Source organism: Oreochromis niloticus, linkage group LG1 (assembly GCF_001858045.2).
Source record: "Oreochromis niloticus isolate F11D_XX linkage group LG1, O_niloticus_UMD_NMBU, whole genome shotgun sequence".
NCBI lineage: Eukaryota > Metazoa > Chordata > Actinopteri > Cichliformes > Cichlidae > Oreochromis > Oreochromis niloticus.
Window position 1 is genome coordinate 26,891,125 of NC_031965.2, and position 141,535 is coordinate 27,032,659.

Below are 141,535 nucleotides of genomic sequence, written 5' to 3' on the forward strand. Positions count from 1 at the left end.
TTGTGTTGTCAAGAGCTCCAACAAATTTCAATTTTTTCATTAATAATTTTTGGTACATGGACCACTTCCACTAAACATTTAGAGAAATGACTGTATTTTACACATGTACCTTGAACACAACACTGGAACAGTTCAGCCCAAAAGCACTGCTGACAATCTGAAAAGTGATATCATATCATATCATATCATGGGCAATATTTTAATAAGTAAACAACAACAGAGCACATTCATGTTTATACTTAATAATATTAACAATCAATGATTTAAAGTCAAAGTCAAAACACCAAAAACAAAGCAAAAAAATCCAAATGACAAGAGAACAATTACATAATTACACATAAAAGATTAATCAAATCTCAACAAATGCTGTGAGGGCTGTGATTATTTTAAACATTTAAATTTAATGTCTGCTTTAAATGCTTATTTGTGAGAATTAAATGTATAACTTTTGAGGTTTTAAAGTTGATTGGCTGACTCAATGGGTGGATGAATGCATACCTGTACGATGATGGTAACATCAGCAGCTGGGGGAATAGACACTTCTCGAAGAGTAGCCACTTTTTCATCTGCAGCAAAGTGAATGTAAGAGTCTACTTTCTACAATGTTACCATTACATAATTGGAAACAGTGCATTTATTAATGGTTAATCATGCATTCCCTTATGATTTATAAAAACATGAGCCAAAACAGCCGCCATGTTGTAATGCTGTGGAAAACATGCCAGTAGCTGGACATAGTTAGTAGGCTCCTTGAGGCAACTGTTTTTGTGATTTGACGTTACATAAATAAAATAAAATTGAACTGGATTGAACTTAATTGGATATGTTAACAGTGCATCAGATCTAAAAACTAGCATGTTTATTATAATCTCTCTCAACACACAAGTGCTTATTTATCTCTTATGGCCGTCATGGGAAAGCTGGATCCAGTAATCCTATAATCAGATTTTCGTTCCCTCTTTGTCTCTTTAAAAAAAAAAAAAAAAAAAAAATTTAGAAGTGAGCACGCGGTCTAATATATGGTAATAACAGTCACCAGCCAAATGCTCCTGCTCTTTGGGGGGGTTGGTGGGGTTATTTATGAACACGCTATTGCCTGATCACCCGATAAAGCAAAGATAATATGTAAACATTTTTTTTAATGGATTTAACTTAAATTATCTGGAAAAAAAGAAAAAGAAAATATGAGCACATAATCCTCATTTAGACTAACTTGTTAAAGGGGCTGGTTGCCATGGACACAGACGCACAGACTAACATCAATTAGTAATAAAAAAAATCACGGCAGATGAGATGACAAACTCACACAAACTCACGAACCTTTTTTGTCAAGCCGCCTCAGAGCGATCCAGATCTTTGATACCTGAGGTAATTTATCAAAACAGACGATAGACATTTTAGTCAGAGAGCTGAAGCAGCAGCAGCCAGCGGGTGTAAAAATACAATATACATCCGGCAAGAGACCTTCAAAATAAGGCTTGAACTTCAGCCTCAGGCCAGTGTGCTAGAATTCTTATACCTTTTTGCTTTTGACGTGACACATAGGGCTGCTGAAACCCTTATTTGTTAAGTCTTAAAAGTGAAAATAAATAGAATGGTAGTTTATTAAGTTTTGCAAATAAAAGAAAAACTGCTGTTGTTTAAGTGGTCACCCTACGTTATTCAGAGAATTTAATGTATGGGTGCGGAAACTGCCCACAGCTCTTCAGTATATCCTCTTAAGGAAATATAAACATGGTATTTCATTTTACATACACAGGTGATTTAATAAAAAAAGAAACACTTTTGATTACTTTCAAACACCATATGCTTTATAAGGTCTGAGATGATGAAAAAATATAAATGTGACATGTCATATTATTTAAGATACCCAAGATTTAGAAAGAACACTGCCTAAAATGTGTATATATGAGAAGTACCTGTAAAAATACTAACTGACAACCTACTGATAGGCATCAGGAATCATCATGAGAGTCCTTTTTAAACACAAACAGGTGAACTGTACCATCTGAACCAGAAAAGAACTTGAAGAACTCGAAACTCAGGATAGTATCATAATGTATTTGTGAGTGTGAAATGACTAGTTGTCTTGAGGAGTACCAGCTTGTCTAGTTTCTTCATTAAACTTTCTAAACAACTGTAGTTTTGTTTGTTGCGCCAAGCCGACATGTTAGTTGTGCAATCCAGATTCTCAGACAATTTCATGTGAAAAAGACTCAGCTTGTCCAATGTTAGCAACACAACTGAGTCTTGTGATCTAATATCCATAGCTGATGCAGGATTGGTTAGTGTTTTGAAAAACCTAAAGAGAAAAATTGAGGAGGCTGCATTTCTAACAAAAACGTCTTCTATGGCTATGCGCTAGCAAGACCAGACAGATTTCTTGCAATGCGTAAGCCTGATTGTTCCGTGTTTAACAGACCATGTCTGCAGTAGGTGATCGGTTAGTGCGTCAGACTATCTTTTCTTTCTTTTGGCACCAAGCCACTTTATGTCTGAGGAGAAAACATAAAAGCTATGAAACAAAACCAACAGGAAACCTAACAGCACAGCTGGTTGTTTGTGTTAATTATTTAATTTTCAGAGAAAAAAAATCAGACATTAATTAAGAAAGCCCTTTTAGGACCCTCTTGTGTACATATATCACCACAAAAAAAGTTTCAATATCATATAAAGATTTCATGTGAAATTAATGTATTCTGGATCTGAAAATAAACTCAATGTTAAGAGAAAAGACTGTTTAAAGAGATGTTCTTGAGTAATTAAACAGTTGGGGCAGTTTACTGCACACAAAAGCAAACAGTTTACTTCTCACACAACGAGTTTTAAACATGTATATTTTATGATGTGTCATATGAAATATTTACACTTTTATTTAAATTATCTATCTTTGTATTTTTTTGATAATATCACAAATTAATTTCCATATACTTCAAATAAGTGATGAAATAATCTTTGCACATACACACAAAAGCACACGTTTTCCCCACTGTTTTCCATGCTGACTTCCTGTTTTCAGTGAACCTCAGACAATTCAAGGAAACATCCTGGCTCATAAGGCCATGACAAAAAGTGAGGATCACTGTTTTGGCAGTTAAACAAAACATTTTGTTGGAAAACTGATATGTATAGAAACCAGTAGGCTCAGTGTTGGGCGTGGGTACATGAGTGTGGATTGCCAATAACATATTTGAAGTCAGGGAGCACACTGCCCAGATGTTCTAAGTTGGCAGAGATCCGAAAATTACTCTGAGACACATACAGAGGAAAAGCTTAAAGTGTAACCCGCAATACCTTTATATAACCAAAATACATCCGACACAACTCAGATTTGACTCCTGCACCTGAGCAATGGCAGTTTGTCTTCCAACAAGGAAATTCCTCTGAGAATCCTTCATGTTAAACATCACAACTTGCCTTATATACATTCCACTTTGTGGAAGAAGATGAAAGGGGACATATAAACCTCCTGTCAACATGACTAAAACATGTTCCTCACCTTTTACATCATCAGTGAATGAAAATTAGTGCTACACTCTCCAAAAGTTGAATCTGTTCATCTGGACGTAGCGTTTTGTGGGAGAAACGTTTCGTCACTCATCCAAGTGACTTCTTCAGTCTCAGCTGACTGCAGGTTTCCCCAACCTTTATAAACAGTACATTTGTATAATGACTGAAACCAGCCCACTGAAGGAACAATGGGCTGTGAGGTCAGTTCCTTAATCTTAATTATGCAAATTCCCATGACCATTGATCAACAATCACTGACCAAAACCCACTGATCAAAGAACACTGATCAACTATACATAGGTATACATTCATTAAAATATGCCTGGTATAGGTCTAAGGTTTATTGTAATTGTGTGTTATGTTTTGAACCTAAAATAAGTGTATATAAAAAGTTATGTCATGTCATGGCTATTGATTGTACAAAAAATGTTGAAAATGTGAACTGTATTTTTTTTTAATCAAACTGCAAAACTGCAGCAGTAATTTGCCAATTAGAAATATCCTTAAGAATAATATAGAATCCTTTGTGTTTGTTGTCTTGTTTGTCACAAATAATCATAAAGTATTTATCGTAACTTTTTTCCAAATAATTTATACATGATTTATTTGTTCTTCTCATGTTCTCCATATAATAAAAACGACCCTTGTGCAAGAATGCCATATCGCAATTCTACGAAAGAATAAAAGCATTATTTATTATGTGCAATAGTAGGCCTAAAATTTTTCCATGAAAGCTGTATAATTTCACGTTTAGGTTCAGTATGACACATAAGAGGTTAGAGACTTTCAGAATAAATGTGATATAAAACAGATGAGGACAGTCAGTGACCGTTAGTGACCTGGCAAAATATACTGGGTAATGTTAGTTCCTGTCGAGAATGTGCAACAGAAAAAAGAGAGAGAAAAAATATGCTTAACTTAAACGATTCCATCGTTTTAATTCCATAATTTTCCATATTCCCACTCTACTGCCAAACTGGGATTTTGCAGTGTTTTACAGTAAGTCTACTCCCCCTCCCCCGGTTTTATACGCACGGTACTGTCCTTCCAAAGAAAAGTCAGTGAGTCTAACTTCCCCTAAATGAGTGGTGCAATACATGCTGCAACAGCTTTCACATCAGCAAGACTGTGAGACTCGGACGTAAGCGGCACACTGTGCGAATGGATAGAGGCTGGAGCCCAGCAGACCACTTTCTATGAAAATACGCGAACGAAATGGATTCAAACAGGTAACCCAGATGACGTGAATTTGACTTTCTTCACGAATCCGTCAGGTTTCTTAAAAGAAAAGATCTCATTTGTGGGTTTTTCTTCCAGACGAGTTTGCAACTGGATCTCTTATACCGTGTTTCTTTTTGGATACATGACTGGGACCGTACTTCCTGGTATGTGGATTACAGTAAAAATAAATAATAATAATGTAATTAGATAGTCTGTGTTAGCACTCATAATTAATGTATTTGTATAATATGTTTCGTTCAGGAAAGAATCCGACAGCTGGCTTCAATCTTGAATGTACCTACGACTTTGACCAGCTGATGCAGTGTCAGCTGGAGCTGCAAAACTGCACTGAGTACAGCATGACTCTCCCAGCCGGGTATGTTAGGTGTGTTTTTAATCGATGATTTTAATACTACACCGATCAGCCATGGCATTAAAACGAACGGTCTTACTTTGACTGGGTGCTCCTTTTGCTACTGGCTCCGACGTGTCCGGGTATGGACACGATCTATCTGAGGGTATCTACCCGGGACAAGGACTGTAAGATCGGGTCCTGTGTGGGGGTTCCTGGGTCGGCTGTATGTGGACTGGAATTGCTTTGGCACACTGAGTGGATTCTCAGTTAAATTTGGATATTTGGATTTTTGTAAGCATAAAAATGTGGTGTTGTTGTTGTTGTTGTTGTAGCTGGAGGTTAGCATGATCCAAAGATGATTAGTTGGGTGTAACTGGAATCCAAGGTTTCTCATCAGAACACTGCATTTAATGTGATAGTCATTACTTGTTACTCTCTTCACCTGTATGTGGTTTCAATGCTGTGGCTGACAGTGTAAATATGCGTTGGTATATGAATGTTTAATTAAAGTGTTTTGCATATTATCTTCTGCTCCCCAGTGAGGAGAACTGCACTGTACAACAGTGTGGCATTGGAAAGTGTTGTTGCTCCTTCAAACTGATGCGTGTGTTAGGAGAAATTCTCACAGCAAAAGTCTGGAAAGATGGCAACATCATGGAGTCAAAAGCTATCAATGTCACAGAGAGCAGTACGTTGGCTTCTTTCAAATTATTGCCCATAACTCTGCATCTGCCAGAAAGACTCTCTGGAGGTGAACAAACATTCCCTTTAATGCTCTTGTTTCTGTTTCTGTACAGTAAAACCAAAAACTCCAGAAATCATGTCAGTCACTGAATCCGAAGGGAATTTTGAAGTCAGGTGGACGTCAAACATAACGGGATTTCTAAACGATTACATGACAGCTGAGCTGACTTACTATAAAAAAGGAGAAACAGAAAAGGTAGGAACAATGCCACAGTAACTATTTGTTCTGGAGATGTAAACATGGACAACTGTCAAACTCATTTTGTTCCTCCTTACTAGACATCTGAACGTTTCAAACCAGTTACCACAACTGATGGACTACATTACTATGTAATAAAAGGTCAAGACCTGGATCCAAGTTCAGCATATGTGGTCAGCGTGAAAAGCTTCTTAAGTCTGAGTGACAAGTTCAGTGACAGTAGCGAAGAGTGGGAATTTGAAACTGGTAAGTATTGTCTTTTTTCAGTTGTGAAACAGTAAATTCTGTATTTCTTAACTGTGTTAAGAGGCCCTAATTATATTTCTATTACACATTCAGCTGAAAAATAATATGAGTTTTAATATTAACTCTCAAATTAACTTTAATGTAAGCCGTTGTCTCCAGAGAAAAGTGGAAATGAGCTCCTTAGATTGTAACATTAAAAGTGAATTTAGAAGTGTATTCGAATATAGAGGATCTGTGAAAACCTCAAAAGGAAAGAGATAAATAGTTTGTATGTATAATATGCACAGTTTTAATTTCTCTTTTTTAATCTCCTGAACAACAAAGCAACAATAAATCAATAAATTATGATGCTATGTCCTGTTTTAAGTAGTATCGATCTGAACATTCATACCGTGTATAGCATAAGATACAGTATGAAGACTTTTTAAAAAATGTATATTTTATCTTTGTAACTTACATTTTGGAGGGTGCATAGAGTATAAACAAATGCAATGGGACACTATCATTGGTATAAATAAATAACTAAAAACAATCCTTTTGAGGCAATTTGAAGAAACTGTTTGGGAATTATATAGCATTAAGTAGTGACACACGATGTCATCAACACAACACATCTAACACATAATACAAGTCTGTTAGCAGACATATAAGCATATGTTATGCACTTTATCCTACTATATCTCTCTGCTGTATAACATCTGTACAAACACTGCGATTATTAAACTTATTTCATGCATATTATTTCACAGGTCCTTCCCACCACAACCTGATGTTGGTTATCATCATCACCCTCAGCATTGCTGCAGTCATCCTCAGCGTTGCTAAATATGGCTGTTATGCAAAGTGAGTCATGTAGATTAACAAGTTTTTCTTGTGCCTTGGTCAGTGCATATTTCCCCTAAATACTTGAATGGGGTTGTCATTTTTTTCCTGTATTTCCTTTTAGGTTGAGAAAAATATATTACGATGCAGTTCCGAAAACTACAAATCCCTCTTTTCTTAATATTAATCCAAGTGAGCAGAAGGTGAGACAGGTGAGGTCAAAAACTTCTAACTCCAATGGTTGCATTCATTTACTTTATTATTAATAATTATTAACAATTTAAAATCTTTTGGTGATTTTCATTAAATCATTATATTGCATCACTTTTTCATAATTTGCCATAATTGGATTTACATTTAGTCTATAAATAGCAGTTTTATCAGGACTGTTATAGTCAAAAGAAAATCTAATGCATCTAATAAACAACATTTGGCGATTAGAATAGACATGTATCTGCTTAGCCATCAGCTGATGAAGACTGGCAGTAAAAATCAGCTGATCTGCAGGGACTACAGCTGAACTTGAAATTGTGGTCTGTCTTAAGTGACACTATATTTAATTTTTCATTGTTCATGGCATAATCAGCCCTGGAGTCAAATGGCCTTCACAAACGCTAGGATTGAACAGAAATTGTGCACAATGTAATTTAAAAACTACTTGTGCTGAAATCAGAATCCAGCTCTGCATTTTTAAAAAATACAACAGGACATGTTTTAACTGCTCTGTAAACAGACAAACCAGTTATCCCTCTATAGGCAAAGTAGCAGTTTAACAGGGTTTTTCTACGGTAAAATCCGTCACTAAATCCCATTGTCCCAATAACAGGGCAAACTAAGTCAACCAGGAATGATATCTTAAGGAGTACAAAAGGCACTTTGAGAAACATACCAAAGTTCCAAAAGATTTTTCTCCTTTAACTGAAATGTTTAAGACCATTCGTCCCTTTTGCTTAGGTCTTGAAACTTGAAGACTTCATTACCACCCCCATATGTGTTGAGACCCTTATTCCAGATGACAGTGAACTGGGGTTAGTATTGACTGCATTGATGCATCACCATTACAAGACATTTCCTTGAGGCTTTATATCTGGCAGTTTCAGTAATTGTTTCTTTGTATTCAGGTCGAAGATGTCACTGACAGACACAAGCTGTGGAAGCCTTCAGCAAAGCAGTGGGATCAGCACGGGCTCCTCTGATCTCAGTTATACAAATACTGAAAGCCCCGTTGCTGTGAATGGAGAACCTTCTATTGCTAAAGCTGCTAAGAATGAGCTGTGTAAAATATTCCCAAATATTTGCCCAATATTACCAGTGAGCACCAGTCTCCCGGCACAGTCAAACAATACACAAGGAAGTGAATTATTCTCTGAAACGGGTCCTGGAGTATCTGCATTTGAAAATAAAACCTATTCCTTCCTCATTCCTGGCTGTTTACATCAGACTATGACAGACAAGTTAAACACCCAGGGGACGGCTGAAATGCTTTGTGACTCTAATTACCATCCCAGTAACAGTGGCATGGAGAGATGTCCGGATCACCAGGTACCAGCTTGTCAAGTTCCTGTCCAACTAAGTGGTATTTCACCATCAGCGGTTTCACCTCTTCTATCAACAGCCATGTCCTATCAAGAAGTCCCCATATGTGTGCCCATAGGGTCACACAGTGTTCTTGCAGTGGATGATGACTATCAGGAAATTCCAAGTCTGGTGAGGGAGCCTGATGTTTCGCTTTTAGAGCACAGAAATACTGAGCATAAGGAACATTTGGACAAGTTGGAGGAGGAGTCACTTAGAAAGAGCCCTGAAAGCATCTTAAGCCCAGTTGTTCCAGTTCAGGATGGGCAGCGTGTCTCTGAACTCCAAGTACCAACCTTTTGCTTTACATCTACTAACTGCTCTGTGCCAATAATCACAGAAAGTGGCTATCAAAGTGTGTAGTATTATGACCATAACTTCAGCTTTAGTTCATTCTTATACATGGATGCATGAAAATGATCTCATGATAACTGTTTCTTAAAGAATATGATCCTGCTGTCATTTGGAAATTATTCTATATAGTAAGCCAAAGATTTGCACTGTGAGAACACTTAAGTTCAACATATTTAAACTGTGCTCATAACAAACATTATTTTATTTATTTAACTTTGATTTTACACTTTAGTCCCATTGAGATTAAAGATCTCTTTTGCCAGGGAGACCCGGCCCTTTAAGGTCTGACTGAGTTTAACCTAACCAGTGGATTTGAGGGGTGGTTGTAGCTCAGGAGGTAGAGCAGGTCATCTACTAATGTAAGGTTACTGATTTAATCCTTGGCTACTTCAGTCTGCATGCCAATATATCCTTGGGCAAGTTTCTGGATGCATTCACCAGAGGGTAAATCTTAAGCTCTATTTGGACTTCTGCGATAAATCTACATCATACATGACGCTGGAACTAGAAACTCCATTTATCCCTACACCACAGCCTTCCACACCATTCAAGTCGTTGTGGTATGTGTCGACTGAACAGTAGTTATTTTTCTCGGGAAGTGCACATCAGTTACGTGGAAGGTTGTTGTGTAGGTTTGAAATGGGGTTCCAGTTATGGCGTACGACCTCAAATAAAAACAAACTGTGATATTTAGGGTATAAGTGATGTACATGTTGCCATTAGAATGCTTTTCAATCAAAGTGAATTACCCTGAGCTCTGTTTGTTTCAAAGAAAGATTGCTGAAGAATTTTCAGATATTATATGACTATAATTATAACCGTAATTTATTAAGTGTTTGTTTTCAACAAATGTTTAGGAAAAAAGTTTTATTTGTCATGTTGTTTTATATCCAAAATTCAAGTTATTGTCTTTTGTTTTGTCTTCACTTAATTGTAAATAACACATTTGAAATGAGGTGGCACAGTGGTTGGTACTGTTGCTGTACAACAAGAAGGTCCTGAGTTCAATTCCAATGTTTTTCTATGTGGAGTTCTGTGTGCATGTTCTCTCCGTGTTTGCGTGGGTTCCCTCCGGGTACTCCAAAGACAAGCAGTTTGTGGGGATTGGTTAACTGATTAATCTAAATTGCCCGTGAGTGTGAATGGTTGTCTGTCTGTGTGTTAGACTGGCAACTTGTCCGGGGTGTAGTCCTATGACAGCTGGGATAAGCTCCAGCAACCCTGAAAAGGATGAGCGGAAGCGAATGGATATATGAAATGTATTACTTGAATGTATAAATACCGATAAGACCAAAATATGTTGAATTTGTCACAAATGTTGAACTAGTGAGCTTTAATGAGAACCGTTTTAATCTCTTTGCTTTTCCTGAGTAAAAAAAAGTGAAGTGAATTACTCTGAGATGTGTTTGCTTCAAACAGACATTGCTGAAGACTTTTAATGAGCTACAGTATGCTGCATTCAGTTACTTTGTACAGTCTGTACAAACAATTTAATATCAAATTCTTCAAGCATCATGGCATATCATTTGTAACTTGGATCCCAATTCAGTGGCTCACTTTAGAGATTGGTACTTCAAATCAAATTCGTTAAAAAATGTGAGCACAAAACCAGTAGCAAAAAAAACCAAAGAAGAATGTAATCCTTTTAATGACAATGGAGGGGGTCACATATCTGAAAGCTTGACTAATGTGCATATAATGAAAAACAAAATACAGTTGCAGCTACACTGAGTCATACAAATAGTAAATTATAAACTTTTCAGTACTTAGTCAATACTCCTGATGATGTAGCTCTTTTCTGTTCATGTTGTTTAATTCAGATATTTAATGTTGGCTTCGTTCAGTGTTAATTGGAGGCTGGATGTCTATCAGGTTCCGCCTCTATATTGTGGTCTCAGCATGAGCAGACACTGTCGCCTCTGCACTGTGAATTTGTATGAAATCGCATGACCAAAATAGACTCACCTGCAGTGGGTGAGCATGCCAGAAGCATTTGTTTGTTTTTGTCTGGCCCAGAGTTTTTCCTATTGGTATGGTGTAGTATATAGAAAATGTACTAATAATAAACAATAGCATATAATAGTAGATTTAGTAGGGGTTAATTAGTCTCATAACGACTCATAAATCACTTACAAGTTGATCACAACCCAGAATAACTTTATGTTACTGTTACACGCTGAAGGTTCATCCAGGTGCACATTGAGGTTTATTGCTCTGAAACACAGCAAAACAGCAGTTAGGTGTTACAGTTGGCTTCTATTATCATAACTGGCCTGTGTTACTTTTAGGAAGAGATAAAGGCTACGTTCACACTGCAGGCGAAAGCGCATCAAATCCGATTTTTTTTTTACCCTATGCGACCCATATCCGATCATGGTATGACAGTGTGAACGGCACAAATCCGATATTTTCAAATCCGATGTGGGTCACTTTCGTATGTGGTACTGAATCCGATACATATCCGATGTTTTAGAAAGCGACTGCTGTTTGAACGGTCATGTCGCATTAAATCCCTCTTTTACGTCACTGACACAAGACACACGCCAATTATCAGCGCCGGAGAAGACATCGTGAACGCTTCCTGGCCATCCAGTGTAGATGTCAGTGAAACTGTTGGGAAGACAACGTGAACATTTTATTTGTGCTGTATAATCTGCAGATTCTGACAGAAATCTGCAACTATCCTTTGAAGCACCGCTCCTCTCTAAAACTGCAATAAGGATCATTATTAGGTTATTTACAATATTATGTAAATAACAAAATAACTTAAAGCAAAAATTGGGAAACGTAAAGTCCGAAGTCTTTATATTAAGGGCCATCAGTCAAACAATATTGTTTGCTCTGGGTCTAAACAGAGCGCGTTGTGTGTGACGTCTTCTTTTGCGCATGCGGGCCGCTTTGAGCGTTCACGCTAGAGCGCGTTTGCTGTCGCATTTTATTTGTAGTGTGAACAAGCAGACAAAAAAATCGGATTTGATAAAAAAAAAAATCGGAATTGAGCATTAAGACCTGCAGTGTGAACGTAGCCTATGCGTAATGGCCCTTTAGTAATCAGCCCTTAGTAAACAGAGTAACTGAGACACAATAAACCAATAAACAACACACAACATTAGATGTACTGGGTGACTTACAACAACGTTTCTTATACTTTCACTGAAACCAGCTAATTGCTTTTTAGCATATTTCTAAAGGAACAACACGTTACAAAGTCTAATGCAGGAGACTAACATCATTTAGCTAGCGCACCCACACGTTAGTGATCACGGATAACCTGAATTATGTCCCATACTTGGAATTTCTCACATTAAACGCCTTATAAACAGGAATTACATTCTAAACATGTTGCTTGAAATACGTATCGAGTTTATATAAATGTATATAGTGCTCGCATACTGCTCTTACCTGAAATACAGCAAAACAGCAGTTCTTTGTTACTGAAGGCTTCTATTACCATAACTGGCCTGCGTTACTTTTGTAAGGGATTACGTTGCCAGTCACTCGTTTGTCTGAGTCGCTACTGCCACCTACTGGCGAAACTCGGTATCGCCTTAAAGGCACCGGCACAAAAACAAAAAATTGTTGTGGGCTGTGGGCAAGATCAGTATTACAGTATTACACTGAGAACTCCGACTTCATTGTAATACGTTTATAAACAGACATTTGTTTTTGACATCATAGTGTTGAGTATATGCAGAGTTTGATGGCTGTAGAAGGCTCTTGCCTCAGGTGGTTAAAAGTTATGTCTTAATAAAGAATAAACAGCAGTCTATGACTTAGTGTGATGAGAAATTCAAATTTCAAGTGCACATAAGATCTTTGAACTAGAGTAAATTCTGATTTCATATTTAACTTTTTTACAGTGAAAAATATTTCTATATTCATTTATTCTAGATTGTCAAGTGAAATTTTGAGCATTGATGTCATAGAAAATCTAGATTATACTTTTTAGGATTTTTCAAAACTTAGGAGGGATGTAGATATTTACAATGGAATAACTATCATTCTAAACACATAATTTTCATTCATTTCATTTCATTTATTTGTTCATTTCAGGCACAACAAAATACATATGTTGAACATAAAGTGCACAAAACAAAAAAAAACAAACAAAAATTACCTGAAAAGGAGTGGGACGAAGAAAACTTATTAAATCCCACCCCTATACTCACTCATCAACAAAAACAATAAGCTTCCCACAGCTACGCCCATCGTTGCAAAGCATCATACATATACATACATACATATATATCTACACACACATGGACATATATGTACATACATACACGCACACTTTTTTTTTTTTTTTTTTTTGAATATATACCAGCAATGGTAAGAGAAAAGCCATTACAGAGCACACTAACACCATTATTGAGTATACTGTGACCAGACCAACTGCTTGTAGAGGAATTTAAATCTATGAATATTTTTGCATTGTTTCAGTTGTAAACTCAGACTGTTCCAGATTTTCACACCACATACAGACACACAAAAACCTTTACGGGTTGTTCGAATTCTGGGTAATTTGAATTTTCCGAAGCCTCTCACATTATAACCTCTTTCTCGAATTTCAAATATAGATTGTAAATTTGCAGGTAGAAGTTTATTAAAGGCTTTGTATAAGATTATGGATGTATTGTAATTAATCAGATCCTGGAATTTAAGTAACTTTGCCTGAAGAAAGAGTTTGTGAGTATGATCTAGATAACCAGCCTTGTGAATAATACGCAGTGCTCGTTTCTGTACTGTGACTAATGGATTAGTTGTATTTTTATATGTGTTTCCCCACACTTCCACACAATATGTGAAATATGGAAGAACCAGGGTACAGTACAGAGTACGAAGTGCATCTTTATCAAGGTATGGTTTCACTTTGTTCAAAACTGCGAGGCTTCTGGAAATTTTGGTTTTTATGTGTCTGACGTGGGGTTTCCATGAAATTTTGTTATCAATTACGACTCCCAAAAATTTGTTTTCACTCACATTATCAATTGGTACACCTTCAATGATGATTGGTAATTCTATATTATATTTTAAATTACCTTAACCATTGTATATCTGCTCATGAGCTGTTCAGAATAGGTCAACCTCCAGCCTCACACAGCACAGAGGAAAATGCACTCACCTGCATGCTTCACAGTGGGAACCATGTATGTAGAGACCCACGTTCACCTTTTCTGTGTCATGCGAAGACAAGGCGGGTGGACTCATCAGACCAAAGAACAGATTTCCATTAGTCTAATATCCATTCCTTGCGTTTCTTGGCTCAAACAAATCTCTTCTGCTTGTTGCTTTTTCTTAATAGTCCCTAGTAATCTGTTAACTTTCGGAATGATTTCTGAGGCTGGTGACTTGCATGAATTATCCTCAGCAGCAGAGGTGACTCTTGCTCTTCCTTTCCTGGGGCGGTCCTCATGTGAGCCACCTAAAGAAGGCCCAACAGCGTCTGCACTTCCTCCGAGGAAGACTAACCTGGACCAGAAGCTGCTGCTGGTTTTCTACTGCTCTCCTATTGGCTGGGTGTTTGGTACACAGGGGCCACTACCGAGAACAGGAAGGCTGCGTGGAGAGTAATTAATCACTGGCTGCCCTTTGCCACCAATTTTCCTCTCTCAGTGCAGAGCCATCACAGGTGACTCCTTGAACCCCGCTTACCACCTGTTTGACCCTCTGGTCGATGCCTCAGGTAGATCAGGTCCCACACTTCCAGGCTCACAAACAGCTTATTCCCCTGCATCATTCGGACAATCAATAAACACTATCACAAAATGCTAATTCTATTATTAACTAATTCTGATAATAATACAACTAATAGAACTTATTAAAAATAAGATAAATTAAGTTTTCCAAAAAAATTATGTTAAGATATTTTAAAAATGTTGACTCACATCTTTTGTTTTACATTAATAAATATTTCAAAAGAAAGAATTGTATGAAGTTGTGGTTTTAGGAGCCAGTGCATGGGTATGTTATACTTTCAAGCTTATCAAAAGGGGAGACAATAACTGAATCTTTTTTCTTTTTTTGTACAGCAGCAACCACAGCCTAGCATGATTATGCCACATGAACAAGATCTACAACTCTTGCAACACTTTCTTTCTCAACATTTACCACCAATCTAAATTGTGAAAGGAAGTTTACAACACATCTTCTCGTCACTTTTTCTGCTGTATATGCTGTATATCTCTGCTGTAAGATGCAACAAGATATCACACACTTATTATTTTGTGCATAAAGTATGCCAGTAAAAAAAATACTTACTGGATATAAGTGTTTTGGGGACGAAATTTGAGCAGCAAGGCTGAGATGGTTTAGGCATGTGTAGGGGAGCGATAGAGAAGAATATTAAATGTCAATGATGGGTTTCTTTCTAAACATTTACATTATCGCTCAAGGCCTCTTAAGTTAGTCAAGTTCGCCAGGTTTAAATTCTGTACATCAATATATATAGGCTATATAGATATATATATAACAAGAAAAAGAAAATAAATCTGCTAGAATAGCCCAGCCAATCACCTGACCTGAATCCAACTTACAATCAGTGGAAAGCTCAGAGTTCATCAAAGAGGCCCACAGAACTTCATGATTTGAAGAGTGTTTGTGTGGAACAACGGGCCACACAAGACACCGACACCAGACACCAAAAGTATTACCAACAAAGGTGATAATACTTTTGTTGAAGTATTAAATAGATCTTATTAAGCCTACTCAATACGGCTGTGTCAGATAATGCATACCCAATTTCTCACTCTATACATACACTGGGATTTCAGTAGTTGTTTTGAGTCTACTTCCCCCACCCCGGCTACTACTGTGGGCTTTATGCACACGGTTCTATCTTCCTAAAGAAATGTGAGTAGGACTGACTTCCTCTAATGTGACGCAATATATCCTTCTATCACTCCCATAACAGGAAGACTCGGGAGACTGTGAGACTTGGGCGTAAGCAGCATTCGCATTCCCAGGATATAGACCGTAGCTGAGTGTTTTCCATAGCAGAAAAAATGCACTAAGTCGTCTCATAATGGATTCAAATAGGTAACCCGAATAACTTGAAGTTGTCTTTCCTCCTGAATCTGTCATGTTTGTTGAAAGAAAAGATCTCCTTTTGCGTTTCCCCTTTTCTTTTCCAGACAAGTCTGCATCAGGATCTCTGTTATCGTGCTTCTTTTAGCACACATCGCGACTGCGGCAGTTCTCTCTGGTATGTACATTACAGTGAACAAATGCTGTAATGGATTATTCTATATGCAAATTCTTAAGGAGCCACAATTTATAGTTTATGTTTCGTGCAGGAAACAATCAGACAACTGACTTCAGTCTTGACTGTACCAACGACTTTGGCGAATTGATGTTGTGTCAGCTGGAGCTACAAAAATGCACTGAGTACAGTTTGACTCTCCAGAGTGTAGACGGGTATGTGGGATGGAGGCATTGGGTGAAAATGCTGTACATAAAAATGTAATATTAGCTTAATCAGCATAAGATGTCATAAATATCATCCATCCATTCGCTTCCGCTTATCCTTTCCAGGGTCGCGGGGGGCGCTGGAGCCTATCCCAGCTGTCATAGGGCGAGAGGCGGGGTACACCCTGGACAGGTCGCCAGTCTGTCGCAGGGCCAACACACAGGGACAGACAACCATTCACACTCACATTCACACCTAGTCAGTGTTGGTCAAGTTACTTGAAAAAAGTAATCAGTAACTAATTACTGATTACTTCCCCCAAAAAGTAATCCCGTTACTTTACTGATTACTTATTTTCAAAAGTAATTAATTACTTAGTTACTTAGTTACTTTTTAAAAACACAATTTACAACCTGAATAGGTGATAAAGCGATAGATCTTTCAGCCCAATTCTACTTTTTCTGCATAATCCATCATACAAAATGTAATCAAATGGAAAACTCTCTTTTTAAAAGTTGTTTTATTAGTTTTAATCTTTTAACTTTGTGCATCAAGCAAAAATTAAATTATATGCAACATTCTCTGACTGGAAGAAATTTGTTTAACATTTAAACCTATTTTCTGCACATTCCAGCACATAAAATAAAATATTTTTTGTGTTTACACTCACTCTTTCAAATAGATGCAAGTAAAACACAGCAGAAAATAAATAAAGTCAAAGGCTAGTTGCTCTATTTTCACCTGTAAAGCAGGACTGGGGTAGGCGGAGGTTTACCCTGGTGCAGGTGTGCTGCAGCGGTCAGTGGAAGAATCCGCGAGTTTCTCTATGAATTTCACATTACAGTCGTAGCGCACTCGGCGCTTGCTTGGAAGTTAAGGGGGTTTTTTTCGCTGTAAAAAGAAGTTTTCTTCCCACGCACAACAGACGCTAATGTTTTTGTCACTTTTTATGGAATCAAACTCAAAATAAGGTCAGTACTTCCACGCTTTAAACGCTGCACGCTCATACTCTCTCCCGTACTTGATATATTATCCATTGTTGATCTGCAGACAGCTGTTGTCACGAACGTCGCACTCGCTTTCGTCACTGTCATGAGACATTCTCGCAAAAAACTCACGGTTTTAGTAACGCAGTAACGCAGCGTTCCTACGGGAAAGTAACGGTAATCTAATTACCGTTTTTGCAATGGTAATCCCTTACATTACTCGTTACTTGAAAAAAGTAATCGGATTACTTACTGCCCATCTCTGCACCTAGTGGCAATTTGGATTATCCAATTAACCTATCCCCACAAATTGTATGTCTTTGGACAGTCAGTCATAAATATCATTTGTTTTAAACATTTTGTATTATTATTTCCTGCAGTCAGAAGAATTGCATTTTACAACAGTGTGGCACTGGACAATGTTGTTGCTCCTTTCGACTGATACTTGTGATTGGAGAAACTCACACAGCATCTATCTGGAAAGATGGCAAAGTCATGGAGTCAAAAGTTTTCGGTGTCACAGAGAGCAGTACGTTGACTTCTTTTAAACTACAGCCCATAACTCTGCATCTGCTAGAGAGACAGGTGGAACAAACATTCGCTTTAATGCTCTTGTTTCTGTTTCTGTACAGTAAAACCAAAAACTCCAACAATCAAATCAGTCACTGAATCCGAAGGGAATTTTGAAGTCAAGTGGACGTCAAACATGGTGGGATTTATAAACGATTACATGACTGCTCAGATGACTTACTATAAAAAAGGAGAAACCAAAAAGGTAGGAACAATGCCACAGTAACTATTTGTTCTGGAGATGTAAACATGGGCAGCTGTTAAACTCATTTTTGTACCTCCATACTAGACATCTGAAATTTTCAAACCAGTTACCACAGCTGATGGACTAAATTACTATGAAGGTCAAGACCTGGATCCCAGTTCAACATATGTGGTCAGCGTGAAAAGCTTCTTTAGTCTGAGTGGCAAGTTCAGTGACAGTAGCAAAGAGTGGGAATTTCAAACTGGTAAGTATTGTCTTTTTTCAGTTGTAAATTCTGTATTTCTTAACTGTGTTAAGAGGCCCGAATTACATTTCTATTACACATTCAGCTGAAAAATAATATGAGTTTTAATATTAACTCTCAAACTAACTTTCATGAAAGCTGCTGTCTCCAGAGAAAAGTGGAGATGAGCTCCTTAGATTGTAACATTAAAGCTAAACAAACATTATTTATTTATTTAACTTTAATTTTACCACACTAGTTTTTGGATCTTTCAATCCATCTGTATACATCTGTAAATAGTCACTGTACTTGTTCTCCAATCTATTATAAAATTCTTGACAAATATCTGTTGTAAATTTCCTCTTCTTAATATTCTTAATATATAATGATCTATTTACCTTAATGTATTTCCATGTCCATGAAGGCCTTAAAGGCAACAATAATGTCTGACTAAATTCTTTGTCATATACTTTAAATGCTCCAGCTCTATCATCCCCAACCCACCCAAAACTATTTTTAAAATCCTTTCCCCTCTCCCAACATTTTCCTAACACTTTCTTAACAGATTGACTTTTTTATGACCTTTCAAATATATCCAATAGTTAACCATTAACTGTTGCACAGCACAACTGATGTTCTCAACCCTTTTAAGAAGGCAAGAAATTCCACAAATGAACCCTAAAGCCACACCTGTAGAGTGAAAACCATTTCAGGTGACTACATCATGAAGCTCGTTGAGAGAAAGGCCAAGGGTTTGCAGCACTGCCAACAAAGTAAAAGGTGGCTCCATTGAGGAATCTAAAATATAAAACATATTTAAAGTTATTTATTTATTTTTTCTTTGCTACATAATTCCATATATCTTTCTTCATATCTTTGATGTCTTCAGTATGTATCTACAATGTAGAAAGTAGTAAAAAAATAAACAAATAAATGAAAAGGTATGTCCAAACTTCTGACTGCAGTGTGTATTCTTTATATATATTACAGCACCGGACAAATCACAAACAAAAACTGAGCTCCTTTAAATTCCCCTCCTAAATTTGTGGGACTCTTTTTCATATGTTTCAGGCTACGCTTTAAAAAAAGTAAAGGAACACATTCACAGTGTAACAACAGATAATATAATATATGAAAAAGGGAGAAAAATAACTGAAACTTTTTTGTTTATTTGTACAGGAGCAACCACAGCCTAGCATAATTATGCCACATTGCAACACTTTCTTTCTCAACATTTACCACCAATTAAATTGTAAGTGGAAGTTTACAACACATCTTCTCGTTACTTTTTATGCTGTATATGTTAAAAGATACAACAAGATATCACACCCTTATTATTTTATACATAAAGTGTGCCAATAAAAAATACTTCTTTGATATAAGTTTTTTGGAGACAAAATTTGAGCAGCAAGGCTGAGATGGTTTAGGCATGTTTAGGGGAGCGATAGTGAAAGGAGGTTATATGTTGGACAAAGAATGTGTAATATGGAGATGAAAAGTGTGGATGATGTGAAGAAGGACATGGAGAAGACTAGTATGAGAGAGGAGTATTCAAACAACAGCAGGAGATGGAGGCAGATGAGCCATTGTGGCCCCCTTCATGAGGCAGCCAAAAGAAGAATATTACATGTGAATGATGGGTTTCTTGTTAATGTGAAACATTTACATCATAGTTCACCATTATCGCTCAAAGCCTCTTAAGCCCAGTCAGGTTCTCCAGGTTGAATTATCCACACCCATAATACAATCCAACCATCCTTTTCTCTGCAATGTCTACTGACAGGTTTGATGGCCCCTGCCGGGGAAAGGCTCATCAATGCCATCAGTGTCATCTGAGAAGTCCTCGGCTCTCTGTTCCCCGATTATATAGCTGTGGCTGGCACGTCGTTCTGCCTCTCATGCACCTGCCCGCCTGCCACCATGCCATGCTTCAACTTACTTTCTTTATGTTGTCTAAGCACTTGCAATATCCATACTCACCTAATGCTAAAGGAAAATCAAAGTGTGTCACACTCACTCATTCGATGAATCGCTGCTTCATGTTTAATGTGAAAGAATCACCTTAAAAATATTTGCACAGAAGAGCAAAGCAAACACAGACTTGCACCTTATAATCACTAATTTTCATCTTTCATCAACTGTCAAATTTACAGAATAACTAGCTGTTGTTGTTTCTTGTCTTGTCATGTGCCATGCAGAGCTGTTATGACAGAAGCATCTTTGAAAATTAAGCTGTCTGTGTAGTGTAAAATTACACAAGCTAAGCTAAAATCATATAAAAAGCATCTGATTTTATTTGAAATAAACAAAACCACTTCCTAAAATGTAAATGTTTAGGACAAATACAGTAAGATTATGCTAACACTTTTTCATAAACATATTGCTTAATCCAGTGTACCGTGAATCATTACATTTTTAGAAAATGGAAGATGCTCCTCTGTCACAGTGGTGCCTGCTAACACTTTGTAATCTGAGATAAATGCAAAATCACAGTTTGCAGGGTTGCTGTCAGGGTCCTGGGTATGTGAACAGGTGTTTTGATTTTGTATTATTATTTTTTATTAGTCTGTGGTTTCTTCTTGGTTCGTGTTTACTAGTGTTTTGGTTTCTGTTTTGTATTTCTAGTTCGTAGGTTTTGGATTCCTTTGCTCCTCATGTCACTCTGGTCCCTGTACTCTGTGCTCTCTCTGTTTCGTGTCTCTGAGTCTGTGTCTGTAAGTTCAGTCTGTGTATTTCCAGTTTTATTTTAAAGGTCCATGTCTGGTGTCACTGTATTCAGTTTTCCGCCCTCCCTGTTTCGTCATGTTAATTAGGTTCAGCCGTGTCTCCCTCATGTTTGCCATTCCTTGTTTCCCTCCGTGTATAGATAAGTGTGTGTTTGCCTTTGCTCGTTGTCGGTCCGTCTGCATTTCTCTGCTCATCATCCTGTGTTTCTCCCTGCATGTTATGCATGTTATGGTTTCAGGTTTGTTCACTAGTTTTCCCAGTTCAGGTTATTTCTTAGTTCTGTCCTCGCCATCCTCACTTTTGCTTGTTTTCACCTCCTGTTAATAAAGCTCAATTGCATCAAAGACAGTGCCTGCATCTTGGATCCTTCTCTTAAAGCCATAGTTGCTTAATGAACAGTCCGAAGACATACAGTTTTAAATTTAAAATAATTGATTGTTATATATATCTTTGCAATCATGGGCAGTATACTCTTAGACTAGATCTTTATGGTCCTTTTTACTGACAGTTCAACACAACAGTTAATGTGTTATCCAAACTGCACCACACTACCAAAACACTTCCAGTTTAACTCAGGTCAACTCTTGGACAAGAACAGTACAAGATGTATTTGGTCTTCAAACAAGGAAACGTCACTGAGAGTGCATTCAGTTAAAAAAGAAAGAAAGAAAGGGAGCACAGGGAGCATTATAACACGTCTATTAATATGTTTTTTGGTTGTTGTTTTCTTTTTTCAAATAAAGATCCCATCAAAACAAAATGTTACATTTTATTTTATGACAGTCATAAATATATTGACTAAAAGTGTACAAAATGATGCAGTAGAGTAGATATCCTTTGTGCGAACCGTACATCTGAAGTTGAAAAGTGTTCCCTTTTAAATGTGATCACAAATTCTTGTCAACATTACATCTGGTCTAATAAATGAATCAGAAAAATAAAAATAAAACTTTTTTTCTGTCTGATCCATCTTGGCAAAGTTTAGCACCTACCATCACATCATCAAGTATTTTAGTTAGCTACTAGTACTAGTAGTACTAGTACACTAGTACTACTAGTACTAGTGTACTAGTACTCTCGCCCACCAGTGTCTAAACCCCAGGTGGTCCTGATGTAATCCCTATCACCACTGGGATACCGTTCAGCTGAGACACGCCATCAGAGTCTAACCACTAAATACTTCTATTTAAATTCTGTACATCATGTTCATTTCATTTTAAAGATTTCTCCTTATATATATATGTAGAGAGAGAGAGAGTGAGAGAGGCAGCCCATCCAATCCAACACACACAATGTTATGTGTAATGATGACAAATAACGAAGGGAAAAAGTATTCAACACAGGAAGAACGAGAGGTGCAAGCAAAAAAAGCATGGAATTTCATGACGCCAGCTGAAATCTATCAGTAGTTAGAAAGCAATACTCCGACTTAGTACAAATTAAGATCAGCTGGTTCAGTCCAAACATATAGTCTATAAAAAGGTTTCTCATTAACACTGTGTCACACAAAAAGCATCATGGGTAAACATGATGAGTAAACATGGTGAGCGCTCTCACGACCTTCGCAACCCTATTATTGCAAAACAAACCTACAAAGGATACAAACAATGGTTACAGAAGAATTTCAAAACTACTCATGGTTCCAGTGAACATTGTTGGGGCCATAATTCAGAAGTGGAAAGAACATCACTTCACCATAAACCAGCCATGACCAAGTGCTCCCTGCAAGATTTAAGAGATCGAGTGAAACAAATTATCAAAAGAGTTGTCAAAGAGCCAAAAGCCACTGGTGGAGAGCTACAGAAAGACCTGGAACCAGGAGGTACAATGGTTTCAAAGAAAACTATAAGTAATGCACTCAGCTGCCATGGCCTGTGTGCACGTTCACCACACAAGACTATTGCTAAAGAAAAAGCATGTTGAAGCATTTTTTCAATTTTAAGGAACAACATTTAGATAAGCCTGTGAAATACTCGAAGCATATAATCTGGCCAGATGAGACCAAAAAATTAAACTCTTTGGATCCCATACTACAAACATTGGAGGTCAAAAGGCACTGCATATCATGGTGTGAGGCTCTTTTTCAGAACGTCACTTGCATGCTTCATATAACTAAAGGAAGGTTAAATAGAAAATGGACGGATGGATGGACACATTCTAGATAAATATCTGCTGCCATGGAGCAGGATGATGAAGATGAAATAAGGGGGGTCCTTTCAGCAATTCAGTGATCCCAAATACACAGCCAAGGAAACTCTCAGTGGCTTTCTGAAAAAGAAAATAAATCTGCTAGAATAGCCCAGCCAGTCACCTGACCTGAATCCAACTCCAATCAGTGGAAAGAAGCGAAGCTCAGAGTTCATCAAAGAGGCCCAGAGAACTTCAGGATTTGAAGAGTGTTTGTTTGGAAGAATGGGGCACACAAGACACCTCAAAGCTGTCATTACCAACAAAGTTGGTAATATTTTTGTTGAAGTATTAAATAGATATCATTAAGCGTATTCAATATGGCTGTGTCAGATAATGCGTACCTCTGTGAGGCATAGGCCAACATGCAATTAGTCACTTTCACCTTTCACAATAAATGCTCTCAGTGTGCCAACAGCTGAGAAAAGACATAAAGACGTGAGTCATGAGACATGAGTACCCACAGAACACAGTACACAACACAGTACAGTGGGAGATATTAACTGATGTCTGTAATGTGTACGAAAAAAATCGATGCTTGCTTTAAATGTTTCCACCGATGTTAACATCTTCATATGTACATTTTTTTTGGTTTTGTTTTTTTGTTTGTTTTTTTTGGTTTTTGTTGGGGGTGTCTGTTTTAATTTAAACCCAATTTCTCACTCTATACATACACTGGGATTTCAGTAGCTGTTTTGAGTCTACTTCCCCCTCGGCTACTATTGTGGCTTTATGCGCACGGTTCTGTCTTTCTAAAGAAATGTGAGTGGGACTGACTTCCCCTAATGTGGCGCAATATATCCTTCTAGCGCTCCCATAACAGGAAGACTGTGAGACTCGGGCGTAAGCAGCGTTCGCGTTCCCAGGATATAGACCGCGGCTGACTATTTTTCATAGCAGAAAAAATGCACTAAGTCGTCTCATAATGGATTCAAATAGGTAACCCGAATAACTTGAAGTTGTCTTTCTTACTGAATATGTCATGTTTGTTGAAAGAAAAGATCTCCGTTTACCTTTTTCTTTTCCAGGCGAGTCTGCGACAGGATCTGTGTTATCGTGCTTCTTTTAGGGCACATCGCGACTGCGGCAGTTCTCTCTGGTATGTAGTTTACAGATGCTGTAATGGATCATTCTATGTGTGAATTCTTAATGAGCCACAATTTATAATTTATGTTTCGTGCAGGAAACAATCAGACAACTAATTCCAGTCTTGACTGTACCAACGACTTTGACGAGCTGATGTTGTGTCAGCTGGAGCTACAAAACTGCACTGAGTACAGTTTGACTCTCCAGAGTGTAGACGGGTATGACTGAGATGTTTTTCTTTGTTTTTTAGTCTAATTTTAATATTAAATAATATTAAACTGATCAACTATGACATTTAAACCAGCTGCGTCACTGTGAGTGGATCCTGCTTTTGTTAATAGCTCTGAACTGTCGACTTAGTGTGCGGAGCAAGGACTGTAACAGCGGGTTCCTTGGGCGGGTTTGGACTTGCTTTGGCTCATTAAGTGGATGCATATTTGGACTGATATGCGGGGATTTAGTTTTTGGTTGTTTGTTGTGTCTCTGCTTCTTAGTTTTAGGGGTGCGACTGACCTCACAGAAATGATCCTAACAAACTGAAAGTGGAGCATGTTATAATGCTGAAGTAAAGTAAATAAAAGTAAATAAAATTATAAATATTAACATTCACATGAAGAACATATATATTGTACTTCTTGTTTGTGGATTTTGAAGTTTGTATTTGTACACTTGGTTTTGGCCGCTCCCTTATTGACATAGGGTCTCCGCAGCAATGTTTGATATTGGAGCTTTTGTGTTTGTTTTTTTCTCGAGATTCAGAAGGGGTTGTCTCCTCCCGGAATAAAACAGCACATATTTTATTTGTTAGGCGAAGGTGTAAACCACCACACTGTGGAGCCTAACTCTTCCATTTCAACTCCTCTTCTATCTAGTAATCATCTTGGGATTTCAAGGAGAATGCTTTCATTTTCCAGCCATGATTTTGTGAGACTCAAACATTGACTTTTGTGAGCTAGAGCAAATAAAAATGTGGGATGGAGGCATTGGGTGAAAATGCTGTACATAAAAATGTAATATTAGCTTAATCAGCCTAAGATGTCATAAATATTGTTTGTTTTAAGCATTTTGTATTATTATTTCCTGCAGTCAGAAGAATTGCACTTTACAGCAGTGTGGCACTGGACAATGTTGTTGCTCCTTTCGACTGATACTTGTGATTGGAGAAACTCACACAGCATCTATCTGGAAAGATGGCAACGTCATGGAGTCAAAAGTTTTCGGTGTCACAGAGAGCAGTACGTTGACTTCTTTTAAACTACAGCCCATAACTCTGCATCTGCTAGAGAGACAGGTGGAACAAACATTCACTTTAATGCTCTTGTTTCTGTTTCTGTACAGTAAAACCAAAAACTCCAACAATCACATCAGTCACTGAATCCGAAGGGAATTTTGAAGTCAAGTGGACGTCAAACATAACGGGACTTCTAAACGATTACATGACGGCTGAGCTGACTTACTATAAAAAAGGAGAAACAGAAAAGGTAGGAACAATGCCTCAATAACTATTTGTTCTGGAGATGTAAACATGGGCAACTGTTAAACTTATTTTTGTACCTCCATACTAGACATCTGAACGTTTCAAACCAGTTACCACAGCTGATGGACTAAATTACTATGAAGGTCAAGACCTGGATCCAAATTCAACATATGTGGTCAGCGTGAAAAGCTTCTTAAGTCTGAGTGGCAAGTTCAGTGACAGTAGCAAAGAGTGGGAATTTCAAACTGGTAAGTATTGTCTTTTTTCAGTTGTAAGACATTAAATTCTATATTTCTTAACCGTGTTAAGAGACACTAATTATATTTCTATTACACATTCAGCTGAAAAATAATATGAATTTTAATATTAACTCTCAAACTAACTTTCATGGAAGCTGCTGTCTCCGGAGAAAAGTGGAGATGAGCAGCTTAGATTGTAACATTAAAGCTGAACTACAATGTCCTGTATTCAAATATAAAAGATCCTTGAATATCTCAAAAGCAAAGAGATGCATACTTTGCTGTGAAGGTTCAGTTTGTTCATTTGAATTTTTTTCCAAAACAACAGAATTACTATGATGTCATGTCCTTCTATTTACGTTCCAGAGAGTGCACTCACATTTGTTATTTGCAGTAGTGTTAATATTTACTTTCTCCAAACACTTTGAATAATTTAGTGATTGCGTTAAACTTCGTGACTCATGTCACAATAAAGAAAGAACCTGTTCTTCATTATCATGTTCATCCTCTCCCGTTTTCATTTTTGCTTGAATCGTTGATTACCAAGGTTTTATTTATGCTTTTGGAAATAACAAAAAATACAAAAGCTGATTTATGCTTTTGTCTGTATACAGTACTGTTTGCTCATAGTTGTGTATTTTCTGTACAAATAGAATAAGCATTAAACGGCGCCGCCATTGCGTGCAATAGGTCGGCAGCCTTATGAAATTTCCCCCTTGTGGGACTAATAAAGGTATATCAATCAATCAATCAATCAATCAATCAATCAATCAATCAAACTTTTTTCAAACAGGTACCTTCACAGCTCGCTCCCCACCCTACCCGCTTGTGGTTATCATCGTCTGCCTCAGTATTGCTGCTGTCATCTTAAGTGCTGTTATGTATGGCTCTTATGTAAGGTGAGTTGTGCATATAAAAAGTTTGGTTTTTGTGCCAGTTTCTGCCAGTGCACATTTCTCCTAAATACTAGAACTTCTTTATCATTTTTGTTGATTTTTTTTTTTAACATTCCCTTTTAGGTATAAAAGAAACTGGTGGGATGTGGTTACCAAACCTCCAAATCCAAGCTTTCTTAATATCTATCCAAGCAAAGATCAGGTGAGACACATTTCACACTCGTCAAAAGCTTCTGACTTCAAATGTTACACTCGTGTATTTTGTTAGTAATAACTGTGAGAAATTTTTATGATTTTTGTTTTCATTACTTTTTCATTAGTAGCAATTCATTGGATTTATGTTCTGTCCATAAATAGCAGTGTGGTTGGGACTGCTATACTCAGAAGAACAGTGTTATTTCCATCTGCAGTCATTTATATTCTTAGTACGGCTTTCTTCACTGACTTCCACACCCTTTCATGTTTCATGAGCACAGATCAAACATGAATACATGGGAGGAGGTTTGCACCAACGGTACACGGGCTAAACCAACTTAATTAGTTCGCTCAGTATAACATTTACTAACGGTGCCTTGCACCTTATATTGGATAGTGCTGACATCACATGATCTGCCGGGATTACAGCTGAGCTTGAATTTATGACCTTCCTAAAGTGACTGTTTGTTTTTGTTGTCTGTGACGTTCCTGGATTCAAATGCCCGTCACAAACAAGAGGGATTCTTAAAAGGCACTTTCAGAAACATACCAAAGTTGGTTCCGAAAGATTTTCCTCCTTTAACTGAAATGTTTAAGATTGTTCGTCCCTTTTGTTTAGGTCTTAAAACCTGAGACATCCATCACCTCCAGTATCTGCGTTGAGCCCCTTATACCAGATGACAGTAAACTGGGGTCAGTATTGGCTACATCGATGCATCAGCATTACAAGATATTTTCTTGAGGATTTATATCTGGCAGTTTCATTAATTGTTTCTCTATTCAGGTCGAAGATGTCACTGACAGACACAAGCAGTGGAAGCCTTCAGCAAAGCAGTGGGATCAGCACGGGCTCCTCCGATCTCAGTTATGCGAATGCCGAACCCCCTGAGACTATTAACGAAGAACCTCTTATCACTAAAGCTGTTCATGATGTGCTTTCTAAACTTTTCCTGAATATTAGCCCCATATCACCAGTGACCACCAGTCCCCTTACACAATTAATGAACATGCAAAAAAGCGATTTGTGCTCAGCTCCCTACAATCCGTGTAGTGTCCAAGCTAATGACACCAGTTCAGGATCATCTGTATTTGAAAATAAAACCTATTCCCTCCTTATTCCCGTCTCTGAACATCAGGCCATGACGGGCAACTTGGAGGCACAGGAGAAGGCTGAAATGCTTTGTGTCCCTGATTACCATCCCAGTAAGAGCGACATGGAAATGTGTCCTCATCAGCTGCTACCATCTTGTCAAGTTCCTGCACAGCAAGATTCTGGTTCATTTCTAAGGCAAACAGACATGTCATATCAATCCTACAAAGCAGATTCTGGGACATTTTCGTATGAAGAAGACACCAGCTTGTCCTCTGTCTCTAGTGGGACTAACGCATCTGATTCTTGTGAATTTTCATCCAGAGCTGAGGCAGAGTTTGAGAGCTCTAATGAGGTCATCAGTGGTAAACCAAAGCTAGGTGAAGAGGTGACAATATGTGATGAAAATCCCTGTTATGGCTGTGTGCCTAAAGGGTCAAACAGCTTTCTTGCAGTGGATGATGACTACCAGGCACTTCCAAGTCTGGAGAAGCAGCCTGACATTTTGCTTGTAGAGCAAGGAAATGGTGAGTACGAAAAACTTTTGTGCAAGGAGGGATTATTCAAAAAGACTCCTCAAAGCATCTTAAGTGAAGTCTTTCCAGGTTTCATCCACAATGTCCAGGACGGGCAGCTCCAAATACCTTTTTCTGCCTTAATGTCTGTTGACCACTCTGTGCCAATAATTACAGATGCTGGCTATCAAGCTGTGTAGCACTGTGACTGTGACCTAGGTTTCATTTTTGAACTTGGAAAGGGTTTTAAAATGTAAATTGTAACTCAAGAGCCAATTAGTGGCTGCTTTTTGCATTTCATGGGATCTTTACACTATAAGTCCTGCTTTTACATATAAATGTATACATTTTTCAATATAGAGCATCCACAGGTATTCATTCTGAGAACATTTCAACTGTAAATACTTTCCTTCCTCAGTTTCTGATTACACAGTTGGTTTTAATGTAAAGCATCCATAAAATTTCCACATAAAATGACTGATATCAGATATCAACCAGCATGCGCCTGTAGCCTTAATATTTTCAGTGTTTGTTTTCTATAAATGGATAGGCAAAACAGCTCCTATCACATCATTTATCTACATTCCAGATCTGATATTGAACAAAATGAGTTTTCTTTCTTCTTTTTGTTTGATTTGGTTTTTGTTGCCATTTGTTTTTAAATGTCATTCTGCATTTCTTTTTGAAAACACATTCCTTAAATACATAAAGGCTGAGATGACTAAACTGTATCAAATCTGTCTAAAATGTCAACTTAGTAATCCTCTTGACCCATATTAGAGGTTTCATTTAAATCTCCGTTTAAAAGAATAGAACAGATAGACAATTTGCCCATGAAGTCTAAACCTTTTAAGTAGGAATTACATTGGAAATGAGTGCACTCTGACTGAAACAAGCCACAACACTTATCTGCCGTTCAGGGCCGCTGTTCAGAGTTATGAAATTACTTCCTCATTGCTCTTCTTTGGAACTGTTGATCCGTTTCCACAGAAGCACACGTCATCGCCTTCAGCATGTTGCAGTTGTCAAAATAAAAAAGATAGTTACTTTTTAATATATGCAACTGAAACAAACAACTGTATTCTGTATATAAGTGATGTGAATGTTAATATTACACTTTTCCTGTGTATAAAATAGTTTAAATAAATGTGAATACTTCTGAGTTGTGTTTCTTTCAAAGAGATCATTAAAACAGGTTTTAATGATCCACAACAAGCTTTGTCCACTGTGTACTTTGGTACACCAAAGAAATTTGGTGATGCATTTTTGAGATTGTAACTTACATATAATTGAATTGGCCATAATGCAAAATACAATTGAAAATGATATTCTGTAAGTACGATACATATTATTTGTACTTTGGATCCCCATGTAGTAGATATGTGCACTTAAACATCACAGTGGATTAATGTAAACTAGTGTTTATGTGCTACTTAAAATAAAGACATCAAGCATTTATGTTGAGTCAAAGTCACTATATTCTATACTACATAGTTTATATATATATATGTGTGTGTGTGTGTGTCCTGTTGCTTCTGTATGCATGTATACGTGTGTCACTGTGCTCAGTATTAATGGTGGGCACATACGTTTAAAAGAAATGTTCATGCCTAACTGAACTTAAAAGTGTTTTCATGTACAGTAAAAAGTTGACATGTAGCAACATGTAAAGGAACGTCACCATTACTACACCATTACTTGTGCTTCCACCTTGTGGTCTTAACATGAACAGACAGATGCTATCTAACAACTGCGCTGTGACTTAATAAAACCAAAATAAAAATACACTGACATTGACTTTCTGCAGCAGTTGACACATACAAATTTCACGTATAATGCAAACATAATATATATTTACATGTACCCATTGTTTATACAAGTTATTTTAAATGAACTTTAAACAACTGGTTAGTAAACCAGCAAATCTGTCTATATTCAGCTATTGGAAAAGGATTAAAAACCTGCACAAGCACTTTTACAACTCTCCTCCCTCCTATAACCGCACCATTACATTCCAATTCAACTCCACTCGAAGCAAACAGCACGCAGTATACAACATTTTGTGTAACAGGAAGAGCCTGTGTGGTAGACTATTGGAGGAGGAGCGGGATCGTGTTAACTGTGAGCCTTCTGATTGGAAGAACCAGGCAGGTAGGAAGGGTGTCCCAGCATAACCTCTGATTTAATCTGAGCTCCTAAGAAATTTTCTGTTATTGCTGAAACTCCTGCTTTTGTACTGACCACCTTTTCCACTCACCTGAAGCACAGACTGGAGCATGCAACAACAAGGCCGGCTCAGGCTGAGGCCGTGGCTGGAGGAACAGATTCAATCTGGGAGGTATCCAGGAGTCAGCTGGCTGGACCAGGTAGATCACCTTCTTCTTACCACCATATCAACATACACCTACACACATATACAAATACAACTGGGGTTTAAAAAGTTTCCTATAGTTAAAATCACAGTAGGTAAACATAATAAGGCATTTATTCTTAAATAATCCTGGGAATAATACAGCAAATCACAATTTATTTTCTTTTTCATTCAACAGTCAGCACGAATCTTCCAGATCCCATGGAAACATGCCGCTCGCCATGGTTGGAGTATTGAGCGAGATGCTACCCTTTTCAGGAGCTGGGCCATGCATACAGGTGAGAGCCAAACACAGACACTACGTGATTTGTTTCATCTCATTGTTTCTCGGCTCATTTTAAACTGTTTTATTATCCATCTGTTGCACTGATCACTCTTACTGATCAGAACAAAGTTCTTGTGCTACATTGTTTCACTGCATGCTCGTGTTTCGATACAGAGCAACAAAAACTAGAAATAGAAACCACAGAACCATCCCACAAATAACTACCAAAATCAATCCCTGGGGCAGAATCTCAGCGCTTCATTCACATCAGCATTGAACTATAAAGATATCTATATGTTTTTACAGTAAATAATAATAAAAATGATAATACATATATGACGAAAGACTATCTTGGTAGTGGTCTATTGTGTCCTGGTATCTTGATAGTTTAAGAGGTGAGCCCTGTCTTCATAACATCCCTGGTACAAGTCTGGTCAGGGATCTGTTAGGGAGCTTATATGCTCCCCTAAAAATATACATCTAACAAAAAGATCGGGATTGATTACTTTATTCGCAAAAACAAAAACAACAAAGTCATGGGACTGTTTAACACAGAATCTATTTTTTTAGAGTTACATACTTTAGAGAACAGATACAAAGTTTCTAAATGCTACTTAAAGGTACATACAAATATGTTTTCCCTGTTGTTGTTGGGGGGTTTTGCCAAACGGAATATGAACATTTCGCATTGCAGTCATTGTTTCAACGACCCTGATGAGATTTGCATGTAGACCGGTTTCTTCTGTTCTAGAAGTGTTTCCAGTGAAGAGCTCCACGGTTGTGTTGCTCAGTCTTTCTAGATCTACCACATTCCTGTTTACTTTCCAGCTAAGTGATGAGAGCTTCACGGCAACTTCAAATAAAACAAGCCTCATCCATCAAACATAGACATGGTCTCTGTAAGGGTAAATAGTTGGCACTACAAGCTGCTGCAATGACTTTAGGGGTGTCAACTGAGTTCATGTAAGTCCCTTCTGTCACTCTCTAGTTCCAAACTGAAGCGTTCTAATACACGTTATCCTCCCAGATCATTTAACTGACATCTTCAGATGAGTAATCTGATAACCTTCTTCTAGTAATTTAATACATAACACGGAGTAATTTTCCCAACTCCTTTTTGTTAAATCACACAGTTTTTATAATTCACAAAATATAAAACATATATTTTTCATAATCTTCTATCGCAATATTATTGTTTTGGTCAATGCACAGAGAAGCATAAGTGCATGTGCGCATGTGTTAAACATATTTCCGTCTTGGGAAAGTCGTGATTTATGACTGTATCTGCATCATGGGAAAGCTCCAGTTCACTTGCTGTGAATGCTCAAAGCGATCGAATTGCTGTCAAAGTACAACATTAAGGCTTAAAAAAAAACAAGCTCTAAAAAAGAGACAAAATATATTCATGAACTTTCTATGTAAAAACAGACAGTGTGAAATAAATACTAAATTGATTTGAACACAAATCATAAAAAGCTACATGGAGTTAATATCTTAAATAAAAAAAGATCTTTGACATGAGACTTGTGGAAACCTTGATGAATGGGAGGTTTCAGTGGCCGCTGCCTGTGCCCCTTTAATTCCTGTTAGCCCTTGTCTGCTGTAAGTGATCCATAGTGGATCTTAAAGCTCCGGTGATTTTATTACTTTAACAGTTCTTTTCAGAAGGCTGGCCAAGAGCCAAGTTAAACTGTTGAGCTAAATTTGAGAAAGACGACCATAGACTGGATGAAGTCACCTGAAAGCAGGGTTAATGATGAATGATGTTAACGATTCACCATTAAGCCTGGTCTGGCAGCAGGTGATGGATGAATGTTGGTAACACTTTATGATATGGCCCGCGATTAAGGGTTTAGTTCTTTTGTAATTAAATGCAATTTCAAACACTTAAACATGGGTACACTAGAATAAAGAGGTAACAGATCAAGGTTTTACGAACAAAGAAACAATTGTACTGCAAGTACATTTAAGTACTGCATAAGTATCTTAATTATTTTGTAATTTGTTAGTGATTTAGAGAGGAAAAAATTTATTTCCCCCATCTTACGCTGTAAGAACACTAAGCTTTTTGGGAGTGTCTTGCCTATCTTGCCCAACTTAAAGTTATTTTACAAAAAAGGAGATTTAAATGCTTGTAGGGGATAACAGTCCTTTTCACATTTATATTGGTAAAATAAAGAAGCATTTGAAAAACAGACCATCCATGCACATCAACAAAATGAATATTAAATAAAGATGCAGCAAAAATAAAGATGTAAAAATCCTATTTTTATGACTATCTTTAAGTATTTCTAGGTAAATATAATTAAATTGTAATCTTAAATAAAATACATTGAAATTCCAATTCAGTATAGGGGACTTACACCCTTAGTGGCATGTTATGGTACCAAAATGTGTTTAGACAGTAATAACACAATTTGGCAAAGCAGAAATAGGGAACAAGTCAAACATTATGCATAGACTAGTTCTGATTTGATTACTTGTTGTTTTTTATTGACAGTTAGGCAATTGGTCATTACAAAGAGTTGAAACCAAAGGCTATGATTTTCAAACTAATCAGTCAACCACTAACTACTCTCTGAAGATTACCGTGTGATCCTTTGCTGGGTACTACTTTAAGGCTTCAGGAATTTTGCAGTGCTTACATTGATATGTGCTTTGTATTACTTCTTGTTCCCTTTATTCACTTTAATTACAGGAAACGAAAAAGGGCATAGTGACATAAGTACACTGGTCAAACTACATCAGAATTTCCCTTTAAAAACCTTGTTTTGCTGGCATCAGCTGTGTTTTTCTTCCCCATTTTTACTATACAAAAAGTACTTTATTCAGCAATCACATACATAGAGATTATGACAGTACACATAAAGTCTATCTATGTACTGACAAGTGACTGAACAGGTTCAGGCAGAAGCAATGCTTATATATGCTTGGCTTACATTTGTTTCAGTATAGCTAACCTACCCTAGAAAAGGAAAAGAAAACAACAAATATAAAATAATTCACTCATTACACTAAAAAATATCTTCGTAGATCATTCTTTTGAAAACCAAAAATGAATTGCAGGATTAGTTCACATTTATGTCAGGATTAGTTCACATTTATGTCAGGATTAGTTCACATTTTTACCCCAACAAGATAAATAATAAATAAAATAATTTTTATTATCTAATTTCTAGCTTTTTGTACAGTGAAAATATAAATACTTCTCAAATCATAAACTAAAAAATAATTGTATACAGTCTGAGATGGACTTTGATTTTGTTTTGAACCTAATACGCAAGTTTTTCAAGAACCAAATCGTGAAAGTCCATGCTGTGAGATTTTAGAAACAGTGGATCGGTGGGACAATAATAACTTGGCTTGTTAATAATTGGTATCCAAAGCTACATTTAAAGGGTGATCCCCACAGTTCCACACAATAAAAAAAATATTTGAGCATAATGGAGCAATAACCTATATCGGTTATTCCAGGGCCTTATAGTTTACATCCACTGTTTTATACAAAATTGGTATAAACTTTTTTCTTTATTGTAGTCAGTGTGTTATTTCCATGTTCTTTTGTGTTCAGTCAGGAACACAGAAACTGCTACATGTACTTCAATTTCTGCATCAGACTTGTAGTTCATTTTCCTTGCACTTCCTGTTGATTTACAAAATTTAATAAATTGAGTTTTCTTAATAATAAGACACATCAGACTATATTTTAAGGACTTCACACACTCCAAATTGTGATATTACTGTTAATTATGGTAATAGGTGCAGCCACACCTTTAACCCTATTCAACAGTATAAAGAGTTTGGCTGTAGCTGCCTTCCATTGTTTTCTGGACTATTTTTCAACCCCTATAATTATGCACACCCATGAGTATGATTATCTGTAGTAAATCACAAGAAAGCTGTGCCCTAAAGTGTGTTCTGTTTTGTTGTCACTCTAACTGGGACCATGATTTTTAAAACAACAAACAACAAAGAACAAAGAAGCTGTGAAACTTATAACTGAGGCCATCCATAGCCTAGTTAGAAGGATGTTTACTGAAGTCACTCGTGAAATGAGTAAGATCAGTTTCTTATTGACATCTTTTCGATTTGGCTACTTGTAACCGGATGAGTTGCCCCCTGTTGGCCATTAGAAATAATGCAGGTTTAGGAGATGTGCTTTTTGCTGTGTCCAGCTTTTAAATAAAGTCTGTGGTTAAAACTATGCACACCGCAGACTTCCCCAGCTACGCACCCTTTTTCTGACGTTTTCACTAACCTTTCTGTGTATGCTTCTTTAGGACGGTACCATCCAGGTAAAGACAAGCCAGATCCAAAGACATGGAAAGCAAATTTCCGCTGTGCCTTGAATTCTCTGCCTGACATCTGTGAGCTGCGAGAGCACAGCAAAAAGAGAGGCAGTAATGCCTACAGAGTCTACAGGATGCTGCCCAGCTCACAAACACAGAAGCGCAGAAGAGGTAAGAAACAGACGTAAAGTGTATTTCCCAACTTTACCTGCAAACACTGGCCTCATGTTTCAGTTCTACTCTCTCTCCTCTCAGGGCTGCGGTTATTCGACCGACCCAGAGAAAGACAGACCAGTTTAGGTGAATGCACATCTAATGACATGCACAACACACAAATTTGGCAACCCACAACAACAAGGCCCATTACAGACATACCACAGAAGGTGGAGGCTGTTGCAGAGAGCACATTTACCAGCATTCAAAGACAGGGTGAGATACTTTGTCTTTAAAGTGCTCTGTTGGTGTTTTGGATGTAAGAGACACTTTGAAAAGATTGATGATGGTTCTTGTTGGTATGCAGGGATGTGGGACGCCAAACCAGTGGACCAGGAACAGAGTGAGGCCGTCTTTAAGGTACCGTATCTTAAATATGCTAACTAATGAAAAGCAAGCCAAGAGTCTTGGTTTTCTGACAAAAACATGGTGCGGTTTCTCCTTAGGAAAGGAAAAATAACTGCTACGTAATTGAACTACATCATATTTGACTTAATTGAGATCAGTTTGCTGGGATTTTCTTTGTGCTGCAGTTTTGATTCCGTATGTGCTGCTCTGCATATCTGTTTGATTGACTTTCAGTGTTTTGTTTCCTGCAGCTGATGGACCACTTAAACAACACTGAGCTCTGGAACCAGACCGGGGAGCAGAGAGGATGGAGAACACACAATCTCTGGAACCACTGGCACTGTATGACGCTTATTTTATTTCTGCTAAGTATTATTAGCAGGCCTGGAGTATTATTATTAGTTAAATGAAATCTCAAATATGATAAAAACATGACACTTATACTTCACTGTACTAAACTGCAGTAAAGCATTTTACTGTATGCGGATTTAATGTAAACATTTCCAATTCAATTGAGTTTTATTCATATAGCACCAAATCACAGCAACAGTTAAGGCGCTTTGTATTGTAAGGTAAAGACCCTAGAATAATACAGAGAAAACAGAGAAACGCACTGTGGAAGAGAGGCAGAGATTGATAATAACTAATGATTAAATTAAATTATCTACTGAAATGTTTTAATTGTATTTGGACAGAGTAAATGTAAACATGAACAGGAAGTGTGTTGTACTATATATCTGTGTATAAATATGGATTTTGGGGTGAGTAACACTGAGGGAAAGACTATGAGAAAAACAATCAAACAAACACACCTTTATTAGGTAGATGAGCGTTAAGCCTGACTGATCAGATTCAATATATTTTGTGTGCATGTAACAATCTGTAAAAGTGTGATAAAATTAAATGCATTAAAGGTGTGATAACAGCCATGATTGTAGCCATGACTGTGTGTTTATGTGCCGTTTTGTGCTTCTCAGGTCCTGGTGATGATAACCCATATCCTCTGCACACAGAGAACTGCAGTGATCTATTTGGTCCAAACTACATCAAGGAACTTTCTGACTGGTCCACACATCAGCAACCACTGATGCCATAGCTGTGCACCCAAGAACTCCATCTACCTTCTCTTTGTGTTTACCAGACATCTGATCAAAGGTTCATTTTCTTTGAAGCTTTCTTGCTAACCTTCATCCGTTTCCCTCTTATTGTCTTTCTGATAAGCTAATTGCAGGAAATAGGAGAAATGCGAGAGGGCAGGGAACATTGCTCTGTCATCCTCTCTGCTGAGCATGCTGGGATGAAGATCCAGTTCCAAGCCAAGCTTTACCTCTGTCATCATTACTTGTGTTTAGATTTAGTGCCTAACACTCACAAAAATGACACCAAGCTCGCAGATCTCATTTCATTGCAGTGCAGGATCAGGTTCTGTTTGCCCATTTCTTTGAGCTTGACTGGATGTTTAGCCAATAAATGAAGTGCAGAACAAAGAATAACAATTTGTAGGTTTGTGTTTGTGAGTGGAGTTCAAATCTCGCTTTACCTTCATTCACAGAAAGCTGACCCAATCTACAATGCGGTGTATTCTGTATCCTTGTCCATTTGTAATATCTGTGCGATTTCTACATTTGTGAATTAACTTTACTACCTTTTGAAAAAAAAAAAATTCCAACATGAAATACAAGTTTGTTTGTATGTTTTTTGTATCTTTTTTAAGGCTATAGATTATTCAGTGTGTTTTGTGTGTTTTAGTGAATAATACCCATGTTGTTTTTTGTGTATATTATTTGTTTATATTATATATATAAATAAACTTGCTTTTACAAAATGCACAAATTAGACAAAAGCATGAACTTGTCAGGATTTTTGACATCCTGTGTGTATATAAAAATGAATGCAAAAATACTGAATTTTAGTGTGTGATTAAAAAGCTGCCAAGTTTGTACTTTTTGATTGGGTTTTTTTCTCACATTTATTGCACATTTTTTACATCCTGAAATATGTGAGACGTATGATAATTCATTATGATTTACAAGCATCCAATGTCAATCCTGCTGTGATGAATAAAAAGAAGCCAGATGTTACATTTCTTATTTTTTTAAACATCTACTTCACCTCATTCCTCATTGTGTTAGGAGATATGAAACCATGTAACCGATGAATACATCTTGAATCTTCTGATCTTATCTTGAAGTTGTAATCTTGAGCGCAGCTTTTAAAGCTGTAGATTTAAATCTTGATTAAGGCTTTAAATCTTTCATCTTGAGCACAGCTTTACATGTGGGAATTACGAAGCCAATATGCCATTTGTAAGAAAACGGGAACTACAATGCATTAATTCAACATAAAAACTGAAATTTCTGAAAACAGAGTTATCTAACTGCTCTAACTGGTTAAAACCTATAACCTTCAAATATGTTTTTTAACGAATTTAATTTACATGTCTTTTTAACAGAAGACATTTGGGTCTATCACAGCAGGAAAAGCAGAGTGCAAATAACACTTCACAAGAGTACAATAAAAATACCAGACATTGATAAAGTGAATCTGCTATCAAGGATTACTATTAGAGACACTGTATAGTTATTTATGGGTTGCCACAGCAGATCACCTACCTTCTTCAAAGACTATCCCTAACATCCTCTTCTGCCACATCAAACCTCTGCATGTCGACCTTCTATGGATCTTCTTTGTGATTCCTTTTTGCACATGCTTGTTAGCTCCTTTGCCTGTTGTATCTAATATAAACCTTGACTTTCTAACTTTAGCTCCAAACCAAGGTCTCCCTCTGATGTACTTATTTCTAATCTTGTCAATTCCCTTTTTCCAGTTCGGGATCACAGAGTGATGGAGTCTATCCTAGCTATTGTGGGGCCAAATGTGTCATACGCTTTGGGCAGATTACACATGGAGATAGAATCATTCCCTCTCACATTCAGGTTACCAATTACCATTTAACCCCACAAGCATGCCTTGGGACTGCTGGTGTAAAGTGCATGCAGGTGGAGAGAGAGAACATGCAAACTCCCTACAGGCAGGCCTCAGCCAGCCAGCAGGTTTAGACTGAGAATCTTTAGCTGTGAGGTATCAGTGCTAACCACTGCATCACATATATAAGTTGATAATTGTTTTAAAATATTTATCTATAAAATTATGTTGTTTTGTGGTTCAGGTGGTAATTTGGGTAGTTTAACAGTTATAACATTTAATAGAGCAATCTCTGGCTCATTTTGTCTAAACGGTCAAATATCTTTGGGGAACATATTGAACCCTGAGATGCCCTTGATTCATCACAGTGTGAGTGTGTCTGTCAATGTTAAACAAAGCCATAATTGCCTAACTTATCTTAATAAGGTTCATCTTTGCAGTATTCAACACTCAAATGTATTAACAATCTAAAAGTATATCCAAGTATGCTCCACGGGCAGCATTTCATTCTGGGGTGAGCACTCTTACCTTATATAAATCAAGTAGAATTTTACAGTAAAATTTTGTACTGTACTAAAAATGTATCATCTTTGTTACACTGATGCTTTCACTGCTTTCCTCTTAAAAATGAAAAGATTGAATACACATTTGGTGAAACATCAACATATAACATTTATTGGCTTATTCTGAAAATGCAATAAAGGAAAGATGATTTTCCCTTTAAAGTGAGAACTACACATTAGGCAGATTCGGGGGGGTGGGGTGCCAACTACACCTTTCCTGTAATATTATACAGAAATATATGAATCTGAGAAAGCGTGGATCCATCACTTTTATACATCATGTAATAACAGTGTCATCATAAAATAAGCCCTGTGACAGGAATCCAAACACAAAAATGTTAAGTCACATTCAAACAGTCCACTGGCACAGCCTGCTGGTCACATAATGTACTGCAATCCAAGTATGACTGCACATTCTACAGCATTTATCCCAGAGCTGAAAAAACAAAACAAAAATGTGTACATGTATGTGGATCCATCTGCACATAGGAATAACTACAGAAACACAGATGTTTGTTACAATGTTTCAACCTGATGAATCTTAAATCTGTCCAGGGTTATGGGCAAACTACTTGCAAGAAGTCTTAAGGCTGCGAATGATATAAGAAATTTGACAACATCAATTAAATTTATTCTATGATCTGAAGTACCAACATCAAATGAGTCATTTTCTTTGTACCATAGAAATTTTGACAATAGCACTCATTTAACACCAATCTACATGCTCGACTTAATACATTCAACACATTTTGTCGCTGAAATAGTCAATCAATATGATGTACAAAGAGGACAAACAATGACATTTATTAGGTCCAGGCCTGCTGGTTTGCTCAGCACTTTTGATCTTTCTGCTTAGATTTTTTTTTTTTTTTTCTTAAGATGGACCCTAATTCAGAAATTTGGACAACACATAACAATTCCAAGGGAAAAAAAAAAAATCAAAAAGACATTCTAGTCTGATCACTGACATAACTGACAACTAGAATAACCAGGCAATAAGATCTGTTTTTATTTATTTTTCCCCACATAATAGGAAAATTATGTGCTTGAAGGTTAAAAACACTGGCAAACTGTGAATAAAGTAATGTCCAAGATGGTCAGGTGGTGTGTTAATACTTTTAGTAATTTTTTTTTTAACAAAATAAGGTTATATGTAGGAATAATTTAAAACAGAAGCAACATAAGCTCAAACACTGCTACAAAGGTGGGTCACATGTGGCTGGAAGTCATTAAGCTGCATTTATCAGCTGTAACAGTCATGGCAGGTTAGTTTAGGAAAAAGGACAGCATCATGTGTGGCTGTCAAACAGACCAAAATTACTTCTCTTCATCTTTAAAAAAAAAAAAAAGAAAAAAGAAAAAAAAATGAGGAAAACAAAAACAAAAACACCCCACGATGATAGGTAGGTGAACTAGATATGAGAGTACTGCCGACTGTAACAAAACCGACTTTTGCTGCAGTGTTTGCGACATTCTGAATACTTCCAAGCTAAGATCTAAAGTCTACTGTTGGTACACAAACCTTGAAAATACAAAAAAAAAAAAAAACCCAAACAGCATTTAAAAACATGAGATTGCAAAAATAAATAAAAGCTCAAATAAAGCATTAAAGCTGGGGGAGACACCATTTTTGGCATACGTAGGCAAAGGCTCCACAGTAACTATTCAGCATATTTTACTTTAATGTGCTCTGCAAGAAACTAGCCTTCTGCACCGCCTCCAAGCTCTCCTATCAATTGAAAAATGTAGCCCACTGTTGGAGACAATCAAGTCTTTTCAATTGGCTGACCTACAAATGTGCTTTCAGATGCTGGATTGATGACAGAAAAAAAAATAAAAATAAAAAAAAATAAAAAAATCCACCAACAAGCGAAGGTATCGTTAAGTGAAGCTACATAAGAAGCAGTCACGTGGCAAACTTTGGTCAAGCCTATTTGTTCACGCATCTAGCATAAAGAGGTTATTGACAAAACAGCAAAGAGGAGAAAGGTGATCATTTAAAACGTTGCCTTTTCCAGATTTGTGCCTACTTCAGCTTTAAGCTTCCAAATCGCACTAGCAAAACAAATAACGTGACTTCAGGAAGGCAGATTAGGAAGTTCATAGTTTATTAAAATCCTATATGGTTCAATCTAAATGAGTATCAAAAAAAACAAACAAACAAAAAACAGTTGAAATCAATGCTGAACTCCTAAGCAAGTGTGAGTGTACAATGTATGGTCCAGTGTACTCTACTCATTTCAAGTTTATTACAAAAACAGCAATCTTCAACCCTGAAAGCAACTCAGTATAATGAGTATTTCTCAGAATAAAACTATGAACGTGTTGCTTTTTTTTTTGTTTTTTGCCTTGCTACCACTACCTGTCCGTTGATAAACCTCTGAGGATAAGATAGGAAACAATGTTCCAAATTTCCAGCGTGGCCCAGCCACCATGAGGTCCGCTGTCAAATCAAGATAATAAATACAGGCATCCAAATTGGCTTCAACAGCAAGAATCTATGAAATATATTTTCCTCATGCATACACACAAGCATACGTCTGACTGAGATTATGAGCTTTCTAAACCCTCTTCCCTACTCCTAAACAGTTTCTCTTTACAGTGCAACAGTATGGCAGCAAATGGATAGCAGTGCTTTCATTAAAAACAAAAAAGGGAATGGAAAAATAAAAATATATACAACGTCAAGGTAAAGCAGTAGTTTCATTTTTTGGTCCTGTGTCCTTTATGGACAGAACTGCTTTTTGAAAATTCTTCCTTATATGAACAACAGTAGTTTCCACAAGACTGAAGAGCTGTGGGAGGAAAAGGTGGAACAAATGTTAGGATTCGAGCTGATTTCTGATTGGAGGTGTACTTTTGTGTCTGCGTGCATTTGTCAGTCCTAAATTTAAAATCTTAGTTCGTTTGGTCAAATTTACAGTCATCTGTGTTTACCAAAAAATATTTAATATCTGTGTGTTGGATCTGTCTTAGCGCCTATGGCAACACTGTGTGGGAGTGCTTACCCCCCCCAATAAAGCAGCAAGATGTAACAGTTACTTGGTGTCTTAGGAAAGTAGAGAGCTATAATTTTGCTAAAGTAAGGCTAGTTTAAAAAAATAAATTAAAAAAAAAAAGTATAATTCAGTAAAGTGAAGAGAAAAAAAATTATATGTAATTTTTATATAATAAAGATTTTTTTTTTTTTTTTTTTTTAATAAATTGACCATGGCACGATTACACTGTCATTACACTGACAGCTGAGTCATGCTCACAAAGACAGTTTGAGAGGTAATCAGCAAAACAATACCATGCACAGTACAGTGTAAATATGTGCTTCATTGCATTTCTCCCATTTCCTCTCAAAGCCACATAAGGCAAGCCTGCTGTTGTATGCAGGGTTGATTTGCCATCATTTGTTTTTGACAGTGCATGGGTGGAGTCAACACGGGAACTTTTGAGGTTTACAAGATAGTGTCAAAGTTCTCGTGACTGTTTCCATCACTGACTTATAGCTAAAGCCCCAAGTCTAGAATTTCACATATCCTATATGATATTGATATTTGTAATCTATTATTTAAAACTATTGGATGGATGGTGTGGAAGACAGAGGAACAAGACAAATACTGCTTTTGCTAGGGAAAAACAAATTCACTCAAAAACAAACATGACATTTCATAAGTCTGCTCTGGCTGCATGAAAACAAGATGAAGCTATGCTTGTGTGGCTTTGGGGTAGTGAAAAATCTGTGGTTAATGTCAGTTTCACTAAGGGATATCAGGACATCTCTCACCTGGTTACAACTGCGAACCTTCAGAACTTGTGTGTGCGTATCCTCCTTTAGATTTCATTTGGGCCTGAACTAGGTCAACCTATAGAAATATATAAATGTTAGCTGGCTGAAAACACGTTTGAAAATTCAGTGAAAACAAACAAACAAAAACAACTTACTGATGCCAAACCCAGGCCCATGTCCCCTGAGCCTACATGTGTGGTATGAACAAAGTTTGTCGGCTCCCCAATCATGGAGCGATCGATCCTTCGCCGCCGTTTCTGAAAAGTATCATAAATGTTCATTTAAATATTAATATCACAAGTAGACTTGCCATACTTCACACATTAAAGCAAATACTACTATCACTGAGAACTGAGAAGAGCATGTGTGAGCCAGAACCTAAACACTTATCAGTTTACTTTCTAAACCTTTGTTTGAAATATAGTGGATCTGCACTGATAAAAACCAATAACTTGAGTTATCTTATCTGTTAGCAAATAGCTCACTACCAAAGTAATAAAGTTTTACTGAATCTGTTTTGTCAATCCAGTGTTACTAAACTTACGTGGGGAAACTTACAGGGAAACGTTTTGAATTTCTATAATGGACACTGATTAATCACACTCAGTCCAGGCTGGAAAAACTAAACCTATGTGAATACTTCACTGTAAAGATTCTCAAACTATTCTGTGGGCAAACAAGACAAATGTGGACAAACAAAAAAGAAAACAAACCTGCCAAAATGTGGAGTGCTATGTTTAGAGGGAAACAAAAGAGTACTGGCAAGCCGACATAAAACACCATCCATAAAAACATGGTGCAGAAAGTACAGTGGGATTTATGGTCGAGCAGAGTGAGCGTGTTAGCTGTCCACTTCGCTCCAGGGCCTGACTGTCTGTGCTACAAACAGTCTGGACAACTGTGGCTCATGTTGTTTTTGGTCTATGAGCCAAACACGAAGGAGAACGAGGTTATAAAACACAAAAGCTGAAGTGAAACCGAGTATTAAAAACAATGAAAACTGTCACTGCAGTCACTTTCTGTGCTTTTCATACATTATTTTTTGATCTTTGAAGTTTTTGCGCGGTTCTCCTATTCCCATTGAACTCTGCTACTGCTCCCTGCTCTTTTCTGGCCCACTTATCAACCAATCAACATTTGGCAGTCGCATACGTCATATGATTCCAGCGAGACGCAGTCAGGATCTTGGAGGACTGCACAGCAGTGCTTCTCGCGTGGGTGAAAACTGGTTTCCCCTCTCTGACTGAAAATTGTATGCAGAGGGACATATTTGCGAGGCTATAAATCCCGCTTATCTTGAGCTGCTTTTATAGCTCAGGTGCACGACAATTCACATTCACAAAGGCAGCAATAAATTCATAACTGCATTACAAAACGTTACAGAATGATATCTGGGCAGCAGTCCTTGACCAAAAAGTCATGACAGATCGTGTGACAGCACACAAGTAAATAAACAAGAGGGTTTTTTCTTGGTTTGTTTTTTTTAAATGAAAAAACAAACAAACTAGGTTTTGTAGTCTGGGTCTAAAACCAATTTAGATACTGTGGCGTGACCTAGATAGCTTCAATGTTAAGTCAAGATATCCCAGATATAGCAGATATAATAACAAATAGTTTTTCCAGTGAGGAATGATCCAAATTCCCTCCCAATCACTGTGCCCGTCTTATGAGCAGCTACAAGAAACTTCTGATTGAAGTTTTTGTTTCTAAAGTAGATTCTAAACTCAGAAGTTAATTTAAATTTTAAAACCTTACATGAGAACAATTACTTGGGGAGTTTAATTCAGACAGGAAATGTACAAAGGTCTATAGTCCGCATGTTTTTGTCATTAACTCTGAATTAGCTGAGCAGTAAACCACATATGACGAGTAATCGATACATTACTCATGATCATTCCAAAGGACTCAACAACTTAGTATTGCCGCGGCAGGACAGGGGTTATTATTGTGACGTCAAACAGTTCCCTATTATAACCAGACTGTCAGACTGTCTGTCTGCCAACAGATGACCTTTGGCAAATATATTTAAAGTGTTTTTTGCCAGCATGTGTTTAACTGGATGAATGCTACTTTGTTAATCTATATTCAAATTAAAAACTTTTAAAAAACAAGGCAGCTTAAATTAAATAAATCACTTCTTCTTGCAAATTTCATACTCACAGGCTGTGGCTGCTCTGCAATGCAGCAACTGAAACAAACCCAGAACTCAGTCATTCTGAGGGCAACGAAGAAGCCGCAGCAGTTTCCTCTCTCTGTTCAGACGTCTCTACGCCCGTCTTCCTGTTCCGTGTTACCAGAGCCACAAACACACGCCGGAAACTGATGACAGACACAGGCCAGTGGCTTCTTGGGGGTAAACCGTTGGCACGAAATGTCTTGTCCCACTTCAGAGCACCACACACCTGCTGACACGTTAACAAATTAAAGGAAAATAAAAAACAAATCTCAATCAATTGCTGATATATTTTGATGTGTATCAGCAGGTTTCGGCTGCTCATGTTCCCCATAGCTAATAGTTCCCTGGCTTTACTTTTACGAGAAGCGACTTTTGATTGAAAACAATATTTAAAAATTCCTTTCTTGGAAGCTTGCCAAGGTTATTTTTAATCATACGAGTAAACGACTGTCAGACACACATACTACATATGAGGCATAGTGAAACATTTACGTCAGAAGGTTAAAAACAGAAAGCTAACCAAATACGTTCACCATATTCAAATGTTAACTTCTCTTGTAACAAGTCTTAAGAAAAAGAAATGGGGCCAGAGTGTGGCCTCTATTTCAACAAGCTGCCCAGGGGGCTCACTGTCACTTTCTCTTTTGTGGTTAATCTCCGGTGGTAAATAACTTACTACCTGAATCTAACAAACAGCCAGTGTTTCAGTTTTCACAAGGCTGTTATTAGCTCCGACACCTTGATAAGTTTTCCATTTTAATTAACATCTCTGTGGACTTGAAGCCGTCTAGAGGCTTATTTCACTAATAGGACAGCAGCACAGAAAATGTGGAGCACCATTTGGGAAAAAAAATAAAAAAAATAAATAAAACTGCCTTCATTGTACTGTACTTGTTCAAAATATACTCAATTCTATAATGAAGGAAATAAATTTGATTTTGGAAGCACACTGTGGCCATCAATTTGGTGTTGGATGACATTTTGTATTTCAAGATATCAGTATGGTGAATGTTGCTATACTGACAAATCCTAGGAAAAGAATACAAGTAATTTTAAAAGGGATAAATGCTGTAAAAAACTTGTGGGATTATCACTAATCTACTAATTTGTTTACAAGGATTAAAGAAAATGCAGTTAAACATATATGATCCACAAAGTTATTATAGTCAATTAAAATTGGGCGTATATTTAAGTTTAAATTACCTAAAATAATCTTAAAATCGTCATCATCAGTCTTTGCCGAATTTAGTCAAGTGTGTCAACACAACTAGGGTGGGGAGGCGTTGTGTTTTGGATGACTCTCTCAATGTGAGCCAACTCCCTTTACAGAGTGTTGTGTTTGTATTGCAACTCCTGTCCAAATATCAGCCACAAAAGACTAAACTAATACTCAAAATAATTAATACCAAACATAAAAACAATTAAAAAAAAATACACTGAAAAGAGTAAACAAGTCGAACAAAACGATTAAAAAACAAACAAAATAAACCCCAAAAAACTGGTGGATATAATCAAACAGTGTTACCACATATTTCGAAATGTCAATCGTGAGTGCCTTTTTTTTTTTGGTCGATGCCTCAGAAAAACACAGTAGAAGGCCTTCTGGCTGCCAAACAAGAGGTGACAGGAGGATCAAATGATCTGCCAAAAGCGAAGTGCTCGCTGACAGAGTGCATTTCCCAGTCTGTAACACTGACTCTGCAGCTGACGCTATACACCGCTGACACTCAACTGAATCCTATTATCAAGACGTAAAATGAGCGCAGACGTGTTTAATGATGATTTTAACCACATCTGACATCCTTTAAGGATCACCAACTCTGCCAGTGATCTTGGATTACTGGAACCTAATCGGTATTTACAAACAAATGAGCGTTATGTAACTTCGCCCCGCTGCGGCAAAGACGCTTTACATGACCAGTCTGAACACAGCTCGCAGCTGAGTGCAGTTCAACACATGTACTGCTGCTGTGCCGGGGCGTCGGCGTTGATTAGAAATGAACTGCTTTAGTAAATCGGAGTGTTAGCTCTATCACATGCTAATACAGCTAGCTCTCCAGCTAACGTTCACGGGCTCGATGATAGCCGCGGGTCTGTGTTTTTTTCCACTGACAGCTAGCTCTCGGAGCTAACTCAGCCCATTTTCGGAAGCTGTGACTTCAGTTGTTAAATTAAAACAAAAGCTTAAACAACTGCTGGTTTTCGCAATTAGAACCAACTATTCTTTCAAGCTTTCTTTGTGAATTGTAATTATTTTGTATGAGAAAACTTACCAGATGGCGACCGGTTTACCGGAGGAAAAAAAACACGTCCGTCCGACTGAACCCTAAAGGAGGCAAAAAACCAGGAACTGTGATCACTGTTACGTCATACAACTTCCGTTTTAAAGCATTACTGCTTCCGCGTAGACCCACGTTTTTTTCTCACAGAAGTTACGTTTGTCCGTTGCTAATATTAAGGATTTATAGTAGTAAATATGAGGCCGCTAACAGAAGAAGAGACCAAAACGATGTTTGAGAAGTTATCTAAATAGTGAGTGAACAGTTTCTGCGCCGTGTTAGCCTGTAAAGGTTCAAATTATACCAACACGTTCAGTAAGCCCGTTAGCTCACGCTATGAGTGTGTGTGTGATCCATGTGTTTTCTCTTGTAACAGCATTGGTGAAAACATAAAACTTCTAGTGGACCGACCAGACGGCGTTTACTGTTTCAGGCTGCACCATGACAGAGTCTACTACATGAGGTAATTTTGGTTAATTAACACGCATTTTGGGTACCTGTCAGTACATGAAAGGATTAAGACGTTTGGTTTTCTGTCCACAGTGAGAAAATTCTAAAGCTGGCCACCAACTTTTCCCGGGACAAACTCATGTCAGTGGGTACGTGTTTTGGGAAGTTTACAAAGACCAAGAAGTTCCGCCTGCACATCACAGCCCTGGATTTCCTTGCTCCATATGCAAAGGTGACTATAAGCAACACACAGCCAAGTCATTCCCTCCCACCAATATACCAAGCGGAGCTTAAATAAGATGGAGGAAACGAAACAATACGGGTATTATTAAAGTCCTCTATAGTAGAGGCTCATTCTGAATTATGCCACTAGATCATCTTCCAGAAGGGTTTTTGAAAAGATTACAGGAAAATTGTAAAGTTGTGGAGTGAGTATAACCAGCTTTTAGGATCAGTGACACATGACGGGTAGAAATTGTTTTTCACCTGTATAAACAGCTGTTTGCTATACAAGTGGAGAATCAGAATATTCAATCAGAAATAAAATCATTGTTCATAGCTGGGAAACACTGGGCATAATTTGCCGGCTCATGTGTATTTGTGTGCTATTACAGGTTTATTGCATGAAAAATGGTGCTGTACAAAAGTTGGTTTATAAACAGGCTGTTATTTAATTTTTTCCATCTCATTTCATCAGGCTTAACATGCACTATAAAAATAATCTTTTTTCAACAAATGGAAGTTCATATGTGAGAAGATGCGTATCTGTGGATACATCTGCCCATTTCACATCTTAGCTACATGGATACTTTAACTGAATGTATTTTTTTTTTTTGCTTTTTGAAGACCCTAAAATTGCGAGAACCTGTATTAAGTCATTGATAAATATTATGAGAACAAGTGAGAAGTAGCTGTATGTGTGCTTAGAAATTCCATGCTTTCTCTCAATTGTTCAAGCTTTTCATCTGTGCTGTCATATTGGACTCATTCATTCATGTATGAATAACTTGAAACTATCATGTATTCAGTTTAAGGTGTGGGTGAAACCTGGAACAGAGCAGTCTTTCCTGTATGGGAACCACGTGCTAAAATCTGGTCTTGGCAGAATTACTGAGAACACTATGCAGTATCAGGGAGTTGTGGTTTACTCCATGGCAGATGTGCCTCTGGTAAGTCCTTTAAAGGTTGCTCTTCTTGTCACACTGTTATGGACAGTATTCACAGTACAACAAAGATACATATTCCTGCTGGTAACACTCATGCTGGAAAACAAAGCACATATTATGCAGATGTTTTGTTTTCCTCAGTGCCGTGTATTCACAATAGGGTATTGGATAGATCCACTCATGTACTAAAAAGAGGTTAATACCTGATTAACTCAAGGTTATATGACAAAAGGCACTTATAGGCTGGCTGTTTGTCTTAATCTGCAGGGTTTTGGTGTGGCGGCCAAGTCTACGCAGGAGTGTCGGCGAGTGGACCCCATGTCTATTGTTGTGTTCCACCAGGCTGATGTGGGCGAGTTCATAAGAAATGAGGAAACATTAACATAAAGATGCAGAAACAAGTGGACTGTCAAACTGTTTATTTTTAACAGTAACACTCACTCAAAGTCAAATGTTCAGCTTTTAGCTGCTAAATATTTTATAGTGACATGATCTGATCAACGTTCCTACTTCAAGAGCAGCTGTTATACCTGGAACACTTCCCTACAGTTCAGAACTAAAACAAAAAACATGTCTATTGACTCACTTCTGCCATTTGCAGAATTTCCTGGTTTGTCCCCTCCCTGTTGTATTAAATGAGAAGGGTTTTGTTTTTGTGTGTATGTTTTTTGTAACTTGAATCTTGAAATAAATCCACATCTCTGTATCATTTAAATTAAAATTTTTACAAATATTTTGTGTGGGAGGAAAAAGGTACCTGTCGATCTTAGCTATATGGATATTTGGCAGCTTTCATATCTTTAATTAAAGGTCTGTTCTGCTTTTCTGAGATCATAAGACTGAGAGAACATACTTTTAAAGCTATTCCCATCTCTGTATCAATTCAACGAGTGTGTTTGTTATTTAGGGCTGCAGAGATGCTACAATAGTCACTATTACTGCAATTTCTGTTATCAACAAAAGAAACAATCTTTGAACCACAAACATTTAATATTTACTAAATTGTAAAGTGGGTTTTAAAATGACCAGTAACTTGTTAAGGAAACCAAAACAAATAAATGGAGATGGGGATAAAATGACATAGGCTTTGGTGAGTCAGACGATATTTGATTTTTTCATTGTTCTCCACCTGTCCTTCAGGTTGACATTTGTTCGATCTTTGAAGTTGTAATATGCCTTTATCTTACTCCAGTTGCCCTCTCCAAATTTTTTGACCCCATCTTTTAACTTCTGCGTCTCACTCTCTGTCCATTTCTGCAACGCAATAAAAACATGTCAGTTAGCCATTTGCCATTGTGGGAAGTCTAAAAATGACAGCATTTTAGATCAAGTTGTAATACCAGTGCAAGTGACTGAACATGCAATGGTTTTGATACAGGGACTTAAATTTGTATGATAGGAACAAAAGGCAAAGCAGCAAATTACTGTGTGATATAGAACAAGAAGTCCTCTCTATGGACTATTTCACACATTTATATGAAAAAGGCATTTAAATACAAATATCAACAGGAAAGTTAAGTGATCAGTTAGCTTTGCAGCATGTTTTGCTATACTTACTCTTTTCCTTTGGCCTGAATTTGAAATGGTGCTCATGTCTGAGCCTTTGTGAGAAGAAAAAATAAATAAATACACAAAATTATTTGAACCCCATAATCCAAACTCCATGAATTCAAGTTACATATTCAATGAACTATTACTTCTCTTTTTGGAGGTAAAATACGATTCTTCGTCACTCCATACCTCCTTGGTCTCCTTTGCATTATGGTACAGTCGGTTCCTGTGAATAAGAGCCAGAGTGTGTTTTTGTTTGGCAAAATGATTAAGCACAACTACAAAAGATAAAAATTAAAAATAATTAGGGCTATTAATCAGATATGCTGGGAGGAATACTGATGTGTGTTTGCACATAATCACATATTTAAATATCTTCAGTTAATGACTAGTACATATATAAAAAAACCCAATATGAGACATTTACAATTCAAAAATAGTCAACTTTATTCTATATTTATAGAGTAATGTTAAATATTTCTAACCATAAAAAAGTGACTATGACCCATAGCTCATAAAAATCAGAAATCCACCATTTCAGATTGTTAAAAACAGAAATATCCAGTATATTAATTTCATACTGGGTTTTTATTTAGAAATCAAACACTTGGTTATGACTCCTTTGCTATGAGTTGCTGCATCAGTGTGGTGTGGCATGGAGGCAAATAGCTTGAGTAACTGCTGAAATGTTATCAAAGCTCAGGTTGCTTTGACAACAGTTAGCACCCGTCTACCCACAAGCTGAAAAGTCTTGCTGGAAAAGGAAACCAGCATCTCCAGATGGAAGCACAGACTGGTCTAAAATGTCCTGGTAAGAGCCTGTTTTGTGTACTTTGTGCTTAATAGAACACAGCAGACCAATTGCCACCTGCACAAGCAGATGACATGGCACTCTAAATCATAGACTGAACTTCACATCTTCAAACCAAATCAAAATGTGCACCAATCAAAAGGATAAAGCATTCAAAATATTACATTTTAACATGTTGCAGTCCTCTTGTTACTTTCTCAGACTTATTGGTGTTTACTAACCATTCTAAATGGGAATGGATGTTCTTTTGAGCAGAGTCCTTGTGAGGAGTAGAGCTCGTTTGTGGGATGGGGTGAGAAGGGGACTGACTTGGCGAGCTCTCCATTGAAGAGTCTGTAATATGGATGTTATCCGTATCATCTCGATTCCTGTAAAAGTAAATAAAACTGGTCAAATATCAAATCATTAATTAGTCATCTAGAGCACCGATATAAAATACAAGATTCTGTAGTTACACTTGATTGTCCACAGGATCACTGGACAGTTGGGTATGAGGCTTTTGTACTGGAGTTTTCTTGCAGGTCACAGGCTCCTTCGGGTCTTCCTCGCTGTCTGATGATAACCGTATTGACTTTTTAGACTTTCTGCAAGATGAGAAAAAACAATCAATGATATTCTGTAAAAGGAACAACCTGTTTTGAGTGACTGGTGATTAAAATTATGTTTTACTCTTTATTTCTGAAGTTAAACAGCCAGGTTTTATAAAAAGGAACAGCACAATGTGTACTGGTAGAGAGAAACTTTTAACTGCAAAATGCTAAATCAATACTAATGCCTTAAGCTGTTATCTGGTTTAAACTTGTACACTGTGGTTTTAAGTAAGCAGTGTGTGTTTTTTCATTGGCTACCAATAATGTCGTGAGCTTAAAAGCACTGTATATAAATGTTTCAATAAATAACTTCTTTATAAAAAAAACCCAAACAAAATATGTGGGGGATACACTATCATTGCAGAAAGAATCAGGCCTTAAACCATGATGTAGATACAGAGATTTAAGAATACGAAGCAATACAATAGTAGAAAGATGAAGAAAAAAAACGACAATTTTTTTTTTTATGCAATAAGAGTAAAACAAAAGATATAGTTTTTTGTAGAGGCTGGCCAGACTTTCAATGAGTATCATTAGATCTGGGAAGAGTAGAAAGACGAGTCAATGATGCCACAAAGCTGTGGCATCATTGGCATCAAATAAACTTTAAGTTTATAAATAAATGTATAAGTCACTTTTGAGAAAATGTATATGAGGCAGCAAGCCAAACTGGAAGGCCCAAAGCTTTGAGCATGGAGTGATCAAATTTCTCGAGGTCCCTACAAGAATCCTGCTTGAGTTGCTTGATCTGTTCACGGTCTGAGATTTGCATCATAGCATCTTCTGATGGATTTCTCAGATATCATTGCATTTTGTTTGTTGTCAATTGAGAACCTTTGGTTGGAGACCTTTCCTCTGATGATGGACTCTGACCCTTGACTTTGCAGGGTCAGAGTGCATTTTCCAAGGTGTTCTTCCAGGGATTTCTTTGTTGTCTTCAGTAATCTTAAATGGGTCTCTGATGAAGCTAGTTCTTCCATGTTTTTTCTTTTTCTGAGCTAATCTTAGTCTTTTGCACATCTCAAGGATGTCAGACAGCTCTTAATCATATATCCTGCAGCACATATATTCTGTCCCTCTCCTGTTCTGAAGCTTTTTAAGTTGTCTCCTCTGCAGAACCAGGTGTCGTATCTCCAGTTGCCTTATTGATTTGTTTACTTCTGTTGGTATTTTTTTTTTTTCTTTCTCTCCATTAATTCACACTTTTCTGCTCCATAGCTTGAAATGATTCCATCCAGCCTCTTAAGCTACAATGCATATTAACACAGTTGCTTTGGTGTCATATACATCATGGGTGAAAATAAGAGTAGTTCATTTTGAAATCTAAAAATCTATAACCGTTTTTCAATTTTTTCAGTTAATGTGCAGCACAGCCCACAGCAAACATCAGAAAAATAACTTATTGTTAATGTTCTTCAAAGTACAGAATGGTAGATCTTTAGCTATAAGACATGTCAAGCCTGTATAAAGTGAAGTTGTACATATGGACTTGCCATGCTTGATAAAGTATTTAAGTTACAGTGTTCCCCATCTGTAATTTCACTGCTGTTATCTTTGTGGCCAATAAAAAAAATCAAAGTAAATCACTTATATTAGACTCAAGATGAATACTTGAACATATGACGTCTATCTATTCATAGCCAAAGCTACTGGTGTTATCTCTACTCACTTCTTTGAATAGGAGTTGTTGCTGAGTTGAGCAGAATCCTTGTGAGGAGTGGAGCTTGTCTGAGGAACAGGGTGAAGAGGGAGCAGACTGGGAGAGACCTTCACTGAAGGCTCTGAGAGCTTCTGTGGTTCTCCTTCACTGTCTGATGACGACTGTTTTGACTTGTTGATGTTTCTGTTAGATAAGAGTTAGACTGTTGGACTATTATCTTCAAAATGTAACATTTGCTTTGACTGGAGATCTGAAACATACTATACTGTTTATCTGTAGTGTTTAATATCTGTGTTTTTAAGCACCAAAGTAATAGAACAAAGAGTAATTTTAATAAAAAACCAATTACTATTAACTAAATGACATCATCAAATACACAAAAGCGTAATTTGAATTCTCTTTGAAAGGGAGTCCTGTTCACTTGCACTGAACCCCCAAATTAGAGAGGAGGGGGAAACATAAGAGATTGAGGATAGTTTAGAGTTCTGAGCTTCATGTCTCATGTGTTTTACTACACGCTGTCGGTTCTGAGTTACATAAATTTCATGAGGCTCTGTGCTGACATCCATATGCCTGCCAATTATTTGTGACTGTCTGGACATGTCTGTGAAAACAATACATTACAGAACATCAACTACGCACACACCCTTCAGTCAGACTTCAAAGAACTAAAACAGGAATGACTATTCATTCATTGTGTGGACAGTTGTCTGAGTCACCATGCGCAACCGAGTATAATAGCTGCTTTAACTAGTTTATTGTTAAGTGTAAGTTGACCTGAGTAACTTTTATTAGCATTAATATTTAGCTAGCTTAAAGGAGACACAATAAATAATTACAAACTGACAATACATGAATGCATCCTTTGCTCTAGCGACGGTGAAGGCTTTCTGGTTATTGTTAAGAGTTCTAATATTTTACCTGCTCAGTGAACTACTGGACTGGTTATGACGTTTCACACTAACTGCCGTGCTGGCCACAGAATGAGGAGAGTCCTCACTCTCTGCTGACAACTCAGTAAAACTAGTTGAAACTCTGTAAACCAAAAAAAAAGTTTTAATGCCATACACTGATTAAACAATGCTAAAAGTAACCTGCTTAAAATGAAATGCCAAACCTTACAACCTTGTAAGAAAATAGTGCCTACTAACCATTTTCCTGAAAAAGAAAAAAGAAAACAAATATAAGTACCTGCTGTTAATTCTGTTGGTCCTTCTGTGGCGTTTTGGTGCTGGTATGGACACTTCTTGGTCAGTAACTGGGCACTGTGAGTCTCTTTTATCTGATAGAGCCAGTGTCTGTGGTGCCTCTTCTAATCTGGCCTCAGTCTCTAGTTCCTCTGAAACCTTTGAGCACTGTGAACTTGCCTGACTATCTGGTTCCATCACCAGCCGTGACAGAGTGTAAAGCTGTCTGTTCCATGGCACAGACGACGTCTTTGAGAGCGAACTTTCCTGAGTTTGAGGAACAGCATCTGCTTGTGGTGGTTGGTCTGCCGGTGAAGCTTCCATGGGGCTGCCTGAGTCTCTCTGAAATAACACTTCCTGCTCCAAGTCCAAACCGGTGTCCGTTTTAGGATCAGGTGAGAGTTGCAGACACATATGGTCGCTTTCCTGGTCCTCTGTCTCCACTTCTTCCTCCAGCTGAGAAAACGTTCTCTCATTTAATCCTGTAGCCAAGGCTTTGTAGGCTGCTTGTAGCCTGGTCCTCTGGATAGTTAAATGCTTGCTGGAAATTAAGATGCAGACAAGGAAAAGGGGCTGAAAAGGGATGTCTCGCCACATATTTAACGTACTCACACTCACTGGCCAATTTAATCGGTACACCTGTTCACCAGCTTGTTAGCGATAACATCTAGTCAGCCAGTCACATGATAGCACAGTGCATTTAGGCATGTAGACATGGTCAAGACAACCTGCTAAAGTTCAGAGGAAAATGGGCAGATTGCTTTGAGCCAACAGGGGGTAACAGTAACCACTCAGTACAACCAATGTATGGAGAAGAGCATGTCTGAACGCATAACACATTACACTATGTGATGATAGTGTAATGGTGTGGGGGACTATTTTTTGCTGGCACACTTAGTGCCCCGTAGTACCAGCTGTACATTGTTTAAATGCCACAGGGTTCCTGAGTACTGTTGCTGATCATGTCCATCTCTTTATGGCCCAAATGTACACTCTGACAGCCGCCTCCAGCAGTATAACATGCTATGTTACAAGGCTCACATCATTTCAAACTGGTTCTTTGTTGCATTCACTGTACTCAAGTGGCCACCAGAGAGCAAATTATTATTGAAAACAATTTAGGATTATATTGATTTATTTTGTGTATTTTTAAAGTTAAGGGGACCTAACTGCTTCTAAACCTTTTATGGTTTGCTGAATCCAATACTCCTGAAAATATCATAAAAAAACAACAATAAATAACAAAAAGTGAAAATCTGTGTTGGATTTCCAAGCTGCAACCATTCTCAACTGCTATTATGCTGCCCAGCATTGACAAATAGATACAGAGTGTGCAATATATTAATGGAATTAGTACTGAATTTCAGAATTGAAATAGCTTTCACTGGTTCTGCTCTGAGTAATGAAGAAACTAAGACCACATTTCTCATTTGTAATAAGTTTAAAACAGTCATCTGTGATGGATGTTTGCAATTCCCAGTCCAGATGAGGAGTGATTTTTCTCTGGGCATTTGTGTGAGGGCTGTGGGCAGCTTAAGACTATAAGACAGCACAATGTGCAAATATTCAGCACAGATAAGCGTAACAGTACTTATTAGGATCTAATAAAACCTAATCTGATGAAGGATGCAATGACATCCGTAAAATTTTGCAAATTTGTTATTTTAATTAGCTTTGATCAGATCACCTGAGAGGGAGAGACATCTTACCATGGTACAGACTGGACCATGTTTACTTGTGGACTTGAAGAGGGGACCGGTTGGGCTTGCTCATCAGCTCTAGCTGCACTGCTGTCTTGTTCCTTATTCTTTTCCTGAATAAGCTGTTTTGCAGCCTGGTAGAATTACACAAAAATATACACTTTTATATAGTGTAAGTGTAAAGCCTTTTATGTTACAGACAAATCCACAATGTTTTATTAATTGTTTTTCAACAGAATAAACAAAAGTCACAGGCAAGCATTTCCTACTGCTCACAAAGTAGAAACAAACAACCAAAACAACCAAACAAACTACAAAGCCTTTATCTTAAATATAGCATTCATACCTTTTGGAGAAAGGGAACGCTTGATGGGCAGAGCCTTTCACAAAAAGCCAGCATCTCCATCTTGAACTGTGCAAAGTTGATTTGCTCAATTACTTCATGCTTTTTATTCTTCTTGCTGATGAGACCCATGAACAGCATTCTCTACACAGAACACAAATATTTCAGTAATCTAAGACACTACATGGACACCTAAAAAACTTCATGAATCACCATCAATAATTTAGTATAATAATCTGTTGGTGTTTACAGTTAAAACTAAAAAGCTGTCAAAAGTATGGTTTCATTTGTGTATGACAGAAATGCAGCACCATACTTTCCCCCCCATCTTCCGCAAGCATGATTTAACCAAGTACCCCTACTCTTATTGCTTTTACACAACATTTTTATAACTATTAATTCATTTTAACACTGTAAATAATGTCAAAATGGCAATCAATGTGAATTTAGTTACCAAGATAAAACAATGACTTGAATCAAAGAATATTGCTTAAAGAAAAATATGTTTTAATTAGTGAACTCACCCTGCCATCCATCCTCTTGGTAAAGTGCTTGTTCAGTACCTTTCCTGCTTTCTCAAATTTTCCATTCTTAATAGAAAGCATTATAATCTAAAGGCAGAAATAAATAGCTAGTTGAAACAAACCTGATTAATGTCTTGATGCATGCTCAATCATACAGGTAAGTAAATTCCAAAAGGTTGATTCTGTTCACCTGGACGTAGTAATTTCAATGGGAGAAATGTTTCGTCACTCATCCAAGTGACTTCTACAGTTTCAGCTACTGCAGGTTTCCCCAACTTTATAAACAGTACATTTGCACAATAACTGAAACCAGCCCACTGAATGAACAATGGGCTGTGAGTTACTTGGATGAGTGATGAAATGTTTCTCCTACTGAAAATGCTACATCCAGATGAACAGAATCAACATTTTGGGAAACCTGATTAATAGCTGTAAAAACATTAATTTAGCTCAGGCTTAGTAAGCTCACGTATTCATCCTTTGCCACAAAAAAAAAAAAAAAGAGATGTGTACACACACTGCCCATGCATTTACACCATCAAGTTTGCAGTGTAATAATTTCATTTACAGTCTCTGATTAAACAAAAGAGCTAGTCTGTATATTTTTGTGAAAGGGAATGCAAAAACGAATCATGTGCATAAATTGAATATGTGATTAAAAAAACCCTAAACAATAAGGGAAATGCTTACCATTTCTTTAATTGAAGTGCATACGTTCTTGTAATCCTGTTGTGGGATACTGAACTCCTGGCTCATACTTTCCAGCAACATTAGGGCTGATTCCAGAGGACATACCGACTGAGAAGACGTGTCTGCAGCTGGGAGAAAAAAACAACAACAACAACAACAAAAAAACAGGTTCATTTTAGTATTTAGTCACAATGCAAAAGAAGCACTACCATGAATCAGACTGACAGATGTGTGATAATGAATGGTCAGTGTTGATCTCACCAAGTTTGTCACCTTCATTTATCCGGCAGAGAAACCGCCACACTTGAATCTTTTGTGGCATGAAATCAATGGGCCCATAAGGACGAACCAAGACACCTGTAAGAAAACAATCGAAAGGCTAAAAAATGCATATTTATCACAATAAAAAATGAATACACTGTGTTATTAGATATAGTTTTTTGATGAAACAAGTAGTAGGCAGTCTTAAAATAGTATAAGTATCTACAATAAAAACAAGATTGATAAAAATGTCACAAAAATGACATAAACCAGTGGGAAATGCACCCACGAACCTACATCACAATTAGTCCAGCACACGAAACGTGACACTTGGACATATATAGGGCACTTCTTCACTTTTCAAGGATAACAAGCTTGCAAAAAATAGTTCTGGTAATCCCAAAGGTACGTAGACTAGTCAAAACACCGTAAACTGATTGTTACTTACTGTCGAGTACATCTGTAATGGCACAGAAATCCTCATATTGTTCCTTTTTAAATAACTCTAGCGCCAAAAACAAATAATAATCCACTACCCAGCGGTTCACGACGGATTCAGTGTCAAATTGGCGACTGTTTACGTTTTCTTTTGCCGCCATATTCATAGAAATTGATGGGTTATTAATCTCCGAGTTTAGCTTGTCAGGTGGCGCTTCATTCCAATTCTTTAGAGGCAGAATTCAGCAAAAGCGTATAAAAAGACAAAACAAAACACACACCACATACAAAAACAGACAAAACGTTCATATTGGACAAACATCCAACGGAAGACTTCTTCTTGTACTTCTAAATTTTTATTGGCGGTCGGCAAACAGCTGAATGGTGCATTACCGCCACCAACTGGTATGGAATGTGGACGGAACGTCACCCCCCCCTCCCACAAATCCTCCCAAACAATTTACCCTCTTTTAAAAACCGGAATAAGGGCTGATAACTTTCACGAGTCCTTTTGCAGTAAATCAATAAGATCTTGTTTCATTTTCATATTACTGAGGTTTGGGGTCAGCTGACTTCTCTCCACCTGATACTTCTGACAGTGTAATATAACATGTTCTATCGTTTCCTCTTCTCCACAGTAGTCACATTTCCCTGTATTATGTTTCCCTATCATGAATAGTGTAGTGTTTAAACCAGTATGTTTAAATCTTATTCTCGATATGACCACCTCCTCTCTCCTACTCCTTCCTGTCCAATGCTTCTCATTTCGCCTACTCTCCTTTGAATTTTATGCAACCACCGTCCCTTCCTTTCCTCCTCCCACTGTTTTTGCCATCTTTTCTTCATTTCTTGCCTTACAACGCTCTTTATCTCTGTCTGACAGAAGTAATAACCAGGTCAACTACCCCAGAAGACACTCTTTGAAACAACTATTGGTCTCAATTTAGAGTAAAAAAGAAAAGAAAAGAACCATATCTTACTCTTTGAACTCACTGGCAGATATTCGCAAAACCTCGTGCTGCCACACACTGGACTGGAGGGCACATTACGCTTTAAACATTCAATTTTAACAATGATTTTGTTTTTGCATTTTCTTTCTTTTTTTTGACTTAAACAATTTTTTTTTTTAGAAATACCTGATCTAGATCTAACTAACTCTGATTTATCAACCCCTGATAATCCAGGTTTCAATCCCAGATGAGAAAGCCAGGCTGGGCGTAGGGCTAGCAACCCTACCCCACAAACACCAAGCTGCTACAGAAACCTCGACTAAGCAAACCATCTTGTTGCTGTAGCACTGTACAGTTTTGAGCTATTAAAACTGTTGTGACATTTTAATAACGCCTCATTTATTTTTCTGGGGAGCTTGACTGACAATAATGCAATTTATGGGCCAAAAAATAAAAATTAAAGCTTAAAAATAATTGGTATTGTTTAGAAAGAAATGCATTTGGATAAAAAAATAATAGTACAGTAGCAGAGAGTAACATGTCTATGTTGTAAAGGCATTATTAATGCAGTTCTTTTTGGTATGTATAATTTTTTCCATCTGATACATTTCACTACTCTCCAGATGAATTAAAGCTTCAATTTAAGGCAGCTCACTGATATTTCAGTCTACACGGGTTGAATTGAACTACACGCATAAATGAAAATGACAGCAAAGAACAGTTTCACAGAATATGAAAGCGAGACAGTTATTGGAGAAGTGCAGAAAAGGAAATGTGTTTATTTTGCAGTGTCACTTCTGGAATCTCACTATATTTACTGAAGAGAAAAAAACAATGGAAGCTATTAACACTGTAAGTGAAGAATAAAGAACACTAAGGGACATCTATATTTACCCAGAGTTACCAACAGTAATGTATATATTCATATTCAATATTCACTATTACTGCACTGCACTATTTCTTTTATCCCTTCCTCAAAATGAAACAATATTTGAACCATGAACACTGAACATTTACTAAATCTATAAACTTTTTTTTTTAAATTATCAATAACTTGCTTAAGAAACAAAAATAAATAAATGGAGATGGGATAAAATAACATATGCTTTGGTGAGTCAGATGATATTTGACTTTTTCATTGTTCTCCACCTGTCCTTCAGGTTGACATTTGTTCGATCTTTGAAGCCGTAGTATTCCTTGATCTTACACCAGTTGCCCTCTCCAAATTTTTTGACCCCGTCTTTTAACTTCTGCGTCTCACTCTCTGTCCATTTCTGCAACACAATCGAAAGATTCGTTAGCTTTTTCTACTGTGGAGAGTCCAAAAATTGTTTCAAAAAGCTCTACTAATGTAACTGACTAAACTGAGATGTCCTCATGTGTAGTGCATTATTCACACAGGAACCTAAATTTGTATGATGGTTGGAAATGAGTAAGTCTTATGCAAAAGAGGAACAAAATATATATGCTAAACTGTAAATTGAGATGCCTGTATTGAACAAAGAGTTTGACTTAGTGTAATTTATGTGAATAAGGATTCAAATAACATCCACAGGAAAGTACAGTGACGAGTTAGCGTTGTAGCATGTTTTGCTATACTTACCCTTTTCCTTTGGCCTGAATTTGAAATGGTGCTCATGTCTGAGCCTTTGTGGAAAGGGAAAAAAAACAAACAAACAGAAAAAAACATTAAAACCAGATGTTTCAAACTGGCTGAACTCAACTTATTGAATATTTATAAAAATTTTATATTTAATGAAGTATTACATACTGCTCTTGTTAGGAGTAACATACGACTCTTTGTCACCCTTGCTCTCCTTTGCATCATGGTACAGTTGGTTCCTGTGAATAAGAGCCAGAGTGTGTTTTTGTTTGGCAAAATGATTAAGCACAACTACAAAAGATAAAAATTAAAAATGATTAGAACTATTACTCAATCATGCTGGGTGGAATATTCACCCAGGTGTATTCCACTGGGTGTATTTCAATTTTAGTTTCTCAGTTACTGGTGTTTACTAACCATTTTAAAAGACGAGCACTTTTGTTTTGACCAGAGTCCTTGTGAGGAGTGGAGGTTGTTTGTCGGACAGGCTGAGAAGGTGACTGACTTGGTGAGCTCTCCACTGAAGAGGCTGTGGTACGGCTGACATCCATACCATCCTGATTACTGGATAAATAAATAAAACTGGTCAAATATCAATCATGTTGTGAACCTAAAGAAGACAGTTGGGTGAGTTTTTTTTTTTTTTTTTAAGTATCCTACTAGGATTTCTCCATAGTTGGGTGTTTTCTGCTATGTCTAATTGGAAGGAGACCAGGACATGCTGGAGCAATTTGGCTGACATGGAGAAAACTCATATACCCCCAAAAGACCTAAAACAGGTGGCTGGGGATAGGGAAATCCGGATATCTTTGCTCAGGCTACTGTCCTCATAACCCAGACCCAGATAAGTAGGAGAAAAATGGACTGATGGTTGTTATTAGTTTTCACATCAAAGTAATTATAAAAATAAGTTACTAAAAACATTGAAAATTGACACTCTAGTAACCAGTAACAGGTGAGAAATGCACATGTGGACTTATTGCTTAGTAAACCATCAAACTGCAGTGCTGCAGCATAAATTTCCCTGCTAGATGCAGAGTCAGAGGAGTCAATTCAACCAGCTGAAACAAACAGTTTTTAATGTTGTATATCTACTAAACAGTAACTTTCTCATAACACAGTGGTTCTCAAACTGAGGGGCAGACCTAAGTTGTGGGGCATGGACGAGGCGAAACAAATAGCAAGAACATCTTGCTATTTGCTACTTTAACTTACCTGGTGTGAGTTCTGTTTGCCTGAATGCGGCTCTTTCGGGTGGGCGTGGCACCTTTTTTGTCTGCTCCCCGACACTGACGGTCTTTTTCATTAGATGCAGATAGTCTCTGTGGTGCCTTTTTCCTTCTGACCTCAGGTTCCAGTTCCTGTAAAGCGGTTGTGCAGCGTGAACTTGCCTGACTATCTGGTTCCACCACCAGCCGAGACACAGTGTAATTCTCTCGTTTACACAGTACAATGGGATTTTTTAAGCGTAAATCTGCCTGACTTTGTGGAACAGCATTTACTCGTGGTGGTTGGTCTGCTGGTGAAGCTTCCATGGGGCCTCCTGAGTCTCTCTGAAATAACCGTTCCTCCAAGTCCAGACTGTTGCACCTCTCTGATGTCATGGAAAGCTGTTCGCAAAGATTTTCTCTTTCCAGCTCCTCTCTGTCTACTTCTTCCTCCAACTGAGCAAATGTTCTTTTATTTAAACCTGTAGCCAGGGATTTGTAGGCCGCTTCTAGCCTGGTCTTATGGATAAGTGAATGTGTACTGGAAGACAATAAAATGACAATAAAATACTATCAACAACTATTAACAATAGAAAACTGAAAAACAGACAAACATCCTGACCACAAAAAGGTATGCACAATTCATCTAATACATAAATGTTTTTGCATTCATGGATAGTGTGATCACATGAGTGCAACATACAATTAATGTAGCTGCTACTGGTGAGTATTAATAAAGTTAATAATCACTTCCAATTCAAAGAAAAGGGAGGATTATTTTTCTTCACACATTTTCAAACCGACTGTTGTTTTGCCACTGATCTTAATAGGCATTACTATGGACATTACATTAACATTAGACATTACTAACATTACTAATCAACTAAGAGAAGGGAAGCGATTACCATGGTACAAACTGGACAGTGGCTATTTGTGAACTAGAGCATGGCCGAGGTTCAGCTTGTTCATCACTTTCAGTTGCTGTGCTCTCTTGATCCACAAGGGTTTTATCAATGAGATGTTTTGCAGCCTGGGATACATAAACCAAACACACAGACACACAAATTCACAACAAAGAAACTTCCACAATCAGGATTTCTGAATTGATTACATTTGAAACATGGTCTGTTCTTCATTTTAATCTCAATTATAGTCAAAAGACAATTCACTTAAATTCATAATATACAGCAAGTTGAACCTTTCATACATTTACTAAACACACTGAGCTATTAGGACTGCTCAAGAAAGCAATCTGATATTTGCAGCCTTAAACATCCTGGTCTCTTCCTCACAAAGAAGAGCATAACTTATTGATTAATACTAGTATTGGAAGATACTACAAATCAAGGTGTCAGGATATATTATATCTGAGCTGAAAGAGCTGGATCTATGAAATCCTTAAGCAGGAAAAGTACAGCAGGGATGTACACGAAGAACAGACATAATTAAGAAGCATATAGAAATCCTGATAATTTCACAAGATGTGCAGGCTTTAAAAACACCAAAAAATCTCCAAAACCCTGGAGACTTGGTTTGGAGTGTACAGTTTAATCCTGGACTTTATGTTAACCTCCTAACCTTATGTAATAGCAATTTCTTTGCAGATGCACTGGGCAGTGTGCATCCCATTTTCCCAACAAGTGCTGAAATGTCTAAATGCAAAGATGGGCCAATCTTGACCCCAAATGTTTAAAAGGACTTCACATTGCTTTAAGTTGTTCTATTGATTAGTTTCTATAATTAATGAAAACAAACAAACACATTTAATATAGAGCATGTATACCTTATGAAGAAGAGGAAGGCTGAAGTGGCAGATCCTCAGGCAAAACCCAATCATCTCCTCCTTGAACTGCTGAAAGTTGATTTGCTCAATGACGTCATGAATCTTATTCTTTTTCCTGATGAGACCCATGAATATTGCTCTCTATAGAAATGTGAGAAACATGGCATTAGAAACCATAATGTGTTTGAATATCTTAGCATGCACCATTTTAATTTTTAAATAGTTTTAGAGATGTAATAAAATCAGACCCAACATTGTTTAACATGTGACAGAAAATGAAAACTAGCCAATGTAGTTATTTGATGGTTTTGTTGTAAAGGGGGAGGTTGGCCACTAGAGGGAGCTGGAACTAAAAAAACAAATGCAGAAAAAGTAGGGGAGGATTCTACAGTGGAATGAGGCTCCACCATCCAAAGATCACTCAGTGATCAGTCAACCACAATCAAGATAATAAAGGGGACACTTATAAGGCATGCAAGCTAAACCAATTGTTTTAATTTGTCTTTTCCACATAATGTCTTCCTGCACCAGCGCTATCATCATATCAGCACACTGATGACTGTGGCTGATGAGGAGATGCAAGATGGGAAAGCAGACTGTCCATTATCCAGTATATTTATGGCCTAGGCTTGCAAAGCCTAGTAGATCTGAAATGAAATTAACCGTTGTTTCTTTGTCTACACTTAAAAGCTATAAAACGATTAGCACCACATCATCACCATCTTCTGAAATTTGATTACGAGCCGTCTCATTTGTTATGTTCAACATGTCAACAAGCTTCCCATCCTGGTTGTTTTGTATTACACAGCATATCAACATTGATATGACAATGCTTATCAATTTTTAAACAAGACTTTACAAAATAACTTATAAGCAGGGATAAAGTTACAGACTGACTTTAATCTAAATGTTATTATTGTGTAGTGAAAAAAGATGTTTTAGTGAGTAACCTCACCTTTCCAATATTTTTGGGAGGAAAGTGTTTCATCAGCACCTCTTCTGCTTTCTCAAACTTACGGTTTTTGATGAAAATCCCCACGATCTGAAGACAGAAATATATTATTCGTTAAATAGAATATAATTAGAAACCACTGTTTTGATTGCCTTTGTAGAAGTATGTAAGAATGTAAAAGCTGAACAAGTGCAGATATTTATAATGTAAAAACAAAAACAACCCACTTCATTTAGGGAGAAGTTGTCTTTGAATGGAAGTACAATAAAGGAATTCAGCTCAAGAGAAATGCTTACCATGTCTTTAAGAGAAGTGGACACCTTTTCATACTCCTGCTGCGGGATACTGAACTCCTGGCTTATTTTTTCCAGTAACATTAAGGCGGATTCCAGAGGAGTTGATGGCACATCCATCTCAAATGAAACACCTGTAGGCAAAGACAAACCAATATTCACTGTTGTGTTTATTCACAATATTAAAGTATGATGAGATGTCAACCTCAAATATGAATTTAGAGAAAGCTGTGAATCAGGCTATTGATTATGACAGAAATCAAACTTAGTTTTGTTATCAAGTATTCTTGATAATCAAGTATTCTATCGATCAATTGAGTAATAATGGAAATTATTACTCAATTGATCGAATGGAATTTGGGTCACACTAGCTACTAGTATTGCCTCCTTTGTAGCCTGGTTGTACTCCATGGTGAGTTTTTTCCTCAAGTAGTGAAATAGGTTTGACATTTCACCTTGGTGTTTTACAAACTACTTTTGCTTTGTTGGAAGTTAGCATCTAAAAAGGGAGCTGCTTCACTAAATCATTACTGGAAGCTGACAGGTGGTTCCTGCTCTGAGACATGCCTCGGCTTTTCTCCTTGTTGTCCACACTAGGGAACATCAAGGCATGGCGTTGCTACAACTGTGACATTGTGATGTGATACTTTTATGATATCAGAATATTGAATAAAAATGTGTACTGGTATTTAAATAGACATCAATGGATATCATGTCAATATGGACCAAGGAAGGAAAATATGTGACACAAATAAGTGAGGCAGCTCTGAAAGCAAAAGGGGATCATTCCCAGTATAGGCAAGGTGTAACTACTGGTAATTAAGTGGCCAGTGAATGTGTAGTCAGACTCTAATCACAAGCTCTTATTATTTATATTGGCCTCTAAATGTGTCTAACTGTGGCATAACTGTGGTACAATGAATTGCAGATTAGTTACATACCCTTTTTTAATCGTTTGACAGGTAAGTTATTACATTTTTGCAAATTATTTATTTTGATGCACAAAGCTGTACACTGATGTCGCTTAAAGAACCACAGTGATACTCAGATGTGCCGATCATGTTGATTAATGTTGATCTCACCAAGGTTTTCACCCTCATTTATCCGGGAGATAAACTGCAACACTCGAAATTTCATTGCGATGTCATCCGTGGACTCCAAAGGACGAGCCATAATACCTGCAATAAAACAATAAAGAGGCTTCTTATTTCCCCCAAACACACAGAAATTGATAATACAAAATATCCTAAGTAACTGGCAATAATAGCTATAATAATGCCCACTTTTTAACATCTACTGAGGTGTCTCAAATTGAAGGAATACATGACCGATTTTCACACAATTTTACTGACTGGCTACAAATAACATTTTCAGGTAATGTCAGAATCATGTTTGTCATTAGAAGTACAGCTATACCTGTGACGCATCTGTAATGCTAAAAATTTCCCCTTTGACAGTATAAACACTTGGCATTATGACAGTCCTGTTGATACTCCATTATCATGTCACCTGGAGAGAAGGCTATGCCCTAGAAACAAGTTAAATAAATGAATAAATAAATAAATAATTAAAAACGCCAAAAATCAGGCGTATGGAGGTTCTTTTGAGGAAAAAGATGTCTTTTGTATGGTAAGAAAACTATAAATATGTCATTAAAATCACCTGGATTTTTTTCTTTAAAAACACGTGTTAGTATGTTGAAAAACCACTACGTGAACGTATATGAATGTAAACAGAACTGAAATTGTTCTTTGTGTATATAAAAGACCAAAACAAATAAATAAGAGCAGCCTCGCTCGACATAACAAGACGATGAGTCCGCTTACTCTCACAATAACACACGATTCATGAAATTTCCCCCGTTTATTCTTTATTTTCTGTCAGCTGACGCCTGCAAAGTTTAAGAGCATGTATTATCGGAACCAGGATAGAAGACAACTCATAAAGGAGCACTAATATATAAGTCCGCTAACTTGTATTAAGTTTGGTACGACGTTAAGCAGTTCTGGCAGTACTATAGCTGGTTACGAGCTAGCTAAACTAGTCAAAAACACTGGGAGCGGGTTATACTTACAGTCGAGTATATCTATGATGGCACAGAAATCCTCGTATTGTTCATTTTTAAAGAACTCTACCGCCAAAAAGAAGTAATAATCCACTAGCCAGCCGTTCACGACAGATTCAATACGCACTTGGTAACTGTTTTCAGTCTCCTTTGCCGCCATATTCACGCCAAGTGAAACGGAAAAGCAGCAAAGCATTTAGGGTGAAGGCGGGGAAAATTTGAAGGCTGGCTGCAAGGCAGAGAGGGGCACTTTATTCTCCGAATTTAGTTTTTCAGGCAGCACTTCAGCCATTCCAGTTGTACAGAACCACAAGAGGAACTCAACCAAGACAATAAATATCCCCAAATAACGTTTAAAAGTGTAAAAATCGGTGAAACAACAATCATGACTGCCAGTCCAATATCAAAAATACAAAATTTGTTTAAGACTTTAAAAAGAGCTCTGCCTGAAAGTCAAAATTCAGCGTACAAAACACAATGCGCTTCTTCTCCGAGCCGACGTTGCACCAGCAAGAAAATACTATGCTGCCACCCAGTGGACTGGAAGAAACAGCGCTGTTCTTTTAAATACATCTCTTTTCAAAGGTGTTTTTTTTTTTTTTTTTTTTTTTTTTTTAAACAGCATTACTCGTACCTTGCAAGCATTTTGTTCCCTCGTCCCTCGCTGCCTACTCAGCACACCTGTACGTTGCTATAATACTTGCATTACAACAATACTAAAAGTTTGGTGTTCCCCTATTGAAATAATTGCTCTCATTTACATTTTTGTGCATGTCTGTCCCGGGGAGGGATTCTGAATGAAGCTCAACTGAACTCGGAAGACTTTAAATGTTTAATTATGTAATTACAGTGTGTATTTTTTGCTGCTGATTTGCTTAGTAGATGTAGAGTTAGTGAAGGTACCTGGGGTCAACCTTTTTGTACAGTGAACAAGGGAGGTGAAAAAGAGCGTAGGCAGTACGGGATGGATGGAAATAAGTGGCAGGTTTTATTTCTGACAGAAGGATAGCAGCAAGAGTGAAAGGGAAGGTTTTAGAAGATGGTAGTCGGACCTGCTATGATGTATGGTTTGGAGATGGTGGCACTGACAACAAGAGAGGAGGTGGCAGAGTTAGAGATTTTAAGATTTTTGTTGATAGCAACCGGGATGCACAGGAGAAGAAATTAATATATCAGAGGGACGGCTCAGATCGAGCATGAAGTTGACAAAGTTCGAGAAGCAAGTCTGAGATGGTCCGGACATGTACAGTGGAGAGATTGTGGAATATATTGGACAAAGGATGCTGAATCCATAGCTGCCAGACAGGAGGAAAAAAGGAAGGCCACATAGAAGGTTCAAGGAGGTAATAATGAAGACCATGCAGAGGGTTCGTGTGAAAGAGGAGGAAACGAGGGGTAGGGTGAGACGGAGCAACCCCTAAAGGAAGCAACTGACAGATGATTTCGACACTGCATCTGCATCACATATGACTTAATATACATATACTCCATAATCTATAATAAAAATCAAAATCCACCCCAAATTCTGCCCAACCTCACACTTGCTGAACTCCTTCAAGCAAATCAGGAGCACGTGAGCATGAGTATGACAGGCAATTAATCCGAGTGTATAGCTTTAAATTAATCAAGTTTATTATGTAAAAGTATGACATTAACAATATAAGACGACATAAGATTATGACACAATTAAAAAAAAAACTTGAATAAAACATTCCATTTATATATTGTTAATAGTAATCTTTATACTTTGCTTATAAAGCTGAAGGACTTTTGTTCTTGAAGAATCATTCTCTCAGGAGTGTAGGACACAAAACCTTCACAACTGTTCATGGTGATATTAATGGTAAATCTGTGATCAAACACCCATCCTGTTAAGAACCATTACGACACAACACAAAATCCTCTCTATCCTTTATATTCTGCAGGACTCTGCTTCAACTGCCAACTAGTGTGAGGAAAAAAAAAAAAGCATTGACAGAATAGTGTTGTATTGGTTTAAGCATCTTTGCATGTTGTTCAACATTCATCTTCCTGTGGTGATTGTAGCTTTTTAAAGTCATACAGCAGAAAGCAGAGATTATCAGTGTAGTCCTTCAGCATTCATTGAGTCTGTTACCAAATATGAAAAAGACATGAGACAGTTTAAGAGTTTGGTCATGGAGCAGGACGTCCTATTGTCAAATACCTGACCATATAAATCTTGCCCAAATGATACCAATCAAATTCAAATGCTTTGACACAGCAATATCTGCAATTACTTTTGTTTTTGTACCCACAACAACTACAAATTAAAGTTCAGCACTGCATTAGTCCTGTTATTTCTTTTGATATTTGCCTCTAATCTAATGACATAATAGTTTATTGGACTCGTCATCATTTCCTGCAACACATTTATTCCGCTGCTGCATGATTAGCAACATATACGCGTGCAAAACTAAACAATGGGAATTTTACTATTATTTTCTGGCAAATTTTAAACTTCTTTCAGTTATAAAAAGTTTCATTTTCTACTTTCTACGAAGCTTAACTTTAAACAGTTCTTAATTTTGAGCATGTTGGGGACTTGCTGAATGTGCAATGATCTATATATAGTGAAAGTAAAGCAATGTTTAAATAGGAAATATATGAAATCCAGCAGAATACAAATGAGAAATGAGGCCAGCATTAAAATAATCCCCTGATATTAATTAGCTTTCAGTGCTGTGACCCTTCTGATGACAGTGCTGTCAAATACCATTCTAACGACAGCATGTTTTTCAAAACATTACAGCCATAGAGCATCAGATATTATTTAATGTAAACGGTGAACACAGAGTTCCTTTTCTTAACAACCACAGATGAAAACAAACAGCAGTAATATTGTTCAGCAAGCAAATAAATTAGACTTTAAGAGTCTAGACTTGACAATACTTTGATAATACCAGCTTGCGCATCTGGACTTGACTTTAAATCCTGAACTGCAGATTCGAAAATCCACATTCATCCAGTGCCAACAAACTCATTAGTTAGGCAGAATAAAGTTAGCAGAGTGGCAGCCACAAAATTGACATTTTCAAAAATCACAATATCTTTCAATCTCATAAATTCACTTGATTTGATGTTTCAAAGGCATGGCAAAGTGTTCTAATAACACTGGGGAAGTGTCTGCTGCTGTCCTGCCACTAGATGGTACATGCCTGAAACTTTTGGAGTGATAGGAAAAAAGGCCTCACAAGCACCTACTGAGCTCCCCGAGACCGTATTAAAGCTTGTATAGCGAGCCTGGTACCTCAGTCTTTTTCAGCAAAGCACTCTTTTTAAATCTACAAGCTGACTTCACAATGGCGCTTTGCACAGTAGATCAGAATGTGCAAACAATGAGCCAAAGGAGGTTGTGCTAACGTTTCAAACCTTCCTTTTCAACTCATTGTTACACACAGTGGCCAGGGAGCATGCAAAGTGACCACGTCTGAGACTCGGCTCTGTCTTGAGGGCTTATAACGTTGTTTTCTAGGGTTTAAAATGCTATGAAGACTTTTCTGACTGCTTTTATATATATTAAAATTCCTACTACACAGAAGTACCCTCCGGTTTCCCACATAGAGGTTAAAAAAAACCCAAAACAAAACATGAATGTATTAAACAATGCAAACTTAGTAACATTTAGTCTTCAGCCTAATTCACTTCATCATGAAAGCACAGCCATCAGTTGTCCTGCTGTTTAACTAATTGCAGAGATATGGAGCTGTTGATCAGCATGTAGGAGTGATGGAAATGGATACACATACACAATTATTACAAAACGTTTTGTCCAAATGAAGACTAGCAGTAGTCGTCTCCTGTGAGTCATGGTCAGCTGCTGAGGTGTGCACATGGTGATAAAGCTTCACCAATAAATGTCTTTTAGCTCGAGTAACCTAAACAACTTTATCCTGAGGAACCCCCCCCCAAACCCAACCCCCCCCCCAAAACAAAACAACAGAGATGAAGAGATAGAAAAAGCCAGCTCCTAGGTAAGAATGAGCATTGTGTTCATGGTAGCTTGTTAAGATGATTAAAGCATCATTTCCAGACTAAGATGCTGAATGAAGCCTTATACATGCAGCACAGTTCAAACTCTAATGGCCACTGTGCTCTATAACCAGGCTTTTTCCTCAAGTGTCATGTAAGTAGTGCATGTCCTTCACTGTGAATCCCTTGTCAGTGGTTCTCTTGTCTGGGCCAAAAGAAAATAATTCAAGCACTTTCCATTTCGACCCACTTGTGTGGCTCCAGTGATGATGAAAGATGATGTTGATCCATCCCTCAAAAAAAAAAAAAAAAAATTCAAAGACTTTTCTCCAATCTCATGTGCACAGCAAACAAAACATACTCAAGTTGTGTCCCAAGGTGCGTAGTTGAGTTCAAACAGCATCTTGGATGGTGGGGAATAAAAGACTCACTTGAGTTACGTACTGCATGCGTTACCAAACAACACAAACCACATTGCTCCTCATTTTTCCCCCCCTGCAAAAAAATCCAGTTGTTCATCTGATTTGTGCAAAGCAATATCACATGTGTTGGATCCACATCAGCATGTGATAGAAAACACAGACTCTCAGTAGTGATTGTGATACACTTGGGTCCCATTACTGCAGAATGTTTTGTCACCTACTCAGGAAAGACGCCGCAGGAGGTTCATGGTAGCTCCAGTCGAAGAGGGCATAGAAGAAATCCTTTTTTCCACCCCACCAGACCCGGTGAGGTGTTGGTGAGTTGCATCAGTCTGCAGTCTTCTCAGACAGAAAACTCAGACCCACCACGGCGACCGTGGGTCAACAGCATTAGGCGCCGCAGACGCAGCCCTGTGAACGGATTGCACCACAGCAAAGATGGCGAACTGCCAAATACGGCTTTCATGCCATCCCATCTCATGCGGCGCTCCCAAGTGGGTTTCTCGTTTTTAAGACGTTCAATTTCCTGCAACACATTTGAACCCACCAGTAAGGGAAAGATTTCTCAATAAGTTGACCATTTCCTTTCTCATTAGCATGCTAACACAAACATTTACGCAGAGAACTAGAACGAAAGTCATTGCATATTAAATATACTATTATACCTAAAGGCATTTAATGGAATGCTCCTGCAATTTAATTTTTTTAACAATTTCAGACCTTAAAAAAAAAAATCTAGTAATAAACATAACTATATAAAAGTACACCTGAACAATGTCTCAAGTTATTATTTTATAAATAATATATCACTGCTAGCTGGGTACACAACTTTTAGGTGAATTTCCTGGGACTTTTACAGATTAAAATTAATGAATGATCATGATTACCAATGAGATGACATTACTGAGGCAGTAATATGATACCGTAACAACTTCATAAAATTAGTCTAATTAGTCTATGACTTATTTCTTCGCTTCATGCACATTTAATCCCTCCTCTGCTGAAAGGAACAAAGCTCGCGTGGCGCAGTAGATACTGACCGTCTCGTCGTTGCAGATGGAGTGGATCTGCGTACCAAACATTACAGCTGTGAAAGTGAGGAAGAGGATGGCTTCGAGACACAGGAAGATAAGCAGCAGCACAGACACCCCCGGAGAGAACTCACTGCACTCTGGTTAGAGGAATAAAGTTAGAGGTTTCAGAGTGCGCTGAACAACTGAGTAAAACAGAATATAAAATGCCAATCAAATAACAATACATTTAAAATAGGACAGGTTCCAAAAGGGTAAATTTCTTCCTTTGGGGGTTTAAAAGTCACATAGGTCACTGGATAAAATCTAGTGCAGACCATTAAAATAGTCCCTTTGCTACAATACAATAGCTATGGTAGAATGTATTTTCTTGGGAGGTCAGAGTATCATCCTGTAGAGACGAATAGAAGCTAGAATTTGAAGAATGAAATATTATCTTCATTTTCTGGTTCACTCTTACAGACAGACCCGCAAGGGAGCGGGAAATGATGGATGACAGCTCAATGATGGCTTTGCTGCACAACTCCAATGACTTGTGCAGAGCAGCTGTTCTGACAACAGGATAAAAATCTCTTTCATTTCCATACTCTGCTTCCTTTCTTCATGTCTCTAAGGAGTTTCAACCGCTTGTACAAATAGTTGTATTTCTGTCTTAAACTGCATGTCTTTGACATCATGTGTTCATGTTTTTGATTCAAAGTTATATTAGAGAATCCTTACCGTTCCACTGAAGTTTAATACATGTGAAGAAGTGCATGCCACTGAGGCCCAGGGCATAGGCAGAAATCAAGGCTATGTACATCTATGGAGAGATGAAGAGAACATATATACAAAACAAAGAAGGTAAGCAAAACCACTCACAACCCAACAGTTAACTGACATTCACTGTTGTAATGTAGCCTTAAACTATACATTTCACATTCACAAGTTTAAGGATTTAGACTTAACAACAAAAACAACTTTCTATTTTAACCCTTTAAAACCTGAACCATGAAATAACTGCCAGAAATTTTTTAATTTTTTGATAATGGAGTGTTCCTTGAACCTTTAGACAAAATATATACAAATTAGTGGTGTCACTAGATTTAAAAAAAAATTAACTAATCTCACAATTGTCTGTAATTAATCGCGATTAATCGCAAATACTTGAACCTGAACTTGAATTTTTTGAACTTTATATTTAAGCTTGTAACAGACATTTATGCAATATAATGAAGTTAATGCAGAATAAACAAATAATCTATGCTTAAATTCAAAGAGAATTTGAATTGTTTTCTTCAATCTTTTAACACAGGTTCTACCACATGCGTTAATTGCATTAAAAATTTGAATCGCGTTGACCATCTGTTAATCTGCATATATATATATTTTCAATTTGTATCACATTTACTACATAAACCATATTTTTGCAATTTAGTCATTAAAAATGTGTCATGCAATTGATATAATTTTTTCAGGCAAAAAAAAAAAAAGTCACGCTGATGATGTAGAGGTCTCAAAAACTCACAAAAACACATGTATCAAATACGATACGCTGGGCTTTAAAGGGTTAAATGATGAACCTGTGTTTCCACAGTTAACTTCTCCTTTTTGGCAATCTGAAAGGAAAGTTAATGATGACCTTGTGCCGCTCAACCATATATGACAGCTTTATGTTTCTGCCCTCAAAAAAGTTCCAGTCAGCACACGAAACCAGAAAGAAGTGCTGATGCTGTCAAGAGAGTCACAGATGGCCATGAAAGCACATTTAATGTCGGCATGTTCCTGCTGTGCAGTGCATCTCTACTGAGCTGAGCTGTGAATCTCAGCTGCTTATTTGATCATGGAAATGAAGCAAGTGGGAAGACTTTTGCAATATCTGCCATGTAGTACCAAACAAAATGATGTAATTTATGTATTTATTTAAAATTAAAATGAGTGGAAAAGACGCAGTTTTCTAAGAGGATTAAAAACTGTTTTTTCATATGTAAAACGAGCATTTCTAATTGCTTACTAACTTTAACAAACAGATTAACTCATGACTGCAACTGTGTACTTACAGTGAAAAGAACAAAGAATCTCTGGTTCTTTTCTCCCACACAGTTATTGACCCAGGGACAGTGATGATCCATCTTCCTGATGCATCGTTTACAAATACTGCAGGCAGGAGAAAGGAGAGTTTAATTCATGACAAACTGACTGCTAATGTAAATGTAATCAACTACTCTGTCCTCTCACAAAGTATGTTTTTAAGGAACATTTTTCCTGTTACAACAAGCCAGTGTTTTACTAAGTCAGAGTCTGAATGTGCTTCTGTTCTCATTACATGCTGCTCATGCTCTGCCTGCTGTGTATGCATGATGTTAGACTGACCTGCAGTGGTGTGCCCTCTCAGGCTTGATGCTACAGCACTTTGGGCACTTGTAGATGACCTCGCCAGGCTTCAACTGCAAGCTCTCCATATATTCCTTTGTTGCGTTACCCTTGGGAACTGCGCCCTAAGGAAAAGGGCAGACAGAAAAAGAAACATGCTATTTATTAAAAAGATCCACATAAATGCATTATGCTGGGGTCATTGAGAATTCAAAGATATACAGCAATTCACCCACTGTTCTTAATGTCTCTAGGCTGTGAGAGGGAAAAACAAACTTAAAAAAAAAAGCACACAATGTCTACTTGTATAAAGTAATACAAGTAATTAATCTTAATAACCCAAAATGGCAATAGTCCAAGTGAGACACAAACAGATGTATTGGTTCTTATTCACAATTTTTCTATTCAACTTGAGGATTCACAGCTTTTTCTACACACTATGTCTGATTCACCCTCTCACGCAAACATTCACACAAGCACACATGTCTAGCATTCACACACATATTCACACTCTGATGAATGCACTGGGTTCAACTCGGGGTTCACTATCTTGCCCAAAACCATTTTGGTATGTTGACTGAAACAACCAGTGTGGAACTCCCACTTAAACTGAAATGCACAGATGACCTTAAGACCTTTAAAGTACAGCTGAAACTCCAGTTTCTCCACTACAGCGTACACTTCTGTGTTGTACTTGGTGGATTTAAATTAAGCATTTGTTCAGGAAGGGCCACTGGGCTGGAGGCACCAGTGGGGCTGTCACCAGACATTTTAGTTTCTTTGAGTTAGAATCAGTTGACATTTCAACAGCAGCACTAACAGTATTAGACATGCAATCCCCCGACACATGACTTTGCTGTATTTAAACTATTCGCCAAGTATTAGAAGCAAAGTCAGTAGCAAACCAAATTAAAAGTTGAACATTTTGTTGATAAGCTCAAATAGTCTTAACAGATTAGAGCAACAAGATGACAGAAATTCAGTTTACTGTGCTGCTTTCGTGCACAGCATCCACTCACACACTACCCCTAAGCTCAGTGTCCCAGATTACATCAGTGAGTGACTCCAAGTATCACTGTCAGTGATTTTTACTCATGGTGTAAGCTTCACTGTCAAAACATCTACTGCAGTAAGACTACTATACAAAGTCTGAGCATCATGCCACACATCTTTATTTCATTAAGAGGATTTGATAGCTAAAACACCAAAAATTTAGCTTGCAAAATTACAGCAATAAGCCTGGTTCTATTTAATATTTGTAAATGTTGTTTGTTTGCAAAAACAAACAGTTAACATCAGACTGAAGCTGTCTCACTTTCAGTGACCTTTGCCTTCTCCACCCTTACTGTAATAAACATACTTACCGGGTCAGTCAGCATGGTGCGCAGGTGCGACGCCAACGCAAGCACAGCCAGTGAGTTGAAGGTAGCACCATTCAACAGCGAGTACCAGAAGTTCTTGGCAGGCAAAAGCATGACGAAGTTCACAACAAATTCAGCGTACAGCACCAGGAACCAGGTCATGGTTGCACAGACCATACCACAGCTGTCCTGAATAAACCACAGAGTGCGGTTCCCTGCTGTGTGACCCACATGTGGACCTCCAACCATCACTCCGGCTGCAAGGCTACCTGTCTCGACATCCGCACCTGCTGACAGCAGCGGATGATGCTGCTCCATATCTCGTAATCTGTGGTTTGAAGACTGCATTCTGCCCTAGAGAGAGGAAATACATTCGAACTAAGTAGCAGTAAAAGTAATAGCAGTCAATTAATAAATACGGTGTAAGCTAGAAGCAGTACATCAAAGAGACAAATAGCTAAAATGGGAAAAAAAATAATGAATGTGTAATTAAGAGTTCTACGAATAGCATCAAACAAGAAAGTAAGATACGGATAATCATGACCTAAGAAAAAGTAAGATGACAACTAAACCTTAGGACTACAAGTGATTATAGGAGTGCTATAAGAGTGCTTTCCAAAATAATTTTAAATTACATAATCAAGTAATTTCTTAATAGTTTATGGCAACTTTAAAAATGGGGCAAAGTATGTATATGATCAATGTGGCTCAACCCTGGACCCCCTCAAAGCTGTTGAGCCTTTCAGCATGATTCATTGGCGTACTCCTCAAGGTCGCAAGCGAACATTCAGGACCAGCTGGGGAAACTATGTCCACAGCTTTGGAATAAATCAATGGCTATTCTGGTACCTTAAGGAAACTGATCCCGCAGCTGAGCTACATGTTCAGGAGAAATAAAGGCTAATAATAATTTGTGAGCCTATTTTCCCTTTGGCTTGTCGACTTTATGTTAAAAAAAGACAAACAAAATAATATAACAAAGCTTTTTAAATTCTTTGGTATTTAAAAAAAGAGAGAAAACAAATCACACAGCCTTACTTTAAGGTCAAATCTAGTGTTTCTACCATTGCTGGAACACTTCAACCACAAAAAACTCAAACAGTAAGAAGGAGAAGAAGAACAAAAACAATTCCATCCATCCAGGGTCTAGCACCCTATGACAGCAAATCTGGGGGGAACTGGGGCAAACTTTGTCTCACTTGTGGCAAGATTATATGATGTCATCAACTACTCGTACCTTTCTCTCATCACTTCAACTCCACACATAACACACGAGTGAGGAGGTGCACTTGCATTGAGACAGAGGAACAGCAGGGAAAGAGAAACTTGCACGTCTGGAAAATTATACCAATATGCAGTAGCCTAATGACTCTTACACTGAGCTGTTATGAGACTAGTGCAAATAAATTGCTGAAAGAATGACTCCAAGGAATACAATTATTAATTTAACATTATTATCTGATCAGTATACTCAGTATTGGCATACGCCCAAAGCCAAATGGAGACCGGAAACTGTGGGATTGGTGCATCCTTAGTGCACATGAGTGTCTGCTTCACGTGCCTATATAAAGAGGAGCAGAGAAATACAAATGAAAAGAGTTAACTCATAGAATAAAAGAACGACCCATTTTAAAGGGACGCGGAATTAAAAAAAATAATACAATGTCAAGTTTTCACAACAGAATACAAGCGCCCCTGCTAACCAAACACAAATATTAAAGCTCCTTAAAGTGATAAGACTCAGCCAGAAGAACAACCTTGCACAAGGTCTTGCCACCCCCACCAATCTTACACGATTTCCTCATTACCACGCTACAAAATTGACTTAAGGTGTATAGCAGAGGTGCTTTAGCTGCTTCCTTTAGGTAAGCATTTAAATAAAATGAGACGAGATAGGGTGGTGCAAAGCTAAGCAGTCAGTCTTGTGCAGAATTTCTAATCAGACTGTCTTTGGAATACCCTGGTGATATTTGCTTGTGCTTGCACCTTCAACACCTCTCCATGACAGTGACTTTCACTGAAGTTGCAGTACGAGGTTTTTACCCTGCAGTGTTGAAAACTGCCTTTCTGGCTGCCAGAAAACAGACATCCTCTTTCTCTTTGGGAGTTCAGTTCAAGCCCCAAAGTGATTTCACGGTAACCGGTTCAAAGTAATAGAGGTGTTCTGTAAAACCTGTGTTGCAAGGTGACACTTTACTAGTGCATGTTTCACAGTCTGTGTGGATTGTCCCTTTTGATAATATGGGAAGTTATCTATATTGTTACACAAGAGTAAGGGCTAGATCACACAAATTCTTCCAAACACTTTCTACATGGATAAAATCTTACGTCATGCAAGCTAGCAATATGTAACTTGTGCAAACAACTGGTTCAGATAGTAAGAGTGGTCAAACTGTCTCTGCTTTAACCTATCTTAGCTACAGATATGGTGCACAAAACAAATGTTTACCATAAGTTTTTATTTTTTTAAAGGTTACCTTTAATGACATACCTGTCTGATTATCATGCCCTTCAGAGACAGACTGTTTGTGATGGAGTGATGTTTTTGAAGTACAAATTGTGAAAAGAAATCCTAATTTTCAGTGTGCAAGCACAGAACTGGTAAAATTGCCACTTTTAACCACTTTTGTTAATTGATGTTCCTTTCATTCAAGAATAATATTTTTTCTTTTTTAATCAGAAGTGTCAGACACAACAGAAGAACATATACACCTTTGAACACAAACTCAGAAAGGTAAATGTGCTGTGCTGCTTCATATAGTTTTTCAATTCCAGATTTAAAAAAAAAATAAATATTTTTTTCTCTGGTCCAACTTTTTAGTATTATTTTTCCTTGTATGTAATAACTATTCCTCTTCCCAGTGGTAACACTCATGTCCCTATACACGCATTGTGTCGTGTCAAATATAAAGCCCAGGGCCAGAATCAGCCTGCCAAAGGCTCCAATCTGGCCAGCTTGGCAGCTTTGGAAAATATTAAGGAGGACATAAATATGGGGCATTTAACTGTAATTTCATAAGTTTTTGTATCACTTCTCCTGAATACCTCATTAATAACCATTAATACTACATCAAAGTAAATAAGTAAATTAAATTACAGAAAGTTTGTTTTTTTGCCATCTACTATACAAAAGTATGTTTTTTTTCCAGTGGCTCCAGAATTAAAAAAAATTAAAAAAAAAAAAAAAAATCATCAACTAATGATATAAAAAAAGGACATTCTGTCAAATAACAAAATCCTCTCGTGTTATAATTACAGGGCAGATTGGGCAATATGATACCAGAACTTTGTTGTCATTTTACACACTTATTTCTTACAATTTAATCATCCCAAATAGATTTATTTAATTTACTACAGCAGCATTTCTTCATCGTGAAGAAAAACTGGTATGTATGGTTTATATTTTACAATGCTGTGATTGCAGCCATTCCCCAACTCTCTGCGAATGGTACTCATGGCCATTGATCAGTGTTCTTTGATCAGTGGGTTTTGGTCAGTGATTGTTGATCAATGGTCATGGGAATTTGCATAATTATGATTAAGGAACTGACCTCACAGCCCATTGTTCCTTCAGTGGGCTGGTTTCAGTCATTATGCAAATGTACTGTTTATAAGGTTTGGGGAAACCTGCAGTCAGCTGAGACTGAAGAAGTCACTTGGATGAGTGACAAAACGTTTCTCCCACAAAACGCTACGTCCAGATGAACAGATTCAACTTTTGGAGATATGGTTTATATTGATATCTTCTTTTTTTATATTAAAATATATCAGGGACTAAATGTGTAGTTAAAGTTCTTTACACTGACAAAAAAGGAGAGTTTCACTGGTGCGGCCCACTATAAGATCAGAGAGCTGCACGTGGCCCATGATGTAAAATGAGTTTGGCATCTCTGGTCTAATCTAATGAGACCACTCTGTGCATATTGTAACCCTCCAAATAAACCACAGCAGTGTATTTTTTTCTAAATTGTGCAAAATAACAAAATACAGGATGTCTTACATTCACAAAATTCTCCAAGTTTTTAAACCTTGTTTGTATATAAAAAATATCTAAAAACAAAGGAAGTTTGTTATCAAGTCACCCAAGTGTGAGGCATGGGATATAAACAATAAACCACAAATAAAGCTTCAGTTATGAGATGACTGTGCGTCGCTGAGTTTTGCACTTCCTTCGTATAGATAGACTGCAATATTTCATACAGCAAAGCTGAGCTACTGTTTCCTACCCAGTTATAATGGGTATAACAGGAACTGAAAAAGTCAGCCCAGAAACTGATAGTGACCGACTGTCTAGCTCATATACATGCTTCACTTCAATTAATTACAATGACGGGAAAACAGTTTGTGCCAGTTGATGAATATACTGAGGAAAAGCTGCTCAATCACCAGCAGTCAGCTAGACTTGCTAAAAGAATAACTCATTCACTCATTGCATATTCACAACTGCACTGGCAACATTGCATTTGTATGTTAAGAAGTCATGTTTAAGTTTAATATCCACAAAGCAGATGCCATCAGGACAACAGGCCAGGCGAAGACAGACAGCCGTGCCAGTAGACTGTTAAACCAAATAAAAACAAACAAAGAAGAAAAGCACCATCCTAAAGAGGACAAAAAATGCTCTTGTTAGTTTAAGGAGTATTGATTTTTCCATTGTCAATGAAGAGGAGGTCCATTAAAGCTGCAGCAGCTGCTTGTCCAGCTGTCTGCCCTTTCCAGTCAGAGGGCACAACACAACAGCCACCAACTGTCCTCTCTCCTCCTTTTCCTATCTTTGTAACCAGAAACAGCACCCAAACGCTATCCTGCTCAGATCACTTTATGGGACTCACACTAGTCTTGAGTCATCGCATGCCAACAGGGATGTAGCAGTTCCACCAAAACAGAAACCAAGATCACCATGCAAACGTCGACAATATCATCTCGTGGTTCCATCTTCCTCTACCATAATACCCACGTGCAGCAGTTAATGCCCGTTTAAAAAAGTTAATCCTGTTAAAATCAGACATTATCTGATTGAATTATTGAGTGTAATTTTTGTTCATGATCCAAAGATTTCCTCCTGCTTATTCCATTTCTTTTTTGTTACTCATCCCCTCTAATAAAATCTGAGGTTTGTTACATCCCCAACACGCTAAGCAAGAAAGGAAATTATATGAAAAAAATAATGATTTGCTTAGTTATATTACAACTCACTGTCACATTTTACATACACCATTAGAATTCAATATTGCGGGTCAGATTCGTTACTAAAGATTGAAAATACCATGAATTAAACCAGTTTGCAAGTGAATCAAGCAAATATTCTCTGCTGATCTGAATCTCGCTAGAGGGCTTTTCATCAGCCAAAATCAAGAAGTGGAATGCAACTTCTCCAGGTTTTGCATAAGCGACAAACTGGTGACACAAGCTCCTTCCTCTGTTTGCTCCTGGTACATACCTAATATGTTCCAACTTCACAACAGCATGCTGTGGTGTGCTTCTCCTGGACCAGCATTCAGGATGAAATACACATGTGGACTGCTGCCTGAAAAAGACAAAAGACACACAAATATTTGTTCAGTTTCCACAGAGTTTAATGAACTGAAGTTATTATTATTTTATTTATTTATTTTTAGATTGTGATCAACCACAATTACAGATTGAAGAAACCATTTCTATCTATCAGTTCATATATTGCTTAATTTCTCTATAGCAGAATGAGAGTATGTGCCATCTATATTTACAACTGGTTTTTTACTTCCAGGTGGCACACCCATAATTAAGGCAAGTCATGGTGATGAGGTGACACTGCGAATAGGACAACAGTAAGCAAGTCCTATTCGCAGTTTGACCATTTTTTTCCCCGAGTTGGTCAATCAGTCCTTCTCTGTTAGAATCAGCTGAATGTGGTCAAACTATAGTAACACTAATCAAATACACAAATTAATAGACACGGGGGAAAAAAATCACGACGAGTTTCTCAACGTTGATACAAAAAACTAACCATGTAAACCTTTACTAACCACTTTTAGCAACTCTTTGGGAAACTAAACTGAAATGTAAATGACTTTTTACTGGTTTTAAACTAGTTTGACCAGATACATATTATTATCAGGGGTCTTTAGGCGTCTCGTCACTCAAAAAGATTGTTTAGAGGTATGACTGATCAGACCACAAACCACTTTCTCATTGATCATCCGCCATCAGTGGAACTGGTCGTACTAGTATAGGTATCATTGACTATCTATCTCCCAGCTAAAAGCATCAACTGGGGTCGATGTTCAGATTTACAATACCTGCAGAGGTCGTGACAGAAACTGAACACTTCGACACACGCACACAGACAAACACACGGGAACGTACGCCAGCACGCACCGCTAGCCTGACAGTTCACATGCAACCGGGATGGCTGGTAAATCTCGCTTGCTAACAAGCCACTAAAATAAGCTAACGCCGCTAGCATGCTAACACTGTATACGAATGACGAGTGAGAAAACAAAACCTTTGGAGTGACAGCTAAATTACAAACCTTAATATTCGTCATGTATTTTCCTGGAAACTCTGTCTCAATACATTCTGGCGTAGCGTTTCAGCTGAACTCTTAACCCTCAAAGCAGCTGTATCTGCAGCAAGCGATACATCGTTTGAACAACGGGCTGAAAGCCACCAGTAACAACAGAGCTTCCGGGGTTGGCTTCGGGTTTGTCCGGTACCTTTCGTTATATTTCGTTGAATAATATTTGGTTAAACATTGCCACCGTGTGGTTAATGATAGAATTGCGCCTAAAAACTGCGATACCATCATTTCTCCACTAGTGGGTGATATTGGCCAATTACAGCGAATAACCTTAGGCAAAGTTAAAGTGAAAAAGCTAAACTATAGTTAAAGAGCAGGTGGTGTGTGTGTGTGTGTGTGTGTGTGTGTGTGTGTGTGTGTGTGTGTGTGTGTGTGTGTGTGTGTGTGTGTGTATTGGGGAAAACTCCATAAACTCAATAAAAAAAAGAAACAAAAATAAATTAATAAAAACAGGGACCCTGTTACTTCAGGTTATTGCCCTTGAATTACTGAATAGCAATGTTTTTTTAATTATTCATCTCAGCTGAACTGCATTAAGGGACCATACTAGTGCTTTAGAAATTTTATATTTCTGCAGACCTTTTTCAAATGCATGCCCACAAAAACCTTAGAAAAGCATGAGGTTTTAGGGTGTATCTTTCTTACTTTTTGAAGTACCCAATTTTTTATGCCACTCACTCCAGTGAGTAAGGTCAACACTGTTTAAAACTCTGCACGATTAAAGAACTATGCATACACTTGCATGGATACCTTTAAAATCAGTCTGAAGTTGAGGCTGCTCTTGTAAGTCAACCTTGATCAACATGCGCATGCGTATTTAGAAAAAAAGAGGATGAATACTGTAATAAAACTCTGACTTGTTTGGGAAATCTCTCTCAAAACAAACTCACTAAATCTTGTGGTTTGTGCTACATAACCTTGAACCTCAATTACATCCATGCACTGGACCTATTGAGGGAAAGATCACTGCAAATCAATACAAAACTGTTCTGAGTGACAACCTTTTCACTGTGATGAAGCTAAACCCCTTGCAGCTTTAAAATCCCATCCAAGTCAAATACTTATGGAAGATTTTTGTCCTCTGCGTTTGCCTCATAGCAGCCCAACATCTTACTCAGTGCATATAGATGAAGGCACACTTATGATCTAATTCAGTGAAATACTGAGCGAAATCCCTTCTGGTCAGCTGAGGTCAGGTGCACCCTTCTTGCAGCAGGGTGTACAGCAGGGAGAGGCAACACCTTACTGGCAGCAGTCTCTGCTGTCACGTGTCACCCAAGAGTGGATTATAAAGCCAAGACAAAGCAGCTTGGCCCTTCTCTGCCCTGTGCAACTGCGCAGTGAAAGCTCAGGGCTTCTGCCCTCTCCTGTTCTGGTTTAGAGCCAATATTGGCAGTCTGTTTTAGAGAGAGGGAGAGAGAAAAATACCCAGCAATCCTCTAAAGCAGCTTAAAGGCTGAATCTGGGGACTGAAGCTCTTTCCATTTCCAGAACTGCTTCTCTCTCCATTACGGCTAGATGAGCATCTGACTGACTTCCAAAGGAGCAGCTACTGTGGATATATTTAAACAGTGTGCTGCATTCTCCAAACGGCTCTTCATGCCTCATGTGGATCTCACAAAACATTGATGTCCTATCAAGGCATTAGAGACTGTGAATAGAAACTGAGGGGAGAGGGGGTTGTTTGATTTGAACTCTTGATGTAATCAGGAGTCTTGTATCCAATTAAATAATGAATGTCAAGTGCTCATGTAACAAATAAACTCTCCCAATGGGAGCCTATGGGTTGCAGTACCCATTATTATTTTGGTGCAGTCGCCTCCGCTGTCCTTTGTTAACATGCTGACTTTCGAGTGAAATGAAGTATAGCAAAGACGAGTGGAGCCCTGAGTGGTTTGAAGCGAGTGAGTGATGTGACTCTAGGTGGTCCTCTTGTCAGTGTGTGTGTATATTGCTGCAGGAATAAACAGAGGAAAACAGAATTGAAGGCTTGAGTTACTTCTCAAGGGGTGAGAGGAGAGAAAAAGGCAAATGAGAGAGAGAAAGAAGGAACAAGCAAAACAGAGAATAGAAACAAGAGTCTCTGGAAGAGCTCCAGACTGATGCATTTACGCAGACATTGAAAAAACCTTATTTAGATTTGTCCTGGAGAAGAAGCCCCATCTGGGTAGTCTCACTTGTGGGTTTCTCCCAGATGCATCCAAATTATATAGTAATTTTTGTGGTTGGTTAAGGATTAAGTTAGCATAGTCGTGCATATAAATACTTCAGCACAGTATGACACAATGAAGGAAATTCCTCTGAAAACCAGAGGGAAATCACTTTAATCGCATTTCTTAAGGGAATAATTCAACAGCTTGCAACTATATTTATTCTGTTTCTTGCTGCATTAAGAGGAAGTTTAAGACTGCTCTCATTCCTACAGAAAGTTACCAGCAGCAGCCAGCTGTCTCAGATGAACATATACACACAAAACTACAAAACCTGCTTTGTTTCATTGTTTCAAGGTGAAATCTGTCCGTTTTCTGCCCCACACTCAGTACTTAGCACAGTATATCTTGTGTGTTTAAGGAAAAAAAAAAAAATACAGAAAGAGGATTAGTTTTATATTGGACTTTTTTTCTTTTCTTTTTGTTTTGCTTGGTTGCCGGTCAGTATTTTCAGAAATAAATATAACATTTTAATCATCTTGTAACTGAGCTGAATGATGCTAATTTTGTAGTCTAAGATGTTTGTAGAAAATATGCAAACAATGGACCATTTATAATAACAGCTATGTCCAAAAAGTGAAACCTGAAAATTGCATTCTTTCTTTTGGCCAGGAGGCAAATCCTTTGGCTGCAAAAACCCAAAAAAGTTATATGTAGATGTTTATGTGAAAATGGCTTATTGACTTCCTTGACCTATGAGCTCAATACATTTTTTCCAACTTTAACATCTTACTGAGGACAGCATGATTTTTCCAACGTATAGTCCTTATTAGAGTGAAAAGGGGCAATAAAGCTTCCTCATGTTGGACCTACTTTGTGCTTATTGCTACTTTATGAGTGTTTCAGTTTCTCTGTCACATTTCATATCACATTTAGTGATGTCCCATGGCTATACATTCACCTCTTGTATAAGATATAAACTCCACATTCCTAATCATTGTTTGGACATTTTCTCATTGCAAAGCTTATTCTGTGCCAAGGCAACTGACCCTGAGTTACCGTAAGAGAAGAGACTCATGACAGAAGATTAATGTCTTATTAAGAAAAAAGTATTCATTAATATTTAAAGAGAGAACCCTCAGAGGAAAATACTTTGGTGTTGATGGTAGATGGTCAACAATCTACCTGTGGTAGAAAAGGAGGAGGAAAATACAGTGGAGAGTAGATGTAGTTGCGTTTTGGTGCAAAGCACAGTGTAATAAAATGCTGGATCGTAATATTTGTAGCAAAAATGCCAGAGTACTAGATGAAGTAAGACTTGATTTAGCTAATCTCAAGAAAACTAATATTGCCACCTTGGTTATATTCAGTCTCCAGTACAGGAGACCAGCTTAGCCCTCCATTAAAGGGATAGATTAGCCTGCTTAATGAAATGAAAAGAACAAGATTCGCTCAACAAAGTGAGGTAAAGGAGATAAATACAATTCAATGCATTTCCCATGACCTGGTCATTCTCATGACCCCAGTGAAGCATCCCTGAATGAAGCAGAGTAATCTTTTTAGCACCATAAAACTGCTGGAACCATTTCTGAAATGGGTTTGGCCTCATTTTTTTTTTTTTTTTAATGAATGTACGGTCAATTTTATTATATTAGCGACCACATAAAATAAATTAAGATACCTTTATCTTTCTTTTTTTCTGTTTCAGTAAATGCATGAGAGTACATTGGATGTTTATTAATCTGAATATGTAAAATTGTCAGTAGGTAATCTGGTTGTGAGTGTACACAAGTATCACGGTAAATAAATATACAACAGAAAAGTGTATGAGGTCTTCTTCTAAATATGATTGAAACATAGATAGTAATGAACATTAAATGCTCTACAATATCATATAAAGTGACCCAGGTCAAGGTGAAACACAGACTTTATACACAGTCTTTAGATGGAATGGACTCTGACTTTTCCAAAGGCTTAACTCTGCTGCACCCACCTTCGCCACACAAATCCTAGAAGCCTTTTAGAAGGGATTTTCTGACTCTGGAAATCTGTTCGCATTTCTAAAACTGCAAGAGCACAAACAGGTCATGACCTTTTTCCCCCTGCAGGCCATCAGCTCTGCTCGTATGGTCTATTTGGAATGCGCACATTCAGTAAATGATGCCAAGAGGAGTGTTATAAATAAGTAACACTTTGGCTTTTTTAAAGGTCACTAATGTATTTCTCTCATTAACTATGTAAAACTTCTATAGTATGTTTTTGCAGAGCTGAATATCTTTTAAGAGCCCAGTGGAGGACATCTCATTAATGCACCTGTTGTTTCCTCCATTCATCGTACTTTTCTATTTTCTGCAAAAAGACACATGTACAATGGATTACATTAATGCTGCAGAGAGGGGAGCCAAGGATAAACAAGTCCCTCCTTCACATGCAAGCCACGGGATGACATGCTGGACGGACCGCTTGTTTTAATATGTTTTTTATCAGATACTATGAAGTGGAGAATGACAAGAAGCAATACGAATGGAAAAAGGGCTGATGCAAAATACATTTTAGGAAACTGATTCAAATATTTAGCATGCAAAGCAAATGACCTGCATCTTCATTTGCTCTGCTGACACTATTCTCCAAATATATCACTTTTAAATCTTGCCACACCTCCGCAGAGTTTTCTGAAGTTTGCCTTGATGTGATAGGATTAGGTCTAAGCTTTGACGCGGCAAATGCTATTGGATCTTCTGGCTCATCTCAGTTGTCCAGGTAAACATGTCATGTTGTGTTACAAATTAGTGAGGCTTACTGCCCCCGACTTAAAAAAGATACTTGTCCTTTAAAGGCAGCCATTTTATTATATTTTCTGGCCAAGGGAATGTAGGCCTGTTTTTTCTCAGAGTCTATGCGGTAAAACACTTCACAGGAAACACGCTTACTTCTTTTGTAATGGAAAGTTAAATGATAAGATCAGCAGCTCCCCAGTGTGTGTCTGTTAAGACTGCAACTAGTTTGAATGATGAATGCATCTTTAGGATAGAAAAAGCAGTTTTTTCTTTTAAAGTTTAGTCAGTTTCAGCCACAGCCTCGTATAGTCACACATATCCCTTCTTTCCTAAGTGTTGCTTTACACTGGCAGCGATCAATGCAAACTTTGTATGAGGGCTTTTAAGGTAAGCTTGGCTATCCTTTTCATAGGGAGTGAGTAAGATGGCTTATGTGTGTTTATGTGTATGTGTGTGTGTGGGCGCATGTGCACATGGCTTCTAGGGACTCATCTTTCTTTTTGGTATGAAAATCTAATCAGATTTACCATACAGCACATTTTAAAACAGCAGTACTGGATTACTGTATTTGACAGGCGATATCATAAATATATGCAACAAAGAAAATCATTAAAACAAACTTGATATACTGAAGAAATGCGCCTATAAAAAGCAACGAGAAACAACCAGATACAAACACATGTAACATGATTACTGAAATATAATAGAGTTTTAAAAAAGTCTTTGCAAGGGTGTGGCTTAGTTTCATTTTGTAGCATCCATCAGGGTGTTATGAAATAGGGTCTGGGTTAAGTTAACATCCACCTTGTCTCTTTGGAACATTGATTTAGAAGAACTTAAGTTCTTCCAAATCATCCATCCATCATCCATCTATACTTTTATACATGGTGTTCACCAGTATATCATGGGAAAGCTCTTTCAGTTTCTCAAAATGTGTCCATTTACCATATGTTCAAAACAAAACCCACCCCAAAGCCTACATGGGTTAATTAGGTTATGTTTAGGTTAGAGCTAGGGGCTGGGGTAAGTCTGCCTTACATCACTGCAAATCAATATAGTGTCCTCAGACACTCAGTCTTTGCGTGTGTATATCTGAAAGTCAAGGTTGAGTGGAGATCTTTGTCAGTTTGGACCTTTGTGGAGTTGAGGCATGACTCACAGTTCACTCCACTGCTGCATGCTGTGCGTGTAAGAGGCCACATAGTGGATAAGGTCCATCTATAATTCAACAAAGACAGACTTCATTTTTCTCTGGTTTTTATTCCCCTCTGTGCTCTGCCTCTTTTTCTAAGTGACTGAATCTTCCTAATTCTACATACAGCTTTTATTTTCCACCTTCTTCTATGCCAAACATTGGAAGCTATTAAAAGACCAAGCTGCAAAGTTAAGAAAAAAAAGAAGCTCAAGTGAGTATAGGGCTACATGGGTGTGTAAGACCCTTGTCATTATAAAAAGCAATGAAATGAGTGGTGGTTTAGTGGATTTTAGAGATGATATTGTGACGACATACAAGCTCACTGGGATATTACAGTTTAGTAAGACTTTTCCTGAGGTTTTCTGTAAGGATATTATCGGAAAAGGATTATAAATATCTTCTTAAATATATATATAGTTCAACTTTATTTGTATAGTGCCAATTCAATGGGCAATAACAACTGTCCCAAAGTTTAGGATGGAGTGGTATAAAGTTTGGTGCCACTGGACTGTAGAGTGGTTGAGATGTGCTCTCTGAAGTGACATATCACATTTCTCCATCTGGCAATCCAACGGATGAGTCTGGGTTTGGTGGTTGCCAAAGGAACAGTAATAGTGTGCTAAAAGTAAGGTTTGGTTGAGAGGGGATCGTGGTGTGGATGTTAAGTCCGTGGGTATCCCGGTATAAAGTGGAGAGCACAGAAATAAGTTGAATAATTTTTTTTTATTATGATACAGCGTTCAACACAGGTTCTTAGGTGGAGGCTGGAAAGTTATACCCCATAAGCATTCTTGTCTCCATTGAGCTACTCTCCCGTGCTGGTCCAATATCCCCTTTTCCACTCTGCATTGAAAGTGCTCTGGAGAGAGAGGGAAAGGCGTAAAGGAACGCACAAACACTGATTCTTGCAATACTGATTAAAAGTATTGTTCAACTGCTAGCGATGCAGTGATCTGGTGTCAGTTGAGAAGAATCTCCAGTTTCCAATTGCCAGAGTGTAATTGGTCCGGCAACCCGCAGGTGTGTGATTGGGTGCTAAATTCAGGTATGTGATCGCCGCAACGAAACACGTTACGTCTGAAAGACAACGCAGAACTGAAAGAAAAAAGAGAGAGAGAAAGAGAGAAGGACATCTCAAACCAGGAAGAGAAGGGAACCATGACAATGGAGTTTTTTCTCAGGTACTGGGCTTCGCCCTTTAGTTCCATTGAAAAGGACTCTTAATGCTTCAGCATACCAAGACATTTTGGACAATTTAACACTTACATCTTTCTGGGAACAGTTTTGGAACTGGGAACTGCACACCAGCGTAGGAAGCAAGGCCCACAAAGACATGGATGCGTGAGTTTAGTGTGGAAAAACTTGACTGGCTTGCACAGAGTCCCTCAATCCGAGAGAACACCTTTGGCATGAATTAGAGAGGAGACTGGGAGCCAGTCCTTGTCCAACATCAGTTTCTGACCTCACAAATGCAAATTCTCATAAACGCACCCCTAAACCTTGTGGAAAGACTTCCCAGAAGAGCTGAAACTGTTATATCTGCAAAGGGTTAACCCCACGGACTAAGAATAGGATGTCACTTAAATGTTAACAAAAGTAGTCACATTGATGACTGCACTAGTGCAAACTTAAAGCGGGCCATAACTAGAAAGCATATTTGGTCATTTGGGAAATATCAGTTAGTGCTGGAGCTTTTTACTGGGATTATCAAAGGGCTTACAGACGTTAGAGTCTTCTAATGTGTTTGGTCAGAGTATCAGAGCTCAGGGGGGAACCGTGTTTATGTCTGTCCTCTTTTAACCATCATCTCACACAAAGTGTAGTGAGCACCAGAGGCCTCCATTTCCTCCCTAAAACCATTGATTCCATATGATGAAAATGCAAGAGAGACAGATCAGCATTCTTTAAAAGATACATTAGTGAGCATTATACTGCTAATCCCAGGACCTGTAGAAAACCGCTAATCTGGATTATAGAATTTGTATCATGTTATAGCACCATTTGTGTCTCCTTTACATACTAAGATGTTTTCCTCCCTTTTAAATTCCTCCTCTTTTTAACCTCTTGAGCCTCTTATTTTAATGCTTAGCTCTTGGTGCATGAAATTTCTCAGTTAAGCATTCCATATATACTATATTTTATTTCGGGAAAATTTAAAACTGGAGTAATTTAGCATCTGATGCTGTCATATACTATAATCTAATAATCTCCATGGAAAAGAATTTTGATATTGTTAGTCAGATTTTTTTCTGGTGAATTCTGCTAATGGAATAATAATTTTCCCTTATGGAAGTTTGTTATGTGTTGTGTATGTGTGTGTTTTTTTTCCTTTCACAGTTTGTATTGGCTACTTGATTTGGTTTAAGAAAAGATAAATTACACTTCTTACAGAGCCTGCCAGAGAGGAAGCAGAAGAGGCAAATTTCCCAAATATTTGTGAACACAGCCACGCCTCAACAGCAGCAGGAGACAGAGGGACTCATCAAAGGCTCAGTGCAGCACAGAGAGAGCCTGGACCTAAGACTGGGGCAATGGTTCAGCTTTTAGCACCACAATGAGCTGAGGCATGTAGCCAAGACAATACTGGAGTGACTTCAGGACAACTGTCATACTGTCCCTGACTGACCTAGTCAGAGCCTGCAATTACAGCCTGTAGAACAACACTGCAGAACTCTGAAGAGAGAAACTAAGAGGCACTTCTTGTTTAAACCCAGCTGTCAAAACCACACTCAAAGCTGCCAGTACTGATGTAAGTGACTAAATACTTTTGTAATAAGACATTTTGGTGTATTTACTTTTTAATGATAAAAATCATGTCAAATATGCCAGTTTTACTTATTTAATTGAAGTATAGAACATAAGCATATAACATGAAGATAGCTGCAAGGTTGAGACTCTCTTTAAAGCTACTGCAAATATTATTTGTGCTTTGAGCTGTTTATAATGTTATTCAGTGTAATACCTTTGGGGTATTTTTTTTTTCTGTTTAAATTCATTGTGCAGCAACACAAGAATCACAAGAAGAACAAGACTCCACAATACCCTGAACTCAACATCAAAGATTGATATTTGGACTACATAAAAAGACAGAAGCACCGGAGGCAGCATGAATCCAAAAAGGAAAGATGGCAATTTTTTAAAAAAAAGCCTGGAACAACCTTCCTGCCAAATACTCTGGCAAATACACACTCATACATCTATTCAAATATCATTTGAAAGAATGAGACCAAAATGGAGATTTGTGGCCATGAAGCACAGTGCCACATTTGGCAAAAACCAAACACAGCATGTCAGCACAAACACCTCATACCAACCGTCAGCACAGTGGTGTAGAGTTGGGCTTATTTTGCAGCCACAAGACCTGGGCACGGCGCAGTCAGTGAGTCAACCATGAAGTCCTCTGTGCACCTAAGTATTACAGAGTCAAATGTGTGGTCATCTCTCTGACAGCCTAAAGCAGTTTCAAAATTAGGTCATCTAACACGACAATTATCCCAAACAAAACATCAACTCTACAACAGAGGGACTGGAAAAGGAAAACAATCAAGATGTTGTAATGGCCCAGTCAAAGTCTAGATTTCAACCTGAATGAAATGTTGTGGCAGGACCTTGAGAGAGCTCTGCATAAATGTACTGAAGCAACACTCTAAAGAAGAGTGTGTCAAAATTCATCCACAACGATCCAAGAGATAAAGTTACACAGAAAGCAACTCAGTGTATTGGAGCTAAAGGTAGTTCTATAAGCTACTGAATCATGGTATGTACTTAGTGCATCAGTGTAGCTCTTCCAGGCAAAACAAAATTGCTATATGTGTCTTTTTCTTTGGGATCTATATCAGTGTAAATAATCTAATGATTTACTGATACTGCATTTGTTACACAAACAGAGATAATCTGTGTAAAAACAACAGTAATATCTGGAGAGCTTCCATATCATTTTATTGTCCTGTGCAAACAAAAATTGGAAATCAAAAATTGAGTTTTCCATCATGTGTTGGCACTGAGAGCAATCAGATCACTGCATGTCTGACTCATCACTTGAATCTAACACAGCAGCTTATCAGCAACCTTTTTACAGGAGAGGAGAAAGACAGATAGGTAGACAGACAGAGACCATGGCCAATTTTCTAATCCTGCAAGTCCGACTTACTTTACCGTGCCATCAGTTATTTATAAAGGTGATAAAGTCTGCATTAGCCCAGTTATACGTTTTTTGGGAAGTCATATGGTCTTTAATCTTTTAATGAATTCCGATATTTTTGATTATTTTTTTACACTTTAAATTCAAGCTCAAAATAAGTTAATGAAAGCCCATGAAATGAAAATGGAAATTGAGTTATTTGTTTAGTCTATGTAAAAGTTAGCTCCTTAAGCAATTTCATGAGAACATGAAATAAACAACAGAAAACAACTGATTTGTAACTTTAAATGCACAAAGTGAAAGATGACATCTCAGAGCAATGTCAGCAATTAAATACCTTGGAGAAAAATAACCGAAGAGTAGTAAGAGGTGAGAGGTAGCCATGGAAACATATTCATGAAAGGAAAGACGATCCATTTGCCAAGATCATCTGACTCAACCAAGATATTTGTTATTAGTCAGAAAGTGCTGAAATGGCTACCAGCACTTTAAATATATTAAACAGTGCAGTTTACAGCAGAGCCACATATTGTAATCTTAAGATGGGGATCTGCAGATGTTAGTCCACAGTTACCTTATAAACCATCAAATATGAGGCGTGGGTATGCATAATGTTTTTAATGAGTGATATGAGCAAAAATGGTTTTCAAACTAGGAATAAATTGAACAGAAGAAATCAATTCCCATGCCACAGCAGATGTCATTTTATGTGAAACGAACAATAAGCCTCTCACTCAGTTCCTCAGGCATTCACTGCACTCCAGTCCATTAGCTTTGCACTGTAGTCACTGGATCATTAGGCCCCATCCGCTTGAATAATGCAAAAAGAGCAAAGCAGGCAAATACCACTCAGCCTTATGTGCCTCTCATCTCTCAACACAGCAGGAGCCAACTAAACAACACATTATCCATCCAGTACTGCGTGCAACAACAGGCCTCCTCCCAGTGTGCAGGCAGCTGCGGTGACAACCCACAAATTATCCACTTTTACCACACTTATGAAACTGAAAAAAATAGCAAGTAGTCACATGAGAGAAAAACTGAATACTATTTCTGCAAACCTGTGTCTCGTAATCACATCAGCTTAGCTGCAAAATCAGATGGAATAACACACCAGGAGAAACAAAGTGTTTTATCTTTTTATAGGAACATATGACTGAAGGTTTAGTCAGTTTATGAAAGATCTTTTGGTATCAGGGTATCATCAGTTTGTTTTGAGTTTCCTTTCAGTGTTCATTGAACCTGATTACACATAGCTGTGACGGTCAATGGTGCAATACATGTTAAACTGATGGTAATTTTTTATTCTGTTATTTTTAGTATTGTAAAATTATAAATTTTTGATATGCTGATGAAAAGGTGGTGCAGCATCGTCAGTAGTGGGTTTTTTTAGCAGCTTTTCAAATGTATCACCCTACACTGCACTCTACACTCGTCTTTATCAGATACACGTTGCTAATCCTGGGTTGGAAGCCTGTTTTGCCTTCAGAATTGTCTGATTCTTTGTTCCACAGATTAAGGTGTCAGAGATTTTGGTTCATATTGACATGATAGCATCACACAGTTGTTGCAGATGTCAGCTGCACATCCATGATGCATCCCAAAGGTGATTTAATGGACCGAGGTCCGCTGACTGTGAACACACTGTCATGTAAAATATATGTAAATAAAATAAAATAAAACCACTTTGATTTGATCTTTGTGACATGGCTTGTTATCTTGCTGGAAGCAACCATTAGATGACAGGTACACTGTGGTCACTAAGGGATGGACATGGTCAGAAGAAATACTCAGGTAAGTTGTTGGCGTTTAAACAATGCTCAACTGGTACTAAAGAGCCCAAAGTGTGCCAAAGATATCTCACACACCATTACACCACCATCAAGAGCCTGAATCACTGATACAAGGCAGGATGGATCCATCCTTTCGTGTTATTTATGCCAAATTCTGACTCTATCTCTGAGTGTTGCAGCAGAAATCAAATCATCAGACCAGACGATGTTTTTTGAGTTTTCTGTTTTCCTGTTTTGATGAGCCCACACAAATTTTAACCTTGCTTCCTTGTCCTTAGCTAATATGAATAGCTCCCAGTGTGCTCTGTCTGCTGCCGTAGCCTATTTGTTTGGGGTTCAATATCAAAGATGCTCTTCTGCATACTTTGGTGGTAACAAGTGTTTATTTGTTACCACCAAGTTATCGTTGTCTTCCTATCAGCCCGTAGTAGTCTGGTCATTCACCTCTGGCCTCAGCAACAACAATGCATTTTCACCCACAGAACTGTCACTGACTGGATAATTTCTCTTTTTTGGGTCATTCTCTGTAAACCCTAGAGATGATTATGTGGGGAAAATCTCAGTAGACCAGCAGTTTCAGAAATATTCAGTGGAACCTATCTGACACAACCAACCATGCCACATTTAAAACCACTTAAATACCCTTTATTCTCATTCTGGTGCTCAGTTTGAACTAAGGCAAGTCATCCTTACCATGTCTACATGTCTACATGCAGTGAGTTGTTGCCATGGGATTGACTGATTAGTTATTGGCTTTACCAAGAAGTTGGAGAGTTCCTAACATAGTGATGGCAGGCATACATTATGTATTAGGGTAGATTTATCACTGTGCTGCTACCTATTGCAGCTTAGTTGAAACTACAGTGCATTTTGATGTTGATGGCAATATAACCTCTATTAACACAGGAAGTCTACAAGCCACATATATATACACTGCAGGGCATCAGAGTTTGATTATTTTATGGCCATGGAAAGGGAACTGTGGGAACGAGAGAGAGTACCAGTGAAAGCTCTTTAGTCTAGACTCCAGCAGTGAAGATGAAGTAATAGGCAACACTGAAACAGACTGAGGATAGTTCCATCTGGGATGAAGAGGAAGAAAAGAACCATTCATTTAAACAATTCATACTAAAAGTATAGATTGTTTAACTTAAGTAAAAATGATATAAATAACAATCTTATTTTTTATTTATTTATTTTATATTCCTCTCTGGGATGACCAGTCTTTATTTTTCCTCGTGCAGCCGACTATAAGCAGGGACCCTGATGACAATGGTATTGTCAGAGAGTTAAGGTGTTTGTGATTTGACTTCTCTGCTGATAGACATCGCAGTTCTGCCCACATCACGGACAGTGCAGCCAATAGCATGAAGAATGTAAACCAAACGCCTGTGTGAAAAAAAACCAATGGGAGTGAAGCTGTTTGCTTCCCAGCCTGCCTCTGCCTGTCGCTGAATAGCACTGTTGTGCGTGCACATGTGACTACAGAAGGCGCTTACTGGTATTTAAAAATCATCGATCGGGTGCTGAAGTGGACAGCTCCTCATGCAGATAAAACAAACCAAAACAACAATGGCTCGCTTTGCTCCTCACGGACGCTGAATGGCGAACCTAACTTGTCCGGCAGCGCAATTTCTTTGAACATTTTAAGCTGCTGAAGGGAAAAGGCACCGAGCTCTCTACGCAAACGGTTTGGCGGATGTTGTGACACCTGTGGCTGAATCGGGATCGCAATTTCATAAAAGGGTGGTTGGATTGTTTCACGTTCGCATCCGTCCTGCAGGAGACGGGCTCCGGAGCCGTTTGATCTCGTGTGGGAAAACACAAAGGTAATCTAAAGCCTTTTAGGCTACGGACGCATTAATTTCTAAGCCACTCTCTGTATCTGCTTGCACAGGAAGGAGCATGGATAGAGAGGAATTTTCTCTCACCAGCGCGTTGAGTGGATTTGGAGAGCGGGTGGTGAGCTCCCGTGGAAACTAAACCGAGGTCAGTGGCTAAAGCATTGCTCGAATAAGCGCGCTGTTTGCAGCTGCCCTCTTTTTTAATCATTTCATATTTTCTAAGAAGGATATAGATTTTTTTTTATCAGTCATGGGGAAAGAGGAATGCAAAACAATGCTGGACGCTTTGAACAAAGTGACCGCCTGCTACAGGCATTTGGTCATCGCTCTTGGGAGCACTTCGGACTCGCAAAACCTGCGAGAGGAGCTGAAGAAGACCCGCAAAAAGGCCCAGGAGCTGGCGGTGGCCAACAGGACTAAACTGACTTCTTTGCTCAAAGATAAGACCATCAGCAAAGAGGACCGGGCCGAGTACGAGCGCCTGTGGGTGCTGTTCTCTAGTTGCATGGAGCTTCTTGAGGTGGACATGAAAAGGTCCTTAGAGATAGCACAGGATTTCCCCCTCAAGGTGCCCACAAGACACCTCATCCAGACAGGGATGACCGGCAGCACCACTACGGTGGCGGCCCGGGCCATGAGCGTGCAGAATATGAAGTACGAGGCGGACAGCAATATCGACACGGCAGACCTCAGAGACCTGCAGGCCGAGATCACCCAGGTGAGCCAGATGATGGAAGAGATGGAGATGAAGGTGCAGGTGGCGCCGTGGGCCGTTGAGGCGAAGCAGGAGGCAGGCGCTGAGCTCAAGTCCAACATGAGTGTAGGGAATTCCTCCGTGGGTGTCATCTCGATCTGCGAAGAGGAGCCCAAAGAAGAAGAAGGTGGCGGAGGGAGCAGGGAGGCTGGTTTTGCGTCAATCTGCGCTGTGATTGGATTCTTTGTCATCGTTATAGTCGCCTTGGTTCTAGGCTATTTGGTTGTCAATATGTGAACTTTCTAACCAAAAGCCCACCCTGATGGACATCCTGTGAAGCTGCCCAGGGAGCGGTAAGACTCTGCAGGCCCATAAGAAAGAGAAAGAGCGTCTTTTTGGGCTTGAAAAATAATGTGGACACGGAAAAGTTATTAAGCTTTCCTGGATTTGTGAATGTATTTGGCGGAGGTGAGAAATTGCACTAGATAAGCTAAAATGTACTAGAAGAATATAGCCAAAGTGTGAAAATAATGGGAGTGAGGTACAAAAAGTATTTTTTGGGGGAGGGCCAGTGGGCCATTTATTTTTGGAAGAGGGTGGGGAAAAAGGTCATAAAATTACGTGACAGAGTCTAGCCATCAGGATGATATAAACAACACGTAATCCAAGTGGATTAGTGGAAAAGCTCAAGCAGAAATGTAGCCTACGGTTAACTATTCTCATGATGTTCTGTGGATTGATGCTTTGCATTCAGAAAAGTTAGATCTGCTCAAACAAACAGGAAAAACATCTAAAGAACGGTTGTCTTATTGAAACTATAGTGGAAGCCAGCACAGTTAATCTCTGCTCCTCAAACCACACTGGTTGGATGTTATCAAATCTGCACTCTTCTACACTCCTGTCAGCACCGTTTAAATGCGTCATAATAATCTGTATAGCCAGATTGTAATAGGCCTGCATCTTACTTTACTGCATCAAATCACAATGTGCTTGATGAGAGCCTTGGGACCGAAGAGATGTTCACTGTCTTTTAATAACGCACCCATTCACTGTAAGCCTGCTCATGTTCCTTTTCAGGGTTCTCTTGCACAGTGTTGAATGTACATTGCAACATGAATAGAAGGTTTGTATATACTGCTGTTTCAGATAATGTACATACGATCAAGTATATTTATTATAATAAAACTTCGAAACACACTTGAAAATATGCTTGTAGTTTGATAGGTGTTTTACAAACAATGACCAGGCATGCTTGTAAGGTCCCTTTGTGTGAAGGTTTGGTAAGTTGTGTACCTGGTAACTCATAACCAGGCCTAGTTTGTAATCACTGCAAAGCTAAGCTAGAGATCTATACATCTAACACACATAGAGATATTTTAAGAGGGGAATTATCTTAGACTTAACCACCTTAGGTTTAAAATAGTACTTAATTTAAATGGAAAGGAGACTATGCTTTAACTCCCTAATAGTTTTACATCTAAGAGCCTTTAAGGGTATTCCTGGATTGGCATCCAGTTGAACTGGAAGCAGTCAGAGTCAAAGTTTCCATGCAAGTGGTTGTTAGTTAAGGGTAGATGCACACTAAGACAGTCTTCTTTAGCCCAACATAAATATGAATTCAAGTTAGTTATTAATTTGCAGAACAGAAACAAGTGCTGCTCCAGAAATATTTTCAAGTCACATACATTGGTACATTAGGCTACAAACAACAACCTTAACATATAGAGAGATAATGCATCTAATGCTTATCAAACCATCCTAAAATTCATAAAATAATATTATGCAAGGATTGAAAGCATCTTCCACTTTTAAACTCCACAGAAGGTTTGACAAAAAATGTAAAAAGTCGAAAAGACAAAAGTACACTTAAAAACAAAGATAGCAAATTTGTTGGTATAAGCATGCATGTAGATATTTTCAGAAAGGTACATGTGGGTAAAATTTTAAATGATGAAAAATGTTGGTCTAAAAATAACAATGGTCATTGAAACTTTGTCATAATTTGGGTTGAAAATCACAGTAACTTGTAGTTTGATACTTCCAGGCTAAAATATGGAAGATGGTATCACACGACTCCATTTCTTACATAGCCATAATGTCTGTGTAAGTGAAATAGAAAACCAGATTTATGCACAAACACATTGCATTTTTGTGTCAGAGTGTGTGTGTGTTATCATTATTATTCATTTAAAAAACAAGCCAATTCATGTAAGTAGGTGTCTAATTTTCTTTCCCCAACAGACCACCGTGTTCATCCTGTGAGTTTCCTCATCTTCATTGCAAGTTGGTTAACTTATGTTCACTAAACTCTCATTCATTTGATGAGCGAAACAACAAACAGTCATGAAAGTAACGACTCTGGTCATCAGTCAAATCAGCAGTGGGTCCATTTAGATTGACAAAAGAGCCAATTTAACTAAAAATAATAATTCAAGATAAATATTTACACAGTTTGATGCAAATTTTAATGAAAAGTCTGTTTAAATGCTGGCACATGAAAAGCTGCACATCACATGAGCCCTGATAGGACCCTAATGATCAGCTTCTTCACTATTAAGGATATGTAAAACCTTGTAAAGGTATTCAAGTTTCAGATTCAGATTCATTTCCTGTTTCCAGGAAATGAATCTCTCTCTCTTCTCCACCTCTCAATACAGAAATCCTGTGGAGAAACATTAAAAGAAAATAGTATAACAAAGTAAACAAAGTAGATAAAATGCAAGATAATTCATCTTCTAGCAAAAAAGCTGAAAGCATTCTTTGGTAAGACTTTGATGTGTGAAAATCAGTGGCATGCTCTACTCACATCTGATTCACAGTAGGCTTTCTGACATCTTGTTTATCGTTGCTGTCATTTCACAGAGGCACTATGCTCTTCTAACAGTGAGTCATGGACCTTGAATCTCTCGAAACTCATGACAGACTTACATTGTCATCCGGAAATCTAAAAATATAAAAGCGATTAATTAAACATGAGGATGAGAGGGAGGAGATTTAAGTAGAGAATGAGATGAAGCATCCTCAAACGCTGCCCTTTAAAATTAGTTCCACTCTCTTCCAGAGGAAGACGAGTATTTATGCAACATGCAACTCAGAGACTGTTTCACTTTTAAATTGCTTTTTAAAAATTTCGGTTATGCAAGATGTTCCTGAAAATAGCCACAGCATCAAATATTTAGAGTGCTCCATCACTCACCTTTACAGGTGAGTAAATCAGGTTTCTCAACATCTGTTTGGAGGTATTTTATTTTAACTTATGCACAACAAAACCATGTATTTGCTTCATTCGCTCGCTTGGATACAAGCACACTAAGCAGACTGGTTCACAAAGAGGTGAGCTACACACTTGGCAGACACAGACCACTGCATCATCACTTCATCTGGACTTAGATGGTGGGTTTCCAAGGTTGTGAGTTGCCATAGAAACCCTTAACATACTCTGCAAACAGCACAGAAGGTTGAGCAGCGTTATTTCAACTCACCCGCTTTCTGCCACCACCATCCTACACACACGGCACTCTGAAGCAGAAAGAGATGAGATGTGAGGACAGGGGAGGGCAAAAGGGGACAGAAGTTCTGCATCTTTTATCAAGCTGACAGGTAAAATATGTCAGAAAGATAAAAAACAGACTGAGGGCTGCTGACTCGCTACAGTGTGTCTCTTCATTTTTTTTCTGGGAGAAATGTTTCAGTCAGATCAGAGTGACATTAAAGTACTTTTTCTGATGAACACAGGCGACATTATGACAGCATATTTAGATCTATCTCTTGTGCTGGTTCAGACTCTTCCCACTTGTTCTGGTCGTCTCAGCAGTCCAGCAGACAGTGGTCTGTCACATTTAAAGTGCACTTTGTGTTTTTGAGAGCTGATACCAAAAACAGTTACGGAAAAAAAAATCCTGTCTTAAAATACTGTACTGGAGAGATGTGAGAGACGAGGCTATGGGTACGCTGAGCCATATCGTGCCATCGGCCCCTCTGGCCAACACCAGTAGGCGGTAGGGTAAAGTGTCTTGCCCAAGGACACAACGACCAGGACAGAGAGAGCAGGGGGATCGAACCGGCAACCTTTTCGGGAGCCATAGATATTTTTTTTCAACTTACTACAGAAGAAAGAACATTATGAATAAAGTGGTAATATACTTTATTTACATTTTAAATTTTGAGGTTGAATTAGTGAAGGTGCACTTCTGAATTGCACCTTTTCTAAAATGGTGACTGGTGCATAATGTACTGGAACTCTGGGGGTGAGTTCAACCAATGGCCTCTTTTATCTCAAATTAATTTTGTATCTGTACAAAGCTTGCTGTTATGACAGTTAAGTGAAAGCTGAAAGCTAAAAAGAATTTTTTTTAAATCTTTGGATGCTCATGTTCCACAAAAAACAAAAGTTGTCATGTCTTGGATTTCATTTCGGACATGACAAATCATATCCAGACTTTTACTTCAAATCCTGGTTAATAGGAACTGTTTTCTCAGATGGTTTAACAAACTACCTCACACCACCCTCATGGAGCCTGTGTCTGGCTGTTTGATAAGAAACATGCATGATTAGCCCTTTTGAAGTCTATTTGAAAGAACAGAAGAAACACTTCCAGAGCTCTGGTAGTGTTTCTCCTGTTTCTTTCTCATATAAAGAAGCAGATACCAATCCTGCTGCTGGATTGATGCTCTTCCACACTTTTGACGTTGATAGTTGTGAGATACAGGGAATTCTTTTAGACAGTATAAACAGGTATGCCATCCTGGAGGAGCTGGACTACCTGTGCAACCTGAATGTACTTTAGGTACTGTTTCATACTACCAGTATTGACAAGGACACTACTGAAAAATCACAGCAAAGGAGAGGAAGCACTCATCTGTGGCCACCACCTTTTTTTGTTATTGCCCCTCCAATGCATGTGTTATCACTTTGATTTGCACCAAAATTAATGAAATTGATTTAAAGCAGTCTATGTCTCTATGTTCCCTACAATATGCCTGAAAGTTAACTGACATTGTGTTATACTGTGATGATTGAACTGAATTGAGAGCCTCAAATTTAATAGGACAAACCATTTGGCTCATTACTTATGCCCATCACAAATAATCATAAGATATAGCACAAAAAGGCGGGTTAAAACAGCGTTATTGAAAAGTTAATATGAATAATGATTAAATATGCTCAATAATAAATTCATTTATATTGGCAAACATCCTGCATGGCCCTGCATGGCATTTACACAAAGTATTTCTCACAAGGCTTCAATTTGTCCTGAAGGACACCGTTCTGGAAAACTTCCACTTATGCACTCATCTAGACAAGGACAACCATGAACACACACAAGAAGACACTCATGTTTGTCAGCAGCTTTTATGTTTAAATTAATCAGGTTTAACACATTTCATTAACAGCATTACTGTTTTCAATCTATATTTCCAGTAATAAGCACAACTGATCAAACACAGCCTTCAGCTTTCATTACAACAACTGCGACGAAGTTTGAGGACACTCTGGTCCTCTGTATAGTCATGAAGAACATGTCTTGGGATCACAATAACCATATATAAATTTTTATTGGAACAAAAACCTGACCTCTTAATGCATCTGTGTCTGTGCAGGCAGGTCTGTACAAATAAAAATCACAACTTGCTAAAATGGTAGCTGATTTAGTTTGTTATAAGTGCAGCAGTTTAAATAAAATCATAAAAAATGCACGTTTTCACAATGAAAATAATTATGCTGCTAATAACCATAACTCTGATCTAATCTTTAAACTGCATATACAATTTTTGAAGTTGCTTTTGGTCCTGATGTAAAAAGCAACTACACACTGTAAAAACAGACACGATCACTGCCATGATTTAAATGAGCTTCCTGGCAGGTCCTGCAAAGTTTGGCTTGAGCTGAAGACTGAATGTCCTTTTTCTTCTGTCCATGTTTGTCTTCTTCTTCTCTTCCAGCTTCATGTACTAGGAATTTCTACCCAAAACAAACCCATCTGAACAACATTAACTCTCAAAGCGCTGCAATATTTCTAATTTAAATTAACATAAAATATACAGTGATGGAAGCGACATGACTGAGACCGATATAAAAATATGACTGTAAATTTGTCTGGTTTTGTGACTTTTTATTTCATAGGCACAGGAGGACAAGGATCACAGGGTTGTCAAAGCTGACTTTTTGAGTCATGTGACACTGCTGAATGTGCAACAGGTAGGACGTGGTTGTATTTTGGAGTGATGGTGATCTGTACCCTTAAAGTGTATCGATCTGATATGACAATACGGTGGAGCGGCGAAGCATCCTGATGATCCTTTGATGGAGGGACTGTGTTTTTCGCAGCTTCAGAGTCTCTTGGGCTGTCCACTGGATAAAGTTTATCACCTGGATGAGTAAGCAGTCCAAGAGAAAAAAGCAGAGAGAGAGAAAAAAAAAGATTAAACTACCATAGATAGGTGTAAATCAGTGACTCTATAATGATAAAATCTGCACCTGGCAGCAGCGATATAAGGTGTTCATCATTTGATACAACAACGGGCATCCACTGCTCACAGCCCGCTGTTGCACGCTGGCTGGCGAAGTTATGGAGATCATTTAGTAGAGGGAAGCGGCACAGGCGGCTGAGTTCATAGAACTGTGGAGGCGCAATCCACAACTTCTGTGCCTGGTAGCTCTGCAAGATCTCTGAGGGTGTGGACCACTGAAACACACAGATGGGGTTAGTGTTTTAGAACTGCAGCACTGTGATCTTACCTTTGATTTGGTACATAATATCGATCAGCTGGTGCAAAGACACCCGAAAGAGCTAGTGTCATTTACCCACTTAAACTAGTGTGTAGCCACATTTTCTGTGTAATTTCAGCTGCGAAATCTCATTTTTGAATTACTCACGCTGACTTATCCGTGTGTAATCAGTGGCACCTGGAAGATTTTAATGATTGGTAGAGGAATTGTATGAAGACATTCAGTGTCAGGTGATATCAGTTCTTATCTTGGGAGGTCAGAGAAGATGCTAGCCTCACAGTGTGATTTTCTGAGATCACACTTTTTTTATGAGGAACATTGTTTAAGAGGCAAGTTGACTGCACTGGGAAAATTTGAAAAGGAACAAGTATCGAGCCGCTTCTTAGGTCTATGACATTTTCCAACTGTGCTTCTTTAAAAAAAAAAAAAAAAACAACAAAAAAAACCAAACTCTGTGTCGTAAAACAGAAATCATGATTGTCAAGAAACTGATTCACAAGGCGGTAAGCATCACTATCCAGAATTTGGAGGCGTTTCCGTCAGTGAGGGACAGGAAGTCACTGAACAAACTGCTTTCCACCACGGACAATCTCACCCACTCCACTCCGGACTACTGAGGCAGCAGAGCTCCTTCAGACTGATTCAAACACACTGCCATAAAGAATGATTGTGGAAATCAATCCTATATTTCTCTATAAAACTGTACAATAAGGTTTTGTTCTGTCACAGGTGAACATACCTGTCAGGAATAAGATCTAAAACACACATTTTTGTATTATACCCTTTTATGTTTACTTTTATAGTTTACATATTTTTTGTAAATGCAATTTACACTATTCTCTTGCACTCGCTTCAGTTTTACTCTCTTTGTAATCTATGTAAATTTTTGTGCACTTACTGTGCACCTGTGGCACTTATACATTAATTTGCTGTTGTAAAACAATCATTTCCTTTCTGCGATCAATAAAGTATTTAGTAGTGATTACTGAAAGATCTTAATTTTGCTCTCCGAATTCATTTCTTGTTTCATTTGGGGCATTTCTTTGCTTTACTTTGTGCTCTGGCATGGCATGGGCTGTGGACAAAAAGATCTGCAGGTCTGTCTAAGAAGAATAAATGAACATCTTTTGGGGGTTTTTTTTGGTTTTTTTTATTTGCTTCTCTCACTTCTCTATCATGGCAGCATAGGAACAAGCTGTAAGCAAAAGGTCGATAGAGGCTGTGATCTACCACACCAGGCAAGACCCTCGGTGTAAGTTGTGCAAAGATGCTCCTGAGATGACCACATAACAGTAGCGTGCAAGATGCTAGCAGGCAGGGGATACATGGAACCCTATAACCAAGTGCCTGGCATAGTATACAGGGACATCTGTGCCGAGTATGGCTATATTATATCTTTGCTATATAATATGGCCATACCAAGAAATAGAAAAATCAGAAAGGAGCCACCCCTCACTGGCTGTAGCTCAGGAGTGAGTTGCTCTACCAGATCCCAGGAACAACATCTGCGATCTCGGTCTAGAAGAGCGTAGTTCTATGAAGAGCAAAGATACCGCAGAGGACCCTCAAGCTCCCAGAACTTTGGTAAAGGTCCTGAAATTTAAGGATACAAGGCCACCTGCAAGGCAAGTGTGGGATTTTCATATTCTGATTAAAATTCTAATTCCTAACAGTCCCAGCTCCTTTGTTGCTGTTTGTTGGTTGTGTATCCATATGAGATTATTGCAGTGCTTTTTAATATTTGGTGAGACCATTTGTAGGGCAGTGCAATGACCCGTGTTTTACCACCTATGGTTCTTTCGGGTTTTAGTTGGGATACTGTTGGATTATATTACTGACCCCTTTTTTAATGAATTGGTAAGCAGGTTTTGATGGTCACATGTGCGTTTCATGTGTCTATAAATAACATCAATTAATATGGCTGGATATATGTAATTACCTGAAAACGCTCAATTTCCTTATCATCTTGTAGCGTATGCGGGATCTCCTGCAAGCAGCAGATGAAGAAAGCTGTGTCAAACCTCGTCGTCCCATATCGGCTTGCTGGAGTCAGCCAGTTGCCCCACTCATGTAAAGCCCAGATGTTAGGCAACACCTGCAGCTCTCTGCACATCCTGATGAAGTTGGAGGGGTTCTGGTTAACCAGAGCCCTCCACTTGGTGAGCTCACTGCTGCACAGATCATTCACCCCGTAGTGCTCAATGTAACCAAAGTCCTTTATGTTTTTTAACATTTTTTTCTCCTCTATTTTAGGGAGCAACCAGAAGTACGCCAGATTCCTCAAATGTTTCCCTCAACGCGCAGATCCGGAGGGCGACTTCTCCCGGGATGGGAGAGCCTAGTTTCAGTCGGTCAGTAGCAAAGATCGGAGGTCTGGTCTCCAGATGCTGTTTGACACTTCTTAACCCGAAAGTGGGGGAGTTAGTGAAAGATCTGAAAATGTCCAGCCACTCACTGGAAAAATCTGACGCGTCCACCACGCCCCCAGGAAACACATAAGCATTGGGCATGAATCCGCCTTTACCGCTTCTTTTAAGCAGCAAAACGTCGTAATCAAAGAGGGACCTGTGGGGCAGATGTGACTGTCCAGAGCTGCTTTCCCCTGTCAGCGGTGCTCTCGGGGTGAAACCACGCCCGCGTCCTGCAGCTAAAATCAGAGTGGCCGCCTCTTTCCAGTGCTTCAGTGTCGTGTTCATCCTAAAACAGCAGCGGTTTCATTCAGTCTAAAAAGTCTAAAAAGTTTCAGTCACTGACCTCTGTACTTTCACCGTCAGCTGGCTGGTAGCTTTGTTTTGGTGGAAGTCACATGATTCGGGGAGCTGGGGACAGAAGCCGTTATGGCCATCTACAGGCTGGAAGATCAACAAATAACACGATCCTTAAATACAATTTATAACAGTTTTCAGCATCTATCTATCTATATCAGTTATAATGATGTGTCGTTGTTACTTTGCTGTAAAACTAGAAAAAAGTCTCTTGATTAAAGGAAACTAAATTGCAAAATGTAACATGATTTTAAATAGAAGCAAATATGTAATGTTACATGTAATGCCCTAAATCTTTTCCTCTCTATGTTAACTCATCATCCTTTATTGGGAAAGGAGCCAAAACTGGTACTCTCAGCGCCACATGGATTTCTCCCAGCCAAGTAGCAAAGATCAGGTTGTGCGACAGACAGTGACATTGTTGCATGACCAATCAGCAGTGGCCTGGAGTATTTCAAGCTTCAGTGTCCTTCTGGATAGCCCCGCCCCCCATTCCCACAAATGTGGTTGTATAAAGTATAAAGTATAAAGCTGGTGCAAGTGTTGCTATGTCCGTTTTTAGACACATACACGATGCACATAGACTATGTAGCATTAACTGCATTATTTCTGAAACAAACAAACAAAAAACAACAAAAAGAAAACACATGCAGTATCCAGTGACACGTTTTACCTACATTTTCAAGCTACAAATAGCGGAATATGCAAATCTCTAAAAAATATAAATAATAATAAATAAATTTATATACAAAATATACAAATATATTGCAAATACTGGTATTTATTTATAAAGATGTGGGCAATCACATGAAATAATTATACCGTACTTAATTATGGTTTTTTTTTTTCTGTAAAAACTGTATCAGGCTGAGGAACATAGGAGGGCAGCCAACTTAACTCAACTCAAGCAGCTTGAACATTACAGGCCATTTTAATGTGATGCTTAGTTCAAAATTACACTGAGTCCCTGAAAAGGTTAAGACAGGAACTGTCTCTAGGTGTTCTCGTTCAGCACATGCAAACACTTTTTTTTTGCTTTAGCAATTTTTATTATCAATAAATTGCATATACTGGTACTTTTTTAGACTGTAATACAGTGGTTTTATTCCATTTTACTTCTTTAGTAATCATTAAGCTTTTATTGAATTGTGTAGCTTTAATGTTTTTCAAACCATATATATCTGTAAATATTTGTTTTCAACATAGCTCTACTCGTAAATCATATATTGGTAACTTACCTGATCTGGGTTTGCAACATAAAAATGAAAAAGCCAATAACACTTTAGAGTTAAAACTTTGATTTTCCAAGTATTCCAATAAAGGTTTATGAGAGTAAGGGACTGTTTCTGGAGTTTCAGTGAATGAAAGTGTCTGCCAGTCTGTCAAACTGAAAGGTCTCACTGCAGTAAATATTCTTACTTTCTCACAAATTGTTCTAAACTTTGTTGGTGAAAACTCACTCAGTCAGATCCTAAACCCCCTCCCCCTTGTATGTGTCTGAAACGTGGTCATAAGTTCTGGGTCTCAGGGTTACTGAGTTCATATGCCAGTGTGTTTTTGTGTTAGCAGATTATAACTGTGTCGGCGGCAAAGGTTCAAATTCTCCTAGAAGCGTTTTAAATATTTCCTTTGTATTTCGTAGGTACTCCAAAAGCTGCAAGAACTAGAGGACGCCAGTGTTTGAAGTTGTCCTATAGTTTCTCCCTCTTTGCATTTTAAATGGTTTATGTAAGTACTATATACTCTGAGTTGACTTCTAAGGCCTGATTTACCCTTGTGCTTGGAATCTTTGTAGAATTAGGACATAATCAGAATCAGAATACTTTATTAATCCCGAAGGAAATTAGGGTTACAGCCTATGTTGTTGGCAGACACTGTTGCTCCTGCTAGTGATATGTTAATTACCTTGTGGTTATGTCCCAGTGTTTTATATGCAGTGGCAGCTAATAGAAAGAAATAAAATCCTGGGACTCTTTTATGTGGTCATTTTTTTTGCAGATGCAAACATAGTTGTCTCTCTAGTTTTTCCCTCTTGGTTAATTCCCTCACTTCCATTCTGATAGTTTCAGCAATCTTCCTCCAGGAATTTTTTGAGTCCTTTTATTGAAGATATTTTTGCTTAGATATTAAACATTATTGAGATGGGGATGGTTTTTCTCTCTCTGATAAATTCAAAAGCTTTCACAAAAAGTAGCCCAAAATGCAAAACTCAGTTGTTCTCGGGATTCTTTAGATCATGGCAAGGTGTGTTGCTTTTTGATATCTTTTAAATTACTAGTTTGTTAGACAGGTTCTATTTATGTGATTTCTTTTTTCAACAGGTTTGGCAGTGATATTGAACTGAGATTTCCCAAAAATGTGGTTAATCACATACAAGCGGAGCCAACTCAACTCAACTCAACTCAACTTTGTTGAACATTATAGGCCTTTTTAATATCCTGCCAATTTCAAAGTTACAACAAGTACCAGGAACAATGAAGACAACACAATTTTTAATCAGTCATTAGAGGGTACATTCCTTTGTACTTGTTGCAGTAATCCTCCTCACCTTTGTTTTTTGACAGATTGACGGTGTTAGAGTTAAACATCTCCTGGAGGACTGAATGTTCAGACCAGCATTGTTTCAGTGTGTTTCAATGTGCTGCATAAACCACAAAGAAGCACATACTGGCCTTCCCGGTAAGACCCAGTGAAGTGTGAACTTGTATAAATAATTGGTCCTGTGTTAACTTCTAAAGTTGTTGAGACACATAATGGATCCCAATCAGTATAAATATACACATTTGTAACTCACTCAAAACCAAACATAATTCTAACCAGATCTGAAGTTAGTTTGGTTTTTCACGTTATTATTATTTCAAACAAAATCTCAAAAATGACATAAAATCATTCCATCTCACTGATGGATCGACAGGCCAAAACACACAAAAGATACAACTAATAAAATACATGTGGACAGGGCTCAAATGAGAAACTTCAATGTTCTAAGAAGGACTAAAGATTAGAGACGTGGGAGTATATTTGATTGGTTTTTAGGTGTTTAATTGGAACTTTAGGATTATAATGCCTTAATCTACCTTATCATTATCACTGAGTAACAGATTAGGTGATCTCCATCAATATAATTTACTATTTATGTGAGATGTTGATGACACCCATAAACACACCCAAAGCGTGAACAAAGTGAGGCTTATACGTAACAAGGTTGAAATGGCTCCCTGTAGTCCAATCAGGGAGTGCTGTTGGTGGAAGACACAAGTCCTCCAACTCTTCCTTGATTGAGGTTAGTGGATTTAATACTTGATAAAGCATTTTAATTAATGGCTTATATTTTTCTAGATCACATACAGAAAAAAAACAAACAAAAATGAAATTATTTAATATGGAGTCATCTTTGAATTTGGATCAATGCCAGCACAAATCAAACCACTCAAAATAAAAATTAAAAAAAGAGTGTTTGCAGACTTTAACAAGCTTCTGTACTTCGTTGAATGAAAGGAAGTACTGCTCCAACAAGAGATCTGTCAGTTTAAACATTGAAATTAAATATACAAGTCCTTCAAGAAGAAAATTCAACATGGATATGTTGGTAATTCTCAGTTAGCTGTATCTAAAATTTGTATCTAAAAGTCGTGTAGGACATGAGAATATGCTTTGAAAATAGAAAAACAAGCACAACTGAAAAATGAATGCGCAAAAATTGTAGTCAACATTTGTGAGAGAACTGAAAGATTTGGGCTAAAGGGATTTACATACAAAAAAGCCAAACAAAACCAGTACTAACACCTAAAGAAGAGAAAACAAGTTTGTAATGGGCTAAAGAAACACAGTCACAGAGTGCAGATGATCGGATAAAAGTGATGTTTAGTCATGAATCACGGATCTACATTTCCCAAGGCGACGACACAATTCCAGTAAAACTGAATGCCTGACGTAAACACGTGCATTTCCCCATTCATTTATGCAATGAGTCAGCATGTGGTAAAAGTTCAAGGGAGATGGCACCCACCACCACAACAACCTCCACAACAACCACCACAACAACTACAATCACATTTTATTTTTTTACAGGTACTAGTATTTTTTATTTGACTCTATGCGGCTATCTCTGTGCCGCTTTAAGACTCCCCCCCCCATCCTGTGGAGCTAATAAAGGATTATTTGATCTTATCATATCTTATCTGAACCACAGTTATCATTATTGTTACAGTGTGCAAATCCTCTAAGACTCATAGTCCATCATCTCTTAAAACAGATGCGTATGAAACGAGATAAATAAACAGGTTAGAGTATCATAAAATCATTGTCTGCCCTTATCACTGGGCACAACAGTTCTGCAGTGCACTTTTGTTAAAGCATTTGTTTGAATTTGCACTTGCATTAACATCACAGATCATACAAGATTATTCACATAACACATAATATGATCCTATAGACAAAGCTTTCTCACTTTTAGCTTGATTCTCTCATTTCATTGAATATTGTAGCTTGCCATTGCCAGTGTGTGAATGTGTGTGTGAATGGGTGAATGACTGACTGTAGTGTAAAGCGCTTTGGGGTCCTTAGGGACTGAGTAAAGCGCTATACAAATGCAGACCATTTACCATTTTACCATTTACCATTAATGTCTGTAATAGAATCTGTGGATGTCATACTGAAGCAAAGATGTGTATAATAATATCTGTAGGTATATTTAAAGGTGACCTGCTCAGAGATAACTTTACAGCCTAAAATACATGTTCTTTCAGAGGCCAGGGCTTTCTCAAGAGAAAAGAGGAAAGCAGGAGTAGAGTGGAAAGGGAATGTCAAACATGAGCACACAAACTCACAAATGTTCAAGCACACAACTGCAGGGGTGTCACATATCCTTATCAAAGAGGCATTGTGAAGGAAGTCAGGCTAGGTAAACTCAGAAGGAAGGAATTCTTTCAGAGTATCAAAAAACAAAACAGAAAAAAACATAATAGGTGTTTTGGTTCTGTCACTTGTAGTTTCTTACTTGGAGTGCTCACTTAGTAACAGATTAAGTGATCTCCCTTGAGAAATAAAAAGGTATAAATTCAATGAAATAAAACTTATCATGTGATTTTCTTTTTTATGGTTATAGTATCGCCATTAGACTCTCACTCTATTCTTACTCTAGTTACTGTTTTACAAAGTTGGGGAGCTGTATATGTTTAAAATTTTGCTATTGCACAATATCATGAGTTAAGAAAATCTGCTGTGTAACTTTGAGAACTTCGCCTTAACCCATCCCCCTTCTCATGTAGAGCTGTCCAATCGCATTTGGGAACCTCCCACCAGAGGGGTTGCTCAGTCTCATGGAGTTTTTTTTTTTTCAATTTTCATCAGACATTTCTGCTCTACTTCACTGAGCTTCATAATTTGTGTGTTCACAACACTGCACCTGGATTTGAAAAAGCTGCATTCAAGGTTCATGGACCAACATTAAGGTTTTTATTTTCTTCAAGTAAGTTAAGTAAGTTAAACCATGTTTTGAAATGTGCATTTCTTTATAATCATGTATCACATAGTATGTGATAGTAATATGTGATGCAGAGCTACTGTTAAATGTAATTACATTCAAGCAATTCTTTCTTAAACAAGTCTTTTGTTATTTGATATATGTTAAGTATTAATACTATAATTTGTAGTTCAATATTATCACTGAGTGTCAGAGTAAGAGACATTTCAGGTCTTTTTCTAATGTCTGACTTACCGCCAGTCTGTACCAGTTCTCCTAAGTCTATGTTTACAATACTAATATATTCACAGTTTTTCCCAGTTAAAAAGCATATGAAGCATATGAGCTGATCATTACTGCACTAAAGAGCACCAAATCCAAATGTTCTACTTTTAAATTGTATTTTACAAATCACAAAAAGTCACTAAAATTAACCCACTGATTCTCAAATAGTTAATGAATGTTAAGGATTACAGTTAAGAGTACAGCTCTAAGGCACATGTGTTAAAAATTGTTATTATATTTGTTTAAAAGCTCCACACGAACAATGGCCGTTACATGCTGAATCACCTTATAATAAACTTGAAATCAACCCAAAACCCTTATAAAGATATTTCAGTGATCTCTTTAAGGCCGTTCTTGAGCTGCTCTATTGATAATTAGTCTAAGATATCACTGGATGAGGTTAATACTGTGCTGTAGTGTACTGTAGTGAATCTCTTTAAAATCAAAATTTGTGCAGTTGAGCCATATCTGTTCCTGGTAATGTAATTAAATCTGTAAGATTATGGGAATCAATGTGTGAACAAATTTAGTTTTGATTTGGCTTTGAGTGTAATTTTAGTGAGCTCTTGTTTCTGAGAGTCACTGTGTATCTTGATGAAAGGGAACATTTACTGCCCATGGAAGAGCATAGTTTTCCCTCTAACCCTTATCATGTCATGAAAACCTTTTACAGGGACAACAAAGATGTGTTTCCTGTAAAAGTTAATGCAAGTGGTCTGTAATGTGTGTCAATTCTTATGTTACCTCATAGACCAGTGTGTTGCTATGGATGAAAGTGGAATAAGAAAGAGAAAGGAGTCACAGAATGGCTCCACTGACCTTACCAAAGACAACAAGGAGGTGGTGAAGGCCATTGCTCTTCAAAAAGATGTGAGTATGAACCAGTGTGCTTGACTTTTATATACATGCAGGTTCCTGAGAACAAGTCTCACTGAATTTTCACACTAAAGGATCATCATCCTTACCTTTTTACAATAACAGGGCCTTGAACTGAGTACCAGGCAGTACCACAACAAGCGTCTCTACAGATTAACTCCACAATCATCCACTCAGCAGTGCAATCCAGACCCCTAATAAGCTCCATAAGACCTAAAATAAACTTATGGGAACTGAAAGAGTTTCACTGGTTAAAATAGGATTATTATGATAATCGTTGCTCTCATCCTGGAAAAATCCATTCACACATATTTTCCTGCAGACTTCTGTAATTCTCTTTGTGGCATAAAGAGAAGTCACTGGCTTCATATCAAGCCCCACCAGATCGCTGTTTATTTTAATAGATTTTTAAGGTTTTTACCCAATGTTTGCGTCCTTATATCCTCAGGTAGGACCCTTCTGGGAGGTTGTCTCACATTTGAAGCATAAATCTAAAAGGTGACCACACCTTAGGCTTTGGAATGACCTACCTGAAGAGATAAGGCTTGGAAAATCAGTTTTTATGTTTTTATGTGATATTGCTTTTTTATTGCCTCTTAATTGTGCTGCATGTCTTCTTTTATTATATCGGCATTACAGTCATGGTGAACGCAACCCTCCATGAATTCTAATTCAAGACAGTAAAAAACAAAAAAATCCAGTCCTTACTAGGTACTAAAATGTTTTAAATAAACATTAAATGAACAACAACACACAGCATATTATACTGTTTCATTATTTATTTACCAAAAACTGAGCCAAAATGCAGGAGCAGTTTTTTTTTTTTTTTACAGTACACAAACAAACACAAACTAAGTACACCCAATGATTCAGTATCTTGTAGAACCACTTTTATTAACAATAACTTGAAGTAATCATTATCTTATTGGTCTCTCACATCATTGTAGAGGATTTCTCACCTAATTTTCTTTACAATATTGCTTCAGTGCTCTGAAATTTGTAGGTATTTGTTTATGCACCATTTCAATTAGGTTCAACTTAGACTGGGTCACTTCAGGACGTTGATTAGTTTCTTTTTTTTGCCACTTTATTACAGATTTGCTGATGTGTTTGGGATCATTGTCCTGGCTCATGACTCAATTTTGGCCAAGCTAGCTGTTGGACAGATAAATCTGACTCTAGAATACTTTGGTATACAGGAGCTAACGGTTGCCATTACCCTCCAATAGTTTCCTAAACAGTTGGCATAAGTTGTTTGTGTTGATATGGTGTGCCTAAAGGACATTGTTACCGAACCATTTCGCTTGGCAACCCATGCAACTTTTCAAACTTTAGCTGTGCTGCCATGTTCTTTTTAGATACAAGAGGCTTTGTCCTTCCAAACCTTCTACACAAACCATGTTTGTATAGTCTTTTTCAAATTGCACTGTCATGATCCACAACATTTAACATGCTAGCCGAGGCCTGTGGATTCTGAGATACAGCTCTTGTTTTAGTTTTTTTTGTTTTAGTTTTTTTTTCGAGCATTAAAAAGCCTGACCTTAGGGTGAATTTTCTGGAATATTCACTCTTGGGAACATTGGGAAGTGTCTTGAAAGTTGGACCTATTACCCTTTTAAGATTTATTGGCAATAATAATTGCTTCTTTAATATTTTTACTAATGTATTTCCTTCTTAGCATTGTGTTATCAGACACTTGAATGCTTCAGACCCACAACTTGACAAAGCTTCTGCATTTAGAAGTGGTCATACGTATGACTGATGATCAGTTAATCAACTGTATTTGATTACTGGCAATTGACTGGTACTCAATTCTCACTTAATGAGATACTTAGTTTTCTGTTGTTGTTGTTTTGTTTTTTAACACACTGCTTTTGCTTAGTTTTTGTTAAATACATGAAAAAGTATAATGCAATGTTTTGTTAAACCAGATGATTTTTTTTCTATTATGTTTTGATACAAAAAAACCCCCTTAGAATTGAAAGAGTGTGTAATTTTTTTTACTTTGACTGTGTGACATTCCTCCTGTTGTCTTACTGTTAGTGGAATGTAAGCTGAACTACAGGGAGTGCAGAATTATTAGGCAAATGAGTATTTTGTCCACATCATCCTCTTCATGCATGTTGTCTTACTCCAAGCTGTATAGGCTCGAAAGCCTACTACCAATTAAGCATATTAGGTGATGTGCATCTCTGTAATGAGAAGGGGTGTGGTCTAATGACATCAACACCCTATATCAGGTGTGCATAATTATTAGGCAACTTCCTTTCCTTTGGCAAAATGGGTCAAAAAGAAGGACTTGACAGGCTCAGAAAAGTCAAAAATAGTGAGATATCTTGCAGAGGATGCAGCAGTCTTAAAATTGCAAAGCTTCTGAAGCGTGATCATCGAACAATCAAGCGTTTCATTCAAAATAGTCAACAGGGTCGCAAAAAGCGTGTGGAAAAACCAAGGCGCAAAATAACTGCCCATGAACTGAGAAAAGTCAAGCGTGCAGCTGCCAAGATGCCACTTGCCACCAGTTTGGCCATATTTCAGAGCTGCAACATCACTGGAGTGTCCAAAAGCACAAGGTGTGCAATACTCAGAGACATGGCCAAGGTAAGAAAGGCTGAAAGACGACCACCACTGAACAAGACACACAAGCTGAAACGTCAAGACTGGGCCAAGAAATATCTCAAGACTGATTTTTCTAAGGTTTTATGGACTGATGAAATGAGAGTGAGTCTTGATGGGCCAGATGGATGGGCCCGTGGCTGGATTGGTAAAGGGCAGAGAGCTCCAGTCTGACTCAGACGCCAGCAGTGCTTTAAGTGGCCCAAAAGAGGTGCCGGTACTCTATTTTTTTTCCGCCTCCCCTGAGGTAACAACAACTATATTGAATGGGTTTTATATACAACAGTCAACAGACAACCTTATACAAAATAATAAATCATTTTATTAGTTTGTGGATTTGCTTGAGCTAGAAAGAGCTACTGAACATAAATAAAATGTGCACAAAGTTATTGAAAAAATACCCTTAGAAAGAGCTACTAGAAAGAGCTACTGAACATAAATAAAATGTGCAAAAAGGTATTGAAATTTTTTTTTAACAAAATGTACATAAAATAAATTATAAACTAATTTGTATTTTGCTCTCTCTTGAGTCACTGCTGGTATCAGCAGCAGCACTTGTAAAGTGTACCTGCAGAGCTTGGTAGTTCTCCCATACTGCTTTCACTGTTCTCTCACTTGAAGCAACCCAACGCACTGATAAAACACGGCCTATCACAAGGAGACGTTGTCCAACATTGTGAGCACTCTCGGTTAACTCCCTTTGGTTTTTTGGTGATGCATGGTAGAGGGAGTAAAGCTGATCTAAGAATATTTTAAAGTGGTTGATTCCTCCTACCTCCTTCAAAACATCACAAACTGCCAGTTCCAGTCTGTGATTGGAACAATGCCAGACAAACAGGTAAGGGAATTTGGAACAAAGCTGCGCAGCAACTCCTGCTTTCCTCCCAAGCATCACTGAGGCTCCATCACAAGCAAATGCCAACAAATGTTCCTGTAGGTAGTGAGGGTCAAAGCCATTATTATGAAGACATCCTAACAGTGCTTCAGTGATGTCCTTTGCTGTGGTCCCCTGCAGCTCAATCAGTTCAAAAAATATTGTGTCTGGATTTTCACTGGAAATAGCTGACTGCAGGCACACGACAAGCACAGACTTTCCACTTATTGTAGTGGATTCATCAATGAGCACACACAATTTTCTTTCATTCATCACTATGTCATTGACTACCTTCTTTTTCATTTCAGCTGCAATGTGATCCAGTATATTTGCACATGAGTTATTAGAGTGCAAAACTCTGCCCATCTTGACACCATTTAAGACTTGCAACTGGACATCTATTGGCATGTCTGTAAAGGGACGCCCATGCTTGCCAATCTTATAAGCTGTTCTAAACACATTGCAAGTTGAAGCGTAGTCAGCCTTTCTCATATCTTCAATGTGTTTTTGCATTGTATTTTGTGTTGCCTTCTCTTTTATTTCAACTGCTTTCTTGTGATAAATTGAGTCTCTGTGCTCTTTTATTTTCTTTCGTAGTGAGTTTTGTTGTGCAGCCTTGTCCCTTCCAAAAGACGAGATTAAGCACCCACTCCACTGCTGCGACACTCTCTGCCCTTGCTGCATGTCCATGCGAGCACAAACTTGACTACACACACTACAACCCAACTTTTGATTTCTGCTGATCAGCCACTTGTAATTTGTGGAGAAATACCAGACTTGTGCTATTTGTTCCAGATGTGTCACATGGAGAAGGTCTTCAACTCTAATGATTTCCTTTTTTTTCCCCTCAGTACAGAAAAAAAAAGTGAAGGTAAGAAAAACTATTGCAAAAAACTTCTGCAGTGTCTTCTCATCATCTGCTTTAAGGTTTATTGTTCTAAAAAGTAAGTAATAATCTTTACTTTTGTGTTGACAAAGATAATTTTACTGTGTAAAATTAGTCAAATGAAGATTTTTTTAAGCTTTACTATAACTGAACTCGCATTTAAAAAAAAAAAAAACAAAAAAACTTTTTTGCTCTTTGGTCAAAGGCTCAGAAATGAGCTGCATGTTTCTGGGCCTTTAGCCATGAAACATGCAGCTTTGAATAATAATTTACACCTGAGTTGTCAATCCATGTTGTATGAAAACATTGATGACATATATGACAACATATAAAATTTCCATTTCCAATGCAGGAATAAAATTCCAACCTCACATTAATTGTAAATTGAATTCTGATTTGATATGGAAAATCCTGCTTGCAAGCTCAAGAACACGGGTTGATTATGTTTTCATTTTCTTTTTCTGCCAATTTGAGCAGGAAAACTTTAATATTTATACATGTATTAACACAGACTTTGCTACTCTATTCAAAGTTGCTAAGAATAAAAAGTAAGTCAATAATAAACCACAACACCAATATAAAGATTTTTCTTGCTACAAACTTTAGCTAATCTCTCATGTGAATTTTCATTTCAGTGATGAGACCAGCTGCTCCCCCGTCCTCCCAAAAAGAAGACCCGGCGGTCAAGTAAGTTAAATGCAGAGGATCAAAAGTTCTGTTTGAGACTCACGCTGGAAATAATGTGGAAATATGATTCTAGAGGCTCTTGATAGGTTTCATCACTCTCCGACTTCACATTTGATAAATATCGTCAGTTATTTCCTCTTACCTTTGCTGTTTTGCTTCGACCACGATAAACTCATACTTCCTGCACAGCTCGCTCTCTCTCTCTCTCTCTCTCTCTGTGTACTCAAAGTTTCCCATCTCAAATCTCTGTTTTCTGCATTATTCGCTTGCTAATTATGTACCAGTCTACTGTTGTGTACAGGCTGTTGTTTTTTTGTTTTTTCAAAAATGACCCTTGACAAGAAAGCCTCATTTCTGCTGTTCAATACCAAAGAAATTTAATCTTTTAAAATCTTTTTTAAAATGATGCCACATTGCAAAATGCTAAGCTGTGTCTCTAATAAAACCTCTGTAACTTTGCTCTGCTTCATGTCAGCAGCATCAGGTAATGTTCACCTGTTGAGTCATGGTTTTCTTTGGTTTTTCTTTTGCTTTTCTACTGTAAAAGATTTCTTTAAGGTAAAGCTCCTTCATGTTTTTCTGTGTTTTATCCTGAGTTACTTTGACACAAACGCATCTGCTGTGATTTTTACACATCTGATGAAATCTGACAAGTGTCAGAACTGATAAATGATCAGAATTATAATATTTCTGACTGACTGAGGCTAAATTTCCCTGATTCAATTTGATTCGAATCGGGGATCGAATCGATTGTAGAAATCAGTGATGAGACCCAGCTCTATTTCATACATAACTAGAGTTACCCACTGATGATAACTGATGACAGTGTGCTCAGATTGTTCTTGAATGTGGAGCTTGTAAGTGTCTATTCAGCACTAAAAGGTTTTTGTCAGCTTAATTTAACTTGCAGTACTTCCTGTAACTTCTGTCAGTTAGACAGTAATTATGCCAAATAAAGGACACTAATTTGAATTGATTACTCTCATGCTGTATAACAGTTCTGTAACATTCTGTTTGCACTTCTGTCAGTCTGGAAAAATCACACCCATCAGATTCACATTGATGTGATAGTTACATGTTTGCTCACTGGTTTTTCTCATGTCTGCAGATTACAACAATACCGCCGGGCATGGGAAAAACAGCCCCCGCCGGGTGAAGCGGACCGGCGGGGGCTTAAGACCTGGATACGGGTATGTGTGGGATGAGAAAAGAAGTTATTACACCATCAGTTTCATTGTCCTGGGCAGCAATGTTTGTTGGAAGTACTTATGTGTTTTTTTTAATGTGTTTTTTTCAGGAGCAGCTTGGCAACGGGATGACCCCAGTAAGTATTTCTCCAGGGTTTTTTTTTTCCAATTTTATATATATATATATATATATATATATATAAACCTTCCAAGATGTCAGAATTGGAGTATTTATGTCTTAATCTGCTGTTTTGTTTGTTTGTTTAGAAAACCACAGAGAAGCATTCCACAGGAAGAAGGTAAGTACCTTTGCAGTAGTAGCACCCAGATTGTCAGCATAATGGTATTTTGCATTGCATTGCTGTTTTGATGCAGTTTTCTGTCTTCATTTATGTTGGAAGTGATAAGTAGAGCCGTACGTTTTAATTTTTTTCAGAAATCTCTCAGTCAGACCGTGGTATATCATGTTTAGGTGGAAACTAGTGAGCTAACTTCACGAAGCTCCTGACTACTTAATTAAGTATTCTTTTTAAGATTCAAGATTAAGAATCTTGAATCCTCACCCTTCTTGAGCTTCTTGAGTGATGTTGCTATCACTTGGTATACAGTGGCTTGCAAAAGTATTCGGCCCCCTTGAACTTTTCCACATTTTGTCACATTACAGCCACAAACATGAATCAATTTTATTGGAATTCCACGTGACAGACCAATACAAAGTGGTTTACACTTGAGAAGTGGAACGAAAATCATACATGATTCCAAACATTTTTTACAAATAAATAAAGTGGGGTGTGTTGATTCATGTTTGTGGCTGTAATGTGACAAAATGTGGAATAGTTCAAGGGGACCGAATACTTCTGCAAGCCACTGTAGCTATATCTGTCACTTCTTCCTCTGCTTATCCACCACTGCTATATATATTCCAGTTTTCACAGTGGCACATGGAATTGCGGTCCGCAAGGCTCGTTCGTCCTGTCCTCCCGCCGAGCTCCTATGGTGAGTCTAGTTGAACCAATAGAAGTGTACTATTTTTTTCATACCTATATCTTTACACGTAAAAGATACAAAGTCACTGAAGTCACAAGAACTGTAATTATGCCAAATAAAGGACACTAATTTGAATTGATTACTCTCATGCTGTATAACAGTTCTGTAACATTCTGTTTGCACTTCCGTCAGTCTGGAAAAATCACACCCATCAGATTCACATTGATGTGATAGTTACATGTTTGCTCACTGGTTTTTCTCATGTCTGCAGATTACAACAATACCGCCGGGCATGGGAAAAACAGCCCCCGCCGGTCCGCTTCACCCGGCAACAGGGCGATGCTGGGGAGGCAGGTGAGAGCAGCTGGTGGCGTTTGGTCTGATGACAATCTTCTTTCCCCTGTTTTAGTGAGACGGGAGGAGAGGACGGACACCATAAGTCCCATTAAAAAAAAATAAAAATCACATATCAAGCCATGTGTGTGTGGAGTGCATTCTACAAATACGTACAGAGAAAAACCCAACAGTCATACGACCCCTTATGAGCAGGCACTTTGGTGACAGTGGGAAGGAAAAACTCCCTTTTAACAGAAAGAAACCTCCAGCAGAACCAGGCTCAGGGAGGGGCAGCCATCTGCTGGGACCAGTTGAGAGAAGGTATTGCGTGCAGCAGCAACCACAGCCTCCCAGACACTGTTCAGAGAGGTGTACTGTTTTCCCTCCTTGTAAATCTCACATTTGATGATGGACCACAGGTTCTCAATGGGGTTCAGATCAGGTGAACAAGGAGGCCATGTCATTAGTTTTTCTTCTTTTATACCCTTTCTTGCCAGCCACGCTGTGGAGTACTTGGACGCGTGTGATGGAGCATTGTCCTGTATGAAAATCATGTTTTTCTTGAAGGATGCAGACTTCTTCCTGTACCACTGCTTGAAGAAGGTGTCTTCCAGAAACTGGCAGTAGGACTGGGAGTTGAGCTTGACTCCATCCTCAACCCGAAAAGGCCCCACAAGCTCATCTTTGATGATACCAGCCCAAACCAGTACTCCACCTCCACCTTGCTGGCGTCCAGTGCTTTAAGTGGGCCAGTACGCGCCGGTACTCAGTACCACCACTTCTAAATATAGCTCTTGAGAGTACCGCCACCTCTCCATGCGCCCAGAACGTGCTTTTAGCGTACCGGTACTCTCATTTGCACATCTGTTATAATCGTTTGGCTGCGCTGCCGCTTTTCAGAGCGCCCTTCACAAGCACGCTTCCTAATTCGTCCCACCGAGAGCAGAGACTACATTACCCATACACCAATGTGTTTTACAAGTGAAAAGCGCATGCGTCGCTTTTGCCGTTGTCATGTCAACAACTCAACGTGGTCCGGAGAGGGTGTGTAAAACGCGCAAACAGCTGCTCGGTTAAAATACAAAAACAATGAACACTTAATATGCTCTCCTGGCTTCAGACTCTGAGTAGTAAAAGAACAAGGTCAGAATCAGAGGACTCGCTGGCTGACACCCCACCAAGCCAGAATGATATCGCTGCAGGTCAGACGCAAGCTAATGAAAGCTGCACTAGTGCCGCAGCCGCGGACGACGGCACTTTTGGCGACGATGAGGACGAGAATGACACCATTTCTACCGATGACAACAGCCGCGTTAGCGAGCATGAGTGGCCAGAATGTTGGTCCCAAGCACAAGTCCGGTATTTCTCCACAAATTACAAGTGGCTGATCAGCAGAAATCAAAAGTTGGGTTGTAGTGTGTGTAGTCAAGTTTGTGCTCGCGTGGACATGCAGCAAGGGCAGAGAGTGTCGCAGGAGTGGAGTGGGTGCTTAATCTCGTCTTTTGGAAGGGACAAGGCTGCACAACAAAACTCACTACGAAAGAAAATGAAAGAGCACAGAGACTCAATTTATCACAAGAAAGCAGTTGAAATAAAAGAGAAGGCAACACAAAATACAATGCAAAAACACATTGAAGATATGAGAAAGGCTGACTACGCTTCAACTTGCAATGTGTTTAGAACAGCTTATAAGATTGGCAAGCATGGGCGTCCCTTTACAGACATGCCAATAGATGTCCAGTTGCAAGTCTTAAATGGTGTCAAGATGGGCAGAGTTTTGCACTCTAATAACTCATGTGCAAATATACTGGATCACATTGCAGCTGAAATGAAAAAGAAGGTAGTCAATGACATAGTGATGAATGAAAGAAAATTGTGTGTGCTCATTGATGAATCCACTACAATAAGTGGAAAGTCTGTGCTTGTCGTGTGCCTGCAGTCAGCTATTTCCAGTGAAAATCCAGACACAATATTTTTTGAACTGATTGAGCTGCAGGGGACCACAGCAAAGGACATCACTGAAGCACTGTTAGGATGTCTTCATAATAATGGCTTTGACCCTCACTACCTACAGGAACATTTGTTGGCATTTGCTTGTGATGGAGCCTCAGTGATGCTTGGGAGGAAAGCAGGAGTTGCTGCGCAGCTTTGTTCCAAATTCCCTTACCTGTTTGTCTGGCATTGTTCCAATCACAGACTGGAACTGGCAGTTTGTGATGTTTTGAAGGAGGTAGGAGGAATCAACCACTTTAAAATATTCTTAGATCAGCTTTACTCCCTCTACCATGCATCACCAAAAAACCAAAGGGAGTTAACCGAGAGTGCTCACAATGTTGGACAACGTCTCCTTGTGATAGGCCGTGTTTTATCAGTGCGTTGGGTTGCTTCAAGTGAGAGAACAGTGAAAGCAGTATGGGAGAACTACCAAGCTCTGCAGGTACACTTTACAAGTGCTGCTGCTGATACCAGCAGTGACTCAAGAGAGAGCAAAATACAAATTAGTTTATAATAAAATACAAATTAGTTTATAATTTATTTTATGTACATTTTGTTAAAAAAAAATTTCAATACCTTTTTGCACATTTGATTTATGTTCAGTAGCTCTTTCTAGTAGCTCTTTCTAAGGGTATTTTTTCAATAACTTTGTGCACATTTTATTTATGTTCAGTAGCTCTTTCTAGCTCAAGCAAATCCACAAACTAATAAAATGATTTATTATTTTGTATAAGGTTGTCTGTTGACTGTTGTATATAAAACCCATTCAATATAGTTGTTGTTACCTCAGGGGAGGCGGAAAAAAAATAGAGTACCGGCACCTCTTTTGGGCCACTTAAAGCACTGTTTTAGAGTCTGTACATGCTTCGGAATTTGTATGTGCTTTGGAGTTTGTAGGTATTTTGGAATTTGTGCGTGCGTTTTGGAGTTTGTACGTGCTTTGTGGAGTTTAAATGTGTTTTCAAGTTTGTATGTGCTTTGGAGTTTGTACGTGTGTTTTGGAGTTTGGAGAAGCACGTACAAACTACAAAGCACGTACAAACTCAAAAACAAAGGCTCTCCTCAAATTTGCCAGAAAAACATCTCAATGATTCTCAGAAGTTTTGGGAAAATATTTTGTAGAGTGGAAGGTTTGCATTCCATTACATCTGATGTAAAGCGAACACAGAGTTTTATAAGAAGAACATCATATTAGCAGTCAAACATGGTGGTGGTAATGTGATGATCTGGGTACGATGGAGCTGAAACACACCACCAAGTCCCCCTCTGAATGGTTTAAAAAAACAAAAACAAAATTAAGGTTTCATAGTGGCCTAGTGAGTCTTAAATCAGATTGGGATATGTTGACATGACATGACCATTGATCCCTGAAAACGTTTCTGTGTGGCTGAATTAAAACAATTCTGTAAATAAGACTGGATCAAAATTCTACCACAGTGATGTGAAAGACTCATTCCCCGCTGCCAAGGGTGGCACAATCAGTTAATAGGTTTAGGGGGCAATTATTTTTTCACATAGAGTGAGAGCGATTTGGATAACTATTTTTCTTAAAAAATCATCATTTAACAACTAATGACCTTTGTCTGATATTAATATTGATTATCTGAAACATCTAAGTATGACAAATATGCAAAAGAAAACTTTTTTTGGTCACATTTTATAATGATGGACAGAATCTGACTTTTTTGCAGTAAACTAAACTGCAGCTGCTGATGTCAGTGGCTCCAACTTTCGCCTTGCATTTTTGAAGTTGATTAGTCACTATCAGCATTATATTATATTAAACTACAAAGCACGTACAAACTCCGAAGCACGTACAAACTGCAAAGCACGTACAAATTCTGAAGCACGTACAAACTGCAAAGCACGTACAAACTCCAAAACACGTACAAATTCCGAAGCACGTACAAACTCCGAAGCACGTACAAATTCCAAAGCACGCACAAACTCCGAAGCACGTACAAATTCTGAAGCACGTACAAACTGCAAAGCACGTACAAACTCCAAAACACGTATGATAAGAGATTTTTTAGGATTTTGGGATTTTTATTATGTTATGCTTAAAGGTACGTTTCATTATCTAAATGTGTTTGCTCTTTTCAGTATTCAGCTTAAACTCTGCAACTCTGTGCAGACTCCTAAATGGGGAAGTTACACAGGAAGCCTGCAGTTCTATTTTCTCTCTTCCTGTATGTGCTCTCTGAATAAAGACTGTTTCTTTTTATTGCACAGTGCGAGTCTCTCCCTGAGTCTCACCCGTGTACACGTAAACCTGTCTGAGCGTTTTATTCCGACCTGAGTTGCAATACAGGAAAACTCCTGACATTTCTTGGTCCTTCGAGCCGGATGAGACACAGCATTTTTGTGTGACCCCACAGGAAAGACTCATCGAGCCCTGACGTCGTGAGAAGCCCGCGCTGAAGTCTGTCGACAGCTCCTCTCTAGGTAGAGGATATAAAGTCCAGAGACGTAACATTCGGGTCCTGGCCGGCGTTCTTATAAGTGGTCCACGGCGGTGGGGGTCGATGAGGTAGACCTGAGAGACCGGCAGTGAATCAGCAACCAGGTGAATATTAACACTCAGACACCTCGCGTAAAACGTTTAGGCTCGCCCAGAGGGGCTGGTAGCATTCCTAAAAGTAAAGGCTCGCCTGAAAAAGGGCTGGAAGCATTTTTAGGTGGATTTCTAAAAGTAAAGGCTCGCCTGGAAAAGGGCTGGAAGCATTTTTAGAAGGGTTTCTAGAAGTAAAGGCTCGCCTGAAAAAGGGCTGGAAGCATTTTTAGATAAACCTCGTCCATAAAACGTAGTACGCGTTGAAAAGGTATTGTTGTTGTTTTATTTTTGTTGGTGGAATGAGTTGATTTTACAGCACAATAAGGAGGCTGAACTATTCCACTATTTTGTTTGCTGTTGGCCACCCAAGTACTGGTGAAAAGAGAGAAACAGGTCGTGTTGACACCGCTTTCAAGAATAGCTTGAAAGTAGAAGGCCGTGTCAACTACCTCTCTCGATTCTCGTGCCAGAGAAGCAGTGTTGTTGGTGGTGATGTGACACTGCTAATGATGGACCCCTAAGAAGATGAAATGTATGTAGAATCAGAATCATTACTTTGACAGGATTTAATTTAAGGTGACATATTACACTAAAGAAAAAACAAAAACCAGTCAGCTAAATGATATGTGTAAGAAGGCCTACCGAGCGGTACAGTATCCCAGTGGAGACGGCAGGTCTACTTGGTCCAGGTGCATTGCTGGATTCCTAAGGAAACATTTACATCAAGAACGACTGTTACCTACCAAATAAATAAATAGAGTTGTATGATGTTCGATCTCTGTCTGCTGCCTACCAAATGAAATAATTGAGGACTAGCTAAGTAATTTAGCTTTGCTAGTTTTGCTAACACTGCTATCAACCCGTCCAAAATGCTATACAATGAACTTACCAAGTGCTGCGGCGTTTGTGAGGTTGAGGGTGCACTACCGCTGAATCGTTGGATGGCCGACAAAACGGCTCTTCCAATGTTTTCAGCTAAATCGCTGGACATGCTGGTAGGGAACAGGTGAAGCAGCTCATGGCAGTCAAAAGTGACCCTGAGAGGAGCGCAGACACACAACCTGACCACGACCGGCACACTTTAGCGCGGGAGGTTTTCTTGAAGCTTTTATTTTGGTATTTCCGTTGACCCGTACAATAAATTTGCATATTAGCTAAATATTTAGTTTCCCGTAACATTTAGATTTAACATTTAACATTTAGATTTAACATTTAGATTGATATATAATATTTAGATTTAACATTTAACATTTAGATTTAACATTTAACATTTAGATTTATATATAATATTTAGATTTAACATTTAACATTTAGATTTATATATAATATTTAGATTTAACATTTAGATTTATATATAATATTTAGATTTAACATTTAACATTTAGATTTATATATAACATTTAGATTTAACATTTACATTTAGATATAATATTTAGATTTAGCATTTAGATTTAACATTTAACATTTAGATTTAACATTTAGCATTTAGATTTAACATTTAGCATTTAGATTTAACATTTAAAATATCACTAAATGTTGTAAAAAATGACTCGAAAAAACATGTTTTTGTAAGATTTAGAGCTAAATGTGGAAAAATGTTGCCGTTAATTTCGGCATGTTTCAGTTTACAAACGGCGCCCCATACGCCTGTGGGTGCTGTTCTCTAGTTGCATGGAGCTTCTTGAGGTGGACATGAAAAGGTCCTTAGAGATAGCACAGGATTTCCCCCTCAAGGTGCCCACAAGACACCTCATCCAGACAGGGATGACCGGCAGCACCACTACGGTGGCGGCCCGGGCCATGAGCGTGCAGAATATGAAGTACGAGGCGGACAGCAATATCGACACGGCAGACCTCAGAGACCTGCAGGCCGAGATCACCCAGGTGAGCCAGATGATGGAAGAGATGGAGATGAAGGTGCAGGTGGCGCCGTGGGCCGTTGAGGCGAAGCAGGAGGCAGGCGCTGAGCTCAAGTCCAACATGAGTGTAGGGAATTCCTCCGTGGGTGTCATCTCGATCTGCGAAGAGGAGCCCAAAGAAGAAGGTGGCGGAGGGAGCAGGGAGGCTGGTTTTGCGTCAATCTGCGCTGTGATTGGATTCTTTGTCATCGTTATAGTCGCCTTGGTTCTAGGCTATTTGGTTGTCAATATGTGAACTTTCTAACCAAAAGCCCACCCTGATGGACATCCTGTGAAGCTGCCCAGGGAGCAGTAAGACTCTGCAGGCCCATAAGAAAGAGAAAGAGCGTCTTTTTGGGCTTGAAAAATAATGTGGACACGGAAAAGTTATTAAGCTTTCCTGGATTTGTGAATGTATTTGGCGGAGGTGAGAAATTGCACTAGATAAGCTAAAATGTACTAGAAGAATATAGCCAAAGTGTGAAAATAATGGGAGTGAGGCACAAAAAGTATTTTTGGGGGGAGGGCCAATGGGCCATTTATTTTTGGAAGAGGGTGGGGAAAAAGGTCATAAAATTACGTGACAGAGTCTAGCCATCAGGATGATATAAACAACACGTAATCCAAGTGGATTAGTGGAAAAGCTCAAGCAGAAATGTAGCCTACGGTTAACTATTCTCATGATGTTCTGTGGATTGATGCTTTGCATTCAGAAAAGTTAGATCTGCTCAAACAAACAGGAAAAACATCTAAAGAACGGTTGTCTTATTGAAACTATAGTGGAAGCCAGCACAGTTAATCTCTGCTCCTCAAACCACACTGGTTGGATGTTATCAAATCTGCACTCTTCTACACTCCTGTCAGCACCGTTTAAATGCGTCATAATAATCTGTATAGCCAGATTGTAATAGGCCTGCATCTTACTTTACTGCATCAAATCACAATGTGCTTGATGAGAGCCTTGGGACCGAAGAGATGTTCACAGTCTTTTAATAACGCACCCATTCACTGTAAGCCTGCTCATGTTCCTTTTCAGGGTTCTCTTGCACAGTGTTGAATGTACATTGCAACATGAATAGAAGGTTTGTATATACTGCTGTTTCAGATAATGTACATACGATCAAGTATATTTATTATAATAAAACTTCGAAACACACTTGAAAATATGCTTGTAGTTTGATAGGTGTTTTACAAACAATGACCAGGCATGCTTGTAAGGTCCCTTTGTGTGAAGGTTTGGTAAGTTGTGTACCTGGTAACTCATAACCAGGCCTAGTTTGTAATCACTGCAAAGCTAAGCTAGAGATCTATACATCTAACACACATAGAGATATTTTAAGAGGGGAATTATCTTAGACTTAACCACCTTAGGTTTAAAATAGTACTTAATTTAAATGGAAAGGAGACTATGCTTTAACTCCCTAATAGTTTTACATCTAAGAGCCTTTAAGGGTATTCCTGGATTGGCATCCAGTTGAACTGGAAGCAGTCAGAGTCAAAGTTTCCATGCAAGTGGTTGTTAGTTAAGGGTAGATGCACACTAAGACAGTCTTCTTTAGCCCAACATAAATATGAATTCAAGTTAGTTATTAATTTGCAGAACAGAAACAAGTGCTGCTCCAGAAATATTTTCAAGTCACATACATTGGTACATTAGGCTACAAACAACAACCTTAACATATAGAGAGATAATGCATCTAATGCTTATCAAACCATCCTAAAATTCATAAAATAATATTATGCAAGGATTGAAAGCATCTTCCACTTTTAAACTCCACAGAAGGTTTGACAAAAAATGTAAAAAGTCGAAAAGACAAAAGTACACTTAAAAACAAAGATAGCAAATTTGTTGGTATAAGCATGCATGTAGATATTTTCAGAAAGGTACATGTGGGTAAAATTTTAAATGATGAAAAATGTTGGTCTAAAAATAACAATGGTCATTGAAACTTTGTCATAATTTGGGTTGAAAATCACAGTAACTTGTAGTTTGATACTTCCAGGCTAAAATATGGAAGATGGTATCACACGACTCCATTTCTTACATAGCCATAATGTCTGTGTAAGTGAAATAGAAAACCAGATTTATGCACAAACACATTGCATTTTTGTGTCAGAGTGTGTGTGTGTTATCATTATTATTCATTTAAAAAACAAGCCAATTCATGTAAGTAGGTGTCTAATTTTCTTTCCCCAACAGACCACCGTGTTCATCCTGTGAGTTTCCTCATCTTCATTGCAAGTTGGTTAACTTATGTTCACTAAACTCTCATTCATTTGATGAGCGAAACAACAAACAGTCATGAAAGTAACGACTCTGGTCATCAGTCAAATCAGCAGTGGGTCCATTTAGATTGACAAAAGAGCCAATTTAACTAAAAATAATAATTCAAGATAAATATTTACACAGTTTGATGCAAATTTTAATGAAAAGTCTGTTTAAATGCTGGCACATGAAAAGCTGCACATCACACGAGCCCTGATAGGACCCTAATGATCAGCTTCTTCACTATTAAGGATATGTAAAACCTTGTAAAGGTATTCAAGTTTCAGATTCAGATTCATTTCCTGTTTCCAGGAAATGAATCTCTCTCTCTTCTCCACCTCTCAATACAGAAATCCTGTGGAGAAACATTAAAAGAAAATAGTATAACAAAGTAAACAAAGTAGATAAAATGCAAGATAATTCATCTTCTAGCAAAAAAGCTGAAAGCATTCTTTGGCAAGACTTTGATGTGTGAAAATCAGTGGCATGCTCTACTCACATCTGATTCACAGTAGGCTTTCTGACATCTTGTTTATCGTTGCTGTCATTTCACAGAGGCACTATGCTCTTCTAACAGTGAGTCATGGACCTTGAATCTCTCGAAACTCATGACAGACTTACATTGTCATCCGGAAATCTAAAAATATAAAAGCGATTAATTAAACATGAGGATGAGAGGGAGGAGATTTAAGTAGAGAATGAGATGAAGCATCCTCAAACGCTGCCCTTTAAAATTAGTTCCACTCTCTTCCAGAGGAAGAGGAGTATTTATGCAACATGCAACTCAGAGACTGTTTCACTTTTAAATTGCTTTTTAAAAATTTCGGTTATGCAAGATGTTCCTGAAAATAGCCACAGCATCAAATATTTAGAGTGCTCCATCACTCACCTTTACAGGTGAGTAAATCAGGTTTCTCAACATCTGTTTGGAGGTATTTTATTTTAACTTATGCACAACAAAACCATGTATTTGCTTCATTCGCTCGCTTGGATACAAGCACACTAAGCAGACTGGTTCACAAAGAGGTGAGCTACACACTTGGCAGACACAGACCACTGCATCATCACTTCATCTGGACTTAGATGGTGGGTTTCCAAGGTTGTGAGTTGCCATAGAAACCCTTAACATACTCTGCAAACAGCACAGAAGGTTGAGCAGCGTTATTTCAACTCACCCGCTTTCTGCCACCACCATCCTACACACACGGCACTCTGAAGCAGAAAGAGATGAGGTGTGAGGACAGGGGAGGGCAAAAGGGGACAGAAGTTCTGCATCTTTTATCAAGCTGACAGGTAAAATATGTCAGAAAGATAAAAAACAGACTGAGGGCTGCTGACTCGCTACAGTGTGTCTCTTCATTTTTTTTCTGGGAGAAATGTTTCAGTCAGATCAGAGTGACATTAAAGTACTTTTTCTGATGAACACAGGCGACATTATGACAGCATATTTAGATCTATCTCTTGTGCTGGTTCAGACTCTTCCCACGTGTTCTGGTCGTCTAAGCAGTCCAGCAGACAGTGGTCTGTCACATTTAAAGTGCACTTTGTGTTTTTGAGAGTTGATACCAAAAACAGTTACGGAAAAAAAAATCCTGTCTTAAAATACTGTACTGGAGAGATGTGAGAGACGAGGCTATGGGTACGCTGAGCCATATCGTGCCATCGGCCCCTCTGGCCAACACCAGTAGGCGGTAGGGTAAAGTGTCTTGCCCAAGGACACAACGACCAGGACAGAGAGAGCAGGGGGATCGAACCGGCAACCTTTTCGGGAGCCATAGATATTTTTTTCAACTTACTACAGAAGAAAGAACATTATGAATAAAGTGGTAATATACTTTATTTACATTTTAAATTTTGAGGTTGAATTAGTGAAGGTGCACTTCTGAATTGCACCTTTTCTAAAATGGTGACTGGTGCATAATGTACTGGAACTCTGGGGGTGAGTTCAACCAATGGCCTCTTTTATCTCAAATTAATTTTGTATCTGTACAAAGCTTGCTGTTATGACAGTTAAGTGAAAGCTGAAAGCTAAAAAGAATTTTTTTTAAATCTTTGGATGCTCATGTTCCACAAAAACCAAAATTTGTCATGTCTTGGATTTCATTTCGGACATGACAAATCATATCCAGACTTTTACTTCAAATCCTGGTTAATAGGAACTGTTTTCTCAGATGGTTTAACAAACTACCTCACACCACCCTCATGGAGCCTGTGTCTGGCTGTTTGATAAGAAACATGCATGATTAGCCCTTTTGAAGTCTATTTGAAAGAACAGAAGAAACACTTCCAGAGCTCTGGTAGTGTTTCTCCTGTTTCTTTCTCATATAAAGAAGCAGATACCAATCCTGCTGCTGGATTGATGCTCTTCCACACTTTTGACGTTGATAGTTGTGAGATACAGGGAATTCTTTTAGACAGTATAAACAGGTATGCCATCCTGGAGGAGCTGGACTACCTGTGCAACCTGAATGTACTTTAGGTACTGTTTCATACTACCAGTATTGACAAGGACACTACTGAAAAATCACAGCAAAGGAGAGGAAGCACTCATCTGTGGCCACCACCTTTTTTTGTTATTGCCCCTCCAATGCATGTGTTATCACTTTGATTTGCACCAAAATTAATGAAATTGATTTAAAGCAGTCTATGTCTCTATGTTCCCTACAATATGCCTGAAAGTTAACTGACATTGTGTTATACTGTGATGATTGAACTGAATTGAGAGCCTCAAATTTAATAGGACAAACCATTTGGCTCATTACTTATGCCCATCACAAATAATCATAAGATATAGCACAAAAAGGCGGGTTAAAACAGCGTTATTGAAAAGTTAATATGAATAATGATTAAATATGCTCAATAATAAATTCATTTATATTGGCAAACATCCTGCATGGCCCTGCATGGCATTTACACAAAGTATTTCTCACAAGGCTTCAATTTGTCCTGAAGGACACCGTTCTGGAAAACTTCCACTTATGCACTCATCTAGACAAGGACAACCATGAACACACACAAGAAGACACTCATGTTTGTCAGCAGCTTTTATGTTTAAATTAATCAGGTTTAACACATTTCATTAACAGCATTGCTGTTTTCAATCTATATTTCCAGTAATAAGCACAACTGATCAAACACAGCCTTCAGCTTTCATTACAACAACTGCGACGAAGTTTGAGGACACTCTGGTCCTCTGTATAGTCATGAAGAACATGTCTTGGGATCACAATAACCATATATAAATTTTTATTGGAACAAAAACCTGACCTCTTAATGCATCTGTGTCTGTGCAGGCAGGTCTGTACAAATAAAAATCACAACTTGCTAAAATGGTAGCTGATTTAGTTTGTTATAAGTGCAGCAGTTTAAAAAAATCATAAAAATGCATGTTTTCACAATGAAAATAATTATGCTGCTAATAACCATAACTCTGATCTAATCTTTAAACTGCATATACAATTTTTGAAGTTGCTTTTGGTCCTGATGTAAAAAGCAACTACACACTGTAAAAACAGACACGATCACTGCCATGATTTAAATGAGCTTCCTGGCAGGTCCTGCAAAGTTTGGCTTGAGCTGAAGACTGAATGTCCTTTTCTTCTGTCCATGTTTGTCTTCTTCTTCTCTTCCAGCTTCATGTACTAGGAATTTCTACCCAAAACAAACCCATCTGAACAACATTAACTCTCAAAGCGCTGCAAAATTTCTAATTTAAATTAACATAATAAAATATACAGTGATGGAAGCGACATGACTGAGACCGATATAAAAATATGACTGTAAATTTGTCTGGTTTTGTGACTTTTTATTTCATAGGCACAGGAGGACAAGGATCACAGGGTTGTCAAAGCTGACTTTTTGAGTCATGTGACACTGCTGAATGTGCAACAGGTAGGACGTGGTTGTATTTTGGAGTGATGGTGATCTGTACCCTTAAAGTGTATCGATCTGATATGACAATACGGTGGAGCGGCGAAGCATCCTGATGATCCTTTGATGGAGGGACTGTGTTTTTCGCAGCTTCAGAGTCTCTTGGGCTGTCCACTGGATAAAGTTTATCACCTGGATGAGTAAGCAGTCCAAGAGAAAAAAGCAGAGAGAGAGAAAAAAAAGATTAAACTACCATAGATAGGTGTAAATCAGTGACTCTATAATGATAAAATCTGCACCTGGCAGCAGCGATATAAGGTGTTCATCATTTGATACAACAACGGGCATCCACTGCTCACAGCCCGCTGTTGCACGCTGGCTGGCGAAGTTATGGAGATCATTTAGTAGAGGGAAGCGGCACAGGCGGCTGAGTTCATAGAACTGTGGAGGCGCAATCCACAACTTCTGTGCCTGGTAGCTCTGCAAGATCTCTGAGGGTGTGGACCACTGAAACACACAGATGGGGTTAGTGTTTTAGAACTGCAGCACTGTGATCTTACCTTTGATTTGGTACATAATATCGATCAGCTGGTGCAAAGACACCCGAAAGAGCTAGTGTCATTTACCCACTTAAACTAGTGTGTAGCCACATTTTCTGTGTAATTTCAGCTGCGAAATCTCATTTTTGAATTACTCACGCTGACTTATCCGTGTGTAATCAGTGGCACCTGGAAGATTTAATGATTGGTAGAGGAATTGTATGAAGACATTCAGTGTCAGGTGATATCAGTTCTTATCTTGGGAGGTCAGAGAAGATGCTAGCCTCACAGTGTGATTTTCTGAGATCACACTTTTTTTATGAGGAACATTGTTTAAGAGGCAAGTTGACTGCACTGGGAAAATTTGAAAAGGAACAAGTATCGAGCCGCTTCTTAGGTCTATGACATTTTCCAACTGTGCTTCTTTAAAAAAAAAAAAAAAACAACAAAAAAAACCAAACTCTGTGTCGTAAAACAGAAATCATGATTGTCAAGAAACTGATTCACAAGGCGGTAAGCATCACTATCCAGAATTTGGAGGCGTTTCCGTCAGTGAGGGACAGGAAGTCACTGAACAAACTGCTTTCCACCACGGACAATCTCACCCACTCCACTCCGGACTACTGAGGCAGCAGAGCTCCTTCAGACTGATTCAAACACACTGCCATAAAGAATGATTGTGGAAATCAATCCTATATTTCTCTATAAAACTGTACAATAAGGTTTTGTTCTGTCACAGGTGAACATACCTGTCAGGAATAAGATCTAAAACACACATTTTGTATTATACCCTTTTATGTTTACTTTTATAGTGTACATATTTTTGTAAATGCAATTTACACTATTCTCTTGCACTCGCTTCAGTTTTACTCTCTTTGTAATCTATGTAAATTTTTGTGCACTTACTGTGCACCTGTGGCACTTATACATTAATTTGCTGTTGTAAAACAATCATTTCCTTTCTGCGATCAATAAAGTATTTAGTAGTGATTACTGAAAGATCTTAATTTTGCTCTCCGAATTCATTTCTTGTTTCATTTGGGCATTCTTTGCTTTACTTTGTGCTCTGGCATGGCATGGGCTGTGGACAAAAAGATCCGCAGGTCTGTCTAAGAAGAATAAATGAACATCTTTTGGGGGGTTTTTTTGGTTTTTTTTATTTGCTTCTCTCACTTCTCTATCATGGCAGCATAGGAACAAGCTGTAAGCAAAAGGTCGATAGAGGCTGTGATCTACCACACCAGGCAAGACCCTCGGTGTAAGTTGTGCAAAGATGCTCCTGAGATGACCACATAACAGTAGCGTGCAAGATGCTAGCAGGCAGGGGATACATGGAACCCTATAACCAAGTGCCTGGCATAGTATACAGGGACATCTGTGCCGAGTATGGCTATATTATATCTTTGCTATATAATATGGCCATACCAAGAAATAGAAAAATCAGAAAGGAGCCACCCCTCACTGGCTGTAGCTCAGGAGTGAGTTGCTCTACCAGATCCCAGGAACAACATCTGCGATCTCGGTCTAGAAGAGCGTAGTTCTATGAAGAGCAAAGATACCGCAGAGGACCCTCAAGCTCCCAGAACTTTGGTAAAGGTCCTGAAATTTAAGGATACAAGGCCACCTGCAAGGCAAGTGTGGGATTTTCATATTCTGATTAAAATTCTAATTCCTAACAGTCCCAGCTCCTTTGTTGCTGTTGTTGGTTGTGTATCCATATGAGATTATTGCAGTGCTTTTTAATATTTGGTGAGACCATTTGTAGGGCAGTGCAATGACCCGTGTTTTACCACCTATGGTTCTTTCGGTTTTAGTTGGGATACTGTTGGATTATATTACTGACCCCTTTTTTAATGAATTGGTAAGCAGGTTTTGATGGTCACATGTGCGTTTCATGTGTCTATAAATAACATCAATTAATATGGCTGGATATATGTAATTACCTGAAAACGCTCAATTTCCTTATCATCTTGTAGCGTATGCGGGATCTCCTGCAAGCAGCAGATGAAGAAAGCTGTGTCAAACCTCGTCGTCCCATATCGGCTTGCTGGAGTCAGCCAGTTGCCCCACTCATGTAAAGCCCAGATGTTAGGCAACACCTGCAGCTCTCTGCACATCCTGATGAAGTTGGAGGGGTTCTGGTTAACCAGAGCCCTCCACTTGGTGAGCTCACTGCTGCACAGATCATTCACCCGTAGTGCTCAATGTAACCAAAGTCCTTTATGTTTTTTAACATTTTTTTCTCCTCTATTTTAGGGAGCAACCAGAAGTACGCCAGATTCCTCAAATGTTTCCCTCAACGCGCAGATCCGGAGGGCGACTTCTCCCGGGATGGGAGAGCCTAGTTTCAGTCGGTCAGTAGCAAAGATCGGAGGTCTGGTCTCCAGATGCTGTTTGACACTTCTTAACCCGAAAGTGGGGGAGTTAGTGAAAGATCTGAAAATGTCCAGCCACTCACTGGAAAAATCTGACGCGTCCACCACGCCCCCAGGAAACACATAAGCATTGGGCATGAATCCGCCTTTACCGCTTCTTTTAAGCAGCAAAACGTCGTAATCAAAGAGGGACCTGTGGGCAGATGTGACTGTCCAGAGCTGCTTTCCCCTGTCAGCGGTGCTCTCGGGGTGAAACCACGCCCGCGTCCTGCAGCTAAAATCAGAGTGGCCGCCTCTTTCCAGTGCTTCAGTGTCGTGTTCATCCTAAAACAGCAGCGGTTTCATTCAGTCTAAAAAGTTTCAGTCACTGACCTCTGTACTTTCACCGTCAGCTGGCTGGTAGCTTTGTTTTGGTGGAAGTCACATGATTCGGGGAGCTGGGGACAGAAGCCGTTATGGCCATCTACAGGCTGGAAGATCAACAAATAACACGATCCTTAAATACAATTTATAACAGTTTTCAGCATCTATCTATCTATATCAGTTATAATGATGTGTCGTTGTTACTTTGCTGTAAAACTAGAAAAAAGTCTCTTGATTAAAGGAAACTAAATTGCAAAATGTAACATGATTTTAAATAGAAGCAAATATGTAATGTTACATGTAATGCCCTAAATCTTTTCCTCTCTATGTTAACTCATCATCCTTTATTGGGAAAGGAGCCAAAACTGGTATTCTCAGCGCCACATGGATTTCTCCCAGCCAAGTAGCAAAGATCAGGTTGTGCGACAGACAGTGACATTGTTGCATGACCAATCAGCAGTGGCCTGGAGTATTTCAAGCTTCAGTGTCCTTCTGGATAGCCCCGCCCCCCATTCCCACAAATGTGGTTGTATAAAGTATAAAGTATAAAGCTGGTGCAAGTGTTGCTATGTCCGTTTTAGACACATACACGATGCACCTAGACTATGTAGCATTAACTGCATTATTTCTGAAACAAACAAACAAAAAACAACAAAAAGAAAACACATGCAGTATCCAGTGACACGTTTTACCTACATTTTCAAGCTACAAATAGCGGAATATGCAAATCTCTAAAAATATAAATAATAATAAATAAATTTATATACAAAATATACAAATATATTACAAATACTGGTATTTATTTATAAAGATGTGGGCAATCACATGAAATAATTATACCATACTTAATTATGTTTTTTTTTTTCTGTAAAAACTGTATCAGGCTGAGGAACATAGGAGGCAGCCAACTTAACTCAACTCAAGCAGCTTGAACATTACAGGCCATTTTAATGTGATGCTTAGTTCAAAATTACACTGAGTCCCTGAAAAGGTTAAGACAGGAACTGTCTCTAGGTGTTCTTGTTCAGCACATGCAAACACTTTTTTTTTGCTTTAGCAATTTTTATTATCAATAAATTGCATATACTGGTACTTTTTTAGACTGTAATACAGTGGTTTTATTCCATTTTACTTCTTTAGTAATCATTAAGCTTTTATTGAATTGTGTAGCTTTAATGTTTTTTAAACCATATATATCTGTAAATATTTGTTTTCAACATAGCTCTACTCGTAAATCATATATTGGTAACTTACCTGATCTGGGTTTGCAACATAAAAATGAAAAAGCCAATAACACTTTAGAGTTAAAACTTTGATTTTCCAAGTATTCCAATAAAGGTTTATGAGAGTAAGGGACTGTTTCTGGAGTTTCAGTGAATGAAAGTGTCTGCCAGTCTGTCAAACTGAAAGGTCTCACTGCAGTAAATATTCTTACTTTCTCACAAATTGTTCTAAACTTTGTTGGTGAAAACTCACTCAGTCAGATCCTAAACCCCCTCCTCCTTGTATGTGTCTGAAACGTGGTCATAAGTTCTGGGTCTCAGGGTTACTGAGTTCATATGCCAGTGTGTTTTTGTGTTAGCAGATTATAACTGTGTCGGCGGCAAAGGTTCAAATTCTCCTAGAAGCGTTTTAAACATTTCCTTTGTATTTCGTAGGTACTCCAAAAGCTGCAAGAACTAGAGGACGCCAGTGTTTGAAGTTGTCCTATAGTTTCTCCCTCTTTGCATTTTAAATGGTTTATGTAAGTACTATATACTCTGAGTTGACTTCTAAGGTCTGATTTACCCTTGTGCTTGGAATCTTTGTAGAATTAGGACATAATCAGAATCAGAATACTTTATTAATCCCAAAGGAAATTAGGGTTACAGCCTATGTTGTTGGCAGACACTGTTGCTCCTGCTAGTGATATGTTAATTACCTTGTGGTTATGTCCCAGTGTTTTATATGCAGTGGCAGCTAATAGAAAGAAATAAAATCCTGGGACTCTTTTATGTGGTCATTTTTTTTGCAGATGCAAACATAGTTGTCTCTCTAGTTTTTCCCTCTTGGTTAATTCCCTCACTTCCATTCTGATAGTTTCAGCAATCTTCCTCCAGGAATTTGTTGAGTCCTTTTATTGAAGATATTTTTGCTTAGATATTAAACATTATTGAGATGGGGATGGTTTTTCTCTCTCTGATAAATTCAAAAGCTTTCACAAAAAGTAGCCCAAAATGCAAAACTCAGTTGTTCTCGGGATTCTTTAGATCATGGCATAGTGTGTTGCTTTTTGATATCTTTTAAATTACTAGTTTGTTAGACAGGTTCTATTTATGTGATTTCTTTTTTCAACAGGTTTGGCAGTGATATTGAACTGAGATTTCCCAAAAATGTGGTTAATCACATACAAGCGGAGCCAACTCAACTCAACTCAACTCAGCTCAACTCAACTTTGTTGAACATTATAGGCCTTTTTAATATCCTGCCAATTTCAAAGTTACAACAAGTACCAGGAACAATGAAGACAACACAATTTTTAATCAGTCATTAGAGGGTACATTCCTTTGTACTTGTTGCAGTAATCCTCCTCACCTTTGTTTTTTGACACATTGACGGTGTTAGAGTTAAACATCTCCTGGAGGACTGAATGTTCAGACCAGCATTGTTTCAGTGTGTTTCAATGTGCTGCATAAACCACAAAGAAGCACATACTGGCCTTCCCGGTAAGACCCAGTGAAGTGTGAACTTGTATAAATAATTGGTCCTGTGTTAACTTCTAAAGTTGTTGAGACACATAATGGATCCCAATCAGTATAAATATACACATTTGTAACTCACTCAAAACCAAACATAATTCTAACCAGATCTGAAGTTAGTTTGGTTTTTCACGTTATTATTATTTCAAACAAAATCTCAAAAATGACATAAAATCATTCCATCTCACTGATGGATCGACAGGCCAAAACACACAAAAGATACAACTAATAAAATACATGTGGACAGGGCTCAAATGAGAAACTTCAATGTTCTAAGAAGGACTAAAGATTAGAGACGTGGGAGTATATTTGATTGGTTTTTAGGTGTTTAATTGGAACTTTAGGATTATAATGCCTTAATCTACCTTATCATTATCACTGAGTAACAGATTAGGTGATCTCCATCAATGTAATTTACTATTTATGTGAGATGTTGATGACACCCATAAACACACCCAAAGCGTGAACAAAGTGAGGCTTATACGTAACAAGGTTGAAATGGCTCCCTGTAGTCCAATCAGGGAGTGCTGTTGGTGGAAGACACAAGTCCTCCAACTCTTCCTTGATTGAGGTTAGTGGATTTAATACTTGATAAAGCATTTTAATTAATGGCTTATATTTTTCTAGATCACATACAGAAAAAAAACAAACAAAAATGAAATTATTTAATATGGAG

General features: G+C 38.1%; 12 protein-coding genes and 2 long non-coding RNA genes across 23 annotated transcripts; 6 read left to right on the forward strand and 8 right to left on the reverse strand.

The window, feature by feature from the left end:
• Window positions 1-3,824: 3,824 nt before the first annotated feature.
• On the forward strand, window positions 3,825-10,416 carry LOC102081220 (uncharacterized). Of its 2 annotated transcripts, none has more exons than XM_013277057.3 (10): window positions 3,825-4,739; window positions 4,828-4,895; window positions 4,993-5,116; window positions 5,626-5,774; window positions 5,884-6,026; window positions 6,110-6,275; window positions 7,025-7,118; window positions 7,222-7,309; window positions 8,052-8,125; window positions 8,219-10,416. In XM_013277057.3, the coding sequence occupies exons 1-10, from the start codon at window positions 4,726-4,728 to the stop codon at window positions 9,033-9,035; spliced, it is 1,737 nt and encodes a 578-aa protein (XP_013132511.1). In that variant the 5' UTR covers window positions 3,825-4,725; the 3' UTR covers window positions 9,036-10,416. The 2 variants fall into 2 exon arrangements, with proteins under 2 accessions (XP_013132511.1, XP_019215334.1); XM_019359789.2 differs by having other exon boundaries at window positions 3,827-4,739; window positions 4,993-5,107.
• Window positions 10,417-15,930: 5,514 nt separating this feature from the next.
• On the forward strand, window positions 15,931-30,283 carry LOC100705710 (uncharacterized). 2 transcript variants are annotated; one of them, XM_005458988.3, is made up of 10 exons: window positions 15,931-16,061; window positions 16,157-16,227; window positions 16,319-16,439; window positions 17,798-17,946; window positions 18,050-18,192; window positions 25,981-26,140; window positions 26,925-27,030; window positions 27,151-27,229; window positions 27,842-27,915; window positions 28,007-30,283. In XM_005458988.3, exons 1-10 carry the CDS (start codon window positions 16,048-16,050, stop codon window positions 29,025-29,027), a joined length of 1,938 nt encoding a protein of 645 aa, XP_005459045.1. In that variant the 5' UTR covers window positions 15,931-16,047; the 3' UTR covers window positions 29,028-30,283. The 2 variants fall into 2 exon arrangements, with proteins under 2 accessions (XP_005459045.1, XP_005459046.1); XM_005458989.4 differs by lacking the exons at window positions 15,931-16,061; window positions 16,157-16,227; window positions 16,319-16,439; window positions 17,798-17,946; window positions 18,050-18,192 and adding exons at window positions 24,131-24,268; window positions 24,358-24,428; window positions 24,513-24,633; window positions 25,502-25,650; window positions 25,754-25,896.
• A 741-nt stretch (window positions 30,284-31,024) lies between these two features.
• irf1a (interferon regulatory factor 1a) lies at window positions 31,025-38,255 on the forward strand. Of its 2 annotated transcripts, XR_002062341.2 has the most exons (8): window positions 31,025-31,193; window positions 31,377-31,476; window positions 35,744-35,923; window positions 36,008-36,181; window positions 36,273-36,325; window positions 36,565-36,655; window positions 37,291-37,468; window positions 37,866-38,255. XR_002062341.2 is itself a non-coding variant. In XM_005458990.4 (7 exons), exons 1-7 carry the CDS (start codon window positions 31,104-31,106, stop codon window positions 37,407-37,409), a joined length of 807 nt encoding a protein of 268 aa, XP_005459047.1. In that variant the 5' UTR covers window positions 31,025-31,103; the 3' UTR covers window positions 37,410-38,255. The 2 variants fall into 2 exon arrangements, 1 of the variants encoding a protein (XP_005459047.1); XM_005458990.4 differs by having other exon boundaries at window positions 37,291-38,255.
• Window positions 38,256-39,890: 1,635 nt separating this feature from the next.
• Window positions 39,891-48,152, reverse strand: cdc42se2 (CDC42 small effector 2). 2 transcript variants are annotated; one of them, XM_003454465.5, is made up of 5 exons: window positions 48,029-48,152; window positions 45,740-45,984; window positions 43,735-43,836; window positions 43,577-43,655; window positions 39,891-42,596 (listed from the first exon to the last, which is right to left on the reverse strand). In XM_003454465.5, exons 2-4 carry the CDS (start codon window positions 45,791-45,793, stop codon window positions 43,581-43,583), a joined length of 231 nt encoding a protein of 76 aa, XP_003454513.1. In that variant the 5' UTR covers window positions 45,794-45,984; window positions 48,029-48,152; the 3' UTR covers window positions 39,891-42,596; window positions 43,577-43,580. The 2 variants fall into 2 exon arrangements, with proteins under 2 accessions (XP_003454513.1, XP_005459048.1); XM_005458991.4 differs by having other exon boundaries at window positions 45,740-45,981; window positions 48,029-48,128.
• nip7 (NIP7 nucleolar pre-rRNA processing protein) lies at window positions 48,146-50,365 on the forward strand. The gene is made up of 5 exons (XM_003454467.5): window positions 48,146-48,287; window positions 48,411-48,497; window positions 48,578-48,716; window positions 49,513-49,653; window positions 49,918-50,365. The coding sequence occupies exons 1-5, from the start codon at window positions 48,232-48,234 to the stop codon at window positions 50,035-50,037; spliced, it is 543 nt and encodes a 180-aa protein (XP_003454515.1). The 5' UTR covers window positions 48,146-48,231; the 3' UTR covers window positions 50,038-50,365.
• LOC112846895 (uncharacterized) lies at window positions 49,513-49,989 on the reverse strand. Its single transcript, XR_003220104.1, has 2 exons — window positions 49,854-49,989; window positions 49,513-49,746 (listed from the first exon to the last, which is right to left on the reverse strand). It is a non-coding gene; the product is annotated as an uncharacterized LOC112846895 (long non-coding RNA).
• A 60-nt stretch (window positions 50,366-50,425) lies between the features above and the next one.
• On the reverse strand, window positions 50,426-61,594 carry LOC100705969 (telomeric repeat-binding factor 2). Of its 4 annotated transcripts, none has more exons than XM_019359811.2 (14): window positions 61,505-61,594; window positions 58,968-59,063; window positions 58,707-58,834; window positions 58,017-58,103; window positions 57,496-57,636; window positions 57,159-57,283; window positions 55,454-55,990; window positions 55,184-55,297; window positions 54,272-54,445; window positions 52,468-52,596; window positions 52,234-52,380; window positions 51,348-51,427; window positions 51,208-51,251; window positions 50,426-50,904 (listed from the first exon to the last, which is right to left on the reverse strand). In XM_019359811.2, exons 2-14 carry the CDS (start codon window positions 59,026-59,028, stop codon window positions 50,746-50,748), a joined length of 1,926 nt encoding a protein of 641 aa, XP_019215356.1. In that variant the 5' UTR covers window positions 59,029-59,063; window positions 61,505-61,594; the 3' UTR covers window positions 50,426-50,745. The 4 variants fall into 4 exon arrangements, with proteins under 4 accessions (XP_019215356.1, XP_019215349.1, XP_003454562.2 ...); XM_019359804.2 differs by lacking the exon at window positions 61,505-61,594 and adding an exon at window positions 59,416-59,790 and having other exon boundaries at window positions 58,980-59,063; XM_003454514.5 differs by lacking the exon at window positions 61,505-61,594 and adding an exon at window positions 59,416-59,788.
• Window positions 61,103-68,778, reverse strand: LOC102082025 (telomeric repeat-binding factor 2). 2 transcript variants are annotated; one of them, XM_005458995.4, is made up of 12 exons: window positions 68,269-68,777; window positions 67,277-67,372; window positions 66,198-66,328; window positions 65,905-65,991; window positions 64,950-65,090; window positions 64,072-64,196; window positions 63,461-63,707; window positions 63,174-63,319; window positions 62,376-62,522; window positions 62,127-62,197; window positions 61,959-62,002; window positions 61,103-61,629 (listed from the first exon to the last, which is right to left on the reverse strand). In XM_005458995.4, the coding sequence occupies exons 1-12, from the start codon at window positions 68,453-68,455 to the stop codon at window positions 61,471-61,473; spliced, it is 1,581 nt and encodes a 526-aa protein (XP_005459052.1). In that variant the 5' UTR covers window positions 68,456-68,777; the 3' UTR covers window positions 61,103-61,470. The 2 variants fall into 2 exon arrangements, with proteins under 2 accessions (XP_005459052.1, XP_005459051.1); XM_005458994.4 differs by having other exon boundaries at window positions 63,174-63,707; window positions 68,269-68,778.
• Window positions 68,779-69,869: 1,091 nt separating this feature from the next.
• Window positions 69,870-84,092, reverse strand: zdhhc7 (zDHHC palmitoyltransferase 7). 2 transcript variants are annotated; one of them, XR_267031.4, is made up of 9 exons: window positions 83,927-84,092; window positions 82,856-82,942; window positions 77,419-77,769; window positions 76,055-76,179; window positions 75,742-75,838; window positions 74,423-74,504; window positions 73,712-73,842; window positions 72,893-73,197; window positions 69,870-72,542 (listed from the first exon to the last, which is right to left on the reverse strand). XR_267031.4 is itself a non-coding variant. In XM_005458996.4 (8 exons), exons 3-8 carry the CDS (start codon window positions 77,761-77,763, stop codon window positions 73,015-73,017), a joined length of 963 nt encoding a protein of 320 aa, XP_005459053.1. In that variant the 5' UTR covers window positions 77,764-77,769; window positions 82,856-82,942; window positions 83,927-84,092; the 3' UTR covers window positions 69,870-73,014. The 2 variants fall into 2 exon arrangements, 1 of the variants encoding a protein (XP_005459053.1); XM_005458996.4 differs by having other exon boundaries at window positions 69,870-73,197.
• Window positions 84,093-97,449: 13,357 nt separating this feature from the next.
• Window positions 97,450-101,611, forward strand: LOC100706237 (regulator of G protein signaling 9 binding protein). The gene has a single exon (XM_019359846.2). The coding sequence runs from the start codon at window positions 98,125-98,127 to the stop codon at window positions 98,863-98,865; it is 741 nt and encodes a 246-aa protein (XP_019215391.1). The 5' UTR covers window positions 97,450-98,124; the 3' UTR covers window positions 98,866-101,611.
• A 2,294-nt stretch (window positions 101,612-103,905) lies between these two features.
• On the reverse strand, window positions 103,906-108,369 carry LOC102076090 (nucleoside diphosphate-linked moiety X motif 19). Its single transcript, XR_002062350.2, has 4 exons — window positions 107,507-108,369; window positions 107,238-107,469; window positions 105,047-105,254; window positions 103,906-104,938 (listed from the first exon to the last, which is right to left on the reverse strand). It is a non-coding gene; the product is annotated as a nucleoside diphosphate-linked moiety X motif 19 (long non-coding RNA).
• Window positions 108,370-117,412: 9,043 nt separating this feature from the next.
• Window positions 117,413-119,021, reverse strand: LOC112846896 (E3 SUMO-protein ligase KIAA1586). Its single transcript, XM_025907179.1, has 2 exons — window positions 117,751-119,021; window positions 117,413-117,680 (listed from the first exon to the last, which is right to left on the reverse strand). Exon 1 carries the CDS (start codon window positions 118,866-118,868, stop codon window positions 117,801-117,803), a length of 1,068 nt encoding a protein of 355 aa, XP_025762964.1. The 5' UTR covers window positions 118,869-119,021; the 3' UTR covers window positions 117,413-117,680; window positions 117,751-117,800.
• Window positions 119,022-128,290: 9,269 nt separating this feature from the next.
• Window positions 128,291-134,421, forward strand: LOC100695459 (regulator of G-protein signaling 9-binding protein-like). The gene has a single exon (XM_005466576.4). It carries the CDS (start codon window positions 128,482-128,484, stop codon window positions 128,962-128,964), a length of 483 nt encoding a protein of 160 aa, XP_005466633.3. The 5' UTR covers window positions 128,291-128,481; the 3' UTR covers window positions 128,965-134,421.
• Window positions 134,004-138,447, reverse strand: nudt19 (nudix (nucleoside diphosphate linked moiety X)-type motif 19). The gene is given in 4 exon segments (XM_003437557.5): window positions 134,004-135,036; window positions 135,144-135,351; window positions 137,327-138,010; window positions 138,013-138,447. Coding segments are annotated over 4 exon segments (1,179 nt in total). The 5' UTR covers window positions 138,082-138,447; the 3' UTR covers window positions 134,004-134,818.
• Window positions 138,448-141,535: the final 3,088 nt, after the last annotated feature.

What these genes read in the sequence shown, in the direction of transcription:
- cdc42se2 (XM_003454465.5), bottom strand. Translation starts at nt 45,793, where the DNA reads ATGACTGAGTTCTGGGTTTGTTTCAGTTGCTGCATTGCAGAGCAGCCA. An exon ending in TTGCAGAGCAGCCACAGCCT is followed by an intron (nt 43,837 to 45,739) that starts GTGAGTATGAAA and finishes GATACTTTTCAG; the next exon opens with AAACGGCGGCGAAGGATCGA. An exon ending in TGGGCCTGGGTTTGGCATCA is followed by an intron (nt 43,656 to 43,734) that starts GTAAGTTGTTTT and finishes ATATTTCTATAG; the next exon opens with GTTGACCTAGTTCAGGCCCA.
- LOC100705969 (XM_003454514.5), bottom strand. Translation starts at nt 59,572, where the DNA reads ATGAATATGGCGGCAAAAGAAAACGTAAACAGTCGCCAATTTGACACT. An exon ending in GCGTTCCCTTTCTCCAAAAG is followed by an intron (nt 57,284 to 57,495) that starts GTATGAATGCTA and finishes TAATTCTACCAG; the next exon opens with GCTGCAAAACAGCTTATTCA. An exon ending in ATTCAGGCCAAAGGAAAAGA is followed by an intron (nt 50,905 to 51,207) that starts GTAAGTATAGCA and finishes ATTGCGTTGCAG; the next exon opens with AAATGGACAGAGAGTGAGAC.
- zdhhc7 (XM_005458996.4), bottom strand. Translation starts at nt 77,763, where the DNA reads ATGCAGTCTTCAAACCACAGATTACGAGATATGGAGCAGCATCATCCG. An exon ending in GCACCATGCTGACTGACCCG is followed by an intron (nt 76,180 to 77,418) that starts GTAAGTATGTTT and finishes CCTTTTCCTTAG; the next exon opens with GGCGCAGTTCCCAAGGGTAA. An exon ending in GAGAGGGCACACCACTGCAG is followed by an intron (nt 75,839 to 76,054) that starts GTCAGTCTAACA and finishes TCCTGCCTGCAG; the next exon opens with TATTTGTAAACGATGCATCA.
- LOC100706237 (XM_019359846.2), top strand. Translation starts at nt 98,125, where the DNA reads ATGGGGAAAGAGGAATGCAAAACAATGCTGGACGCTTTGAACAAAGTG.
- LOC100695459 (XM_005466576.4), top strand. Translation starts at nt 128,482, where the DNA reads ATGGAGCTTCTTGAGGTGGACATGAAAAGGTCCTTAGAGATAGCACAG.
- LOC112846896 (XM_025907179.1), bottom strand. Translation starts at nt 118,868, where the DNA reads ATGGACATGCAGCAAGGGCAGAGAGTGTCGCAGCAGTGGAGTGGGTGC.
- LOC100705710 (XM_005458988.3), top strand. An exon ending in ACTCTCCAGAGTGTAGACGG is followed by an intron (nt 16,440 to 17,797) that starts GTATGTGGGATG and finishes TATTTCCTGCAG; the next exon opens with TCAGAAGAATTGCATTTTAC. An exon ending in TTTCGGTGTCACAGAGAGCA is followed by an intron (nt 17,947 to 18,049) that starts GTACGTTGACTT and finishes GTTTCTGTACAG; the next exon opens with TAAAACCAAAAACTCCAACA.
- LOC102081220 (XM_013277057.3), top strand. An exon ending in GACTGGGACCGTACTTCCTG is followed by an intron (nt 4,896 to 4,992) that starts GTATGTGGATTA and finishes TGTTTCGTTCAG; the next exon opens with GAAAGAATCCGACAGCTGGC. An exon ending in AAATATGGCTGTTATGCAAA is followed by an intron (nt 7,119 to 7,221) that starts GTGAGTCATGTA and finishes ATTTCCTTTTAG; the next exon opens with GTTGAGAAAAATATATTACG.
- LOC102082025 (XM_005458994.4), bottom strand. Translation starts at nt 68,455, where the DNA reads ATGCTTTGCTGCTTTTCCGTTTCACTTGGCGTGAATATGGCGGCAAAG. An exon ending in CCACTTCTCTTAAAGACATG is followed by an intron (nt 65,992 to 66,197) that starts GTAAGCATTTCT and finishes TTCTGTCTTCAG; the next exon opens with ATCGTGGGGATTTTCATCAA. An exon ending in AGTGCTCGTCTTTTAAAATG is followed by an intron (nt 62,198 to 62,375) that starts GTTAGTAAACAC and finishes TCTTATTCACAG; the next exon opens with GAACCAACTGTACCATGATG.
- nip7 (XM_003454467.5), top strand. Translation starts at nt 48,232, where the DNA reads ATGAGGCCGCTAACAGAAGAAGAGACCAAAACGATGTTTGAGAAGTTA. An exon ending in TTTGAGAAGTTATCTAAATA is followed by an intron (nt 48,288 to 48,410) that starts GTGAGTGAACAG and finishes CTCTTGTAACAG; the next exon opens with CATTGGTGAAAACATAAAAC. An exon ending in CCATGGCAGATGTGCCTCTG is followed by an intron (nt 49,654 to 49,917) that starts GTAAGTCCTTTA and finishes CTTAATCTGCAG; the next exon opens with GGTTTTGGTGTGGCGGCCAA.
- irf1a (XM_005458990.4), top strand. Translation starts at nt 31,104, where the DNA reads ATGCAACAACAAGGCCGGCTCAGGCTGAGGCCGTGGCTGGAGGAACAG. An exon ending in GAGCTGGGCCATGCATACAG is followed by an intron (nt 31,477 to 35,743) that starts GTGAGAGCCAAA and finishes ATGCTTCTTTAG; the next exon opens with GACGGTACCATCCAGGTAAA. An exon ending in AACACAGAAGCGCAGAAGAG is followed by an intron (nt 35,924 to 36,007) that starts GTAAGAAACAGA and finishes CTCTCCTCTCAG; the next exon opens with GGCTGCGGTTATTCGACCGA.